Genomic DNA, 144,179 nt, shown 5'->3' on the forward strand with positions numbered 1-144,179 from the left:
GTCCTCACTCTGGCCCACCACCTGCCTCACGTTCTCTGTGCATTGTTCCCCACGTGATGGAGTCAGCCCTGCACACACCCCACACATGCTTGGAATCTCCGTTTTGGATTTGCCCTAAGCTCCTTTTGCTACAAGGTTGGGATACTTTAGAGCCTTCTAAGTCTGCATCAGCTCCTCCCATTACCACCCCCAATAAGATCCTCTGTGCCCCCAAACTGGGCGTCCAGAGCCACATCCATCATGGACAGTGGGCTGTCAGCACGGCCACGTGCCTCTCTCAAAGGTCTGAATCCGGAATGGATTTATCCTGGGGGGAACCTTGTTATGCTTTTATGTCTTCAATTCATTAGATTTTCTGTCAGCAGCATAAATCAGGCTGGACCCTCTTCTCACACACTCGGGAATGGGGAAGACACGCAGGGAACAGATAGAAAACTCCTTGGAAGGCTGGCCGTGGCAGGCAATAATTTTACCACCCCTATATTTATTCCTTTGGTCTTTTTTTTTTTTTTAACTAAAAAGAGATCTTAGAGGGATCCCTCGGGGAGCAGGGAGAGGAGGAGGATGGATGGGGAGATTGTTGAAACTGTTGCTTTCTCTGTAATCTTAACAGGCTACCCCTAGTTTCCCCAATTTCGTAAAAAAAAAAAAAAACCTCTCCTTTTATTCTGCCCTATCATACCTAAGGGAAGTGAACTTTAAAATTACATAAATAAATCAAGTTATGTTAAATTCTTTAATAGCTCTCTGTTACAATTAGTACAAATTCCAAACTCCCTCCCAGAGTCTCCCAGCCCCATCTCTCTCTCCCATTTCATCTTTTATGACTCTGTCCTTCTGCTTGATAAATTTCAAAAACTCATCTTTTCACTTATTCACTTATTCATTCAATAAATGTTTAATAAGCACCCACTAAGTGCCAGATACTTCTGTAAGCTCTTGCGGTACAGTAGGGAACAGACAAAAATTCCTGCCCTTATAGAGCTTACATTTTTAGTGAAAGAGAGGCAAATGCATTTATGATATGTCAGATTGTGGTAAGTGCTCTTAAAAAAGAAAGCAGAATAAGGGACAGAGAGTGAAAGGGAGCTATCTCAGATGAGATGACCCAAGGAGACCTCTTTGAGGCAGAGACCAGAGTGAAGTAAGCACGTGAGTCACTAGGACAAGAGGATGGAGAGTGCTCCAGGGAGAGAGAACAGCAAGTGCAAAGGTCCTGGGGTTGGAGTGTCCAAGGTGTGTTCAAGCAAGTACAAGCAGGCCCATGTGGCAGGCAAAAGGAGGGACAGGAGTGGAGTTGGAAGGGGTGGCCAGAAGCCAACTCATGCAGGGCCAGTGGGCCATGATAGGGACGTTGGATGTATTCTGAGTGTGGTGGAAACACTGAGGGCACAAGCAGAGGAGTGACACATTCATCTTCATGTTTTTAAGGATCACTCTGTGTGCTATCCTTCCATGGGTTAGACATGGGAGGACCTGCTGGGTGCTGGGATCAATCCAGGAGGGGACTTGAGCTGAGGCAAGGAGGGACTGGAGAGGGAGGAGCAGGTGTGATTCTTGGCATCAGGAGAATGGAGAATTGAGTTTTATCCCTTAGGTGTTTGCCTGGAGCATGCATTGGGACATTACACCTACACTACCTTTTTATATTCTTACTACTCCCATTGAGAAATCCACTATCCAGAAACTGCCATGGGCTTGGAATCTCATATCATATTCTGACTCTAGCTCCCACATTGCTTGCACATTTGACAGGGTATTCGGCTCATACTAGCTTGAAGTTGGACTAGATGGAAGAAATATACCCTAAAATGGACAATGAAAAGGTAATAATTTCGTTCCTCATATCCCCAGACTCATTCCCATGGCAGGGCCCTTGAAGCTGCCACTGCTTCTAGAATGTTGGCTCCCGTCCTCACGAGCACCTTCTCCCTTTACCCAGAGCCTCACCCCTCCATCCTCTAAAGCAGGGGTATGCGTGCCCTCTTTCATGGTGAAGTCCTAATCCCCAATGTGATTGTATTTGGATGTAGTATTTGGGGAGGTAATTAAGGTTAACTACGGTCATAAGGATGAGGTCCTAATCCAATAGGATAGGTGCCCTTATAAGAAAAGGAAGGGAGAGAGAGCTCCCTCCTCCCTGCTCCCACCCCATGTGCGTGGAAGGCCGTGTGGGACACAGTAAGAAGGCAGATGTCTGCAAGCTGGGAAGACAGCTCTCAGCAGGATCTGAATGGGCCAACACCTTGATCTTGGACTTCCCAGCCTCTAGAACTGCAAGAGACATGTGAATGTCTGTTATTCAAGCCACCTAAGTCTATGGCATTTTGTTATGGCAGCCTGAGCTAAGACAAAAAAGCAGTCTCCCAACTCTTTGATCACACACTTCTCCCCACTGTGTGTACAGTTATTTATAAATTTCAGACATATACCACATATTCTACCATCAATCTCTATATTAAACATCAGACAGTGTTAGTTTCTTATTTTTTAAGGTTGAGAAATTTCAAAAAATTGAAGTTCTACTATGTTCTTCATGTATCATATTGGATCCTCTTGTCCACTCCACTTTGAAGATATTATTTTGGAACTCAACCTCTGTTCCTCAGGAGAACATTTTCTGATCTACAACTCATCCATTCATTCATTCACTCATTGAATAAATACTTATGGAGGACCTACTTGGAACAGAGTATATCTGGATGCATCAGACAGATGCAGTTCTGCTTTTGAAGGGCGTGACCTGGTGTTGGTCAGCCTACTTGTACTGCAATGTCCTCTGCAACCAGCTGTAATTCAGTAATTACTCATTTATAAGACACCCACCTTTCCTACCAGAGGACGGAGGCTGTGACTGTCCTCATTCACTCCTGACTATTCACTGCTTGGCATATAGTAAGGATTCAATCATAGTGAGCAGATGAATGATGAATGAATGAATGAATGAGTGGGTAACCAAAAAAATGAATGACTGAATTCACTCCCTTTTTATCCCCCCTTTTTCTTAGGTCAGTCATGTCATTAAAAAAATGCTGAAGTAGCTCAGGGCAGAGGGTTGGCCAGCAGAATGGGGCAGGGGGAGAGATTTGCAAGCAGGGGCCAGGTTAGCAGTGGTTTTATTACATCCCATTAAGCATATGGTCGTGATTATAATAAGCACATGAATTATGGCGAGTGACATATGTTTCTTTAAAAAAAAAGAAGAAAAAGAAGAAGAGGGGAGGAAGAGAAAAAGAAACACAGCAAGCCCCCAGAAGCAGCCTGGCTGGCTAAGCAGGGGAGTGGGCTGGGAGTGGGATGCTCTGGCCCATGCTTTTTAACCCCTTCATATCCTGGGCAGGGCATGCAGGGAGAGAGGGCCCTGCATGAGGACCCTTGGGGGCCATTCAGGGTCTGGGGCTCCCAAGAAGATCTTGCCCACTTGCCTGAGAGCCACCAGAGGACAGGGAAGTGGTCAATTCAGCTGGTAGCCCCAGCATCAGGGACAGGGCCTGGCCCAAAGCAGACATTTGGCGGGGGTGGGGACAGTGTGCAGGGAAGAAGAAGGGAGGAGAGAGGAAGGAGAAAAGAAAGGACAAACATGAGGGAAGGGAGGAGGAGACTGGAGCTTCTCCACTCCCATTCATTCAGCATCAGACTGCACACTCCACAGTGTAGCAGGGAGCCCTGGGCCAGGGTCAGCATGCAGGGGCTGCTCCCCAGGCTTCGCCATCCACATCCTTTGTGGCCTTGGGTGAGTCCCTTTCTTCCTCTGTGTCTTACTTGTAAAAGGAGATGAACACTCCAGTCTCCCCTGGCTCTGACTTCATGAGGGCTGCAAGTCTCTGGGTGGGAGGGGCAGAATCTCTTGCGTCCTGCCCCAGCCTGGGGAAGACCCCGCCCAGCCCTCAGCTAGACAGGTCCTCAGAGATCATCTAATCACCTTCGTTCTCACCCATTTTACAGGTGTGCAAACAGAGACCTGGGAGTCTGTGCTGCCTAATGATAAACTCTCCAGATCTCTTCCACCCCCATTCCTTCTTCCCCTCGCCCCAAGGCCAAAAGGAATTATTACCAGAAAATCAAAGACACAGGCATCTGTAGTCCCTCTTCTGTGACTGAGGGTTTCGTATCTGAGCAGTGGTGGAGGACAAGTGCCCCTGTTCCAGGAGGCTCGGCCCTGCACTGGCAGCCAGGCGTGGCTCTCAGCTTGTCGGGGATCTGGGGGCAGGCATTGTGCCTGCTGGTGGAGGTGTGGGATGTGGGGACCTTGGCCACCAGAATGTGGGCTGTCAGGAAGTGCCAGGACACCTCTCTGGACATGTGCCCAAGAGTCAGATCACCTAGAGAACTGTTCTTTAACTCACTCAGGCAGTTTCACCCCCTCTTTCCAGATGAGGGGATGCAGTTTGCTCAAAATCCCCCAGCAGCAGATGACAGAGCCAGGCTGAGATGCAGCCTGCCCAAAGCCAGTGGTCACATCCTCCCAGCTGAGAACTCTGCCTCTGCTGGGGGTGACCTGGCTCACCTCAGCCAGTGCAACTGTGGGCAAGTCTGGCCACCTCCACAGTGCTTACTAGCCTACCTTGCAGAATGGGTCCACCCTCAGAGGGCCAACAGGAGGGGTGATCAAGGCAGCACCAGGCACAGAGCTGAGGCAGAGCCTGGACCAAATTAGCTTCTCCCAGCCTTTTCCCCAAGGAAGGCAGCTTTTATTACCTGTGTTTTGAAAGATCTTATCTCTTGAACAAACTTTGTTTTAAAGTAATAATTAATTTATTTTCCCCTTCTTATCCCTCAAAGATGCCCATGGTCATCCTCTGAAATGATGCATCTATACTGGGCTGTTGGAGCCCCAGCCTTCTCCAACACAGAACACTCCCTTTCCAGTGAGGGTTCCTTTTAGAAGGGTTGTAAGGGCCTTGAAACTGTCAGGGCAATGGGCTATCACCCCTGAGAACCCCAGGTTGAGAGTCCCTGGGAGTTAATATTGACCATAGACACAGTCACAGGCCTCCATGGAGCTTGCCTTCTGTGCCCTGAAAAATTCTAGGAAATTTCCATGTATTATCCCATGGGTTCTCTTACTTGTCCTCATTCTGCACAGGACAAACTGAGACTCAAGAGACATCAGCAATCCCCCAAGGTCAGGGGCTGGGATGCAAAGAGTCAGGGCTCAAGCCCCGTCTGATTCTAGAACAGCCCTTCTGAACCCCAGCACTAAGTTCCATTCCCATGCCTGAGCCTGGTATCCTGTGAGTTGGGGGCTGAGGGTCCTGAGGCACCATGAGGTTTGCCTGGATGGCTTCCTGGTTTAGCAAAGGACAGCAGACATGAATGATTTGCCTGGACCTGCAGGGCAGCAGAGCAAAGGTCCCACAAGGGCTTGCATGATTCAGCCAAAGGTTGGCACTGGTGTGTGCAGCACAGTCAGGCACCCAGGGGAGGCCTGAGTTGAGTGGCTCCCCCTCTGTGCCTCAGTGTCCCCTGTTATGGAGCACAGACACTAATGCTTCAAAGGGCTGTTGTAAGGCTATGGAGAGAGACAGAGAGAGAGGAGAGAGAGGCCAAAACACCCAAGTTAGTTGCCTGTGACTAAGACAAATCGCTCTCGGCTGCAGGCCTTCTCTGTGCATTGCCAGGTGGGGGCGGGAAAGGAAGCCGGAGGAGGATCACATTCTGGGGGCCCTTAGAACACTGGCCACCCCTCAGAGTGATGGCCGCAGGGGGACAAACACGAAGATAAATAAGAAGAGTCCGCGTGAGCCGGGCTCATCTTAACACTAAGCAGAGAGGCCTGAGGCTGCACTTGAAAGCCTCGGAGGAGATGGATGGGCTGCTGCCCAGGCGGGGGCGGCTGGGCGTGGGGGATGAGTGATGGGGTGTCGGGGCGCTCAGTCACCGCCAGCCAGAGGCCAGCCTCTGTCCGGCCGCCGGGACATGTGCGGGGGCCTGCCCCACCCGCCGCCCTGCCCTGGGATTTATGGCTTCGTTAAGGCCTGGAGAGGGGCTGAGGCCAGGCTTGCAGTGGGAGGGTTTGATGTCAGCCTGGCTGCCCCTGCTGGATTTCCGCCCTGCACAATGAGGGGAAATCAGGCTGAGCCCCATGAGGCAGTGGCAACTTGGGGTCATGCACAGAGGGGTGTGAGGCCAGGGCCTCTTCCTTGTGTCGCTGGCCCCTGAGGACTTCTGGGTAGGGAGGCTTGGGAGCCTCCAGGTGACTCCCTTTATTGCTTTGCCCTCAGCCAACATATGCCTCCGCACTTCCCCAGCTCCACTTGCTCTTCCAGCCTCTTTGCCCTTACCTACAAAGGTCTCTCTACCTGGAGGACCAGGTGCCCTAGAGAAGTGCCACCCAACCTTACAGACTGGTTATCTGTGCCACCTGGCATTGGAAGGCTTCCCTTGGTGCCCTGCTCCATCCAGACGGGGCTGGCTTCTTCCTCAGGGTCCTGCCCCCCACCCATAGTCCTTACCATCCTCCTCCACAATCATTTGGTATTTGGCCCTAAATGACCACAAGCTTGAAATCAGGAACTAATTTTTCTTCCTCTTGACACCCCCAGAAGTTGCTCCATGATAAAACCAAGCTGCTGTTTGTTGAGTGCTTATTATTATGGGCTGCTTTGTGTCTTACTATTTTACTCTTCACTGTGTTCATCTATTTTACAGGCCCAGAATATGAGGGTCAGAGAAGCATTAGCCAGGATTCAGATCTCTCTAATTCCAAAACCCAAGTGCTTGACTATTCAGCTAAGCACCAGCCTGGGGGAAAAAATAAGCAAACATGGAACAAGTTTTTCTTTTTCCCTTAAGTCCACAACCCAGTGCCCACCATTTACATTTGTACAATACTGTGGTTCCACATATATTCTACCATTTGACCCTCATAGCCACCCTATGAGGTCAGCGTTATTATGATACCCCAAGTTATAGATGGAAAAAAACTGAGGTCCAGCAAGGGGACCGCCCTGCCAGGATCAGCTACTGGGTGGCTGAGCCAGGGCTATCAGGCATTCAGCTCTCTCCCTACAGCCCCTCAGCTACTCCCGTGCCTCCCCTTCTCAGGCCAATCTCAGCTCAGAAGGGCCAACCTGGGAGGTGCCAAGACTCTGCAGGTAGGCTCCTGGCCCTTCCTCTGGGGAAACAGAGGAGCCTTCCAAAGGCCAGGTGCTTGCTGCAGCACCCCTCCTCACTCCATTCCAGAAGGGAGATTTCCCTTTGGTAGAATAAAGCCTCTCACTACCAGCCACCCTGTTATGTCTTGAGCCCAGACTGCTCCCAAATTGCCTCACCTTCCCCACACCTGTAGCCCTCTGTGCTGGGTTGGAGGTACCTGCTACATTTCCCTCCCTCTCCAGGCCTGTCGCTCCAGAGTCTGCACAGCCTTCTCCCACCATCTTGGCCTGCCTGGCAGGGTCTTGGCTTCAAACAGGGGTGTGGATAATGGTCCATCAAGGCTGTCTAGGAGGAGCTGGAGTAGTGCAAGCTGGTCCCATCTCCCCCTCTCCCTCACTGCCATCCACATCCCTAAGGCCTCACTGCTCGCTGGCTCTCATGTTCAGCAAGTTGGGACTCTCAGCACCTGTCCCATGGATCAGTCAAGCTCCCCATGCACTCACTATTTCAGAGGGAAGGGAGGCTTTGGGAGGACACTGACAAGTCTTCAACCTCTTTAGGGCAAGAGCATGGTCAGATGTTGAGCCTGCAAAGATTTTCTGCCTCCATCATTCATTCATTCACCCATTCACCTACTGTGTGCAAGGCACTGTTTGTTGAGCATCTACTGTGTACGAGGCACTTTTCTAAGCATTGAGATACCATCATGAACAAAACAGCAGATGTTTTGTTTTCATGGAGCAACAGTCTGGTGGAAAAGACAGACATTAGACAGATCATAAGAGAATAACTAGTCCATGCTGTGACAAATCACTTCCCTCACATCTCTGCCCAAATATCACCTCCCCAGAGAGATGTACCCTGACCCTAATGTCTAAAATCTCCCTGTCAATCTCCACATCTCCTTTCTTTTTTAATAGCAATTTGAATATTTGGTATTATGTTATATAGTTCTCTATTTTCTATCTTTCCCACTAGAATGTAAGCACCATAAGAGTAGAGATGGGATATTTTGTGTTCAGTCTTCAGCACCTGGCATGTAGCAAGTGCTCAATAAATACTTATTGAATGAGAAATGAATGGATGAAATAAATGAATGAATGAAGGCAGAGGAACTTCATGAAGAAAAGGAAAAGGAGAAACAGATGACTTAGTGAAGGTTCTGCATGTGCAGAACCCAGCACACCAAAGAGAACTGATGAAGCCCCTTTTGATGTTCTCATGCAGGACAGTCACAAGCCAGCTGCCACAGGGTCCCAGAGGAGGGCTGTTTTCCAGCAAGCTTTTGGTGGCACCACACAGGGCTCTAGATCTTTGGATTAAAATCCTGCCACCTCCTATGTGAATGACCTTGGGCAAGTATTTAGTCCCTCTTTTCTTCATCTGTTTCTTCATCTGTACAATGGGGATGAGTACAGCATTTACCTCAGGGGGCTACAGTGAAGATATGTGGAATGACAGGTGTGAGTTACTTTAGACAACAGCCTGACCTGTGGTGAGGGCTTAGTAAATGCTGACTATTGTCACCCAGTGCACCCTCTCACCTCCCATGGAAAATTAGGCTAAGGATTTTAGGATTTTAAAGAAGTGGTTCCTGGTTGATTTCAGTCTAGGAACAATGGGGTGGAAAATTAAAAGTACTGAGTTAGTTGATTCCCAGTCTCTCCCTTGAACAAATTATCTGCCTCTCAGCCTCAACGTCCCTGTCTGCTCAAGGAGGTGTCAGCCAGCTGAGATTTCCTCCCCCAGCCCATTCCCAGCCAAGCTCCCTGTTCCCTGAGGCCTTAACTTCCCGTCAGAGACCTCAAGGCCTTGCATAGCCAGGCCTTCACCTCCTGCATGAATATTTTGCACTTTCCCCCAGCCCAGATGTCCTGGAGTCTTGCCTCTTCATTTCTCTTTGGGCCTGCTCTCTGTCCCTGCTGGTTCCTAGCCAGAAAGTCCTTGGCCCCTTCCCATGCCCCAAGAATCTGCTGCAGAGGCTGCTCTGCCCTGAAAAGCCCCCCCAGGGTCCCCAGCACCCCACAATCTCTAGTTCTCACCCATCTGTCTGCAGAGGGGGTTGTGCCCATACTTGCAGCAAGTAATTAGAGGAGTGTCGGTTCACAGTGTGGGCTGAGGGTTTCCTAATCTTCCAAAGGTCCCCGTTTGTCCTCCATCTTCTACTGCAGGGGAGACATGCCCCAGTAAAGTGTGCGCACAGACACACACACACACACAGCTCATGGCCTCAAGAGGGCTGCAAAAGAGAGAGAGAGAGTGAGTTTCAGAAAGTCAGGACAATGGGAAGGGGATTGCTGAGGGGGCAGGCTCTGGCAGTGGGCCCAGAACTGTGGTTTCTGATGCTGCCTCAGCCTTTGGTTTGGAGGGAAGCTGGGCAGGGGGAGGAGGGAAGGTGAGGAAGAGCTCAGTTTGCAGCTGAGCGGTGATGGGGGATACGTCACAGGACGAGGTACCCCAAGATCTGCACCAAGACCAGGTGACCTGGTTTCTTCCTGGCTTGTCACTATCCTTCTCTAGGCCTATTCCCTCCTATGCAAAATGTCAGCGGGCAGGGTGGAGTCATGCAAAGGGCAGGCAGACCCAGGTCCCCATCACAGTCCAGGCTCCTCAGGGCTGTGTGGCTGGCGGTAGAAGCCTGCACACAACCTCAAAGTGGAGATAATAAACTTTACCTTGCAGAACTGCCATGGGGTGAGAAATGGTATATGGAAAACATCTAAAGCAGTACCTGGGAAACAAAGGCATTCTTCAGGAAAGCTTGCCAGATGCCAGGGTGAGACCAAGCCCCCTGTGTAGGGCCTTTCTTCATAGACTCTGTCCTACATGACTCCAGTTGCTGTCTGTAATTATATATGTGTTTATGTGATGATTATGGATGAATGCCCTTCTTTGCACTAAGGTTTTTGAAGGCAGGGACTTGAATGTGGCACATAGTAGGAGCTTATATTAGATCCAGTCAGGAAACAAGAAATGCAAACAGGATTTCAACAGAAGGAATTTAATATAGGGCACTTGTTCTGAAGATGCTGGAAGAGGTGAAAGGTCTGAACAGCATGGCAGGACAACCCAGCTATAAGTGGCAGGAAGCTGTGACATCACTGGGACTAGAGGGACTGCGGAGGAAAAAAAATGACACTGGAGCCCAGAAGCCAGGACTGGAGGGGCCTGGGACCACAGCCACGCAGGGGCTGCTCACAGGAGCTGGGGCTTAGGGACAGCTGGCCGCCAGGGCCTGCAGCCATGGAGGGGACCCAGTCACTGCCCCAGGTGCAACCTAAGTGGGGAGAGGAAAGAGGTACCTTGGCTCCTGCCCTCTCATCCCCACTGGCCAAGGCAACAGGAAGCTGGTTGGTAAGGGAGCCTGGGGATTGCAGTTGGCATGTGCCAGCCCTGAGACACAGAGAAGGATGTTAATTTATCCATTCACAGAGGCATATATAGAATATTTGCTAGGCCCTCGGCACTGTTCTAGGCTTCTAACGGAGATGAGCTCATCTAAGAAGCGTGTGCAGAAGAATGAACAGTAGGTGTTCATAAACGCCGCTTGTCTGCTTGTCCTTGCTGGCAGTGCTGCTGTTGTCAGACTTGCTCAGACCTGCTGTGGCTGTGGGAGTTTCCTGTCTCTGACTCCAGGACCCCCACCCCTGCCCTGGCCTTCCTGGGTCCGGGCGCCCAGGCTCCCAGGTTGAGAGCAGGGGAGGAAGAACACAGGATGCGGGCCCCAGAGTCCCAGCCCCTGTGGGGCCCCTCTATCTCAGCCCTGGGCTCCACAGGGAGTCAGCGCTCCCTTTCTGCGCCTGTCAGTCAAACCCAGCTGCTTGGAAGTTCAAGCGTAGCCAAAAGGAAGCAGATTTCAAAACACACCTCTGCTTGCCCTGCTTTCCTCCCCCGCCCCCTCATGGCCGCTGATCCAGGCTCCCCCAGGGCTCCCTTGCCCCTGGCCATTCCTGCAGAGCTGAAACCGTATGTAGAGGCCCAGGGTGAGCTGCAGGAGGGCGTGAGGGGGACAGGCCAATGCTCAGGGGGTGGGCCTCACTCTCACGCCTGTCTGGGGGCTGTTCCCAGTGGGTGGAGAAGAAATAGAAGGCAGATCAGAGCTGCAGCTGCCTCTTCTGCAAGAAGGAGGGACCTGGGGGTGGCAGGGGAAAGGGGCCTGACCCCTGAAAATCAACGAGGCTGAGGGCCTTGATGTTTTTGTTTATTCCTTTATCCCTGCACTAGCACAAGCTTTGGCTTCTAGAAGATTCCCCATAAATTTCTCTTGAATAAATGAATGAATGAATGAATGAATGAATGAATTACTACTAAAGAAAAGTTGGCCTGACTTTGACATTGAAGGTAAAGGGAGGCTTGACACTTAGTCTGGAGGGACCCCCCTGACCTCCTGCCAAGAGCCAGAGTCCTTCTTTCAGCAAGGTGATTTGGTTAAGAACACTTGGGACACCATCCTGACTCTTCTGTCTTTATCTGTGTGACAGTGGGCAAGCCAGATATCTCTACAAGACTTGGCTTTCCTCACCTGTAAAATGGGGAGAGACCTCCCTCCCTTGCATCCTGTGAGGCCTAAGCTGAATGAGGGCCTGCAAGTAAATCCTAACACAGCCCCCTCTGTGCAGTAAAAGGCTTCACAGATATCAGCGACCTTTAGAAATTCCAGGATGAGCCAGAATGTCTTCCTATAGAATTAAAAGCATGGTCAATGGCTCTAACAGGTGGGCATTACTTCTTGTAATTTCTTTGCAAAAGCAGATGGAAATGAAACAATGCCCAGTTACAAAGGCCAGTTCTAGAATGAATGCCTTGTTGGTGGGAGTTTGCCCTCTCTGGTTGGTTGGTCGGTTAGTTTTTTACTCATTTTCTCCCTAGGCTCTCTCCTTGCTCAAAGCCCAATCATAAAAGTAGTGACAGCTGAGACCACACAGTTCTCTTTATTGCAGTGTTGTTTTCCATTTAGAAAATCTCTCTCCAGAATGTGCTTGAAATTTTAAGAGTGAGTTAATATATCGATGATGTCTTTATTGTCAGGACACATCCTGAATTAGAAATAAAAAGCTCCGCTAAATTCTATAAAATGACATGGAAGGAAACCGTTCCTTCCCCAGGATGAAAGCTCTCCTGTTCGTGGCTAGCTGAGGACTGTCAGCGGGGAGGGACATGCCAACTCTCCGAAGCTCAGAGCTTCACCTAAAGATCCTTCTTATTCGTCTGAGGAGCAGCTTGGCCATTTAGTGCCCAGCTTGGCCCTGCAGTAAGAGAGAAATTCCTGCCCTTTCAGGAGCAAAGAGACTGGCCAGTGGGTACCCAAGGTGTGGGCTTATCTCTGGCCATTGCCTACCAACCCAGACCCCAACAGTCCCAGGCTGACAGTCCCTGGGGTACCCCTATCCTGAGTCACACAGGAGCATGCTGCAGACTTTCCCTCTGCAAAACTGTGAGAGGACAAACCTTGCCCTTAGTGCCCCCTCCCTGCTGAGTGGTCCCCATTCCCTTCTGCAGGTCCCTCTAGCCTGAGCCCACACCCCATGGGCCCCAAGCTTCTCCCTCCTTATTGAAATTTTGAGTCTGAAGTGTATCTGTCATTCATTAGAAAAGGTAGATGGAAAGATGGGCTGGAAAGATAAGACCTTGTTCAGATCTGGATATGAGTTTCCTTGGTCTCTTTGGTGCTGTGTGACCTTGTGCAAGTGTCTTCACCTCTCTGTGCTTCAATTTCCTCAGCAGTGATGGAGACAGCCAGCACAGGGCCTGGTAGCCACTGTTGCTACTTATTCACTTCTCTAAAATCTAGAGAAGAAGCGAGTGGTGGGGAAGAAGCCTATGGGATATTGGCAGTGGAAGGGGCTGGGCAGCAGAAGTTTCCCCTCAAGGTGAAACAGACAAAGGGGGTGCTCCTTTCAATGAGCACCTACTATGGTCAGGTCCAGAACAACCCTTATTCTACAGGCTCAGAGAGGTGAAGTTACTTGCCCAAAACGTCACACAACTAACAAAAGAGACTCAGATTTGCACCTGGGTAGGGGCAGGAGGGCCGGTGGGGGCAGAGGCTCGCCTGCCCCCGCAGTCGCCTCCCTCTGGCCCTGCTGGAGAATCTGTTTGAGCCTGTACCCGTCCCGTTCTGGGCAGCTCCATCTTTCCCTGAGGGTAAACCTGAGTGTCCTGGCCACAGCTTGCTGATACAAATGCCTGAGTGGGGTCTGATTCCCAGTCTCAGTGTCTCTGACTCCGTTTCTCATTTCCCAGTGATGGATTGGTCCCCACATCTGGCCCCCTACCACTCTGAGTCTCCATAGTCCCGCTCCCCTGCTGCCATCCTGGGCCCCATTAAGCCCAGTGCTCGGCAGTTGAAGACACAGAAACAGGAAGCTGGGGAGAGTCACATTCGTTACCAAACTCCTCTGCACTGGGTGAGGCACCCCTGTTTTGGGACTTCTGTCAGGGAGGAGGGGAGTTGACTGGATGGGAAGGGGTCCCTAGTCATCCCTGAACTGCATAATTCTCAGGACCAGCAGCAGGGTCCGGCTGAGAGGCCCTGGGCAGAGCCGGGTGGGGATACGTGGGTGGGGATAGGTGGCCTAAGCTACACCTTAGCCAAGGACAAGGGAGGCTTCAGCACTCAGCACCACCTTCTTTCACACCAGGCACGCTGGGAACAGCTCGAGATACCAAGTCCATTTGCTGTGAGTCCACCCAACTGCTGTGATCTTTGAATGAATGTCTGCCCCTCTCTGTGCCTTGTGTCTCCTACTTGATAAAATAGGCATGACGCCCTTCCATAAACACCCCTTTCAGACTGTAGGATCTTCTCTAGCTTTATTGCCCTAATCTTTCCCCTAAAACAGGACTACATCTTGATTTCTCTCCCCTCAGGCAACCCAGCTATGTTTTCCACGAAACTTCTAATCTGAGGGAGTCGGCCCATCCTTGCGTTCCTCGGTTTACTGCGGAGGCGCCCTCCTCCCTGAGGCCCCCTCCCAGCTCTGCTGAGGTCACATGACTTGCAAGGCAGTGGCCGGGCTCCAGCATCAGAGCCGGTGGCCCCCGGCAGGGCGTCTCATGTTGCTCGTGTGTGACAGTGGTGACCACCCTTGCTTGGTTTACCAGGTTGTTTGGAATATAACCTGAGCCCCCACAGTCTGAGTCATCCTTCTTCATGCCCAGTCACGCCCAGTGCTGAAAGAGTCGAGATCAGCCTTTGGTTCAGGACTGGTCACTAAGGCCTGTGCAGCCTGAAGTACAGAACTTCATGTCCTTGTGCCTTGGGTTCCTCATGTGAGCCATGAAAGGGTTCCCCTCGCCCCTCCACCACCTCTCCCATTGTCCCAGACCTCAAAGGAGCCAGAGCGGAGAGGGTTTCAGTGGCTGCTGCCTGGGGAGAGATGCTCAGCAGCCCAGCCTGGAGGCCCTGGGAGGGTGGGGAGGAGGCCCTGGAGCTGCAGCCCCTCCCAGATGCCCCACCACAGCACATCTGCAGCACCATCTGGAGCAGCTGGGCCCCACCCGCGCACTCAGTCCAGCAGCCAGACCTCCAGCACGCCCCCCACCCCACCCAGGTGCCTTTCCTGCCACCCCCGGATTTGTACCCATAATCTGCATATTTAGCAGTTCACCGCCTTGCAGGCTAAACCCTAAATCCTTCTCAGGCAGGGCCCTGGGGAAGAGCTCCCCATGCTTCTGCAGAGCCCCGAGGCCCGACTTTGGAGACCCCACTCCCCAGATCTCCAGACAGGCGGGGTCGTCAACTCTGTCCTCAGGTGTCCCTCAGTCTCCAGAGGCTGAGCGAGGAAACTAAGAAATCAGAATCACTGAAATAATTAGCAGATTACTGAAAGGGAAATTAGAACAATCACACTTGACTTTCAGGACACTGAATGAGATGGGCTGGACAGCACCTTTCTCCCCATTCTGTAGAGGGGGAAATTGGGGCTCAGGCTCAGTTCTGAGTTCTTCAGGGTCAACTCTGACAATGCCAGGATGACCTGTCATGTCTCAAAGAACTGGCCAGTGCAAGTGAATATCTCATTTTTGAGTCTGAAAGCAGTTAGGAGTTTTGGGCAGAGTACAGAGTATGGAACCCACACACTTGGTCTCCAAGCCCAGCTCTGCCCAACCAGCTGTGCAGTCATGGCAATGGGATGAGCCCTCTGAGACTGTTTCCACCACCCTTTTACTCCTGGGCTCTCTCCAGCCTCCTGATTCAGCCTCCCAACCCTCCCCACCTCCCCAGCCCCAAACCCAAAGGGACAAGACCTTTTAGTGTCACTGATTCTCCTTAAAAAAAGGCAAATGAATGCCCTTAGAGTCACTACCAAGAAACGTGCATAGCAGACATCCTGGCTGGTGCCCTTAACCATCCTTCACCCTGACCCCTTCCCTAGAATGCCAGTCACTAGCATTTTTCTGAGCTCTGTCTATGGACCACATGATATAGTAAGCACTGTAGGGAGTCTTTCTTATTTAGTCCTGACATCAGCCCTATGGAGAAGGAGAAAGATGGTGAAGATGATAAAGAACACAGTATCAGTGAGTGACAGAGGCCAGACTCCATGCCAGAGCTGTCAGGTTCAGGGCCTGAGGCCTCACTCACACTAGAGCCCATGGCCACGGCATCCCCTGGAAGAATGAATCCCCCCGCGTTCTGCTCGTCGTCTCTCACACCCCAGGCGCCCCCTCCACAGGGCACGCTCCTCCTTGTTTTCAGCCCCTGCCACCCACACTGCTCCCATGTCCTGAGCATCTACTCACTGCAGAGATTCACACCAACAGGTCATCTCCACACCTGTCCCTGCTTACCCTAGGCCTGGTCCCTCTCCCCAGCAACACTGGGTGCTCCATCAGGGCAGGATTGGGGGTTCCAAGTCTTCTGTCCTCTCTTCTAGTCTTGCATCTAACAAGGGTTTGTTGAGCTCCTGCCTCATGTCAGGCACTGTTCTGATAATGGAGATATAACCATCAGAAAAATGGTTACCCGAGTGTATACACCAGTCAAAATGCATCAAGTTGTACACTAAGATTTGTGCATCTTATACTATGCACCTCAATATAAATAATGATGATGATGATGATGATGATAATGTCCTTTGCCCTATCAGCACTGGCTGCCCCTGGGCCTCCCTTAAGTGCCCTCTCATGGATGGAAAGGAGAATTTAAAAAGGAAATAGAAAGCCATACCTGCATTCAGAAGACTAGGGGTGTAAGTACTCACCTTACCATTTACTTACCATGTGACCTTGAACAAGTCATTCTGCTTCTGGGCCTCAGCTTCCCCACTTGTCAAGGGGAGACCCAGTATCTGGCAACTATGCAGCCTCAGTCATTCCTGTCCTGCTGTCCCAATTTTTGTCATGTCCACCTACCACCTGTAATTCTATTAACTGAATATTAGGCTTTAAATAAAAGTACTTTTTCCAGTTAAATGGATTTACTTTAAAAGAAAATTTTAAATCACTTCCACAAATGAAAAATATCAGTATCACTTGCCATAAAAAATAAAAGGTAACCAGAAAAATAAATACAATAAAGACAAAATGTTATGAGCCTCACTGGAAACTGTTTCCTGCCAAGGCTGAGGCCTCAAGGCCCTGCTCTCTGATCAGTCATTCATCTAACAAATGTTCCTTGAGCTCCTTCCATGTGCAAGGCATTGTTTTGGAACTGGAAGTAAAGCAACTAAAAAGAAATAGACAAAGTACCTGCTTGCCTGGATCTCATACCTTAGTGGAGGGAGATAGAAAATAACTAAAATAAGCACTGAATGGTAGAGGCACGTGCAATGGATGAAAAGCAATGCAGGAGGGGTCGTACTTTATCCAGGGTGGTCAGGGAAGGTCTCAATGCAAATTTGAGCAAAGCTCTGAAGGGAGCAAGGGCTTGAGCAATGTGGGAAGCTAAGAAAAGAGCACTCTGGTCAGAGAAAGCAACAAGCGCAAAGGTCCTAAGGCAGGAGTGTGCTGCTGAATCTGATAAATTTTGAGTTGCCCAGTGGGGAGCGAGCTTGGGGAGAATACTAGGAGCTGAGATCAGAGAGGTAACAGGGAGGCTGCAGATCACAAAGGAAGTTTGGAGTGTCCAAGAGGGTTGAAGATGGAGGAGCAGCAAACCGAGACCTCCTTATTGGCTTAATGAGGAAAGAAAGGAGAAAGGGAACAAATCTGTTTTTTTGCAGCCTTCTGAAATCATCCCGCGGAACTGCAGGGATGGCCCACCAGGGCGCGCATCCCAGCTTCCCACTGAGCTCTCCTGGGGCAGTCTCGGTTCTTTCTGCTCTCGCGGTTCATGATTCCTCGTGTTTCTAGGCTGGACACTAGCTTGGGGAGTGATCTCAGGTGGTCTGCAAATGCCCAGGAGCCTCCCCTTCCACTCATATGCATACATCTGCTCTTTGTGTCTCCTACCTTCCTGAACAGCCAGTTTCCAGTCTAATTCCAAACAAAGTACCTGCAGGTCCTCTGTTCCAGACCCTTGGCCAGGCTGCCAAGCCCCACTGTGCACATGGAAGGTAAGGCTGATGGCCCTTGACCAGCGAGGACCTGTCCATTCCCTTTCTCAGTTCATGCTTGCAGCAGCCCCATTTCACAGGAGAGGAAGCTGAGGCTTATGGAGGTCAAAATAGGGTCAACCACTAGGGGTTTGTGAGACAGTTGGCACCTCAAGATGGGTTGGTAGGGCCCTGAAATCTTGCCCTTTTCCTCTGCCCTCCATGCCTCACCCTGACAGCAACAGCAATAGTGAGCCACAGAGGCTCCTGACTGAGAAAAGAAACACACAGTTGTAAGGCATGGGTTTCCTGAGGCAGGTGAAGACTTCAGGTGTGGCTGGGCATCCACTTTCTCAGCGGGGCCACAATGGCTGCTGAAGTCAAAGGAATCAAAGTCTTGAGAACCCCCTTGGGCAGCCACCAGAATAGGGAGGCAGACCTCAAACCCTTTTTCTGTAAGGATCCAGGCAGGGGAGTGGTGTGTAGGGCTGGGACTGGGATGAGGCATAGAAATGGAGGAGGCACCCCTCACAGGGAGGACATGTACGCATGTAGAGAGAAGCACCTCCTTCTGTTTTGTTCCCCAGTGTCTGGCCTGCTTCACCTAGTCCTGACCTTGAACTGGGGCCTGGTCCCCCAGTGTCACCCATGGCAGAAGAATCCCACCCCATTTCCCACAGCTCAATTCTTCAGGACCGCAAGCCTGCTGAACTGACACAGCTCATGAATAAGGTTCCAACTTCTATTCTCTGTGTGATCTTAGGCCAGCTCTCCCCTCTCTGGGCCTCAGTTTCCCCATCTGTAGAAGTGGAAAGTTGGACTAGATTAAACTGCCAGAGCATCCGAATTGCTTGGGACACATGTAGGGGTGGAGTGAGGGACCCCTCCAGATTTCAGGACCCCACTTCAAACCTACTGAACTAGAATCTTGAGGAGGAGGGGCCCAGAAACCAATATTTTAAGTCTGATGAGCCATCTGGTCTATGAGCTACTTAGAGCTTTCCAGCTCTGCCTGGTTTTGGGTTTATGCACCCCAAAGTGGAGAAAAATGCCATCCGTGCATGCATGCATCCATTTATCCATCCAGCCGAAGCTACACACTTTCTTGCGAGGCTAAAACCAGGCTCACAGCCAGTGAAGGAGGCACCCACAGTTTGTACCCATGGAGTATACACACTGATAGGGGGTGAGAAGCAAGAAACAGGGCCAGATGCTTTTAGATGATTAATGCTGAGAGGAAAAGACACTGCGGTATGGGACCAGGAGTGGTGGGACCACCTTAGGGCCCCTAAAGATGCTTCTCTGAGAAAGAGATATTTGAGCTGAACCTGGATGGTGTGACACTCGGGAGGGAGGGTTAATAAAAGTTTTGAATGGAGCCACCAGTGCTCCTGTGGATGGATTTACTGGGGGGTCTGAGCGACTCAGGGGTGGGGCTGGGTCTCACTGGCCTTCAGAGGCCAGGCCTGGTGAGTGTGGAAGAAGATAACCAAGCTGCCAGCCTAGCAGAGCCCGGTAATTCCTACTGTGTCCACATGATGGCAGAATTCCAGCAAATACAGGAGAAGCAGACTGACCTTCCCAGGGCCGCCCAGGCTGGACCACAGGGTGGTATGACTCCAGGGGGCACCCCTTGTGCTGTGCTCTATGTGAATGGTGCCTCCTAGCGTGACACAAGGCACAGCCTGACCTGGATCTGAGTTCTGGTTTGCCTTGTGGTGCTACTCAGTAAGTGGGGACTGAGGCAGTGCTAACATGGACCCCTACCCGCAGCAACCACAGCCTCCTAAAAGCCCAGGCCCGAGCTGGCCTGGCTGGGCCTGAGGCCTGGCTCTGCGGCATAACAACTGGGTGACCCCAGACAAGCTGCTTCATCTCTCTGTGAAACGGAAATCTCTCTGTTTCCCCATCTGTAAAATGAGAAGGATGATTAGCACCCATCTCATAGGGCTGCTAGACAGATTAAATGAGCTAATACCCAAAAAGTGCTTGGGACAGGTCTGGTCATGTCAGTCCTCGGTACATGTGAGCTTTTACAATACACAGTGTTGTTGCCATCATTATTGCTTTCTTCGACAATTGAACTGGGGAAGGAGTTTGGTTCAGGCAGGACAGAGTGTGGTGAGAAAGGTCAGGGATGCCCTGGAGGGGGACAGGGACCAGGTAGCGGACACATTTCACCTGTGTGCCTGGCCCTGACTGGGCTGGCAGATACAGACAGGGCCTGCTTGAAAAGCTTATGGTTGAATGGGGGCTACTCACCAGAGAGAATATTCCAAGAAGGGTGTGTGCTGGAGGAGGGGCAGGCAACAGACAATCAGGAAGGCCCATATGCCAGGGGAAGCCCCCTGGAGCAGCTGGTGAGGCTGAGGACTGGGGCTAGACAGGTGGAGAAGAGTAGGCAGGGAGGGGACTCTTGATTTGTCTGGGGGCAGGGCGGGGGGAGGAGAGAAGGGGGTGAGGCGGTGAGTAAGAGGAGACGTTCAGACAGAGTGCCTGAAGCTAGACTAAAGAGCCTTGAATGCTGAGAAGAGAAATTTGATTTCTCCCACTAGAAGAAAATAATAAAATGATCTGACAGTGACATATAATGTACCAGGTGATAATACATATTATCTCATTTAATATGCCAAACAACCCTCTTGTTATCAGCAACTATTATTATCTCTGTTAGATCTGAAAAGACTGAGGTTCAGAGAAGGGAAATGATTTTCTCAAGGTCACACTGCTGGGAGGTGGATGGAGCAGGAATAGAGCCACATCCGCCACCCCCACTGGGGGTGCCCTTCTGCCGACAGGAAGGGTGGTATGCTGGGCTGAGAACTGGGGGCGGGTCTGCTCTGGGTTCTGCCTGGCCTTGCTGTGTGACCTTGACTCAGAGCCTCCTGTTCCTTCTGTGGAGATGAAAGGGGAACTGAAGGAAAGGAGTTCCAAGAGGTGAGAGGGGAGCCTGGAGGAGAAGCCAGGGCTGGACAGGGCTGGGCCTCAACCTCAGGAGGCGCTAGCCAGAGGCTGGGTTCACCCCTGCTCTGGGGAGTGAGAGGCTGACCTGGCGAGGTCCCAGCTTGGGAGCATCCTGGGAGCTGTGGCAGGCCTGGCCTGGAGTTAATTAGCAGCTGGGAAGGGAGCGCTGGGGTGGTGACCTTCGGAGGTGGGTTGGCGTCCTGCTGGCCTCGACACCAGGCCCAGCACCCACGGACATCCGGCCCCTCTCAAGCAGGCCTGGAGAGAGGTTCCACAGTGAGGGCTGGAGGTGGACTGCAAGTTGATAGGGAGGACCTAGCTCAGGCCTGGAGGTCAGGGAGACTGGCTTCCAGCCCCAGCTCTGTCCCCAGGCCCTGGTGACCTTGAACTTGTCCCTGCTTGCCTCTTGACCAGTTGCCCCATCTATGAAAAGCAGTGGATGAAGCTGGTGGCCTTTCCACAGGTTCCCTCCCAAGCCTCACATTCCTGGGCCTGCAAGCGTGGGGCAAGACCAGGGACATTGGAAGCCCCTGGGGCTGGCGGCTGTCTGAGCTGTGGGAAGCTGTGGGTAAGCCAGGAGAAAGGACCTGTGGAGTTATCAAGACTTGCACTTGGAGGGGACCTTGGGGAGCTGGCCCATGCTCTGAGCTGCTCAGGGTCGCTGCAGAGGTTGGAGTGGGGGCACCTCACCCTGCCCCTCCAGACCTGGGCAGCTATCCTTTACTTGCTCCCATGTATGACTTCCACGGGAGATGTGCTTGGAGCAGACTTCTACGGCTAAAGAGCAGCTTGAAAATTCCTGACCTTGGGCCCATCTAATTTCATGGAGAGAACAGCCCAGAGAGGGGAAGGGACTTACTCAGGTCACACAGCCAAGGAGGGTGGGGGGCAGAAGGAAGAGAGGACCACCGGCCCCATCTCCCCTGTCCCCTCAACTCTAGCATGTTTACCTCTTAAGAAAGATATTTAGTCTACCTGGGTGGGCTTGTGCAGGCACACAAGGGTCACCCAGAGGTGTGGCCCACCTGGGCCATTGGCTCTCTGACATCTTTGGGCAACCCAGTCTCATTTATTCTTCAGGCTTTTTCCCTTCTTCCTCAAAATTCCAGGCTGGTGAATGTTTCATTTCATTTCATTTCCACTCAAAGAGCCAGAATGGGTAAGGTGGGGAGGTCTGTAAATGCCCCCAGACTATCCCCAGCAAATGTAGAGGAAGTCAACTTTAAAACAAGGAAAGAAACAAGAAAGCAAATCAAAGTCTTATCAATGATCAGATAGGGCCTGGCAACCTACCTGTGTCCTCACATAGCATTATTGCTCCCACTTGGCAGACGAGTAAATTGAGGGGCAGGTGAAAAGACCCTCCTGGTATTCCCAGCTGGGACCAGAACCCAGACCTTGAGACCCCACGGTGCATGTGGCTTGCTGTGGGGAGGCTTTTCACACCTTTCCCAGTGCCTCCTCCTGGATGCAGCCCTCATACAACCCCCATCAGTGGGGCTAGCAGCCCCTTCAGGGATCCTCAGGGGTCTCTCCATGAGCCAGACAACAGGGCTCAGGGTCCGTAAGTCCCCAATTTCCGAGACAAGGGCGACACCTGGTGGATATTGTGAACATGGCATGCTGCTACGAGTTCGGAGTAACCTTGGAAGATGCCCTGGCACTATACTCCCTCTCCTGTTATGTAATTATTGAAGGCCTACTATGTGCCAGGCACAGACTGAGGTGTCAGGAACACAGAAGTAAATGTAATCTTTTCCTTCAAGAAACTTCCAGCATATAATATCGTTATATAACAGTGATTGCAATGCAAAGTATAGAAACCAAGTTTTCACTTGTTTTTCTTTTAACAGAGCAAATGAACCCTACTTGGAAACATAATTTACAGTAATAGCCAAGGCTTCCTGAGCATTTACTACACACCAGGCACTGTCCTAAGTGCTTCATCTGGACAAACTCATCTAATCCTCTCCACAACCCTTAGGAGGCAGGCACTATCATTAGCTTTATTTTACAGACTGTAAATATATTATGAGCTACATGTAATATCATGTATAGGAGAATAATCCCATTAGCTCCATTTGCAAGCTAGTGATCAGAGAAGGTGAGTAACCTGGCCAGGGTCACAGAGTTTGAGAGATGCAGAGTCAGGATTTGAACTCAGGCACACTGGCTCTAAAATCCTTGCCCTTCACCTTGATGTTACACAGCCTCTGTGTACAGCTGATACAAGTGAGGCTTCTCTGGTTGAAAGAGAGCAGGATAGCTTAGGATCCATGCTTGTTCAGCCCATTTCCCACCTTCTCTGGACATTCAGGAGCCACCAACAGCTATTGACCTTGGTGTGGAAATCAGTTCATGGAGATGTTGACAGGTTTTAAGCGGAGAAGAGGAACAATTAGATGTGTGGGTTACAATAAGTACTCCAGAGTGGAGCAAGGGGCTCAGGACTTGAGGCTGTGATCAGACTTAAGGGGCTAACCTGGGGTGTAGCCATGGGAGTAGAGGCCAAGAGGGCAGTGATCTGTCTTCACCACACAGATCATATGGCCCCAAGCTTAGATTTTCATTTACTTGGAGGTGGTGGTGGTGGTGGGGAGAATGTTTCTAGTTTGTGTCAGGAGCCAATCAGTTCATTCACAACTATTTCTAGAACACCTGCTATGTGTCAGCCATTGAACTAGATGCTGAAGATACAGGAGATATAGTGGGAAACAAGGATACAGGGTTCTGCTCTCACAGAGCTTGCATAGTGGGGAGAGTCCAACCATAATCTAAAAAGTACATAAGATAAGTGAAGATGGTAGTAAGTGTTATGAGGCAGATAAAGCAGGGCAATGTGCTCAGTATTTGCAGCAATGAAAAGTAGAGACTTCAGAGCCAGACCAGCTGACTGGAATTCTTACACTGCCACTGACAGTGCCAAGTCCCACTGGGGACTTAGTGTTTCTGGCAGAGGGCACAGCAAGTGCAAAGGTCCTGAGGTGGGAAGTGTGACTGAAGCATGGGAGGGGAGAAGGTCAGAGAAATAGGCGAAGGTCAGAGAAATAGGCGAAGGTCAGATCACATGCATGAAAAGAAGCTTGGATTTTTGTCCAGGGCAATAAGACAGGGCTTTAAGCAGAGAAGAGGAACAATTAGATGTGTGGGTTACAATAAGTACTCCAGAGTGGATCAAGGGGCTCAGGACTCAAGGCTGTGATCAGATTTAAGGGGCTTAACCTGGGGTGTAGCCATGGGAGTAGAAGGCCAGGGCAGTTCAGGGCAGGAGCATGCCCTGTTTAAAGGAACATTCTAACTGCTGAGTGCAGAAAGATTACAGGGTAGTTAGAATGGAAGCAGCGAGTCCAGTTAGGAGGTGATTACTTACATCCAGGAGGGAAATGAATGGTGACTTGGGGTAGAGTGGGTCTGGCAAAGATCAAAAGAAATTCAGACATATTTAGAGGTAGAATTGGATGGGCTTCTTGATGGGCTGTAAATGGGGCTGGGCACAGTAAAGGAGGAATCAAAGTTGTGTCCCAGAGTTTGGACTGTGGATGGATGTTTCTGTGATTTACTGAGATGAGGAAGGTGGGAGGAACAGGTGTGGGGCAGGCAGCCAAGGGGAACAAGAGGCTTATGTGTGGTTATACAAGAAGAGATGAGCCATAAGCAAATGGATACATGAATCTGGGAACTCTTGAGTAGGTTCTATCTGGAATTGTAAATTTGGGTGTTGTCTAATTAAGGGCGAGTCATGGACTGGGAGAAGATGCTTACAATTCTATAACCAGACATATGATGAACCACCATCAATAGCACTATTAATACCACCTCTGTCAATACCATACCATTATCAGTGGTAATGTCAATACATTGTAATCATCAATGTCATCAACCATCACAACTACCATCACCACCAGCACCAAAACCATTGTTGTCAATATTACCACTGTCACTGTCAATTTCACTACTAACACCCCCAGCAGCAGCATGTCCATTATCACTAGCAGCATGATTATAGCCATCGCTATAATGATCTCCATCACCAGCATCACCACCAGTCCCACCATCACAGCCAGCAGCATTGCCATCGCTGTTCCTGTCACACCAGGACCACCATCACCACCCTCCTCACCACTGAAGTGCCTATACTAGTTTACAGCTCTACGAACAGTGGACAAGGGTTTCCTATTCTCCACATCCTCTCCAACACGTGTTATTTCTTGTCTTTTTTGAAAATAACCATTCTAACAGGTGTGAGGTGATGTCATTGTGATTTTCACTTGCATTTCCCTGATGATTAATGATATTGATTGTCTTTTCATGTATCTGTTGGCTATCTGAATATCTTCTTTGGAAAAAAATGTCTATTTAGAATCTTCCACCCATTTTTTAAATCAGATTTTTTTTTTGCTACTGAGTTATATGAGTTCTTTATATATTTTTGTATATTAGTCCCTTACCAGATATATGATTTGCAAATATTTTCTCCCATTCACTAGGTTGTCTTTCATTTTGCTGATGGTATCCTCTGCTGTGCAGTTTTTTGGTTCGTTGTAGAACCACTTATTTATTTTTGCTTTTGCTTTTGGTGTGCAATTCAAAAAATAATTGCCAAGACCTGTGTTAAGGAGTTTACCACCTATGTTTTCTTCTAGAGTTTTATGGCTTCATGTCTTACATTCAAGTCTTTAATCTATTTTGAGTTAATTTTTATGTATGGTGTAAGCTAGTGGTCCAGTTTCATTTTTTGTATATGCCTGTTAGATTTTCCCAACTCCATTTATTGAAGAGATTCTCCTTTCCCCATTGTATTCTTGGCTCCTTTGTTATAACTTAATTGACCATATATACATGGGTTTATTTCTGGGCTCTCTCTTCTGTTCATTTGACCTATGTGTCCACAGCTTTCTTTCCTTCAGTGTACTTTCCTGGTGTTGGTATTAGCATGATGCTGGTCTCATAGAATGAGAGGAGTTCTCTCTGATTCTGTCTTCTTTTACTTTTATTTATGGTGAAATTTAGAATGCATAAAGTGAACCTGAATATGTATATGCCCACTATAAGGACAATTTTAAAAACAAATGTCGGTCCATCAAAGCCAGAGACTGTGACCTTGGGACAGTTACTCAGCCGCTCACTCCACCTTCCTCATTTATAAACTAGCATCAATCATGATAAACATATCTAACCTATAGGACTGTTTTAAGTATCAAGTAAACTACAACATATTAAAGACTTAGCACAGTACTCAGGACATGGTAAGTATTCATTAGTATTGGATATCACTATGACCAGGTCTTTAATTTCATATAGAGAGGTATGCCTCAGTATAAAAATCTAACCCATGCCTGAAGAGCTTGATAGTAAGTTTTGCATAGTGAGGGACTATATTATTTTTTTTTCAAAGTAGGAAAAGTAATGCATTCCTTAACCCATCCAAAATTCCCAAACAATTCTCAAAATGTCATGGAAAACATATATAATAATCCACTAAGGATTTCTGCATAATTTGCCTAATTCCTCACCCCCTAGTTGACTCATTAGTGAGTCTGTTTGTTTGCTGGGCTTGTGCTGTGTGGACACGATGCTCAGGGGCTCCTTGGTTGATGAAGACTGTCAGTTCACCATTCAACTGTTTCTCTAGGTTTGCAAATGCTTGCCAAATGTGGTGATGCCTTCAAGAACCAACAACACTTTCATAATCATTCTGTATTTTCTTATACATGAGAAAAGTATGTGCCACAGATGGAGGAAAGTGTGTGGCCAAGTGCATGGTTTCATCCTTTCATTTCTTTCATTACCAAACTTTTCTATTAGTAGATTAGATTTTCTAGGTCTCATCTCCCCTCTTACAAACTTTTCTTTTTCAGGAGACATTTACACTTAATGAGGTGATGGTGGTGGTTCAAGTTCCATTAAACTGTGTAGACTCTGGACATGGATCTCTGGGAAGAAATGCTGAGAGGCCACTGCCGCTCACCCAGTCTGCTCACTGGGTCCACCCACAGCATTAATGCTCTTAAGGCATTTTCCTGCAGAATCATTAGAGCAAGCTTTTTGTTCATGAGTCACAGAGTTTATTTTGGGAAACTATTTTTCTACAGTGTGTGTGTGTGTGTGTGTGTGTGTGTGTGTGTGTGTGTGTGTGTGTGTGTATGTGTGTGTGTGTTTGTGCATCTCATCTTTCTTTCAGAAGAAATCTTATTCAGATATATAGTAAACACCTGAGAGTGGAGTTGCCAGAGGAAAGGGGTAGTGGGTCCCAGAGCCCCACCCCACTGAGTCACCATAGATTCCAGGAACATCCACAAAGATGTAAAGACGTGCCTAAGCACAAAGCTTACTCTGAAAAGCCATCAACCAGATGATTTCCATATTTCCAGCAGTGCAGCAATCAGTTCTGTGCTCGCTTGTCGGAGCTTTTCTCACTGGGCCTTCTGCAGGTGTGAGTTCCCTTTCCCTTTCCATCATGGCTTCCACCTTTTTGCATTTGGTGATGATGTTTTCTGGTCTCCTCTCATTGTGACTGCTGGCTGCTCTTGTGGTTATAAATAAAGCCGTAAATGTGCTTCTGAATGCTCACTGGACCACCCTGGACCGACCTGGTCCAGGTCAACATGCCCTGCCTAGATTATTGTGGTAGTCTCCTCACTAGTCTCCCTTTGCCGGCCTTGTCTCTCTAAGAGCTGATCGCAACCCTGCAGCCCAAGAGCTCCTGGTAAAAGCTAAGTTGGATTGTGCCACTTCCCTGCTCAAATCCTTCCCTCTGATTAAAAGCCAAAGCCTGCAAGGTCCTCCATCATCTGGCTCCTGCCACCTCTCTGGCCTCATTTCTTAGTACTTGCCCCTCACATGCTCTATTCCAAACCTCAGCCTCAGGGCCTTTGCACTTGTGACCCTTCTGCCTATGATGTTTTTCCCCCAGATACCCTCCCTCAAGAACTCACTTCCTTCAGGTCTCTGTTCTCACATCCTTGCCTCAGATGGGCTTCCCTGAATTGTTATATGAAACAACTTCCCTCTTTCAGAAGCTCCCTACCCTTTACCCTGCGCTAATATTCTCTCATTCACTTGTTGCCATCCACTATATTATATATCATCTTCACTGGGAGATAAGAAACTTTCAAAGGGCAGGGCTTTCGACAATTTTATTTCTGTCTCCTCAGTGCTAGAGTATTTTCCAGTACATAGGAGGCACTCAATAAATATTTGTGAAATGAAGGAATGAATTACAGTCAAATAAGAGTATTAAGCATGATTTATGGCATTTGTTTGATTTGTAACTGGTGTACACGGTAACTCTGTGAAATAGCATCCAGTTAGCAGTGCTAGAGGGGCTAGTGGTAGAACAGTTTTGCTCCCAACTACCCTCTCCTCATTCCTGTAAGACCAGACAGTTCTGCCCATTTATGTAACTAGTAGTGCCTCCCTAGTGAGGGGGGGACACGTTTCTGCCCATTAACATGGAGCTCAGCTGTGTGATGTTCTTTAACCAATGGAAGGTGGGCAGAAAGATCAGATGCCCCATCTGAGCAGAAGCTTCGAGAGCCATCAAAGGGCTTGCCTGTGGCTCTTTTTCCCTCTTCATGAGAAAAGCATATCCCATACAGGAGCCAATTCTTCATCTTGAATCTAGGAATGACAGAGACACAGCAACAGCTCACCTGACTCACGGTGCTCTGCAGCACTCATTTGACGAGGATGAGAACGAAATGTTTGCTGTTATAATCAGTGAGATTTTCAGGATATTTTTCAGATATTTTCAGATATTTCAGGAGATTTTCAGCATAACCTCACAAAAGCTGACTGAACAGGGCTCAGGGGTGGTCCTGGACCAGTAGTTAGGTTACATGACCTCTGAAGTCCCTTCTAGGCCCTCATTCTAGACCCTCTGGCTCATTTGCAGGAAATGGGACATGAGTCCTGGAAAGGCAGGCCCTTTAGGGAGGCAATATAGCATATTTATTCCATTTAGAGTCAGGCAACCCTGACTTGCTCCAGCTGTCTGTGAGATCTTATTCAAATTATTTAAACTCACTGAGCCTTAGTTTGCTCCTCCACAAAATGGAGCTGGTACTTGTTCTTATCTCAGAAGGTCAGTGTGTGGAATTGATGAGATAATGCCCAGTGGCTGGCTTGTAGCACGCCTCCCATCAATAGGAGCTGTGGTAGACATATGCCATCATAGCTGCCCTGTGTCTTTTAAATAATCTTTCTTTATTTGAGCAGATTCCCATGTTACAAGTTCTACCTCCTAAAGTGGGCACAGAACTCTGATTTCCAGTCCCCCTGGCAGCCAGCTGGCAGGCCTGTGCCCTAGGCCCCAGTCAGACACTCCAGATACTCTGTGCGAGGCTTAGTCTTGGAGAGAACAGGCTCTGTGAGGAGCTTCCATGCTTTGCTGGCACAGTGGAGGTGACCTCCTTGTGGCTGTCACCAAGGAATTACTAAGCTGATTCCCTGGGGCAGAGGGACATTGGTTGGAGGATGGCGGCAGTGACAGTTGTCTTATTAGGCAACTTCTGCAGTTTGAGGCCTTATTCCTGGAAACTGAGCTGGAAGCAGACTCTCTAGCCAACCCACTCTACAATTCAGAGGGCTTTGTAAAAGCCTTTTAATAAATTTGTACCCATTAACAACTAGATTCTACTTCCTATGCTTATAATACCTCCTCTAGTTAGTATTATTTCATCACCATTGTTATATAAGAGTCACTGGGTTCTTGAGGCTTCCAGCCATCCAGGGGGACTTTAGCTAACATTGGCTCCTGAATCTCACACCTCAACTTTCTTTGTCCTGGACAAGTAAGGAGATCTGGTGTTGGAACCTGCTAAGGAGACCTAATTCCATCCCTCACCTTGTCCTCATGCCAGGTTTGCTTTGCTCCTGGGGGCCTGAATTGACCTGAGGCCGGCCAGGAGTCTCTTCATTTCCAGACTTTCCTCTTTGTCTCCATTTTTCTCTTGATTGGCTGCACTGAGCTCTGTGGACACCAGAGGGTGATAAATGCTCATTTTTGGAGGGGAGAATGTGATGAAGGTGGTTTGTTTCTCTCTCCACTTTTTATAGTTAAAGAGATGACTCAAAGGGAGCTAGCCTGTCCATCTTAGAGCTCTAAAACAGTAAGTGCTGTGTGGACACTGTCCACAGCTTACAGGTGAGGAAACAGACCCAGAGAGGCGAAGAAGCTTGCCTGAGATGGCATGCCTAAGAAGGTAGGCAGATAGGCACTTGAGCCTAAACCATCACGGGGGTAGGTGCTAACATTGCAACTGTCATAGGGAGAGTGGTGTCCCATCCTGTAAATGTCTGTGTGGTACTGATGCTACTCAGAAAGCTCTCAGTATGAATACCAAGTCAATCAGTATTGACTGAGCCCAGGATTACAAACTCAGGTGACCCCAGGGACCAAACAGTTCACAGAAATCGGGGAAGTAGAGAGTGGGCAATAGGGAGTTGTGGGGACTGTGGCCAGAGAAAGAATATATGTTACAGCTGAAGGGAACAGCCACACTCAGGTCCAGCCAGCTGTTGCCATGTCAGAATGTCCCTCAGGGACATTTTTGGATTTTTCTATTTTTCAACAGAAGCTAGAAATCTAAATGTTAATATGAAATTTCCCAAATTTGAAATGCTGGTGACAAATTAAAAACGTTTCCCAACTCATCTCTCTGGTCCTGGGCATTCTCAGCTGTACCATGGGGAGAACATCACTACTGACTTCTTGAGCCACCGGAGTGTTGTCTTTATCCTTGGACTGAATCAGGGAAGGCTCTCTTACTGGTTTTGTGTAGCTCTACCTAGTGGCCAGTGAAACGTGGCAGCTCCCATTCCTTCTCTCCTTTCTGCATCTGCCCATCCAGCTTGGGGACTTAAGAGTATCTGGAGACACTGAAAAAGGGTTGTTCAGAGGAGCCTTCCCTGTTTTCTACTCCAACAGCTTTCCCTGTGGGCATGGAGGCCCTGATAGATGGTCTCCAACATGACCTACTGGGGTTCAAGGAGAAAATAGAATTGCTTTATATTTACTTTTAATTTTGCATATGTTGAATATCTTAAATAGTTTTTTATCTTGTCTTTTAAAATTTTGTTTAGTGTATGGCTCAGAATATGCAAAATGACTAGTAAAATAGTACATTCATCTCAATTATAAATAAACTAGCATATTTTGGGGTATGGGCTTATGACTGTTTGAGGTGCCCAACCCCTGCCATGGGATTCAGCTGATGCCTGAAAGGGAAACAACAGGGGTCAGGGAGAATTGTGGATGGAGAGACATCATTTAACAGGTTGTTACTCAAGTGCCACAGTTATTAAAAATTAAAAAAAAAACTTTATAATATGTAAAGTGCTACATAAATGTTAAGTATCAAATTAAATACACTCAAAGCCATTTTTTAAATGTCTGGCACATGATAACAGCACACTTTACAAACAAAGGTGGCTTGTATTATTGCTGTAGTTGCTGCAGGTATTCTAACACTGGTGCACCACTGCACAGGCTTCTGGGTCAGCTTCCCCACATGCCTAAAGCCTCCTGAAGTCACGGTTGATGCGAGTAACCCCTGGAACTTCAGAGGTAGCAGAGGACAGAGTGGGATCACAGCAGGGGGCTAAATGATCCTTCTTAAATGACTGAGATGGAAAGGAATCAATGGCTCAGTCTCTTAGGTGGGAACTTGGGCCTTGTCCCAGCTACAGTCCAGAGATAAGGGACTTAGAGTTCAGATCCTCATTAAAACCTTTGAAGAAAAAAGTAAATGTTGGTAGCCCTGCTGAGCCCCTTCAAATGCAAGAATTACTGTGTGGCACAGACTCAGTTTAGAGAAACTGCTACACCTACTTCCTGGCTGGAGACTCAACAAGAGGACAGTATGGGGCAAGGCTTGCCCCAAGCATGGGCTAGAGCCCAGCTCCTCAGGGGCCAGCATTCTTTCTGCAGCAAGCAAGGCCCCTTGGAGTCCTGTGGGGAGCTCTTTGACCCAGTGTGAGCCTTTAGGGATAGACTACATGGCTCAGTGTTGAGTGCTCAGAATCTGGGCACCTGGGTCCTGCCCAACCTGGGCCTTTCCCTGGGGCTCAATTTCTGCAACAGAAAACTGGGTTGGCTATAAACTGTCATTTCTCTTTTCTTGAGCAAGTTACTTACCTTCTCAGTGCCTCCATTTCACATCTTAGAAATGGGGATCATGACAGTATGTAGCTCATGGGGGTTGTTGCGAGAAACAAATGAGTGCTATTGAAAATTAACCTTAAGGAGAGTACAGGTTGACTTGAGGAAGGTGTTAATCTATTCTGAGGGCTTTCTGAAGATGTAACATCCTAAATAAACTGAGTACTCATTGTCCACTGGACTTATTCATTTGAACATAAATAGTTATGCAAGAAACATTACATACCTTTTCCTTTAAATCAGCTTAATTCAGACTCTCAGTTCCCACCAGAGGAAATTCTACTCCTCTCATTCTGAGGACCCACTTGGGGCATATTGCATTTTCCAAAAATGGCTGCAACAGTATCTTCTGTCCTTCGATCTCTTCTAGAACTTTGTCAGCACCTCACCAAGAGAGGGAGACTGTGTCTCCTCCCCCTTGAGCTGGGTGGGCTGGGACCTGTGACCGCTGTCTCTGATAGAACACAAAGGAAGTGATGCTGCATGGCTTCTGCTCCTAGCTTGCCCTTTGCTCTTGAAACCCAGCCATCTTGCAGTGAGGGAGCCCAAGAAGCCTGCAGAGAGGCCACATGGAGAGCAACTGAGACATGGTCCACAGCTCGAGCGGAGCTCCCAACTGACAGCTATCACCAACTGGCTAGCCATGTGAGTGTGACATGCTGAAAATGGATTCTCAGCCTCCAATTGAAACCAGCTGACATTGCATAGACACAGACAAGCCTTCCCCACCAAATATACCCCAAATTGTAGGTTTGTGGGATAAATAAATGATTGGGTGGTTTGTTACATAGAAACAGGAAACAGATGCATACTCTCCCTCCCTCTTTCTACCCAGAGTTGTGCAAAAGCTCTGGGACCTTACCTAGGCCCCTGTATGAAGCCCCTGATGCCTATGTTCTTGATTCCAAGGACCTTCAGGTCTCCTGCTCCACAACTCCTGTACTACCTTTAGGGTGGGGGAATCTTCTGAGAGGCTGGGAATCCCATGGCGATACCCTTTTGAGGTCTTGCCATACAACTATCTCCCCTACCTCCAAGCTGACCATTTGATATGTTCTCTCAAATCTTTCTAGAATTGTTCTTCTTGCCCCTTTTCCCACCTCCTAAACTCCTAGCTTCACTTTTGGAATGGACTAAAAAATTTTAGAAAAGTTGGAAGGAGTCTCTCACTAGAAGTGGCTCTGCTCTCTGTCCAGCAAAATGCCCAAGGTTAAATCAGGACAAAGCTTGAGTCCTCCTGGAAGAGAGAGGGGGTGCTGGGAGTGCCAATCCAATTTGAAATTTCAATAAATAACTCTGAGACAGACCCATCTGCTCAATGACTGTCCCTTAAGCTTTCAATATGTGCCAACTATTGTGCTAGGTGCTGGAGACACAAGGCCAAACAACAATACCACCGACAGAGCTAGGCAAGAGGGCCGCCTACATCCACTCAGAGGCTGCGTCCTGCTCCTCTCCTTGATCATGCTGCAGGTATCTAAAACCCTGGAAATCGCTGCCTAATTGGCCCACGCTCAGTTTTAGAGCTTACATAAGCAACTTCCCCCCATCCACACTTCAGAGGGTACAACTTGCTCCCGTGAGTACCCCTAGAAGGGTGATCGACTTTGGACATGTGGACTAGTGTTTTCATATACATGAATCCTAGGCCATTTGGGACACGGGACAGACATGGGGCTAGGAAGCAAATTGGGGTGGGTGAAGTGAGAGCTGGGGTCAGGGCATACCCACTCCACACTACCATGTTCCTGTAGAGAATTTCAAAGAGTTCAAGAATTCTAAATTTGAACATGGCCTTCTTGGCTATTATCAAGATATTTTTTAAAGCAAAAGAATCAATATTTTATTTTAGTTTGTTAAATGTGGGCCTCAATTTTCACAATTAACATGTTAGCTTTGCAGAATAGGACCACTGTTCCAGGCCATGAGCTTCTATAGCAAGACTCTCTTCTATCAGGCTTCAGAGAATGGTGAGGGAGTATGGTGGAGATTCCAGAAGCTGCCTCCATGTTGCCACAGCTGCCTCCATCTCTAATCTGGAGTGACAGACACAGGAAAGGGTAGCAGATGGGATTAATGTGATTGAATGTCTGGAGATGGGATCCAGCTGTTTTACCAACTGTCAATCACCATCACAAATACCCCCAGCTTGTTGGGAGGGGATATGGAGCTGGGTAGAAGAGGAGGGTATTTTATGCTCATTTTGTATGGGTTGGCTAGGGACCCAGCCCAAGACAAAATAGTACAGTGGTTCTCAAAGTGTGGCCCCTGGAACAGCAGCACTGACATCATCTGGGATCTTGTTAGGCTCTTGGCCCCTTGTAGAAAAGATGGTGTCCCTCTATGTCCCACAGAGGACAACACTGCTGCTCTTAAAGATTACCCAGCCCACCACCCTGACTTGGTGTGGGAGATTCTATGAAGGAGACTTTTTACTAGAAAGAGAACATATATTGAGCATGTACGGCATCCAAGAGTGGGTAAACACTCCCTGAACGCTGTCGTCCTCAACTGCTACCCTCAAGACTGGTGTCATTATTGTTATTCCCCTTTGACAGCTCATCCTAGAGAGAGGTTAAATACTTACCTTGCCTGGGTTGTAAGGTCTTTTGTGTTTCTCAGACCACCCTGACTTCTTCACCATTATGCTCAACAGTGGTTCTCAAACTTGAGTGTAATTCAGAGTCACCTGAAGGCCTTCTTAAAAAAAATTGCTAGGCTTCTCTGAGGTTTCTCACTCAGTAGGTCTGGAATGGGGCCCTAAAACACACATTCCTACCAAGTTCCCACCTGCTGCTACTGTGGCTGCTGTGGGCCCAAGGACCATGCTTTGGGAACCACTGAGCTGGGCAGGAATCCAGCTCCCCACCCTACTCCACCCATGCAAAATGGGACTAATCATACCCTTCCCACAATGGCTTCCTTGTGAGATGCTGAGATAATGGGAGTGAAAGAACTTTGTCAGCGGCACAAGTGAATGGTCCTAACTGGTAACCTGCCTGCGGCTAGTCCCTAGGGCCTGGGAACGCAGAGGGCTGAGGTGCAGATGGGAGCATCTGGAGATCTTCTGCAGCCCACCTTAATTCTGAGCCACTTCATAAGGGAGAAAACCAACTTCTGGGGCTCAGGCCCTTCTGTCACACCCTCATCATTTCACACCTCCTCCCTCACCTCAGGCAGCTGGCTGGCCCAGGCCACTTCTCCAGGGGCCAGTCCAGGCAAGCTGTGGCAGCATTAAGCCTGTGATTCAGGGTCTGCATCTGGATCCTGCTCACCTCCAAAGTGAGACTCAGAGGCCACAACTTCCCTTTTCAGATTGTTCATCAGTAAAATGGGTGCAACATTAGTACCATCTGCATAAATTTGTGCAAATTGAGGGCCAGTACTCGCAGCACTTGACATACAGCCCGGCCCCTGGCAAGGGCTCAGTCTGTAGTTAGCATTTTCAAAAAGTGCCTGCGCCCAGGCTGCTTGCTGATAAAGGTCCTGACCTGGAACGCAAACCGCTCCCAAGCCGTTCCCGGTTGTACCCGGATACACCCGCCCTGGAATGCGCGTGCGGGTTGAGTTGTCAGGGCAGGATTAGAGAGGCGCTGAAGGGGGTAAGGGGCGTGCCTGGGGCTCGGCCTCAGTCTAAGCAGGCCAAGGAGCGATGATAGGCCCGTAGGTGAATGTGACAGAGACGAGGACGACAGAAAGCCAGGCCTGGGAAGGATGAAAAAGGCAGAGGAAGAGTGGAGCGTTAGGGAAGGCTGTGAGGGGGCTTCCCACCCAGCAGGGTTCGAGTGCAGGGCCCGCGAGGGCGGGAGGCAGGATTCGTCCCGGCAGGGCCTGGGCTGGAGGGACAAAGAGCACAGGCCCGAAGAGGCGGGTCCAGGGCGAGCCTCACCCGCTGTGCGACCTGGGGTTGGGGTTGGCGGGTGGCTTACGGCAGCCATAGCGGGGCGGAGCCCGGGGCGGGGAAGGCCTGGTTAGAGGAGGGGGGCAGTAGTGAGAGGAGTCTGGTCGTGGTGGGAGGCCGGCTGCATTCCGACACGGCCGGGGGGCGGGGCTGGAGGGCACGAGTCCGGAAGCCGAAGGCGTGTCCGGGGCGTGTCTTCGAGAGGGCGGGGCCTAGCCCTGGCCTTGGCTCTAGAGTTCCCCGACGGCCGCCGGGAGTGGGACGACCGAGCGACTTGCGCGCAGGCTGCGCGATCGGACGGTGACTGGGGCGCGAGCCGGCGACGCTGGGCTTGCAGCACTGAGCAAAAAAAAAGAGGCAGCAGGTGAGAAGGGGCCGGGGGCAGGGGGCGGCTGGCCACACAAATGGCAAAATTAGTTTTCGCTCGCACTTCAAGAGCCCGCTTGGGCAGCCTTCTCGGAACAAGTGACAGGTAGAGCCACAGAGACAGCTGGTGGGTGAGAAGGAGCAAAAGCCCCCTGGTCCTCATCCCCAGCCCTTCGGCTTTGCCATGCAACAGCTGTGTGTTCCCTGGCGCGTCCCTCACCCTGCTCTGGACCACTCGGGTTCCCGTATATGGAGGGGGTTGAACCAAGTGAACTCCGTGTTCCCCTCGCCCTTTCTAAAACCCCGGAAGGTGAGAGCATACCGCTGTTCTGCCCCAGGTGTTGAGATTGCGCTGCCCGACTGCACTTCTCTTTCTGCATAGTGGCACTGAGCAAAGTGGACTCCCTGTGAGCGTTCAACAAATTGGTGTAAAGATCACACTGATTCCTGGGGTGAGGCCTGAACCCACAAGCCCTGGGGAAGGTGAGCCCAAGTCAGGGAAGTTTCTGTCTCCCCTTACCCCGCTCCCTCACAACTCGACTAAGAGCCAAGTGAGACTTCAGGCTGGAAACTTAGCCGGGCTTTTGCCCTCTCCTGGGGCCTTTCCAGGTGAGCTGGCCTAGGAGGCTGGGTTGGAAACCAGGATGCAAGTTCTTACCCGGGTGAGCAGGAAAAACCTCTCTAAACCCTGGGTCTAGAGTCAAGCCCAGGGCCCCAGGCTCTTGCTTCATGCTCAGGGTTAGTTCCTCCGGCTGGAAATTTCTGACCCTGTGGTAGTGGGCGCTGTGTGCCAGAGCCAGAGTAGCGAGGCAGCCCAGTTCAGTGGTCAAGTGCTTAGGCTTTGGGACCAAATTGACTTGGATTCCACTCCCCCTCCAAGCTTCAGTTTCCTTATCTGCAAAATGGTGGTTGTGACAGTACCCAATGGCAGTAGTGAGGACTAAATATAATAATGTGTCTATAGTGCTTAGCAAGGCATCAGGCACCCAGTGAGACTTCACTTTGTGACAGCTGCTCTGATGTAGATGGGCAGGTGATGGGCTGGCTTTCTGCCTGGGAATGAGCCTGTTTTTGGAAGGCTGGAGACTGGCTACAGCTTCTCCTGATCTTGTGAAAGCCAGAAATTGCTACCTGCCACCACTATCATTTTGTCCATTTCAAGACTGGGGGGCATATGACATCAGGACCAAAGAGTGTCTGAGTTTTTTGTAATATTGCTTGAGGTTGATGGGTGTCTGATTAAAAAAACCCAAACATGTTTACTGAACACCTACTGTACAGTAGGTGGAGCTAGGGGATACAGAGGTGAGCTAGCCAGACCTGGGTTCTATCCTCATTTTGAGTTGCTGGCAGGACCACCCCTGCCCTACCCCCCTAATCTCCACCATGCCTCTGGCTGGAGAGGATAACTCACACCCATGGCTCAGGGCCAGATGAAATTTCATGGGTCTATACTGCTCTGGTGGCTGGAATCCAGCTATTCCGTTGCACCCTTGGCTTGGGGTGGAGGTGTGGGGCAGTGTGGGCACCTGTTAACTGTTTTATCAGGGCTGGGCGCCAGAGTAGACTGGGAGTGTGCATGTCTGCTTCCTGAATCTCCTCTGGAGATGGGCCCTACACTTTGGAACCAGCTGAAAGGTACTGTAGGACAGAGTCTGATTAAAGACTGCCTTGTGTGGAGGAGACAGCGTATGTGTGTGTATAGGGTAGGGGGAAGAAGTGAGACACTGGAGACACCAGGGCGGAGGTGAAGGAGCTTCTTGGAGTTGGTGAGACTTAAGCAGGGCTTTCTGTCTGGGTTCCCAAGTCCTGGTTGGGCTTTGATCCTGGCTGGAGCCGTAGACTCTCTCTCCCAGCATTTGATTGTACACGATCAGAATTTATTATGGTGGAGAGGCAGAGGGTCAGTAGTTGGTGTCTGTGTGGGGTTGTGGTGATGTTTGTTTCAAACAGTGCTTAGTAAGCATCTACTGGAAAGTCCTCCCCAGCCCCCCTCAACCTCACCTGATAAATGACAAATCATGAAACACTGCCCTCATCTCTGGTTGCTTACCTTCTGGTAAGACACCCAGACAAGGATACCAGTAACTCAGATAGGACAAAAATGAAGAAAGGATTAGAAGATCTTAAGGAAAACTTCAGGGAGCAGGTGGAGTTTTGGGTGGTCCTAAAGGATTGGGAGGCTTTCAGAAGCCACAAGGAAGGGAAGACAGTGCTTTGGGCAGAGGAACATGCTTCAGCAGAGGCCAGGAGGTGAGAAGTGTTCAGAGAATTTTTAAGAAATTGCTAAGTTGATCAATCTGGCTGAAGAACTGGGACTGAGCAGAGATGTGAAGGGAGTAGGGGAGGATGGATCAGCTCATGGAGGGCCCTGAATGCCAAAGTGAAATGTTTGGAGTTGATTTGTAGAAAGTGAGAGCTACTGAAGGTTTTTGAGTGAAACAGTGACATCATCAGAGTGGCACTTTAGGAATGGTGTCTTCCAGCTGTGCTGGGGTGGGGGTCCCAGTGGTCAAGGAATAATGGGGGGCTTTGGGGATGTCTGCAGCTGGGACTGAATGAAGAGGCACTGGGTCATGTGGTGAGTGCTGCAGAGAGAGAGGGAGCCACTGAAGAAAGCCCTGTGTCTGTGAAGGGGAGGCATCTGGGCCAAGTAGCAGGAGCTTGGGCCAGTTTGCAGAGAGCAGGGTGGATAAGAAGTGCCTGCAGCTCCCCACTTCTAGCCCCAGCCCAGGGAGGGCTGGGGTGAGAGGTTAGCAGTGGGGCACAGATTTCCCCTGTGTGTAAAGGGTGGATTTTTGTTCCTCTGGGCTCCTCTGAAGTTTCTGCAGTGTGGGGTAGTCCCCTCTCTCTTGAGGCCTCAGACTTTTGAGCCACTACCTAGAAGCTCCTCCTCCTCATTCCTCCTCCCCCCACCGGCTCCACCGCCTGTTCTACTTAAGGACCAGACAGCCCCCTCCTGTCTCTGGGAAAGAAGACCCAAGCCCTGAGCATTCCTTTGGATTTAGAGCTTCTGGGGCCAGCTGGCGCCCCCTGGTTTTGGCTTAGCCTTAAACTTTTTCTCCAAACCGTTATACCCACTTCCTCCACCCCATGGGAAGCTTGGAGGGGGCGGTTATGATTTGATCAAGAGCATCAAATAGTCAGAAGTTGGCTCTGTGCCATGTGGGAGGGAGGGAAGAGCCCAGGCCCCTCTCTGGGACTGGACGGAGCCAGGGGTGGGGGTCTGTTTAATCTCAGCAGGAACTGCCCTGCCCACCAGCTTCCCCTCCTATAAGCCTGGGTTTGAGGATCCAGGAGGGAAGCCCAGAGGTAAACATGGGCTGAGCGGTGTGGGGCATTGCTTCCCTCCTCCCCTTGCCCCCTGAAGCTGCCTCTGAGGAAGCCAGCCACAGGCCCAGGGCCTCTGTACAGCCCCAGTTGGTGTCGCAGCTGGCTGGTTCCTGACTCACCTCTGGGGTTCCCCCTGCTCTGTGGTTTTCCTGTCAGCAGCTGATTCACTCAGCGTGGACATGGAGAAGCAGCTGACGAGAGGGAAGAGGCCTGTATTCTGGTTCTTAGAGTTAGTTCCAGCTCCTCTGTTTACAGGCTGTGTGACCTTTGATAAGTTTCTTCTCCTGTTTGGGCTTCCCTTCCCTGCTCTGCCAGTGGCCGGTTCTTGCCTTGGCTTTCAGGGTGTTTCATAACCTGGAGTCTGTCATTTGTAAAGCAGGGCACATATGAGCTCACACATGTGTGTATATGTCCATACACACATACAACACGGTCTCAATGCAGTGGCACTGGGTGACTCCTCCCAAATATACAATAACTAGTCCCACCTCCTCACCCTTGCTTTGCCCCCACCTGAAGCACCCTCTCCTACCTCCTGCCTGTCTGCAATCGGGGAGATGGTATAGAATGGTGGTCAAGAGCAGACTCTGGAGCTGGAATCTTGGCTCTGCCCTTTCCTAGCTGTTGAGCCTTTCTGAGCCTCAGTTTATGAATCTGATAATTGGGGATAATAATGGTCGTTACCTCATAGGTTGATGTGAAGATAAAACAAACAAGGGCATGTGAAGCACCTAGCAGTTTGTATGCAGCGCACGGTGAATGCTCCACAATGACTGTCACTGCTGCTCTTACTGTCTGCATCTGGCCGTCTTTCAAGGCTCATACTGGCTGCTTGTCGGGCCTCCAGGAACATTCCCCAGAACACCTACCTTCTGTATGGGCTTCCTGTGGCTCTCCAGCATCATCGTGTGTGCCCCAAGATGCTCATCATTGCTGGCTGTGTGGTGCTGCCCGGGTCCTCCTGAGGGTGGCTGGGTTTCCCCAGCGTGACTCTAAGCTTCCTGGGGGGAAGTAGTCTGAACATAGATGGCAACTTTCTTCAAACCCTGCCTTTCCCTTCCCCCCTCCTCAGCACTTGTCTACACTGAAGTACTTTCCTCTTGGCTGTGGTTTTGTGGCATATGGAGTGTCTCCGTGAACCCTCACAGGCTGGGACTACCCTATCTGTCTCTGTACCCTTGGCTCCTGGCACAAGGCCTGGCCCACAACAGGTATTCAGGAAATGATGGTTGAATGTAAGTGATTCTCCTCAGGGTGGCCCAGCAGGATGCAGCTCAGTGCCAGATCCTCGGTGACTCCTTGGCAAAGGCAGAGCCAGGATGCAGGGTCTACATTTCCCACCCGCCCTGCTCCTGGGACCAGGGTCCAGGAAGACGGGAATGGTCTGGCTGGCCTGGAATTGCTTCCATCAGGGCTTTAGCTCCGTTGTGAGGTCTGGCCTTTTGCCTCCTGAGAGGGGAACAGCTCGACTTCCTCCAGCCCCAGCCTGGTGAGGATACACTCTGGCCCTTAGTGACCCCTGACTCTGCCAAAGAGTCAGCAGTTCTTTGCGGAAGGTGCTTCTCCTCTGTGAATGCATGGGCTCAGGGCTGTGGGAATGGGAAGGTACCCTCCAGGAGGCCCGTCCTTCACCTGACCCCTGCAGACCACCAGGAGGGCAGCTCAGGGAGGCACCTCCTCTTTGCCCACTTTCCCTGCAGGGGTCTCTGCCCCTTCTTTGGGCCTCATCCCTTACATCCCTGCTGTATTGAGAAATGATCCAGGATGTAAGTTGTTGAGAATTCTGACTGAGGCTTATAGAGCTGATGCAAAAAATGGACAAAGTGCTGGAGGCTGGGCATTAGGAAGTCTGGGTTCAGCTCCTGGCTCTGCTGTGAAGTTGCAGAGTAATCTTATCCAGGGAGGTGACCCTCTGGGCTAGTTTTCCTGCTTTTCAGGCAAGTGCTCTGGAAGCCTGTGTGGGGTTCAGCTGGGCTTGGCCCAAGTAGGGAAGGAACCACAGGCAATGTCACAGACTCTGGACCCAATCTGCCTGAGGATGATTCCTGCCTCTGCCACCTGCCTGCTGGGTGTGACCTTGGGCAGATTTCTTAAACTCTGTGCATCAGATTTAGCATCTAAAATGGAGATGATAATAGTACTTAGCTCATAGGGTTGTTTAAGAATGATATAGATTAATGTATGTGAAGTGTTTATGACATGTGCCTGGCACATAGTAAGTGCTATATATGTATCAGCTGCTTTTGGTAGTGTTGCTGTTATTAGTAGGAGGTAGGATTTAAGTCTCTGAGGGCAGTATGGCTTGGTGAATGGCCTATGTCTGGGGGTCAGGAGACCTTGGTTCTGATCCCAGCTCATCCTTTACTTGCCATGGGACCTTGGGCAATTTACAGTCTTTCTTGGTCTGCAAAACTATAACTATTATCCTGCATTTGCTGCACTTGGCTTTCATAAGCGAGGGACATGCAATGTCACAGTAAGCAGTTGCAGGTTTTTATTCTGGGAAGAACTTCTGGGTTCCCAGCTCATTCTCCTGCACTGAGACAGACAGTGTAGGTGGGCGGGTCCTGGAGGCACAGGGGCAGTGCAGGCACAGAATGGAGCTGTCCCCAAACAACTGTACTCAACAAGCTAAGAAGTAAATGAATACACTTAAAGGTACACATAACAGTGGGATTATACTCATCAGATTACAGACCTTTATTTTATTTTTCTTTACTTTTCCCTGTTTTCAGAATCTTCATCAGTGAGCTCATGTTATCTTCATGCTCAAGAAAGAAAGAACAGGCACAAAGCTATCAAAAATGTACTATACATATTTAAAGAAAGTGTATTATTTGAATTTAGGATCATACTGAGGTTTTTGTTGTCAGTAAGTCACTTTTTTCAAAAGGGGGTAGGGTGTTGGTTTGGAGTGAATTATTAGTTTGTCAAGCCTCAAAATACTAAGGGCGCCTCTGTGGAGGGAGTGGCCTTGGCCATGGGTACCAGAGCCTGGAAGACTAGGGTCAGATGTGGATGGATGTGTTCCCCATCTTCCTTCTGGACACGCCCTTAGTACTGCCTGGTGTTCAGAAACCTTTCAACAGTCGTTGACACCAAAGGGTTTAATTTCCTCTTGGGTAAAGTAAGGATAATAATACCTAATTCAGGGGGGTGCTTGTGAAGGTTAAAGAACTTTAGCACATATTGAGGTCTTAGAGGGAGCCCGTCTTCTCCTGAATTTGTAACTAAGTGAAAACAGTGACAAAGATGGGGGCTTCAAACAGAAGCATCATTACTGAGAAGGCTGGCTGGAGAACGTGGCTTTCGATGCGAGGCCCAGAGGTCTTGCTAACTGTCTGCCATGGAACTGGAGGAGTTACCTGTCTATCACTGACCACGCTGGACAGGGGCCAGCCTCCCTGCAGGAGCAGGTGGTAGCAGCAGAGGGCAGCCTGGCTCTGAGAGAGGCGGGGCCCCGTTGAGCCTGCCTCTGTGTCTCCCGGACAGCCAATCATGTAAGCCACTGTTGGGGGCCGGATGGGAAGTGAAGAAGGGGGCGGAGCGAGGCCGGAGGTGTTAACCGGGTAAACGTCCCTTGACAGGGAAACAAGTGCAGAAGGGAGTAATCTGTTCCTCTTACACGTTTGAGGCACTTCCAATGATGCCCGATATACAGTAAGCACTCAATGAATGTTAATTTTTCATGTCTAATAATGATAACAATGAGTAATTCTACTACTACAGTTGGCAAATCACTCTCCCACCCACTCTCAGGAGATAGAATATATATTAGAATGTTGTTGAAATGGTACCTCATGAAAAGTCCTTGTGTATAGAGGAAATAGAAACTCGGGGCGGGGCGGGGGGGAGAGGGGAATTGATTCATCTGAGGTCCTGCAGAAGTGAGTAGGTGGCTAGGCATTGGGTCACTGTAGACACCCCACCTCCCTGACCCCTGGTCTCTCTGAACACAGTAGAGGAGTAACTGGGGGCAGGGAGGATACATCATCTACTCCTAGTGGGCATTCAGAAGCTCTCCAGAAGCCTCTCTAACCTCATTTCTCTCTGCCCCACACTGTCTCCTGGCAGGGTGGAGAAGCAGGCTCTTCTTTTGCAAGGAGACTGTGTAATACGGTGCCATCCTTCTCAAACTTTGTACATATCAGAAATCCCTGGGCACAAGCTGCAAGTAGGGGACCACCAGGGTCGCACTTATAGCTTGTGCATCTTCTGGCCCCTTCTGGCCTTGACATTGGCCAGACCTAGGTGTGGACCAGCTCTTCCTCCCACTATCTGCTCACCTTTGGCAAGTTTATCAGCCTCTCAGACCCTTGGTTTGTCCATGAAATGGGGAAAGACAGTGGTACTTCTCTCTCATGGGCTTGCATGAGGATTAAAGGAGATAATGGGTGTGGGTAAAACGCTTAGTGGTGGCCCAGTGCAGAATATAGCCTCAATAAAAGCCAGAGAATGATAAGGGTGGTCATGATAAGTGAAGGCTGCTCCTACTACTCCTGTGGGGAAATGACAGAGTCCACATCCCCAGAGGCTCTGGAGTTGAAGGAGCTTTCCAGGGCTGTTTGAAGCTCGGAGGGTCAAGAAGGCCTCTGACCTCTGTGGGTTTAGTCCTTGATCAGACTGTCTGAGTCCAGCCTTGACCTGGGTGTGCTTGGATTGGAGTTGAAGACATTGTTGGGGGCTTGTGTCTAGATTCATGGATTGTAGTCTTATGAGCAGCTCTATAGTTCATTCAGTCAGTCTATCTACCCAGTCTGATCCCATGGGTGTCATCCAGCCTATGCTTGCACACCTCTCCAAGATGTGGAGAACAGAACTCACTAAGCTTTCATCTCTGGACAGATCTGACTCTTTAAAATTTGGGCAAATCTACCCTCCCTTTGCTTCCACTCCTTGGTCCTGATCATGATAATTGGGACCACATGAAATGTGGACACTCCCTGGGGGGACCAAGTTTCCCTTGTGGCAGGGGCTGCCCGAGGCCAGCGGTTGTGATGTAGGAAAGAGATATTTCTGTCAACTTTTTGAAAAACTTCATCACCATCTGAACCAAATGCACAGTTAAAAAACTTTCTAATTACTGAAGAAATAGTTTAAATGGAAATTTTTGATGGGTAAAGACACAGATGCAAGGGAGGAAATAACCACTCAGAGATAAGTACTGTGAACAGTTTGGTGTTCACACACACATACACACACACACACACACACACACACACGATTGGAACCACACCATATGAAACACTTCCTGTGCTGCTGGTCTTAGGTTAAATTGTAGAGGGAGGGTTTTTCCATGTTCGATATCCTCCCACAGTGTGTTTCCCTGCTCCTTGGTATTGTGCTGAATGGATCTACTGTGACCCAGATAAGCCTCCCCCTGCTGTTGCATATTCAGCCTCTTTTGAGTTTTTCATTAGTATTCACATTGCTATGGTGAGTGACCACCTTGTCCACATATATATATTGAGCTTCAAGGGGTGAATTCCTAGAAATGGCTTCCATTCAGGTGGTTTTTAAACTCAGGTCTGAGGATGAGATTCTTAGGGAAAAGCTCTTTCCCCAGTATCCACCAGGATTTACTCCCAAATTTAGCTCCAGCCCCACTTGGGAAGAGGGCACTGTCTGTCCCTCAGTGATAGTTAGCCAACTCATAGAAGGATGGGGTCTGGCTGTTAGGGTATGTGTGTATGTGGAAGAGATCGGCAGAGAAAGACAGCTCTGGGGAGCTTTTCCTCTTCAACTCCAGTTTGACTTTGGACCCTCATCCTGTCTCCTCTCTGGGAGCCTATGGTATCATCAATTAATTATAGGATCTCTTTACTATTTAATGATCTCTCTCTCCCAAACAGCCTTCTAGGAGCCAGAGACTAGGAAGATGAGTCCGTGGGAGGGAGTTTCTCTGGAGTCGGAGGTGGTCATGGAATTGAACAGTGGTTCTCAAACACTGACATACATCAGAGTCTCCTCGAGGGTTTGTTAAAGCATAGATCAGACACCCAGAGTTTCTGATTCTGTTGGTCTGGGGTACAGCCTGAGAATGTGCATTGCTAACGTGTTCCCAGGAGATGTTTCTGCTGCTGAGATGTACTGAGAGGAAAACTGTGGCTCTGAGAGGTGAGTGGATATGTCCGAGGATGTCCTGAAAGCCAGCAGGAGTGGTAATACAGGAGCCCTGGACTTGTCACCTCTACCTTCCCCCACCCCACCACACTCTCTGGCATTCCCCATGGTCTGGAGCAGAGCAGTTCTCTGAATACCGTGCCTGCCCCAGGGAACCCCAAAGGAGGGAGCCAGGAAAGCAGGTTCCCCCACCATCTCTGAGCCAGGGGCTTGCTCTACCCTTCCCACCCCCCACCCCCTACTACCACATGACTACCAACTACTGCCTACACCACTGGCTATATTCAGTAATGTGATCTTCTTCCAAGATTTCAGGTTCTCCAGCCAGTTTATGTTCCCAGGTATTGTTCTGGGCAGGTTTTCAGGGAGGCTGGTAACTTCCTCTTGCTGAGACTGGGCGCTTCCTGGCAGGCACATCAGAGAGAGAGGAGAGGCCCCTCATCTGTTGAGCAGCTAATGTGTGCTAATGTGTGCCAGGTCCTGCCCTGGGCATTTTGCAGCCAAGATCTTAGGTCATTTTCTTGTCAGACCCCCCCAGGTACAGGCTATCAGTCCCCATTTTACACATGAGGAAACTGAGTGTCTTAGAGCTAAAGCAACCTGCCCAAGGTCACAGCTAAAAAGGGCTTTCAATCCCAAACTCCAAGCCTTGGCTGTCTGGTCTGAAATGGCAATGGGTCCTGGACCAAAGGAGCTGGGATGTTGAGAGACAGTCTGTGTTCCACCCACCACCCAGGCAAAGAGATCAGCACAGGGGCAGGGCTTCCCTGGGATGCAGGGTCTTGCAGTGGGAAGGCCTTGGCCTAGCCATCAGGAGACTCAGTTCAAATCGTGCTCTGCTGTTGTGTGACCTTGAGCAAGTCACTCCCTGACTTGGGGCATCTGAGTCCTCATATGCTTTATAGCTTTTCACAATGGCCATTTTCTCATATACTTATTCCTGCAAGCCTCCCAGCACCTCGTAAAGTAGGCAGAGAGAGTATTATTTCTGAGCCCATTTTACAGATGATGGCAGAGGCTATGAGTGAGATGCCCAGGATCCTATGGCTGAGGAGGTGCTAGAGCCATGACGTGAACCATGTTCTATCTGTTCCCCACCCTGAGCCTGGTCTGTCACCCCAAGTCCCTTCCTAAGTAAGGAGGGAGAACTCTGGGCTCTTATCTATTCTCAGCCTCAGGATTGGAGATCCCTCATTGGGAACCATAGTTGGACTGGTGACTCCTGGGTTCAGGGGGCCCAGGACTCTAGGAAAGGCTGGCCTGGGATCCTTGCTCTGGGCCAGGAATTTGGGGACGGGAGATAAGGTGGTCCAGTCTGTTCTTCTTATCAGCTCCTGCTCAGGTCTTAGCATTTGAGGCCACTAGTGGTGGGAAGAGGTGGGGTCCAGCCTGTCTCTGCCCCACCTGAGCCCCTGGCTTCCTTTGGGGACTGTGCTGCCTTCCTATATTCCTGCACAGTACAGAATTTTCCAGACTGTCAGACCTTGGTGCCCAGTTCTGCCTGAATGCCCTCCCCCACTCCTTATCTCCTGACCATCTTCCTTGTTTCTCCAGGCCCAGCTCCATCTCCAGCCACATTCTTCCCTTGGGGAAGCCTTGGTGTTCTGACCAATCCAACTGAGGTGTCTTGGGTTTTGTCTAGTGGGTGGCCGGCTAACTGGGTCAGTTAACTCCCCAGCAAGGCCTAGAGAGCAGGGGCTGTGGCTGCGCCCACAGGGTCTGCCCGGCCGGCGGGGCTCAGGGCACTGGGTCTGCACGGACTAGGGACGGTGGAAACCCTCAGGGTCAGCCTCGGATCTGAGACTCACACTTCGTGATGCTGAACAAGTCACTCACCTTCTTTGACTGCCAGCTTCCTTCTCCTAAAGTAAGAAAGCTACTTTCCTTGCCGACCACTCGTGAGGCTTTCATGGGATAAAGTGTGCGAAACACCTACCACCGCTGCCGCCTGCTGGGTTTGAGGCACTCAGGAAATGACTGTCCCTCCTTTCCCCTCCCATCAGCCCTGCTACATTCTGCCTCCACCCACCCAACCCTCTTGTGCAGGGTGTCTGGGCCTTGGTCTAAAGCCCAACTTATATCTGCTCCAGCGAGGGCGTGTTCTAGGCTGATAATGGGAATGATTGGGCAGAGGGACAGAATCAGGTCCAAACATGGAAGTCTTTAATCAAGCTCTGCCAGTTGTAAGTTGTGACCCTGGGCACATACTTACCTCTGTGAGCCTCAGTTTCCTAATCTGTAGCAGGGGTAACTCCTATCTCCTATGTTCTCAGGGTCACACAGGGCCTTCCCCGTGGAGCTGGATGACTCAGGTGGGATCAGGTGACCTGAAGCCCTGAGTGTTCCCTCCTAGGAAGTTTAAGTCCAGCCAGTTGCAGCTCATTTACATATCTGTTTTCCTTCTGCAAAGCAAACAATCCCCTTTCCCTCTGGACACCTGGAGGCTCACCTGGATCTGGTGTGCTCACTTGCCTGGGGAAGCAGCATCTCTCTGAGCTCCTTCCTGTGCAGCCTGAGGCCCTGCCTGTCTGAGACTGTGGTGTGTCACCGCAGGTCCCTGTACTGAGGACTCTTGGAACCCCATGCCCGGACCCTGGGACCCACTGAGAACACATATCCCTTCCTAGAGCACCATATACCTTTCCTATCCATTTCTGTCTGTCTGTACACCCCGCCCCCCCTTCCCACTGTTATGTGACCCGGAACCTTCTTACAGTGATAATAATCACCGTGCTTCCCTTATTGTGCTCTAGAACATTTGTATTCCTCAATTCTCACACCTCCCTGTAAGACGGGGAAGAGCTTTTTCCCAGGAAGGAAACAGGACTTGTCAAGGTCCACATCCGGAGACCACAACTCTCAGTGGGTGGTCACATTCTTGGCTAAATTTGCCTTCCAGAGGCATGCCCCTGAAATTGGGCATGGGAAGTGGGTTGAGAGGAGGTGAGGGTGGCAGAGTCCTAGGTCTCCAGGATGGAGGGTCCTAGGTTTTTGCCCTGCTTTAGGAGCTGGCATGGGACTATCCCCATTGCACAGATAGGCAAGCTGAGGTTTAGGGGAGGGAAGTGATTACAGGGTAGAATTTGTTGGGCTCAGTCCCTTCCTCCTTTCTTCCCCAGGGCCCAAAGGAGTGAAGTTGGGGGATTCCACAGGGCTGTTTGGGACCTGGGTGCTCATTCTGGCTTAGCCCCTGTTGCCTGAGGTCAAGTCCTCTGTCCCAACTTCAGCTCCCTTAGGGGTCTGTGGGTGGCTCCAGCACCCCTTCTGCTGATAAAGACCCAGGCTGCTCAGGAATCTCAGTGACGGGGGTGAGAGGGTTTTTGTTCAGGGCACCACCACCCAGCCCTTGCAGAATCTGGGGGAGGCCAAGGCTGAGAAGAACTGGCTGGGGAGGGGATGAGCTATTGTTGATGGCTCATGAACAGAAGGATGGTGTGAGTAAGAGCAGGAGGGCACTGGTCCCTCAAGGAGGCCACAAGGGAGGCAGGGTTCTTGGCTACAGAAGAGGGTGAGGGGTGAGCATGCAGAGTGGTCCAGAGTCAGAGCGGAGCTGGGCTGGCTTCCCAGGTGGGATCCTGCCTGGGCCAGCAGGGCCTGCACTTCCAGGCATTATTAAAGAGCCCATCTGGTCCCTCAGAGGGAGAGCTAGAGTCCAGGTGGAATCACCAGGCTGCTTTATGATTATGTTGGGGCATTATAGCTCATGTCTGTGCCCCTCCAGACTGGTAGTTTGGTAGTTACTACTTGCCAGAGATGGTGCTAAGTGCCTCCTGGGGCTCAGTTTATCCTCACACTGGCCCTGTGAGGTAAGCACTGCTGTCAGCCTCCTTGTACAGCTTTACAGTAGAAGAAACTGAGACTCAGAGGGGTAAAGGGACTTGCCCAAGGTCTCGCTGACTATCAAGCTGGGAGTGGAAACTCAGCAGTCCCACCCAGAGCCCCTGTGCCTTATTGTCATGCTAAGCTGCCTGCAGAAACAAAGTTCTAAGTGATGGGTAACTAAATAACCTCACAAAGGCTCAGAGGGCATTAACTGGGTTTCACAGCCCCTGCCTCTGAACTCAACCAACTGAAGACACTCTGGGGAGGCACTAGACACCAGGGACCAGCTAACACACCCATGCCAGAGCCTGGTCAGCTGGGGCAGGTGGCCAAAAAGGGTTAGCATCTGGGCTAAGACTGAGGTTCTAAGAGACTGAGGCTTTGTGTTGGGTGTGGGCCCTTGGCAAGGGAGTTAGGGAGAAGGAGGGGGGCTCTAATCAGGGACCCCACATGGCAGCAGGCAGGCTCTTCAGTCACAGCATACTCTCCCCAGGTACTGGGTTCAGGAAGGAAGCGGACAGCTGAGTTGATGACACCTCCTCCAGGCAGCCTCCCCAGAGCATTCTCCTGCACAGACCCTCACAGAGCACTCTTGGCAGCCCTATTTATTTGGGCATGAGTAATGCAGGTGGGCATCAGACAGACATGGGTTCACACCCTGGCTCTGTCTACCCCTGTCACTTAACTTTTCTAAGCCTTAGTTCCCTCATCTCTAAAATGGGCTAATACTTCTTATCTCCCAAGACTATAGTTCTCAGCACCTCAATAGGCCTGAGAACCATTTTGGCTCTGGGGATACTTGATGGGGAGAGAGAAGAGAATGGAGGTGAGTGAGGCACAGTAAGGCAAACACTGCACACACAGGCACAGGGACTCACTCTCTCATGGGTCCTGGGGTGGGAACACAGAGAAGGGCTGGGTGAGGCTGGAGGGCAGGGGCAGGTGTCTGACTCCAAGAGCCTGCAAATGGTGGGGAGGGAGTCTTCCTGGCTGAGATACAACTAGAGGCAGCTCAGCCCAAGTGAGAAGGCAGGGCCAACCTCTCTGGGGCCTCACCCCTCTCTCTTCAGTACCCCATCTCTTCCCTTCTGCATATGGACAGTTTGTAGGAATCTGTGTGTGTCCCACATCTGAAGGGATAATCTTTATGCCATACCCCATGCTGCCATGTGAGGAGGGGACTCTGCTTCACATGACCTCTTCCCAGAGTCTCCTGCCTCTCATGCTCTCATCCTAGGATATGGCAAGCTGATCCCACTGTCTTCCTGCATAAGCCCTGATAGAACCCCATTCTGTAGATGAGGACACTGATGCTCAGGGTGGGTAGGCAAATTGTCAAAAGTTCCCACAGCTCTGTGAAATGGGATACAAAGTCCATACTATGACCTGGTTCACTATTCTGCCTCTTGCTGTGGAGCTGGAGAGGGGTCCTTGAAAAGTGGCTGACTCCTGAGAGCTCACCTGGGAATCTGGGTTCTATTGTTAGGGTTCCCTAGAATTGGGTTCTGGACAGCCTTTGATATAGTCCTAAATGTCCCTCTAACTTAGGGCTTCCCAACTGATGGCTTGAATGGGTTATAGATGTGTTGAGATGGTTGGTTATTTCATCAGCCCATGGGCACAGAGCCTTGGGCTGGTCACCTCAGACCTGGCACAGTTTTGTCTGTCCACTCCAGCATGCTGAACAAATACGTATATTTCTCAGCATGTGTCATGATGTGAAATAGGTTGGAAAGCACTCATGACTCCAGCCAGCCCTCTACCTGGCTCTACACACTGAACACACACATTCCCTAGAAGGGTGGGGATTCACTGTACTCTCCAGGCCTCAGTCTCTTCATTTAAGAAATGGAGACTGAAGTAGGCCTTTCTGGTACTGTGAATCTGAGTGTGTGAACCTTAGAACCCAGCATTAGGCAGGGGTAGGGTCTGCACGGGGCCCAAGTGGCCTGGTAAAAAGGCCAAAAACAGCCAAGAAAGGTGACCATGGAGAGGGAGAGGTCAGAGGCTGTGGCTCTGCCTCAACATGAAGCTTCGGCTGCCTAGGGCCGGGGGATAGACTGGAAGCCTTGAGCGGTCTGCTGTTCCCCATGCTGCACTCTCCGTCAGAGTGGCCCTTCTTCCTGCTGATGGCCCTCCAGTCTCATTGCTTGGGTTTCAGAGAAAAGCCTCTTGGGAAGGGCCACATTAGCCACACTGAAGGAACACTCTGGCCAGGATTGGTGGGGCTGATCTTTTCCTTCCTGACAGGAAGCCAAGAATCAGGCCTTGGAGCTGGGGCAGAATATGGGGGTCAGGCAGAGGTGCAAAAGAATGGGGAGGGCTGTCTCCGCCAGCCACCTCAGTTCGTACAGGCAACAGGTGAGGAGGAAGAGCACTGGGCCCAAGTCAGACCCAAATTTTAATCAGGGCTTAGCCACTTTCTTGTTTGGCCTTAGGCAAGTCATTGAACCTCTGAGTCTCCAAGTTTCATCATCTGTTAAATGGGGATGATAGTATCTTGGGGGGTTGTTAGAGAGAAGTGAGAGACCATGGCTATGGCATAATACAGGCTGTAAAGTGCTGTCACTCCTCTACTATGGTTTGGATAGAGGAGCCAGCTGCCTGCATTCCTCTGGTGCCCCTGGCCCCCTTCCCCCAAGTGCCACGGGTCAGATGTTAACATCTGCCCGATAATGACAAGGGGAACCTGTCACCCTGGCCCATGGCATCATGAGACAGGAGCTGTACCTCACTGGGCCTCAGGTTCCACACCTGTAAGAGAAACAGGAAGGCTTGGGAATCTAAAATCCTGTGATTCTTGGGTGGGGTGGAGTTTGATCTGGACATGTTTCTAACAACCCAAGATGACAGTGGTGGTGGAATTTGCTTAGCTGTGCTGTGAGCAGCTGACAGTGTCCTTAAAGCTCTTTACATACATTATCTTGGCCCTCCAACAATCCTGTGAGATGGGGGTTCTGTGTTAGAGATGAGATGTTGGGGCTCAGAGATTCAGTCACTCCCTTATTCAAGGTCACACAGCTAGTACAAAGCAGAGCTGGGATTCAAACCTAGGTGTTGAAGGAAATTTGAGATCCTAATCACGCTTTATAGCTTCATGATTTTCCTGTTGCCCAGAGTAACAGCTTTTATCTTTTCTTTCTGTTTTAACAACAAAAAAAGTAGTAGAGATTTAAATATAGTATATTAAGGAGGTCAAAACCCAGCCCCTGAAATCAGCCAGGGTTTCAGGAAGCACTTCACTTGTCACATGTGAAAACAAACACAGCCACCTGTGATCAGTCTCTTTTTGTAGGTGATCAGGACAAAGTCCAGAGAACTGGAGAGCTGGGTGGCCAAGAACCAGCTTGCGGGCAGAGTACTTCCAGAACAGAATAGCCAGGTCAGGCTTTGTCATTCTACTTTTCTGCTAGACCAGGCTGACTGAGCTCATGGAATCTGTTGTCCCACTCACCAAACTGGCTGGACCTTCAGGCCCCAGGCAGGCCCCTTGAAGCTCAGAGACAGAGGCCCCACCTATGCAGAGGGCAGCAGCCCTCCTTCCTTAGGTAGCCCAGCCCAACCCTGCTTAACCCTGGCGCAGGGCCTCTAGGCTGGGCACACATATCCGGAAGCTGGATCAAATTCCCCAGACAGCTTTGGACTGTTGGCCAGTAAATCAACCACTTCTGGATAGTAGTCATCATCATCATAATTGATAGCATTTATTTGGCACTTACTGGGTACCAGGTACTTTACAGATACTGATTTATGTAAGCTTCACCATAACCTATTATTAAGTCCATTTTACAGGTGGAAAAGGTAAGGCACCATGGTGAAGTGCTTGCCCAAGGTCACATACCTGGTAATACATGGCTGATCTGGCAGGGAGAGTAGGAAGAGTGGGCCATGGTGCCAGCCTGGATTGATGCCCTACTATGTCCTAGCCTGATTGCAGTTTCTCACTCTTGTGCAGGGTAACCAGGCTCCCCATTCACTGATAAGGAGGCAGCTCTGCAGCGTTGCCCAAGGCTATGTGGCTGATAAGTAGCAGATCCAAGGGTGAGACCCAAGGGCTCCCGTGTGACTTGGAGTCCAGTTCAGATTATAACTCTCTATGCGGAACGCCTAGTGAGCTGGAACAGGTGGAAAGAGAAGAGCTCTGGACGGGAATCTCTGTGCCCTTCACGGCATGAACAGTGCTGATCTTACTCTGTGACCTGCTGGCTCTTGCTCTCCCCAGCCCCTCTGAGAAATGCCGTGACCTCACAGCAGTCACTGTCCTGGGGTAAATGACCTGTGCGATGAGCCTCTAGGAAGTGGAGGACAGAGCAGAGGTGCAGGGAGCTTCATGTGAGATTCTCTGACCAGGCCCTTCAGGCCTGCATCTGCCGGAGCAGAGCAAGAATCCCTGGCAAGCTTAAAAAAACCATAATGCCTGACTACACTCAAACCAATTAAATCAGGATCTCTGGGATGGGGAGCCAGGCACCAGCAAGTTTTAGAGCTCCAGGAGTAATCCTAGTGTTCAGCCAAGATCGGGGACCACTGCTCTAAGCCACTGGGAGATGGGGGAAAGAAAAAGCTCCTGGCTTTCCAGGCTGCATAATCCCCTGAAACCAGATGAAAGCATGTGACTGCTGTCTGCGTGCATCTTTCTAGGGCAAAGAGTCCATTTCCAACTGCTTTTCTGACCCAAAGGAGATTAAAATCCAATCCTGGCAGGGGAAGCAACCTTCCTTCCCCACAAGCCAATGATGTCATTTCTAAGGACCAGAAACCTCCAGTTGTACAATCAAAGTTGATTTCTCTTGTCTCCTCTAAGAAACCTTTCCACCTTTGCTGAACTGCCAGATATTCCCCGCCCCACCTCCCCCACTTTCCTTTCCTTCTTCTTGCAAACTAATTTTGAGCCTTTACCACACACTAGGTGCTGTTCTAGGCTCTGGGATATAGGGTGAATGAGACAGATGCAGCCTCTCCTCAAGGAGCCCTATTCTAATGGGGGCTCCAGCCACTAGTGAACCAGTAGGACATATGCAAGGAGCGAGACATGTGACCGGCCCAGATGTCCTTGAAGCTTCTGCTCCTTGGAGTCATGGGGGAGCCCACCCTGCTTCCCCCAGAGAGTCTAATGACTTGCTCCAGACAGAGACAGGGAGGCTGGGCATTGGTATATTTTGATCCTAGTGTACCGTGGAGGTGGGACGCAGGTGTAGATCAGGTGTTCAGAGGAGGCCTCTGGGAGGAGGGAATTCAGCCCCTGGAAGCAAAGGGGGCAGCCCGGGTTCTGGGGGAAGAGTGCTTCCAGCAGAGGAACCTTGAGGGCAAGGCGCTGAGGTGGGCGGGGCCTGGTGGGCAGGAACAACAGGGAAGGGTGGCCTTAGGAAGGAACATGTGTCTGGGGAGTTGGTGCTGAGGACAGAGGACGGACAGGGAAAACCAGGCAGTGCCCGACTGGCCACATAACAGGCTGGATTTTACAGTGAACATGTTGGCATCACCACCATTACAGGGTTGCAGGCAAGGGAGTGACAAGATCTGGTTTGCATTTTTCAAAGCCCTTCTGCTGTGTGAATAATGAATTGGCGAGGACAGGAGTAGATTCTGCCACCAGTCAGAGAGCTGCACTGGTCCAGGTGGGAGGTGAGGCGAGGGGCCGGGAGCAGCTCTGGATTGAGGAGACCCGTGGGCTGTGGGATGAGGGGGATGAAGAAGAAGGAGACCTGAGTATGGCTCTTAGGTGTTCAGTCTGAGCCATCTGGTGGGTTGAAAGGCCATCTCTCCCCCACCTCTGAATCCTGCTGCACTTAGAATCCTGGAGCATGAGCCCTCAAGGGACCTCAGGAGCTTTTGGTTTGGTATTTCCTAAGATGTGTTCCACGTGGTGTTAAAGGCTGTTAAGTGAAAAATGGCTTCAGGTCAGCAGTGTTTACTGTCTCGGTCTTGGAGACATTAACTGCCTAATGCACACTGATTCTCGGGGAGGAGAATTGGTACGTCACATACTTGGTGACAGCAACATCTTTTGTTCTTAACAGTGTGTTTTCTAGGACTTGTATTTGGAGGAACTGCTCCAGAGCCTTCTGCTCTGGTGCCTGCCTGTCATTTGACAGGTGAGGAGGCAGGCCCAGGGAGGGCAGTCGCTTCCAGATGTCTTATAACTCCTGTTTTATCAGGACAGGACTGAGCCTGTAGCTCCTGACTCTGGGCCTAGAGGGGCCACTCCACCACATAAGCTCGTTTCCCCAAGGCTATGTCGGAACACACAGGTTCTAGAGGCAGGTGGGGAGGTCTTCCCCCATCCTTGGTGAGGGACAAACAAAACCTCCTGCCCTATAGCTGTGAGCTCACAGGGGCCAACACAGAGAAGGGGTCCTTTCAAAAACACCAGCTCTTCCCTAGTCCTCCCTTCTCACCCAGGGGTCCCAGGGAGGGAACCCTGTCAGTGGGTCCCAGCATTTAGAGCTGGCTCGAGGTACTCCCTCTGAGCAATCCCCACCCCACCCTAGGTAAGGACAGAAGAGGCCTGAAAGCAGAGTCTCAGCTGGCTCAGCAGCAGTGGATATTAGACCCCCTGCAGGTGGCTAAACACTTGAAAGTCCTTGTGTTCTAGGTGGAAGTTCCTCCCCCTTCACTCCTCTCTCCCCCCCTCCATCCATCCACCCACATCTGTCCCTCCATTACCCATCTAATCTTTCATTTGGCAACATTTACTGGGAGTGTGTTTTCATTAGTAATGCAGTCTTTCCCCTCAAGGTATCACAGTCCACAGGGGAGATGGACAAGTAAGTAGAAAATTCCTTTACGGCATTGACTTATAATGGTCATCTCCATTAATTGAAAGCCTACCATGTGCCAGGCAATTTACCCACATTATCTAATTTCATCTCTGGACAAATCTGCCAAATAGTTGTTACAAATTATTATTTTGATTTTGATTTTGATTTTTTCCAGCTATCTGCTTGTACCTCATAAGCCATACAAAAATAGGGGGTGTGTTGCTGACCCTAGTTGGCCTTTGCCTGCCTTACGCCAGCCCTTACTCCTGTTTCATGGGTAAAGAGATTAAGGCTCAGACTCCTCAGGCCCTCTGAATCCAATTTTGGGGTCTCATTAGGGCTTAGTGGTGGTTGTGGGCTCCCTGAAGTTGGGCCGTACCCCACTGTGGGGTGACCTGGGCCTGTTCCCAGGCTGAGCTGAGCCCCTGCCCTTCTTGGAACTGCCCGTCTTCTCCTGAGGATGGAGAATGCATATCCAGCTCCCCCCCTCTGCAAGGAGGAAATGTCTGTGCTCACAGGCCAGAAGGACCTTGTATCCTGATTCTTAGTGAACAAGCCCTGCAGCTGCTGATCCCAAGCTCTGTTTTCAGCACTTTCTCCTCCCTCAGGGGATTCCCAGGGAGTCACTGGGCCCAATCCCTTCCAGTCATGGGGCTGCGTGGCTTCCATTCCAGCATCTGGAGAGGATGGGGTGGCCTAAGGTGATAGCGACCTGTCTTTGCTTGTCCGCACACCAGTGACGCCGGGCAAGCTCCTCCACCCCTCTGTGCCTTAGTCTGCTCATAGAACACTGAAGGGCTTCGTGCAACACCTGGCACAATGTGTATGAGAGATCAAGGGACCAGCAAGTTTGCCAGGGTCCAGAGTATGAGAAAGTACCAATCCAGTGGCCTCTGCCTCCTCCTTGCCCACCGTTCTCCTTGGTATTCACCACCTACTTGGACAACAGAATCCCAGCCATTCCGACCTCCCTATATATACAGCTGTGGCCATTCCCTGGGAGGCAGCATTTCACAGTGGAAATGTCTGAGCTCTGGAGCTTATGAGCTGCGTGATTTGGGCAAGTTACTTTGTCTCTCTGAGCCTTGGGCCCCTTGGGATAGGAATACCCTCCTCACCTTCCAGACAGGCTGTGAGGGTTAAAGGGGTTGACAGACCTGAGTAGGTGCCATTCACGGACATTCATCTCAGCAGACCCAGTATTTATTCTTGTCTAAATACTGCTTTTTTTGGAACACCCCCGCCCTGGAGACCCAGCCTGAGCAGAGGACGTGGGAGCCGGAAAGTGTAGAAACTCCCTTCCCGGCCTCTCTGGAACTGTGTAACAGCACAGGCCTGCCGCAGTTGCCAAAGGGTGGACTGTTTCCACACTTTGGTTTCACAAGAACGCAGCTGGCACCATGCTCAGCCCTTTGGTGCTTGAATGTAGTTAGTGAGGTTCTTCTGGTGAAGTGCCGACCTTTCTGTAAGTTGCTTGAGCCTGAGCCTGGGTTAGTCCCTGGGGCGTCCTGTGTCATTTACTGGAAAGAGACCCAGCCAGGCAAGAAGGTCCCTGGTAGGAAAGAAAGCCATGCCTCTCTCCATGAGAGAATCTTTCCTCTCTTTCTGTTTCGTTCTTTGCAAGTCTGTGGAGTGCCTGTGATCTGTCAGGCGTGGGGCTGGGATAGAGGAGAGAGGAAAACAAAAGCTCTCCTTTGTATGCCATCCCCAGGCAGGTCCCCATTGGGGATCTCAGATCATTGGACCTCCTGACGTGGGTGAGCCCTTCTTTCCTGCCCTCTGAGTTTGACAGGGGTCCCAGTGGGCTTCTTGGGGCCAGACTTCCCTGGCTCCTGGGTCACTGCTGTCCCTGCATGTCTCAGACCCAGGCCTTGGACCCTGTAGACTGGAAGGGCCCTCAGTCAGATCTCTCCCACAGCACGTGAATCCCTCATGAACCCTTTCAGAGTCTGCTTCTGTGCTGCGTGATGGGCACGCATATCGCACAGGCAGTCGTTCCCTTCTTTGGTTGGCTTTCTTGCATGTTGTACCCAAATCCGACCCACAGAAAGGCAGCTGAAGCATGCTTTCCCTAACAGATGTCAGAAAGCCGAACCGGACCCCTTGGGAGATGGTGGGCCCTCCCTGGTAGCCCCTCCCCCTGTCACTGAAGGTGTAGAAAGTTGAAGCTGAGCTTGCACTCGGCAAGGATGATCGAAGATTGTCATGTCCAGAGAAGGTGAGGGGGCCTCTACATGGACAGGGAAGAGTCATAAGACTTAGGACTGCCTTGTGTCCTTAAAGGAGGAGGAGGGGGTGAAATCTGCCCCTCGGCTCTCCCTCCCTCTCCTCTGTGGCCTCCACAGGGCAGTGGGAACACAACTGGGTCTGGTGTCTGCTCCCTTACTCCTGCAGCCTGGCTCTGCCCATGCAGCTGTCTCAGGCCAGCTGTCCTGGCCCCCACTGCCGGCCACTGGCTCCCTTCTCCCCACAGGGCCTGCTGGCCGGCCATTCCTGAGTTGTCTGGCCTCAGAGAGGCGGTGAGGTCAACCAGTGTCCAGCTTCCTTCTCCCTCCTTGAGTGCTGCCCTGGCCTGGGGTCCCTCGGGGTGGAGCAGAGCAGCCAGTGTGCTGAAGCATGGTTTGTGTGGCTTCCGAAGCACCAGTGTGTCACCCAGGATGACTTGGAAACACCCTGTGTGCTTAATCTTCGAGTATTGATTAAATGTTTCGTGGTATGTCTGTACCTGACACAGTGACCTGGGATCCTAATGGGCTTCTGAATAGGCTTCATGGGGTCTATGAACCTCCAGAAATTATTTGCAAAATGCTACTTATACTTGAATTTTCTGGGGGAACCTGTGACCCTTCCCAAATGTTAGTAAGTAGTGATCAATAGCGTGGACTCATATGCAATGTGTAAAATTATGTTGTAGAAGAACATTTTATCAGTAAACAGAGATGGAAATTATAGAATGAAAAAAGCAGGCTACACTCTATAAACAGTGGGAGCCCAACTTTGTTTAAAACCTTTTGTTACATGCACACACACACACACACAGTGGAAATATAGCTCCTAAAATGATGCCAGTTTTTATCTCTGGGGTAAGCTAAAAAATTTAATTTGCAGTTTTCTGTATTTGTTGGCTGTTCTACCATACATATTTGTTCCCTTAGTAATAAGATGGTGTAGGGAGCCCTCAGTCCATTTTCTGAGAAGGCAGAACTCTCCTTCTCCCCCAAGCAGCCCCTAGCCCCAGAGGGGATCCTGCAGATCTGTGGAACAGGCCACAGGTCTCACCTCTGAGTCTCCAACAGTCACTCACTACCTCCTACATAATTTCCCTCCAGGCCCAGCCCTGGTAAAGTGACTGACTCAGACTTGAACTGTCCAACATCAAGCAGCCAAGACTGCCCACAGGACCGCACTGCCTGGCTGTGTGGCTTTGGGCTAGTCACCTAACGTCTCTGAGCCTCAGGGTACCATCAAATGGGACCTCATGTTAGTACCTGCCTCATGGGGTTGTTGTCAGGGCAGCTGGGACAGTTTGGGGCCGGCTGAGCACAGATGCCCATCAGCCTTGGGTTTCATTTGCCCCCAGCCCCGACCCTGCCCACCCAGCCCACCCTGCATTGACTTACCTCCCTTCTCTCGTCTCCCCAGGAAGCTCCAGGACCTGCAGGATGGGGTCAGCCTGTATCAGAATCACCAAATACTTTCTCTTCCTCTTCAATTTGCTCTTCTTTGTAAGTATGAGTAGCATTGGTGGACCACCTCCACCGGACTCTTCTCCCAGGATGGGGGCTGAGGACAGGCCATTCCAAGTGGGACCAGGTGGTGGCAGCAAGGAGATTCGCCTCGTTCCAGCTGGCTCTGTGGCAGGGCACTGGATTTCTCTCCTGGAGTACCGAGGTCCAGGCCATTCAGGGCTGGAGGTGGGTGTGGGAAGCCCCCTGGGTGTCCTCCAGCTCATCAGCTGGGAATTGTTGGGAATCTTTCGCATCCTGTTCTGAGTCCCTGCCCTCCTGGCCCCCTTCTGAAGAACACACGTGTTAACAGGTCCAGGTCTCGTCAGCCCCCATTGCACCCCGCCACCCCCACAATGGGGATGTCTCCTGAGCACTCAGAGGATGGGCAAGAGAGACTGGGCCCTGGGACAGAGTGGGGACACAGCCCCCCTTCCCTAGATCCACCCCGGAAGTCCTCAGCAGGTTCCCAAGCCATGGGCCTCCCAGATGGAAGCTCTGGGCACAGCTGGAGCTGGTTTTCCTAGGGCCTTGACTTTCCTCTCTGGCCTGGCACTGGCTGACTCCTTCTGCCTTGGAGTTGCCAGCATGACTGTGTGTGTGCTTGTGTGTGTGCGTATGTGTGTCTGAGCGTATATCCTGGTGTGAGGATGTGTGTATGAATGGGTGCGTGATGGTGGTAGGGGGAGAATAGCCTGAGAGGCCTCTGTGGCCCCAGTGGTGCTGGGGGCTATGTCCTCACCATGCTGGCTCATTACATCCTGTTAAAAATCAGGCTATACAGTAGGATGTTCATTATGATGCAGTTTTAGTTTTGAAAATGGTACACATATATGAATATTTTTCAGAGGAGAAGAAAATGCCTCTGAATGTTACTGTTGGGATTCCTGGGAATTTTGGTTCTATTCTTTAGGCTTCTCTGCATTTTCCAAATTTTCTGCAATAGACATGAGGTACTTGTGGGGACAAAAACAGTTTTACCTTACAAGTTACATAGGATAGTAGAAAGTTTGGAAAACAAAGAATCATTCCAAATCTGCCTTCATAACTTTAACCCAACACGCAGATACAAGTGTGTTCCCGGTCCGCACAGGCACAGGGACAGTGCATGCTGCTTGTCCTGCCGTCTGTCCACCCTGGCCCCAGCCCGAGCCCCCTTCTGGAGGATCTTAGTGGTCAAGTCTGTGCTGGTTGGCCCAGGCCTCTGGAAAGCAGCCGCATGTGCAGAAGAGCCAAGCCTTCCCTGGCAGGCACTTCTCTGGCATCAAGGGTGGGCAAGCCAGGACTGGAAAATGGGGTCTGAGTGCTGTGGTTCTACCCCTGGGGGCTTTAGGGAATAGAGAGAGGGGTCTGGGTTACAGCCTAGGAGGTAATGGGGATCAGGGGACAGACACCCCACGTCCCCCATGCAGTGGGAAGAACAGGTGGAGACTGTGGAGAAAGGGAGTGGGGTTGATGGTTTTGGCCAAGGTGTCCCTTCCTATCCTGTTCCCAGGCTGTCCTACGGAGCCAGGGACTGGAAAAGCTTCTCTCTGGCCAGAGCTTTGGGAGCTGGTCTTGGGCCATCCCATCCTGGGCTTGGCCTCTTCCCAGCTGCTCCAGGTATTAACTCTCCGTGTGCTGGGGCCCAGGATGTGGGGAGTAGGGGTGGGGGTTTAGAGAGGGGAAGCTTTTATTACAGAAAGTACAGAGGGAAAGGAGAGCTATAGGGACAGTGTATATGCGTTCATTTATTCATTCACTCATTATCATTTACCAAATGTGTATTTGACACATCTGTGTATCCAGCCCTTTTCATGGGTGCCAGGTAGATATTCACCTGCAGAAGAGCTGTGGTTTCTGCACTCATGAGGCTTATGTTCTGGCAGAGTGGGGATCTCCAGACAAATACTTATTCAAATGGATAATAAAATTGCAGTTATGTTAGGTGCTGGGAATGAAGCATATGGCCCCTAGGAGAGCAGATAAGGGGTTTGACCTTGACAGGGCAGTCAGCAAAAGCTTCCTGGAGTTGTGTGTGTGGAGAGGGGGGTCCTGGAAGTAGGAGCATAAGTCCAAGCTGGGGGTGGGATGGAGTGTGCCTCTCCAGGCACAGGACATGCAGGCCTTCCTGGAAGGATTCTGGTCTTTGTTTTATGCACAGTGGGAAGCAGTTACATGATCAGACTTGTGGTTTGGGAAAATTGCCCTGGCTGCTGTGTGTGCTTATGCCCACACATCACAGCGGATGCTAGCTGTGAGGGTCCTGGCTCCTGCTAAGCCCTGTTGGGAGATTCTGGTGGGGCGTGGAGGGTGCCCATCGGACACAGTCATATTTCATGGAGAAACAGGGTGCCAAGATGCCTTCCCCATTCTGCTTGCCTAGGCCTCCTTTCTGGCTGATCCACGTCCTGGAGGCTGGTCCAGCCATACCTGATGGCCAGTCTGCCATCCTCAGACATGTAGAGGGACTGAATGGATAGCACCAGGGACTTCCCTCATGGGTCCCTTGAAGTGAGCTGAGGAGTTTAGCTGGGCAGTTCTGGGTTTTTATCTACTTGGGATTATGTTTGCCCAGAGGGAATTTCCTGCCCTGCCTCCCACACCCTTTTTGAAAGAGCTGTTCTCCCTGCTGTCGTGCCCCCCATGAGTGCAGGAGTGAGCATGTCAGGGGCCCAGCCAGGTCGTCTGAAGTGCACAGGAGCAGACTGTGGGCCTGATGACCTGCCTGGGTTCAGCTGTGCTGTGGGCTGCTGGGGTGGGGTGGGCAGGGGCTCAGGAGTGTTTGGGAACCAAATCCCAGTTGCTGTAAAGACCAAGCCCATTCCTCCCAGCAAGCTGTGCAATCTGAGGCCACACCACTTGAGGGTGGACAATTCCTAGGGTCTCCATAGCCTTCCTGTCCCCAGAAACTGGCTCTCTAGGCTAAGGTTCAGGAGAGAACCCCAGTACCACCACCTGGCTTAGACTGACAGATGAACTGAGTGACCTTGGGCAAGGTCAGAACCTTAGTTTCCCCATCTGTGAAATGAGGACAGTAACAGGGCCCGTCTGACAAAGGGAAAGGAGAAGAGAGTGAGCTGCTGGAAGATAGTGAGGGCAGTGTAGGTGGACATCAGCTGCTGTCTTTAAGGGGCCTGGACTCTGTAAGGTGAGTGAGGCACTGGCTCAGAATGAGAAGCAGTGATAAACCGTGCCATACCATGGCTCTGTCACTTTTCTAAAGGGAAATAACAGTGACATCAACCCTGTCTTTATTGAAATGCTTGATATTTTGTTCATCATGGATATTTTCCATTAATTTTGTTTTCTTAAGAATAATTGCTGAAAAAGGCCCTGGGGCCCCAGTACTCCCCCCATGCCGAGGGCTTTATTGTTAGCTGCTTGCCTTTCACCTAAGATTAAGGGATGATGGCTGAGGTGAGAACCCAGGGCTAGCAATAGAGGTGGATGGTGACATGCTGGGACTCTCAAGGTGGGTTATTCCCCAGGTGGGCCCAGGCCAGGCCCCAGGTAAAGACCAACCTATGGGATGATTTGGGACCCTCCACTCCTGAAAGGAACTAGTGTTTTTGCTGGGCATTTCCCCAGTTTAGCCAGCGTGAAGGGATAGTGGGTCTTGGCTAAGGTTCCAACTGGGGAGGTAGGCTCAGGTTGTGGGCCATCCTGGCAGAGGGGAAGGAGGCAGAGAATCCCTAGGCCTAAGCCTACACCAGCATTGCCCCATTTGTTTGCCTTTCTACTCCTGCACTTACTGTCGGGTGATGAACTCATTCATTCCCAGAGCCCACAGCACCTGGTGCTCTACCACGCAGTGGTACAGAGCTGTATGCAACCTGGCCCTGCCCTCAGGGAGCTCACAGTCTAGCCTGGGAGGTGCACATGGCAGAGTCAAACCCAGTGAGAATGGCTGTTAAGAAGGGGCTGACAGTGGTGGCCAAAAGTAGGGGCCCCTTAGTCTGCAGGGGGAAGGTCTTAGTCTTCTGTGGAAGGTGGCCTTGGAGCCAAGCTCTGAAGGACAAATGGACTTTGATGTTCAGATCCATGGAGGTTTCCTCCCAAAGCTTGTTCAGGACATTCCCAGCCCTTGAGATGGGCTGGAGTGGAAGGGATAAGCACGGGGAAGGATCGGGAGGTGAAGTAGAAAGTTACCCCTGGCAAGAGGCCATGTCCCTAGAAGTGGTAAGCTCAGTATGACCACACGCAGGCATGGAGTAGGGAAGACAGTGGGGGATGGGGGCAGGAGGGACTCCCCACACATGGCTCTGTTCTCTGGATTGCCGGGGTTTGCCAAGACTTGGGGTTTGGGGTCTGAGGCCACCCTGATACCCTCAGGCTAGGCAAGGATGGAGTTGGTTTCTATTATATTCCCCTAGCCTAGGTTGCAGGGCTCTCTCAGGACCCACATTAACTACTTCCTTCTCCTTCCAGATCCTGGGTGCAGTGATCCTGGGCTTTGGGGTGTGGATCCTGGCCGACAGGAGCAGTTTCATCTCTGTCCTGCGTAAGGACCCTCCCAGGCTGGCTCGGTGGGGAGGTGGGGAGGGTTGGGGCAGCAGGCAGGGCTGCCCCCACAAGACTTCAGCCTCAAAGCTGGTCACTTTTCCAGCTGACCCCAGGGCCTTTTCCAGGTCCTGCTGCTGACCAGTCCACCATGGGTTCCTCTGCAGGGGTTTCTGGAAGGAATTTACTCTCCACTGCCACCAAACAAAGCTGCTGTTGTCTGAAGAACACGGGGATCAGGGAATCTTGTTCTCCCATCTGGCTCTTTCCTTCAGCCCTGACCTTGGGAAAGCCTCTTATATTCTCAGCCCCTCCATTTGCCAGCTCAGCAAAATGTGGGCAACAGTCCCTCCCTGGCCACTTCTGAGATGTAGGAAAGGTCAGGAACAATGGGTTGTCCGGAGCTGATGAAGTGCCTACTGTGTGCCTGACACTGGCCAGGTGAATCGGCATGTGCGCCGAGAAGGAAGGCACTGTGCACTGCTTCTGTTGTTTGTGCTCGTTGTGTGGCTGGCCTGGGGTCAAGGGTTGCAACATATAGTGTCTTAATCCCACAGTAGTGCTGTGAGGTAGGAGCTATTACATTCCTGCCTTACAAATTAAGAAATGAGGCTCAGAGATGTGATGACCCTTGCTCAAGTTCACACTGCTTCTAGTGATAGGCATGGGACAGGAACCCTGAGAGCTTTGGTCCTAAATGGTAGGGGAGCCCTGACATCAAAGCCCTTCCTCTCACACTTGAAGGAGGGGGAAAGAAGCCTGAGGGACCCCTGCCCAGATGATAAGAGCCCTTCTGATCTACTCATGGCCTCCTCCAGGAAGCCTGCTGGGCTTGCTGCGCTGGCCTCAGCACAGCCGAGGGCCCTGAGGAGCACAGTGGTGCCTCTCCCAGCAGCAAGCACCTCTTTGGCCTCTTCCCCTCCCACCCTCCCAGCAGCTGCTGAGGCAGCAGGTTTGGACTTGGGCCCATGACAGCTGCTTGATTTGAATAAAACAGAACAAATTGAGATGGGTGATGAAAGGCCACACCTGTCACTGTGGCCCTAGGGTGCTAGGCCTCCCCTCAGATATGCAGGATGATCCACCCTCCAGCCACATCAGATGCAGCCCAAAGCTGTCAGTCCTGCCTCCTGGGGGGGAAGCAGACCACACCCCCATTCTGGCACTAGGGTCGGGGGTTTCCTGCCTCAGCTGGGTGCCCACACTCCCCATGCCCTCCCAGTATGGGGCACCTCATCCTGGACCCTGACTAGACTCAAGCTCTCTGTTTCCTGGGCCGCGGCCCACACCCAGCAGACCCTGTGCCACAGAGCAAGGTCTTTCAGCCTGGCCTGTCCCGTGCATTCTGCCCTCTGCACCCAGCCCCAGGGATCCAGTGATGCCTGCTGCTCCTCCCACCTTCTCCCTGCTCAGGTCTGAGGATCTGGTCCTAGGCAACTTTTGGGGGCCCCCTAGATGTACCTGGAGTGCTCTTATAAACATCAGGGCCCAGGCCCCACTGAGGGATCTGGATCCATGGGTGTGGGTAGGGGTCTGGAGCAGGTGGCTGTTAAAAAGCTCCTCAGGCAGCCAGGGCTCAGTCACTACCCCTGGGTAAGCTGAGGCTTAGAGAGGGGAAAAGACTTGCTAAGATTCACACAACAAATGAGGGTCAGAGCTAGAGCTCTGTCATGCACATGGACAGCCTGCCCCAGGATCTTCACCTGCCTCCCTCTGCAGGTTTGGATCAGGGCTGGCCTGAGCGAGGACAGGGGCTGGTGTCCATAAGATGTGCTAAGAGACCGAGCCCTACAGCTGGGCTGGCTCCCAAGGAAAGGACCTGTATTGGGGTCTCAGCCCTGGGCCTTGCCTGCTGGGTGTCTCAGTGGCCTCTTAGCCTTGCTGGGCCTCCGGGCCCTTAGGGACAAGTCAGGATGTAAATCCCCCCTTGCTGGCTATTGTGGAAATGAAACAGGATGGCTCTGATAAGGGGCCTTGTTGGGGCCCCACACAGTGGATTCCCAGCAGTGCCACTTCCTTCTTCCTGGGAGCAGTTGATGGGAGGACTCAGAACCCACTTTCAGGAAGTTTAGAAAACGTGGAGTTGGACAGCCTCCTCCTGCCCAAGATAGTGGCTGAGAGCCAGGGCAGCAGGGCCTGGGACAAAAAGGCGGCCTCAGGGCCAGGAAGCCCCCACACTTCCCCTGGTGGGGGTGCTGCCTGGCTCCCTGGGGGATCCTGTGAGGAGCTGGGTAGAAGCAGCCCTGCTCTGGCACACTGAGAGTGCGGTGGGCTGGCTAGGGCTCTTCCTGAGTTCCAGAACATTCTGTCTATGACCAGGAAGTAGAGCTGGATCAGGCTTTCCTACCCACCCACACTCCAGCTTTGTGGTTATTCTTTAAGACTGTTAACACCCCTTGGTGGCCAAGGTGGGGATCTCAGCCTCCCCAAGGTCCCTCAAGAAGGTGGCCTGGATTTTTCCAGCTGATAGTCAGGTATGGCAGCCCTGGCTGTGCCCACGTCATTAGGAAAGCACATTAAAAATGTAGATTCCAGTCAGTTTCCTAGGAAAGTCTGCCCAGGTGAGATGGACCCAGGAATCTATCTCTAAGAGGTTCCTCAGATCCGCTGATGCACTCCATCTAGCCTGCTCTCCCCATCTGCCTCCCCATGAATGTGGGGCTGTCATGAGAGCGAGTCTGCAGGCTCCTGCCTGTGGGGAGGCATATGTACCCAGGCTTCCTGGCCTATCACAGCCTTGGTAGAGTATCCCCCACATCAGCAGGCTCTGGTGGGGGAAGACTTGAGCTTTGCCCTAGCTGCTGGGCTTCTTGGGAAATACTGGTCAGGTGCCTTGATGGGACTCCTGACCTCCTCCCACCAGGGCAGGCTGTTCCCCCTGAAGAGGGTTTCTTGCCCTCGGGCCCCTCTCTACACCTCAGGCAGGTCACCTGTTAGACTCCTGTCCAACCCACACTGGGCCATTCTTAGTTACCTTTTTTCAATTCTTCAAATACATCAGGCTTACTCCTTCCTCAGGCCTTTGTACTTGCTGTTCCCACTGTTTGCAGTACTTTCCCTCTGATCCTTACTAGGCTGACTTCTCCATTTTTGTCTCAGCTCAAATTGTCACCTGCTCAAACCAGCCTTTGCCAGCCACCCCAACCCACAGACCTGCCCCATTGTTATCCACGTTAGCCACGTCCTTATCTCCCTGGCCTTCACACAGTCAGATCTAATTGCTTACTTATTCTCACCATTTTTCAGTCTACGCTGAATGTCAGCTCCTTGGTCTGCCTTCTGTATCCCCAGTAGCTGGCACAGTGTCTGGCACATGCGGGCACCTGGTAAAAATGTGTGTGTTGAATGAACAGCATTATACCTTTATCAGTACATGTGCCTGTGCATCGTTGGGAAGAGCACGGCACTGGAGGTTGGCATATTTCCAGATCCCAGCCCTGATCCTTGCTGTTCTGAGCCTCGGTTTCCTCATCTGTGAAATAGCTGTGCTAGTGTCTACCATGCAGTTATGTCAGAGTTGGAGACAGTGTGGATGGAACCCTTGAGGTTCAGTGAATAGGCAAGAGAGGCTAGGGTTTATTATTATATGGCCAAGGAGGGAGGCAGGTTTTAAATGTCCATGGCCCCAGAGAACCTGCCAGTCTGTGGTCCGTTAATTCAGTAGATATTCATATAGCACTTCACTGCCAGACACTGTTCTGGGGACTGGGGGCTCAGCAGGGAACCCTGTCCTTGTCCAGCTCACATTCTTGTAGGGGTGGCAGACAGTGAGCAAGATAAATCAGTAAAACGTAGGGTCTTTTCAGTCCTAAGTGCTAAGGAACAAACTGAAGCAGTGATAGGACAGATGAGAGAGTAGGGGGAAACCAGGGGAGGCAGCTTCCAAAGGTGGACAGGGAGCTGGTTCCTTGCCTGAGGGCTGACCCCAGGGCTCAGGCTCCAAGGAGTGGGTTTGGGGGCAGTCCTAGGCCATCAGGCCCTGCCGCTGATTTTGTACTCACTCAGGGTGAGACAGCCAGGCTGAATTCAACACCCTTTCCCATCCCCCAGAGACCTCCAGCTCGCTCCAGGCTGGGGCCTATGTCTTCATTGGTGTGGGGGCCGTCACCATGCTCATGGGCTTCCTGGGCTGCGTCGGCGCCATCAAGGAGGTCCGCTGCCTGCTGGGGCTGGTGAGTATGGCCCTCCACCACTGCCCACCAGCTCCCGCCAGCCAGCCATGGGGCCTGAGCACTGCCCCAGCCCCTACTGTTGGGAGCATCCTTGAGGTGAGGGAGTGGGTCGGGTGCTCCCGGTGGGGGACCTGTGGCTAACTCTGTGCCTGCTTTGTGTCCCCAGTACTTTGTCTTCCTCCTCCTCATCCTCATCGCCCAGGTGGCTGCTGGGGCCCTCTTCTACTTGAACATGGGTGAGGTAAGCACCCCTCCGTCCCAGCCCCGACCTAGGCTGGACTGCTCATGCACAGGATTGGCTCTGGAGGTAGGGGATAGACAGGAAGCCTCTCAGGTGTCAAAGGCAAACACAGTATGTGCAAGGCAGCCTCCGTCCCCCCTCCCCCTACCCCCAGTCCCATCCCCTGTGATCACATGGTAGGATGTTAGAAGGGAAGGGCAGTCTGTGGGCAGAGCCACTGCTGGGGCTGAGCTCAGCTCTACCCCACCACTTTGTAGCTGTGTGGCTGTGGGCGAGCTGCTTGCCTCTCAGTTTCTCTTCTGTAAACTGGGAACAATAATAAATTTAACTCTCAAGGTTGTTGCGAGGATTCAGTGATATTATCTTAGTCAAGCACAGCACAGTGCTTGGCACAAAAGCACTCAATAAATATTTGTTGTTATTATTAAGGCACCTTAGCAAGTATTAAATCTGTGCCACTCATCACAGGTGAGGCCCAGGGAGGAGACTGTCAATAAAAACATTAGTCCTGTGTCAAAGGGAAGGCACTCAGGTTTAAAGGAATAGAAAAATCAGACTTCCTGTGGCTTCAGCTGTAAGGGCATGTGTCACTGACTTAATCAGAAGCTGGGTTTGGAAGCTCAGAGATGCTGGTTTTGGCTGTCTGCTCAGCATCCTCATCATGCCACTCCTACATCGTGCCACTCACCTCATGGTCACAGGGTGGCAGCCCCAGCACCTGGCACAATATCCACGCTGCTGCAGTCAGAATGGGAGAGAGCAGTGTCAGCCATAGCTGTCCCCTTTACCAGAAGAGCAAATCCTCCAGCCCTCCTCCCCAGACTGGGTTCCAAGGGTACCCCTGGCTTCCAAGGGGCTGAGGAAGTGAGTATCCAGCTCTGGATTCTAAACACAGAGGCTCAGAAGGAAAGGGAGGCAGGAATAGCTGCTGGTCAGGCCGATCAAGTGTGCCCATCATATTTATTTATAGAGCACCTGCTATGTGCACATGGGATCTTCTAGAAGCATTGCACACATTATCTCATCCTCACAACAGTTCTGTACTGTGTGATGTTGACAGGGAAGTAGATGCTCAGAGAGATGATGAACAATAGTGACATCAGTAATAGTAACCAGAAGCCCCTCCACCCCTGCAGCAGGTCCGGCCCACACCATGTACTGAGTACAGTGCGGGCACCTCACATTCATTCCTCAGTGACCCTCACCATGCCCTTGCAAGGCGGCGTAAGATCCCCATCCTACAGGTAAGGGGCTAAGGACACCCAGCCAGTCAGATGCCAGGCCCCTGATGCCATTCCAGAGTTCGTCCTACCCCTCTGCACATGGCCAATGGCTCAGCTGAGCCTGGGGGCCTGCCCTCCTCCGGTGCTACGGTTCACATCCACTGATGAGGTGGCAGAGCTGGCGGTCAGGTGGGCTCCTGAATTTTACCACTTGAAGATCCAGTTGCCTTAGTTCCCTCTTAGAAGGAAGCACCAACAGTTAATAGAATATGCCACAAGCCTAGTACCAAATGCCACACACAGATGCATTTAAGTAGCTGTGCCTCACAATAATCTTACAAGACTGTGGATATGAATACCCTCATTTTCAGTGAGGAAGCTGAGGTACAGAAAAGTTAAGCAACCTAGCCAAGGGACACACAGCTAGTAAGTATCAGAGCCAGGATTTGAACCCAGGTGACCTTCGGTCTATGCTGGTGACATTTTCATTATGGTGGTTCCTACCTGAATCTGCTTTACTTATTTGTAATCTACACGCAGCCTAATTCCCAGGAAAACTAAAGCTGACTTCTAGCACAGGCACAAGGTAACTAAAATCAAAATGAGAGACATCAGAATACACAGTGAATGAGAGGAAGATCATTGTTTCTGAAGCCAGGGGACAGATGCAGTAGCTAAGGGCTAATTTGAACACTGAGGATCCTGGCAGTTGGGGCAAAAGGGGAAATAGTGGTTTTAGTAGATGAAAGGAAGCTTTCTTGGCCATCAAACAGGAAGGTAGGGCTTAGGGGAGGGAAACTCTTTTCTCAGCGAAAGGGTTGTGAGATGCACCTGGGGCTTCTCGGACCTGGTCAATGGTACATTATACTCAGGGTTGATGAGAACCAGGTCCCAGCTCACAGTCACTCCTAATGACTCAGAAGCCAGCTAATTCTGCAGGGGTCTTGTGTAGTCCACTTTTCAGCCTGTGTGGGTTTCCCCATCTCACAGTAATAAAGATGGTGCCCATTGGTTGGACACCCTACCACATGCCAGGAGCTGAACTAGGAACTTGACGTACATTTCAGTTTTCCAAACATTTTTCAGTTTAAGAAATTGAGGCCCTGAAAAACAAAGTGGCCTTTGACCACGGTCACTGACAGCTCTAGTGCATCAGGGGAGATTTCCGCCCACATCCCTCTGGCCCTGGGCCATGCCTCCCACCCCACTGTGCTGCCTCCCTACGACCAGGAACTATGCCTCAGAGGCACCCCACGGCTCCAGAGCAGGGCTTGTTTGGAGAATCAGGCCTCCTGACTCCAGTTAAGAGTCTGTCCACCATACCCCACTGTGTCCTCCTCTATCTCCCACCCCAGTCACCTCCAGGCTCCAAACCTCACACTCCACGGCCCCAGCCCGCCTCACTTTGGCCCACCTCCTCTTCTGGAAGGCAAGGGAAAATCCTGGCTTGCTGGGGACAGTCTGGGGCCACTCTGTCACCAGAATTAGAATAAATGATTTATTTTTTTCTTTCCCAGCACATTGTAAATCCTGGAAGAAGACTAAACATGCCCTTGATGGTGTTTATTCCTGCAGATGCAGATGAAGCCCAGCTGGGGAGGTGGGACTTGTTTTAGCCTGAAGGAAAAAGGCCTTTTAAAAGGCAATAGGCCATTCTTTCCCCACTCTGCAGGCCTCCTGGGTGAGCAGAAGGGCTGAGCACCCTCACATGGTCTCCAGGGCTGCAATCTGTCCTTCCACCTACCCCATGCTCCCAGGCTAACACAGACTGCAGCACTCTTATGGAATAGAGTGGTGGCCAAGAGCCTCAACTCCAGAACCAACCTGCTCATTCTGGAACCCCTGCTCTGAGACCCTCGGCAAGTTACTCAGCCTCTCTGTGTCTCACTTGCCTCGTTTGTCAAATGGCAGTAATCACATAGGTCGGCTCTCCCTTCACTGCAACTCTGAAATCCAGAAACCACTTTGAAAACCAAAACCATTATTTGCAACTCATTTTGTGGCAAAATTGAACCTGAATGAAAGTGAGTCTATTTATAACTTTTGTTTACCCAGTTTAGGTGTCCCTATGGAATTAAGAATGGGGCAAGCTTTGGGGTGTGGCACATACCCCCAGTCCCTTTCTAAACTCCAAATATTTCAGGGTGCTGGCGCATGTTGGCCCCAGGGGCCATCTCGTAGCAATGTGGTGAGGATTAAAAACGTTGACATATGGGAAGGGCACAGCATAGTGCCTGACCCAGAGCAGACGTTTGCTGGCATCATTTATTATTGTTGCCACAATTGTTAACCTCATTAATGCCTAGTAAGGGCTCAGTAAATGGCAGCAGTTCCTGTTGTCCTTGATATTAGTATTAGTATTAGCAAGAACTGTTGTAGGAGCCAGGATTTGGGTAGGAAGTTAAGAATCCTCTGACCATGTCCTCATCTGATTGTTTATCCAGCCTCTGTTCAGTGGGCAAAGCCCAGGTCTCAGAGTCAGGGGCCCCATGTTCTAGGTTTTGCTCTGCCACTGATTGCTGTGTGGGCTTAGAAAAGTTAGCTAGCCTCTCTGAGCCTCAGGGGACCTCTTGGGCCATCTCCAGCTCTGACACTCTGGGATTCTGACTTGTTCTCTCCAGGTAGCAGAGAGTGGGAGGTGGTCAAGAGGAAGGAAATGAACATACTTTGTGCCATGCTCGGCACTGGCCTCACGGCACTCCCGCAGGTCGTATAGCAAACCCGCCCACAGCCTGCACAGGGGAGCCTCTGCAGCTCCAAGAGGTTATATGGAGCACAAGCTGAGGGCCTGGTGGGGCAGGGAAGGGGCTTGCAGGATCTAGGTGAGAACCAGGAAGGGGGTGGGGGAGGTGACATGGCTGGGCCCAACTGCTATGTGTTCCCCAGGGGGTTGGTCAAAACTGTGGTTCCCTCTCTCCTTCCCTCTCCCACCTAAGAAGCCCAAAAGAGCCAGTGTGCACATGCCCTAAGACATAGGTGGTAAAACAGGTTCCTGGAGGACAATGCAGGTCTGTGAAATGCCTGCCTGCTTTGATAGAAACTTCCTGATCCACTGGCTTGGGTTTCTGCTGGCCGTGGTGGCAGCAGCAGCTGGAGCCAGGACAGAGAAATGACCTTTCCCTTCCCTCCGAAGGGAAGGGGGAAGCATCCCGGCTGTCTTGCGAAGCGATCATGAAGAGCAGTGGATGGAGACTGCCAAGCACCTGCTGGGTGCTGGGCTGCATGCATGGCTTGCTGGCAGTGTTGGGCAGTACCTGGCTCAGGCCCCACATTCAAGGAGCTTACAGGCAGCTGGGGGCGGGATGTGGAGCTCTTGCTGAGCTCTGGGGTAGCTGGTTATGCATATTGCACCCAGGCTTTCAGGAAAGATGTGAGGTCACTAAAAGTAAACATGCTGCCCGCACCCCCATTCACCATTGCAGTGGGTCCTCATTTCCCATCAGGATCCCAGGATGCAGTGTCAGACCTGCTGTATGTGTGTTCCAGCAAAGCACTGGGCAACATGCCCTGTGGGAACCCTGGGAGAGGACGGGAAGATGTGGATCCATATATTACATTTGGGGCACCTCATTCTAAGGAGCAATTTGACACATTAGAGTAAAGAGCATGGAGAGGTCTGGATACCATCCCGAGGAGCAGCCAAAGGAGCCTGCAAACTTACCCTGGAGAGGAGGGGGTAAACGGAGATATGGCTTGGTCTCAAATGTCTGAATGATGTTTGTCCTGGGAGAGTAATTTGATTTGTTCCATGTAGTCCCATCTGGGACTTGGGAGGGAGGAGAAGGGCGAGAGCTAACACTAATGGGTAGAAGTCATTACAGCTCAACTCAAAATGAATTGCTTGTATCAGGAGCCTCCCCAACCTTGCAGTGTGCTATTTTGTAAGGTACTGAGTTCACCATCACCAGGAGCATTTAAGCAGAGCTTGGAAAAGTATGGGAAGACCCAAAGGTTTCTTCTAACTTGATTTCTCTGTGAAAAGACACACTACAAGGGAAGTAAAAGCACAGCCTTGTGTGAGTGAGGAGTCAGCTCTGAGGACAGTGGGGCCTCAGTCAGGTAGAGATAGTGGGTGGCTTGCAGTTGTTGAGATCTCAGGCTTCTGGAGGCACACATATCAAGGTTACAGTCATATCTTTGCTGCTTATTAGCTGTGTGATCTTGGGAAGTTGTTCTGACTTTCTGAGCCTCAGTTTTCCCATCTGGGAAATGGGGAGGATAGTACTGGGCAGCACCAGGGCTGACCTCCTAGGCATGTGACCTGAGCAGTCACATAGGGTCCTATACTTAGAGGGTTCCCTTGCTTGATCTGATGCTCTGCTGAAGCTGTCTTAAAATTCCTAATCATCTTTAAGCAATGGGCCCTGCATTTTCATTTGGCACTGGGCTGTGAATTATGTAGCTGGTTCTGGGCAGGACTCTCCATTGGATGTGACAGTAACCCAACTGAAACTGGCCAGAGCTGGCTGGAGGCTCAGCAGCATCCAGGTCATCCAGTGCTGCCGCCAGCACTCTGACCCTCCCCATCCCTCAGCCCCGCTCTCCTCTGCTGGCTCCCTTCTCAGGCACGCTGTCTGCAGTGGAGCCTGAGGTGGCCACCACCAGCTTATACCCTCACCCCACCAAATTAGCAGAGAGAGGGTCACCTTGGGTCACGTGCCCATCCCTGAGAGGTGGAAGGTGCTAAGTGGCAGTCTGGGGCTTTACCTGCCCCTGTCAGCAAGGGGATAAGGCTTCCCAGCAACGTGGAGGGAGGAAGGGACAGTTAACCCTAAGGAGAGGGACTGCTGTTCCAAGCGGGGAAAATGAGTGCAAAGCAGACAGAAACCACAGAGGTGGCCCCTTAGTGAACATCTTCTCACTCTTCCCTCCCTGTTCTTTCCATGGTATTCTTAGGGTGGCCCAAGACACCCTATCTGGAAACCCTTCCTGGAAGCACCTTAGTGAACGTCTTCTCACTCTCCCTCCCTGTTCTTTCCTGTCTCAGGAACTACCTGGTTGCCAGGGCAACCTCCCTGGCCTCCCAACACAGCCTTGTGGGCCTTGGGATTCCAAGGCATCGGGCTCCAAGCTAAGCCAGCCCGTGCAGCCTGGTCCCTATGGCCTGGCTGGGTCTGTCAGCCATATTCTGGGCTGGAGGATGATGTGGTGTTCCCATGGAAACCACCCAGACTCAGTGGAAACCACCTAGCTTCCATCACCTCATTTCAGGGGCCCTGAAACAGGGAAGTCTGGGCTGCTGGGGCAACCATGCGGGGATATAAATAGAGCCTAGGTCAGTGGGGGAGGGCAGGTGAAAAGGATGTGGGAGAGGCAGCTCCTCATGCAAATAAATGCCTCTAGGGACCCCCCTTCTTTCTATGCCTGTGGGAACCATCCACTCACTGGGGAGCAGAGGTGGTACAGAGGGTTGGGGCAGAAAGACCCAAGATCTGCAGGCAGCTGTGTGACATGGGCAAATCACTTAGCTTCTCTGGCCCTCATTAAAACTGCTCTGACCTACTTCAAGGTATGGCTATGGCCATGTGGTTTAAATGCTGGTAGAGCTTAATGGGTAAAAATGTGGGTTCTGGAGTCAGGCCTGGGTCCCACCCCAACTCTTAACATGTTGGCTGTGTGGCCTTGAGCAGGTTAATTAACCTTTCTGGGCCTCATTTTGTGCATCTCGAAAATGAGGGAACAGAGTCAATATCTAGGCTATGGTCTGCTCTGAGGACTAAAGTGAGATAATGCCCTAAAAGTGCATTAGCATGGCCTGGTACATAACAAGCGTTTGATAAGAGCTACTGTTGTTGCGATTAGTTACTGACAGGAAGCTTTGTAAATTGTAGAATTCTGTGTGAATAGAAAAATGCATCATGCTATGAGTTTTATCTAGAGGAAGAAGGGCAGAGAGGGGACTGCTAGGGACCAGGGCGAGTTTCCCAGGTCAGCTAAGGGAGGGGTGAGGAGCCAGGGCTGCAGGGCCATCTGGAGGGTGTGGGTTCCTTGCGGGGGGCTGGTTGAAGCCCCCCTCACAGGGCTTAGCCAGGCTCTGGAAACCCTCCCTGGTGCACCTGACCTACCTCCCCAATTCCCCTTTCATAGGAACCAAGGGGCAGGTGTGTGGCTGTCCCCTCTGCCCCCCTCCCCTCTTGAGCTCCCTGCTCTGGGGTTCCACAGTGACAGCAGGTAACCATTACAGCCTGCCTGGGGATGGCCCTGAGCAAGGTCCCTGGGGAAGGCCAGTGGGGACCATGTGGGGCTGGCTCGCCAAGGCCTCACTCCCAGATGGCGCTGGGCCTTTCTGCCCAGTAAGGCCCAATCCTCAGCTCCCCAGACTGGTTTCAGGTTTGCCTCCTTTTGCACAGCTGACTTGTTCCTGAAAAGCTGCCTCTGTAGTGAGATCCTCTGTTTGGAGCCCCAGTGAGGGAGGGGTCTTTTGTCCCTTGCACCCCTCATCTGCCTCCTTCGTATATCAGGTTTGTTCTATGGGGTTAGGGAAAAGCCAGGTGCTTCCCTCTTCCTCATCATAGTCAGGACTGATTGTATGGGGCCCTGGGGCAGGCATGAGGATTAACTGGGATAGTGTTTGGGTGTGGGTCATGTAGTGGCCACTGTGCACCTGTTCATTAATCAGGCACGCCACACTCCTACTCTGGCCAGGCTTCACCAGATACAGTCCTTGCTCCCACGGAGCTGACATTCTAGTAGAGGAGAGAGAGAATAACTCCTGAAAACAAATGAGCATGTAATGACAATGCCATGAAGAAAATCACAGCATGCATACCCTTAACCTTGCATGGGGAGGGAGAGGGGGTGGAGAAGGGATGGTATTCTATAGGGTGGCCCAGAAAGGCCTTTCTGAGGAGGTGATGTTTGAGCAGGGAGCCCTGAAGGTAGTGGAGGAGTGGGCCATGTCAATATTTGGTGGGAAGAGGATTCTTGGCAGAGGGAACAGCAGGTGCAAAGGACCTGAGAAAGGAGTGTGTCTAGTATGAAGGCAGCAAGAAGCTCTGTATAGCTGAAGAAGAGGAAGGAAGAACAGAGAAACAGATCTGGGAGGAGCTGGGGCCCAATGACACAGGGCTTTGAGGGCCATCAAGAGGATACTGGCATTTCTCAAAGTGGTGGGAGGCCACTGGAGGGTTTTCAGCAGCTACATGGAAATATTCATGTTTAAAGGGCAATGCCACTGCTGAGTGCCTTCTCCAGGATGCAGCATCCTTCTCTCCTGGAGAGTATTGGACACAGTTGTCACTTAGGACATGCTGCACTGACTGGCTGCTGCCTTGTAGGGCAGGAGTGGTTGGCCCTGACTGCGTTGGGCTTAGCATGTGACCAGCACAGGACTGGTACCCAGGAAGTGCTAGGAAAGTGGTTGGAATGAACAACAAATGCATTTGAACTTTGAGCATGTCCCCAGGGTTTGGGGTCGCAGAAGGTGGGGAGAGGGGTCGCAGAAGGTGGGGAGAAGTAATGTGACCAGAGGTGGGGCATGGGTTTCAAGAAATCTGACCTTGACCCTTTCTCTCCCCTCTGCAGCTGAAGCAAGAGATGGGCAACATTGTGACCAAGCTTATTCAGAGCTACAAGGACAATCACGAGGACAGATTGCAGGAGGCCTGGGACTATGTGCAGGCTCAGGCAAGGCGGGATGAGGTTCACGGGGTAGCGTGAGGTTCCTGGCTGGTGTGTGTCTGTGTGTCTAACCATGGGTTGCCCATTTGCCTGTGTATGCCTGACAGAATGTGCCAGTGAGCCTTACGTGAGCATGCGTCTGTTGGGGGCAGGGTGCCCCTGAGCAGTCCACCAACCTGGCCCCCAGCCACCACCACAGCCCCTTGCTGAGCGGGCCCAGGGTTTTGGAAGCTGCCCCATAGCCCACAGCCTATGGCCAGAGAGAGAGGGGATAGCTCGCAACCCTCTCATCTCAAGCCAGGCTAGGGGTATTCGGGGCTCCACGGGTGGGTTAAGAAACTGGTGCCAAGGCTGATATGCTGACGTAAACCTGAGTGGAGGCTCCTGGGAGAACATTTACTGGGGATGTGCCTGTGGAAACCTTCTGGGGTGAAAGTAACCTTCTGTCCAGGTCTTCATCTGGCTGATGTTACACAAGTATGTATGTAAAAATTCATCAAGCTGAATTTGTGTACTTTAGTGTATATGTGTATTCCACCTCAAAGTGAGAGAGGCAGACCGACTGAGTGACTTAACAGACAGAATGACTGGCAGAAAGGCTGGCAGACTGATGGAATAAATGGATGAGTGACTAAATGACTGACAGACAGACAGACTGACTGACTGACTGACCAGGTCCCCAGCCTGCCTTGATGGCAAACCAATCACCTCACACACAGATTGGCTTCTGTCATCAGGTCTCAGCTGCCCCTGTTTTGTGGTCCCAGGTGTCTTGTGCTCTTGGCCAGGACCCACGGTCTCTGGGCCGCAGCCTCTTGTCCTGCGGTCTCGGCCCTGCTGGCACTGATGGCCTGCCGCCTTGAGGGAGGGCCTGGGCAGCAGGAGAGAGCCTGGCGCCTCGGCATCAGGAGACAGGACTATGTCCAGGTCATATGGGCACACTTCCCTTTTCTGAGCTATGAAAAGGATAGGGTGATGTTTTCTGGACTATGCACTTCACAGATTTTTTTGGTGAGGATCAGATGAGGCTAGGTCAGGCCCTGTGTTAGCCATTTTTATCATACCTTTAGTTTGACTCACAACTGCTGTGACCCTTGGCTAAGATTCGAGGGCGACGGACCTCCCGGAATGAACAAGTGCCGCCTTCACAGCCTGGGGTGGGGGCAGGAGGTCCCTTGGGAGAGAGTGAATGCTTCCCCGTGGGAGGTGGTTGATGGGTTGAGAGATTCCTGCAGCAGGCAAGGCCTCTGGATGATTCTGATGTCTGTCAGATGCTGCTTGGATTGGTGGTTAAGAAGACAGACTGTGCGTCAGGCCCCTGAAGACTGGAATACAACCTCTGCCACTTCCTGGCCAGATCTCTGAGCCTCAGTTTCCTCATGGGGCTGTTGAGTCATGCTCCTGTAAGATGGATGTATAAAGCCTGTAGCACTTAGACAGAACTTACCAGGTGACATGTTGGTGGTGATTTATTATTCCTCATGCACAACCACTGAGATGGGGTGAGGAGCCTGGAACAGGGGCACTGTCTGAGCAGGCGGTCCCAGAGAGGAGGGCTCTGCCACGTGGATTAGGGGGGCCAAGGAATGCTGTCTCATTTATTTGAGTATGGAAGGGCCTGTGGGTGCCCCTCAGACGTGCTGGTCTTTCGGCCAGAGAGGAGGCAGCCAGGCAAGTGCAACAAGAAAGTAGAACCTGGGCTACAAACCACTTGAAGCAGGAGGCTTGAATGAGTCTGGCACGCCCCCTGCTTGCCAATGGGCTGCTTGTCTGGATGGGAAGGAAGCCCGTGGCCAACTGACCCTGTCTGGTCACGCTGGCACGCGGCTCGCCCATGCTGGCCTGTTAATCCTCCCAGGGACGCCAGCATAGTGGCTACCGCCATCCATTCTCTGAGTGAGGAAACTAGCGCTCAGAGAAGTGCAGCGGCTTGCCCATGTGCAAGGCAGGGCCAGAATTTGGAAGGAACCTCCTCTCCACTCACCTTCCAGGGACATCTCTGAGACAAGCTTAGTCCCTAAGATCCCAGTTCTGTCGGGAATTCAAGTCCAGATGTGACCTGCATCCTCCTGGGGTCCCTTCATAAGCCCCACGGAGGCCCTTTCCAGCACATAGAAGTCAGAAAGGCTTTCTTCCCCTCTGCAACTAGAGCATTTCCTCCTCTAAAAAGGTAGAATTGACCGTGTCTCCTTTTTCACTTTGGCAATCAAGAAGTTCAGAAGCAGAACTCAACTCCAGCATGTGCACAGCACCTGAAAGTGGAATTGGCCTTCACTGAGCAATTCTCTGCTTTCCAGCTAGATGCTTTGCCTGACACGTCCCACGTAGTCCTTGTAACAGCCCTTTGAGTGAGGAACCTTTGTTGCCTTCATTTTGCAGATGAGGAAACTGAAGTTGGTACTTTGACCAAAGTTGAGTAGCTGTAAGCAGAGCTGCAGGCAGAGCTGGTATTTGAACCCCATAGTGTGACTCCAGACCCTTTATGGTCTTACCTGTACATCGTCTGCCCTCGTGGCCCACACATCTGTGTTCTGTCTTTCAACTTGAATATTCCTCCTGTTCTGCTTTATATTTTGGCTGCTCTTGATTTTTGTTCCCTCCTGTATTAATAGTTTCTGGCATGTGTTTCCTGAGAGCCCCTTTAAATTCCTTGGGGCTCACCTAAGCCATAGTCAAACCCAGACTCTACTCCTGGTGGTTTGGACCCGGGGCCTGGAAGTGGCAGAGCTGAGCCTGTCGTTGGAAGGCCCCACCTCTGCCAGGAGGATGGTGGGTGCAAGCAGCCTGTCCCCCACTTGGCGCAGGTGAAGTGCTGTGGCTGGGCCAGCTTCCACAACTGGTCAGACAACGTGGAGCTCATGAATCGCACCAATATCACCTACCCGTGTTCCTGTGAGGACAAGGGGGATGAGGACGCCAGCCTCCCGGTGAGGAAGGGCTTCTGTGAGGCCCCCCGTGGCAACGGGACCCAGACTGGCAACAACCTGGACGACTGGCCTGTGTACACCGAGGTGTGTGGTCGGCTGCGGGCTGGGGCTGGCTGGGCTTGGGGCACCCCCCAGGCTCCCCTTAGCTGTTCCTGCATTTGATTAATTTGTCGGCTTGTCATTTGTCCTTCATCCCCATATTCATTGATTTTTCCACTCAAGGAATACCCAGAGCCCTCTCTGCAGGCCCTCGGGGCTGCGGTTGGCCTCTCCTGATGACTCTGCTTGGCGTGGTGAGGCAGCATGACATGGGGTGACATGGTCGTGTTCTCCCCTTGTAGGGCTGCATGGAGAAGGTGCAGGCTTGGCTGCAGGAGAACGTGGGCATCATCCTAGGCGTGTGTGTGGGCGTCGCTGTGATAGAGGTCTGGGTCCCCTGCCCTCCTGCCCGCCCCATGCTCTGTCCTCCCAGTTGTCCCTGCTCTGCTGATATTCTCGGGGAGGGAGGCTGCAGCCCATCAGCTTCTAGAGGCCCTGCTGCCACCTGGCCTGACCACTGTTCCTCCCTGGGCCCCTCTGCCACCTGAATTGCAGGCTGGTTGTAAGGGTCTAGTTGCAGTCAGCTCAGTCAGGTTCAAACCTCATGTGTTGACCTGGATAGTGAGAGGCTACCCTGGGGCCTCTGGGGGACTGGGCAGCCCTGCCTCCCTCTGACTCTTGTCCCCTCTCTTGACAGCTCCTAGGGATGCTCCTGTCCATCTGCTTGTGCCGGCACGTCCACTCTGAAGACTACAGCAAGGTCCCCAAGTACTGAGGCAGCTGCTGTCCCTACTCCATACCCACCCCTCAACCACAGGCCTCCTAGGGGTCTTCCTGGCTCCCTCCTCCAGGCCCACCTCCCAGCTTACTCCCCCTTTCCCATCCTGTGCTGGCTGGAAGTGGGGGGCTTTCTGGGGCCTGGACCCCTCTCCCTGCCTTTCTGCCTCCAACCTTAAGCCCCAGCTGTTCGGTGGCTCCTCCGCTCACTGCCCACCTGGGCTCTCTTAGCAACTCAGACAAAACACTGTCTGCAGCATCCCTGCACAGGTGGGCTGGGCTCTACCTGCCTTGGAGGCCGTATATATTGCAGGGGGGCAAAGTGTATTAAAAATGGGTGGGGGGTTTGGATAAGGCACCCTGCACTTTCAGGGGACTGCCCACTGCGTGGGTAAACTTTTTTTTCCACTTAATGCATATGTCTTTGGTTTTCAGATTTTCATTGAAGGTAGTGGGAGAGGGTGGGCTTCACCTGACATTAGGAGCAGCCCCTCTTCCCCAGACCTGATCCAGCCCCAGCAAGGCAGCTCAGATAGGCCTAGGCTATGCCGTGGGGGCAGGGCCTAGGTAAGCTGGGTCTGAACTAGCCCTGGGTTGCTTAGGGGATCAGAAGGGTGAACCCCTGAAGCATGGCACAGAGCTGGCCGGACATTTTCCAGGACCCTGAACTGTCCAGCATGTTTTCTCCTGAGAAGCTTGGCTGGTTTGACCTGTATCCCCTAGGGGATGGGCAGGTGAGGGCTGTGCCTTTTAGGGAAGTGGGGAGGGGCTCTGTCAGTTCTGTAAAACATGCTCCAAGATTTGATGACTGACTATTAAAGAGGATCTGTAACAATCCAGCTTGCTGCAGTGGGGGTGCTGTTTGCCGGGGTGGGGAGGACAAAAGGGAGAGAGAGCTGCCTCCCCGCAGTGAGGCAAGAAAGGGCAATAGAAAGGAGGCGTTTCAGCAGAACCCACCAGGTGGCGCTCCTGCCCCAGCCTGGGAGCCTGGCAGTGCCCAAAGATCATCCTTACTCCGGGCACCTCACCAACCCCAGTCTCTTGCTGAAGTGGGAACACTGGTGAAAATACAGATTACAGGTCTTGGGAATTCTGACGCAGCAGGGGGGGGACAAGGAACCTGTATTTTTAGCAGTCCTCCAAGATGATTTCCTGAATCATGTTGCTTTAGATTCCCAGGCCCTGGTAAGATGCAGCTATAGATGCTCCCTAAAGAGAAAAGTGGGGGTAGGGGAGGGCCTGGGCAAAACAGCCTTGTCCTTAGTGAGGAGGCAAAGGGAGGGGGGCACCCATGTGGGAGTGCTGGGCACAGACTGGAAAAGCCTTATACTCCATGTGGTCTCTTCTCTGCCACAGAGACTCTCCCTGGAGCTTTTATCATGTTCAAAGAGGGCTACAATGATATATTCCAGCTTATTTCATTTATAACAGAAAGCACATATAATAAAATATAAAACAGGGAAAATAAATTTATGAGGAAGCATAGACATGGGTAAAGTAAACACAGCTAAGTTGCCCAACCCAGTGATGGCAAATGCATGCATGCTGCACACATGTGTGTAATCCATGGCAGTGCTCAAACCAGACATCACTAGTTGATCACCATCCTCATTTCCTTAGCCAGATGTGCCCTGGCCATGCTTATGGCCAGCATCACTCATTGCAGCCTCAGAGTCTTTCTCAGCTCAGCACCATCAATCAGTCTGGTTAGAAGGCAGAATAAAAGCAGGTTCCATCCTTGAACTCTAGTTGTTTAGTTGAATCATGTATAATTTTACCTCTGAGCTTCCTGGTGATCTAAGAAAAAAAAGGGAAACTTGGGTTTTCTTGGTATTGACTTTTATTTCTCAAGGTTTCCTTAGCTTAGCTATTAGAAGGACTGTGGCTGGATGGAAGCTAGAATTCAAGACCACCCCCCAAACACACAAACCTTGATAACCCTTCACTACTGGAACAAAAAGCATAAATGAGCCTACTGTGTTCCTGACCCTTGTGTTGGTATTGAGGACAGAAACTGTGCCATCTGCCAAGGAGGAACTGGGAAGACCCGGTGTATTCGCACAAAGCAATTGGGCAACATTTTTACCTAGTAGTTTGTGCTTAAATAGCACTTGTTCTGTACTAGTCCCACTGGCATATGTTAACTGATTTGCTCACTGCAATCCTTATGAGGTATGTATTCATTATAATCCCCATTTTACAGATAAGGACAATGACAAGCAAGAGGTTAAGTACTTTCTCAGCATTCTGCTGTTGCTGAGAGGAGTGGAGACACCCTAGGCACCAGGTTGCACAGGTTCCAGGCTAAGGTGGTACTGCTGCTGAGGTACAGGTTGGGAGCTGCCTCACATTTGCTGTCTGCCTTCTCTGCTCCACAGAGGAACTCATGGGCCACCTCCCATCCCAATGTTGGGCTTGCAGCAGGGAAGAGGCTGAGTAAAGAGGCAAGGCTGGTGTCTGACTAAGGACTGGGGTCTCTGGTCAGAAAAGGAGAATCTGGGGCTGAAGCTGGACTCAGAGCTATGTGGGGTGGGATGGGGTCTGTTTTCTGTGACAGTTGCACATGGCCAGGTCTGGGAGGTTTGTGGTCACCTATCCCCTTGCCCTGAGAAGAGGGGCAGACCTGAGTTGGAATGGAGACACAGGTGCTTTTTAGCCACGTGACCCCTGGCAAACTCTTTCGCCTCTTGGAGCTTCCCTTTCCTCATCTGAACATGGCTGTTGACAGGATCGTGGGAGGCTCAGTTGTGTGAAGGATGTAGAGCCCTCAGCCTGGCCCCCCAGGAACCTCAAACCAGAGTAAGCAACAGTATCCCTTGGCTTTGCCCATCTCACAGTGCTCCCAGCTGAGCAGACATCTTTTTGGTGTGTCTGAGACTATGGCAGTGGGGGTCCTACAGTGGGTGAGGGTCTGCAGGAGGTGGGGACTGAGGAGCACAGGGCACTGTGGGCAGTGGCAAGAGAGCGTGGGCCTCCCTGCCCTTCTGCGATACCTGCAGGGTGAGCTCCAGGTGTGAGACCTGGGGAGGGCTTAGCGTGAGCGGGGCTTGGGTGCTCCAGACGGCCTGCCCAGGCAACCTCTAGAGTTGGGAATGATACCCAGGATGGGGCCAGCAAGTGTATGAACACAGAGAAACTGGCGGCCACTCTCTTCCCCCATGCATGTCTCTGCTCCCCACCCCCAGGCCTGGAGGGTGGGAAGAATGAGGGTGCTGGGATGGTTCAGGAGGCTGAGAGTCCCTCCCCATGAGCACCACCGATTTTAGCTGGCCAAGAACAGAACATGAATTAAAGTCTGGATGGGTCAGGCCCAGCTGCCTGGGGATTTGGGGCTGAAGCTGGGAATCCTGAGAGGGTGAGGGGCAAGGGAGAGCTGAGGTAACCCTGGGCCACCTGCCATCCTCCACCCTAACTGGGACCGGCTGAGGGGCGTCAGCTGTTGGTCCCCTCTCGCCTCAGCCACCTCCCTCTCAGGCAGGTGGGGGAGGAGCATGAGGGTGCAGAAGGCCTACCTGGCCTATCCTCACAGGGTCTTGTCGTCCTGATGGGCCCCCACAGCCTCACCCTCAGGATGGCTCTTCATAAATGCCTCATCAGGAGCCGGGGGCCTGGCTCTGAGTCTGTGACTCTAGGCCACAAGTATGCAGATGGGCTCAAAGCTGTGTTTGCAAAACACTTAAGTGAAGACTGAGAAAAGGGTTAAAGTTTACTAAGGGGTGGGCTAACTCCCCCAGTCTGCATCCTCTGGCATGTCCACCCTGTGAGGCATGTCCCAGGCCTCCAGCCAGAAAGTGCCGAGCCAGGACTGGAACAACACTCATCGGACCCTGAAGACCTCCTCCTGCCTCCCACCACCCCGGATTTCCTGGAACGATCCCGGGGGTGTGTTTTGTTGTTGGACCAGGGACTCAACTTTTGTGAAATCTGGTCCCAGGAAGCACTGAGCCTGCAGGACCCTCCCTCCTACCTCCTGGGGAGGACCCAGTTCCTGCTGCCCTCCCGGCCTCTCAGATCCCACAGGGAGGAAGCATAGTCTGGCTTTTCGAATTCCTGAACTGGTCTCTATAGCCAGTCATCCATCCCAGCTTACCTGGCGCTTCTGTCCCTCTTGCTTCCCTCCCTGGGCTGCTGGGCCGGCTGAGCTGCTACCGGGCCTTCTGCTGGGGGTGGGCCTCCCTCCGGCTGCCATCTCTCCCACCAAGGCCCAAGCCAGGACATGCTGCTCAGAGGACTTGCACATGGGCCCCACCATGGCCTCGCTGCTGAACCAGTGGGAGGAGGATGCATGGGTGCCCCTGGGCGGTACCCACCCACAGCAGCCCGGGGGGGAGCCAATGGCAGTGAGCATGAAGGGGGGCTGTGTGGCATGGACACTGACCAGTGGGAATGGAAGCCAAGCTTGAGTGGGAAGAGGGGGTTCTTCTGTGTGGATTGGCAGGAGGTGCAGGGCTCTTAGGGGTTGGGCTTGGGGAATTGTCAACCAGCAGAAATATTTCAATATTTTAATAACTGTCACTGCTGTATGGGTGAGTACTGCTGAATGTCAGCATGTGCATGTGCACGCGCGCACACACACACACACACACACACACAGAGGCCCTGAGACTTCCTGAGGGCTCAGTCCATTCCCAGCTGTGAAGGACCCCAGCTCTTCTCTCAGACTTAGCTGCAGGTGGCTGGCACTGGGCAGGAAAGGCTAAATGTCTTCTGGACTGGACTTTCGAGGCTCACCCTGGCAGAGCATCCCAGCTGCTGACCTCAATCCTATGTCCTAGCAGAGCTCCTTCCAGCCTCCACCCTGGCATCTTCCAGAGGAGTCCCGCAGGCTGAGGAGCAGCATGGGGAAGGGAGTCACTAATGACACTGGAGTGTCCAGCCACCCGGCATCTCCTGGGCCAGGACTGCCACCACTACCTTCACCTGCACAGGAGATACTCAGGTTGCTACACTGTCTCAGAACAAATATCTGGCAGCTCTTTGAGGCCTTTGTAACCTGTGAGCTAAGGGTTGTTCACTCATTCATTCATACCATAAATACTTCATGGACACCTACTATGTACCAGCTATGGAAGCAGCTTGTTATGTATGCTACCTCATTTAATTCCCACAATAACACACTGAGAGTTAGATCTTGCAGCCCCCATTTCACAGATGGGACTCAGAGAGGTGAAGTCACTTGGCCCACCAGCCCTGAGCGCAGTTCTTGAGAACAGAGCAGTGAAGGCAAACCCCTGCCCATGTGACATTTGTGTTCTGGTGAATACAGGGGATCCCACACACCTGCACACACACACGCCCAGACACACACACGCACCTTGTTCAGGTGTACATAAACACCTCTGCTGACAGCACAGTCCACTCCGGGGGCTGCTGGGGGACCCCTGGGGCCCATCCAAGGGCGCTGGCATCCTGTGGAAAGAAGCAGAATCATGAACGGCAAGTGGACAAACAGGAAAGGGGGTGGCAGCTCTCACACTCAGCCCCTTCCCCTCCAGCCTCACTCCTCGGGAGCCGCCCATTCCCCTGCAGCCCTCTTCCCAACAAACAAATCAGATCAAATCACCCCTGCGCTCAGGGCTTGGTGGGCCAAGTGACTTCACCTCTCTTAGTCCCATCTGTGAAATGGGGACTGCAACATCTAACTCTCAGTGTGTTATTGTGGGAATTAAATGAGTTAGCATACATAATGAGCTGCTTCCAAATGCAGCCTATTCCCATGACAGTAGGACTTCCCTGGGATTGCCCATGCCCTGGGGGTGGCTCTCTGTGGATGGAACAGGCAGGCAGAAGAACTTTGGGGCCTCCAGAGCACTACTGGTTGGTCCCAGAGGTTGGGATTAGATCAGGAAGGAATCTGTGCCCAGCCCCCTGCCAGGTTGGGCAGAGCCTCCTTCCTCCTGGGGCAGGTACAGCAGGTAGGAGGGGCTGAGAGAAGACATCTGGGCTGTGAACACCCCCACCCCCACCTCAGCTGCTCCCTCTGAAGTCATTTCCCCAGCACCTGCCTTCTGGACTGGGGCCATGTCAGGCTCAGAGCCAAGCCCCTCCCCCTGCCCCATAATGTCACCTCAGATGATTCAAGTTGGCCCTCTGGAGACAGAAATGGGCTTCCTGTATGATACTGGGGGAGCAGGGACACAGACCACAACAGCTGGAGGGGCAGGAAGGATGGAAGGCAGGAGCTGGAGAGTTCCTGGTAGCCTGTTGGAGGGCTGTGAAGGTCAGGGGGTGCTGTCGCCACTGACAGGAGTTGGTGGGTGTAGTCTCTGCCCCTGCATCACACTCCTGGGTGAGTCCAGTTTGGGCTTCCAGGGTGACAGCAACGTGGTTCCCAGCAGCCAATCTTCATGGTCCTGGTTTATGGAAAACTCAGGCCTTAGGGGCCCGGAGGTGTCCTTGTCCTGGGGTCTGCTGGGATGGGAGGAGAGGGGCCCTTCCCCAGAGAGGTAGGCTCTGAACCTAAGGGAGCTGACAAAGAGGAAGGAGGGAGGGCAGGAGTGAGTACAATGCTGTGAGCAGAACCTCAGCCGGAGGAGGAGCTGGGAATGAGTTGGGCCAACTCTGCAGGGCATGTTGCAACTCGAGCAACAAGAGAAGGGACAGGTAGAGGAGAGGAAGGGACCAGGAAGAAGACAGAAGACAGGAAGCCAGCTCCCCAGGCATCATCACCATCATCATCATCACAGCAGCCACCATTTACTCAGTGTTTACCTACCTTGGACCCTAACATCCTAGCTAGGTAGATATTATTGGCCCCCTAACCCTCTTTTGGTTGTAGAAACCCAGACTTAGAAAAGCTAAATTGCTTGCTGCAGGCCTGCCCCTCTGCACAGCTCTACTAGGAGTCATTCACACTGTAGTCTAAATAAATGGTTCCCTCTGGAGATGGCAGTGAGCAATCAGTTTGACCACACAGGACTGCTTCATGTCCATGGTCACACAGTTAGTGAAGAAGCTGGGATTGGACCCTGAGGCCTGTGGCTGTGTCCAGGGCCCTTTCTACTAGGCCTCAAGGCCAATGGGAATAAAGATTGCTGTTTCAGAAAAGGAGTAGAGGAGATGGGCCCTTTCTGAGGAGGATCCACTCAATTAAATCTGACATCCTATCAATCCATGCAAAAACTCTTGGGCACCACTCTGTGCCAGCCATTGTGGAAGGAATCAGGGTTCACTAAGGTGAACAAGGCCCCTGATGTTGTGAAGCTGGCAGACTACATGGGGGACAGACCATAAACAGACATAAACCAGATAATTTACCCTGTGTCACAGACAGATGAGCAAGACCCTGTCTCTGCCTGCCAGTAAGTGCACAGAAGACAGAAAAAGCCTGTTCCCAGACTGGCTGTTGTTCCCTGATGTCCTCATTGCCTGGGGCAATGCGGGGGCTGTCCATCCATGAGGAGGTTGGCTGGCCTAGAGTACAAAAGGATGCACAGGGACTAATTCAAAAACGAATACAAATCAGAACCAGGCACCTCCTACCTGCAGGGGAACTGAGTTGGCTTCCTGTTCATTCAAATGTGAGCAGGAAAACCTTTTCCTTGTGGCCCAGGGAAACTATCTGTAGCTTGTGATGGTCTTGAACATCTCATCGTGATAGTTGAATGAGTCAATTTAGTGGACAGCTGGGGCACCCCATGTGGAGGGGTGTCCAGGGGTACTCTGTGTATTTCCTTTCTTTGAGAAACTAAGAGGGCAGGGACTCTATGGGGGCTCCACAGGGAATGCGGGTCACCAGGTCCCCATGACACCATGTGTGGGATGCATGTGGCTGCACTGTTCCCCATCTCCTAAAAGTAAAGGATTTTCAAGATAGTCACCTGGCTCTGAGCAGGGGTAAAGAATGGAGTCATGAAGCCATCTGGGAGAGGAACAGCTTTGTGGCTGGTGTCACAAGGCAGAGAGAGCAGCTAAGATGGGGTCACTACATTGGGAATCAAGAGAGCTGTCTCAAGTGTTCCATGTGGTTACTTAATCCATTGTTTGCAGAAATGGTCACACAATTCCCCTTCCTGTATCGATGCCTCTATAGCATGACTGTGCATCTGGCCCATCTCTGAATTTTGTCTGGCCTTGTGATTCACTGTGGCCAATAGAATGGAAGGGGACGGACAGTGGGCCAGTTCTGAACTCAAGTTTTGTGCCCTTCCACTCTCTCCGTCTCCAAACCCTGCCAGTTCAGCCTCCTGGAGGATGAGGCAAGTGGCCCAGTCACCTTGTTACTCAGCCGGCACTAGCCTACCCTTGGGAACAGAGCCACTTCACTCACCTACAGTCCACCACACTGCAGGAGGAGGATCAGAGGCCCACCTGGCTGAGCCCAGCCTCCATTTCTGACATGCATATTCATTAGCTAAATCAATGGTAGTAGTTTTAGACCCCGAATTTGGGGGTAGTTACTATACAGCCGTAGCTAACTGATACGATGACCTTCGATAATAATAGTGACAGCTGTCATTTGAAGTGGACCTACTAGATGCCTGGCCCAGTTCCAAGTTCTTGACATAGACAACCTCATTTAATTCTCCCAGCAGCTCTGAGAGTTGGTATTCAGATCTCACTTTATAGACAAGTAAATGGAGGCTTGGAGAAGATGTGCGCCTCATCTATGAAGGCCTAAAGAATAAGAGGAACCTAAAGAACAAGATTAGAACCTCAAGTCTGTCTTCATGGACTCGTCCTGAATCTCCTTCCCAGACAAGCCTCAATGTCAGAGAAAGCCAGCAGCACTAGAGAGTGTGTCATGTATTCTGTGCACAGGAGCTGATGTCATTAAGAATGTTCTCAGCCTTCCATTCCCCAAGAATTATGCCATATCTCACCCTGCTCTTCTCTCACCCCGAGCCAATGCCTCTAATTCCAGTGGGCTTTTAGAAAGAAAAAGGCACAGATAATGGAATCATTTATTTCTTTTTTATTACCCTTTCTATTTAATCAGCAAGTATATGTATTAAGGACCTGTAAATATGCCTGTTGCCATAGTGTTCTTTCTTTTGTGACATTTCCTGGAGCCCTACTGTGTGCCAGGCCCTCAGTGTCTGTAATCCTTACAGCAACACAGGGGTCATTAAGATCATCCCGATTTTAAAGACAGGAAAGCTGAGGTTCTAGAGAAGTTAAGTGGCCATGCTGAGGCCACCTAACTAGTAAGTGGTTAGGACAGGATTCCCTTCTAGGTTTGGCTCAAGTCACGCAAGGCCTCTTCTTACTCTATTATTACAACTGTGGGTTTTTAAAAAAAGGATTTTGAAATTTCCTCTGGGTTCTGTGTATAGCAGGTAGGGGGCTGGGAGGCTGAGAGGAGAAAGAAAGGGTAGTGCGGGTGTTAGAAAATGTTACTTGGCTTCAGGAGCTGATGGCCTCCCTGCCGTGATGCTCAGGCTGTGGGTAGTGCTGTGAGTGAGAGCAGGCCAGGAGCAGGGCGTGGAGAGGTAACCACGGGCTCCAGCCTGCTCTCCTCATGTCTGCAGTTGACAAGCCACAGCCATCCTTTATCCTCACTGCCAGCCCTGCCCCTCCCGTTAGCCGCTGGACCGCAGCCATCCACCAGCACCAGGCACTGGGCACCATGCCCTTCCCCTCCTGGCTGAGCTGTTTACAAGTGTGGGATTCAGGGACAGTCTGGGCTGTCTTCTCCTCCCAGAAGATCACACTCCTGGGGCGGGGGCTTAGCTGCAGGCCTCTCAAGACTCTCTGAGTCCAGCCCCTGCCAAGGCTGCCTTCTCCAGGCTGGCAGTAGGCCCCACCCAGGAGCCCTTGCCAATCAGAATCGAGCTGCAAGAAGCCTTTGCCTGGCTCAGGGGCTTTAGCGGGTGTGTGCGTGGGAGCAGGAGGGGTACAGAGGTGAGAGGCTAAGAGGCCTGAGGGTCGTCTAGACATTGGGGGCCTGGTATCCCACAGCCACTCATGGCTGCCTTCCCCTGGGGCAATGTGGGTGCTGGGAAGATCCCTGCACTGGCTGAGAACCTTAGACAAGTCACTCAACCTCTCTGGACCCCTATCTCCTCATCTTTCAATTGGACAAGAATTCTCACAGCCACATACCATACAGACACTAAAAACTAACATTTAGTAAGTGCTTGGCACTTTGCATACATTATCTTAGTCATTCCCCCAAACAACACTAAGACCTAAGAATCCTTAGCATCATCCCCATTTTATGGATGAGAAAACAGGCTCAGTGAGGTTAAGTAACTTGCCCAGAGTCACAGGTGGTGAGTGGGTGGCCAGGGACTCAGCCTCAGGGTTGCTGGCCTCCCTTGTTGAGGGAGGTGACACTTACAAATGCCTGGACATCCTGCCAGATTCATCAGCTGTTGGTCAGGTGGTGCTCCCACACTTGCCTTCCTGATGTCCCACTATGCTGCCCCCCTGGAACTCCCTTGGTGCCCTAAGCTCGTCTGTTGTGCTCTCCCCTCAAAAGCGAGTGCTGCTTCTCCGGCCTCAGCTCCCTCTGTTCTTTGCCTAACCCTGCCCCTCCTTCAGATCTGCCTTCTGGGAGCTCCCCTGACCACACCCATATACAGCATGGTGGCCTTGCTGTGCCTTCCTATGGCTTCCTCCTCCAGAGGCAATACAGCCCTGTCTCCTGTCTGCCCACACAGAGGCCACAGGTTCAGATCCAGACTCTGCCCTCCCAAGAGGTATGACCATCAGCAAGTGGGTTAACCTTTATTTCCTCCTCTCAAAAATGGGCATAATAGGAGTCCCAACTTCACTGCCACAAGGCCTGTATGAGTTAGCACATGTGCAGGCTTAGGACCACTGCCTGATGAGAAGCAAGTTCTCAATGCCTGATTCCAGGTGTCATTCTCCCCATCAGAGCTCTCCTGACAATAAATTGTAATTGCTGGTTAGGTTTGTGTCTTCTCTGCTGAACTCTAAGTTCCATGAAGGCAGGGAAGGTTTCTGTCTTGTTCCATGCACTTCCCCCAGCCTGGAGCATAAAGCCTGGCACGAAATGGGCAATTAATACCTACTTGTTGAATGAATGAATGAATGAATGCATGCATGAATGAATATAATGAACCCCATTCTCAGTGCCACAGTGAAATAAGGTACTGCAGAAAAGAATTCAGGCAACATTCCTTAGAACAGTGCCTTATACTTTCCTGATTTGACAATCACTTGAGCCTTTTCTTAGGAATCTGGATTACAGGCTCACCCTTAGGAATTCTGGCTCCTTTGGTATGAGGGGTCATGATGGGAAAAGAGCCATAGTGGAAGCTTGGGGTCGAGAACAGTTCAGTGGCATGCCCCTGCTGAAGAAATGAAAGGGCCAGGTGGCAAGAGAGGAGATTTTGTTCACAAGATTTTTTTGGAAGGAGATCTGGTTGGGGGTTTGCTTGGATTCCCAGCCTATGAAGAAGGAATGGTGGGAGTACCTGCCTCTTTCTGGAGCTTGGCCAGAGGCTTCCCTGTAGACCACAAGATATGGTAACCTGTGTCTACAGCAGGTTGGGCACACAGTGGCCTGGACATAGTTGGCCCTTCCCTTTGGAGAAAATCTAAAAGGGCCAGAAAGGGGCTGCTCCCTGGTAGGGATGAACGGAAGGAGGTATCTCTGAGGTGGAAAGGTTTGATTCGAGTACACAATGCCAGTGTGTTTGCTATGATTCAAGTGAGGGCCTGGTCTGCCAAGGTGTTTCACAAGATGCTGGATATGATCATCACCATCGTCTTCAGCAGGGTTATGTGTCTCGGAAATGTGGGGAACAATAAACAGAGTCTGTGCAGACCTAGAAAACCAAAGGCAGATTGGAGCACAGCCATGTGGACAAGGCACATGATCCATGTTGCGAGACCTCCAGCTGAATGTTCCCAGGTGGGGAGGGGGCCTGAGGACCCCAGAGTCAGTCCTACCCTCTCCAGGGCCCTGTGAGCAGAAGCCAGCTCACACCAGTGAAGTAAAAGCCTTTCCTTCCCTCCCCTCCACCTCTCTCCCTGACTCTCTAGGCCCTAGCAGACTCCAAAACTGCAAATAGCAAGATGAGGGAAGAGGGGCTGAGGAGGGAGGGCATATACAGGGTGCAGGAAATTTAAACCCCCTTCTCCAGCTTGCTGTCTGCATAGACACATCATAACTGAAAGTTTATGAGAGTCGTTGAAAGACAGCACACTATCTGCATAGACAGCAAGGGCAGAAGTATTAACTGTAAACCAGGTTCAAAGATATGACTATTACCTGGGACCAGATGCTTTTATTGTTAACCTGACTCTGTGTTTGCAATTTAAAGTAACGTAAGAATTTTTGTCACCTAACAGAGGTCAGAAAACTTGTGGGACTGCCCAAGTTTTCATCCAGAAACAGAAGAGGAAGAATGTCCTCCTGTGAATTAATCAGAAAAAGATACTGGGAGACAGGAATGAGGTTGCTTCCAGCTTGCCATCATGCGTGTGGATCTGCTTCTCTTCCTAGAATGTGAGGTCCTTGAGGGCAGGCCCTGCCAGATTCAGCTCTGTCCCTCCAGCACCTGGCCGCCTGTACATGGTAATTTCCTCCTTTCCTTCCACCTGACCCTGGGTGTTCAGAAGGGGCGGCATCAGGCCCCTGGGAGAGGGTAGCTCTAGATCTTATAGAGGTGGACAGAGATTCAGCCCATCCCTGTTGGCCTCTCTGTCAGTCACATAAACCATACAGTTCATCAAACAATGAGGGAAATAAAAGGCCATACCATCAGACAGTCGAGCATCCATCAAGGGATGACTGGCTGCCAGCCTGGCTGGTCAGACAGACAGACAATCTGATGATTACTCTATATTCAATCTGATGTGGACACCACATTCCAAAGTCCTCTCAGGACTCTGAGAACATCTGTCTTTTCCTGGAGGACCCTCCCCCACCCCCCTACCCAGGAGGCCTGGTCCTGGGTGCTCCTGGCATGGTGCCCAGTCCTGATCATTGTCTTGGCAGCCTCCTAGCTGCTGGTTCCAGTGCTTCCCCTCCTCCTTCCTCTCCCTCCTAAAGTGGGAGCTTCAAGCTTTGCCAAAGCATTACTAAGAGTGGGGGTGACGTCACCCTCTCTAGTCCCACCCCACCCCCGGCCTCACGTACCCTTCACCCTTGGCTAACCCTGAGAATATGACACATCCTGCCTGAATAGTGGAGGGGGCTCCCCCTTGGGATGGACGGTGAAGGTCCTCAGCCCCAGGCTCAACACACTTAAACTGCCCTGTCCCCCAAGCTGGAAGCTGTTGTGTCTTGCTGGAGCAGCCTGGTCCCAGGGACTGGGCCAGACAGATCCAAATGCACAGATTGTCTTTTCTGCTCACCACCTGAGTGGCCCTGAATAAAGGCCTTTCCCTCCTTGGGCCTCATCTCTAAAACTACGAAATGATCAGACCTGATTTAGAGGGTAGGTGTAAGGTTTAAATGAGGTCATGAATCAGCAAAAGGAACTTCAGTCCATCTTGATGTCTGAGGTTCATTCCTAAGAGACACATCTACACACACCACCACCATCAAAAATGAAGTAATAGTAGTGAAGGTATGTGGTTAAGTATATTTGGGAAGCAATGAAAAAAACCTCTTCCCACCTACCCCCATCTACCCAACCCCACCACAGCTTTCACAGTGAACTTCAAGTTTTTATTGGTGTTTTATTCTAAAAATAATACATGATCACTATAAAAAGCCACAATGTAGATGGATATAAAGCTGAGAATGGAGTTCCTCAGCTCATTTAAAAGTATGAACAAGTAACAAGAGCCCATATAAACCAAACAGATTTGGAAATTAATTAAACACAACTTCTAGAAATGAAAAACATCATCCTTCAAATTGCAGAATTCATGGTATGAGCTGAACAGGAGATTGAGTAAAGCTGAAGATAGAATTCTTGAAATATAAGATAGAGCTGCAGAAATTATCCTGAATGTAGCTCAAAGAGAAATAAAGTTTGAGAATATAAAGAAGTAAAAAGACATGGAGGTAGAGTAGAAAGATCTAACATGTTAAATTATAATATGAGACAGAAAGGACAAAAGTATAGGAAAGAGGCAGTGTTTGAACACATTATAACTGAAAGTTTATGAGAGTTGTTGAAAGACAGCACACTATATGTCCAGGAAACCCAATAATGCCTAAACACTAAAAGTGAAAAGAAATCCATGCCTATACACATAAAAGTAAATCAGCAGAGAGAGGGAAATATTGTGAAACAGCGTCTAATGGAATAGCATTTAAATAAACAGCTGACTTCTCAACAACAATAATTCAATCCAGAAGACAGCAGAATGATATTTTTAATATATTTGAAATTTATATTGCTAACAAAATAGTGGTTAGCTTAGAATTCTCAATCTAATGAATCTACTTTTCAAAAACAAAGTTGTAATAAAACTGAGAGGGCTTACCACAAATAGACCTTACTTAAGGACATTCATAATGTCAAGGACACGAGAAGGATGTCTGCTCTCACCACTTCTATTTAACATTGTATTGGAAGCTCTAGCCAGAGCAATTAGGCAAGAAAAAGAAATTAAAGGCATCTAGGTTGGAAAAGAAGTAAAATTATCCTTATTTGCAGATGATATGTTCTTATATATAGAAAATCCTAACAAATCAACTAAAAAACTACTGAAAATGCAGCAAGATTGCAAGATATAAGATCTAAGCACAAAAGTTAATTATATTTCTATACATTCACAATGAATAATCCAAAAATGGATTTAAGAAAACAATTCCATTTACAATAGCATCAAAAGGAATAAAAGACTTAGAATGCATTTAACAAAAAAGGGCAAAATATGTACTCTGAAAATGGCAAAACACTGTTGAAATAAATTAGGGAAGACCTAAATAAATGAGACTATCTTTACTGTTCATGGATTGGAAGACTTAATATTGTTAAGATGGCAATACACTCCAAATTGATTTAAAATTTAACGCAAAATCCTGGCTGACTGTTTTGCAGAAACTGACAAGCTAATTCTAAAATTCCTGCAGAAATTTAAGAGACCAACCATAGCTAAAACAAACTTGGAAAAGAACAAAGTTGGGGGACTCAGACTTAATTATTTTAAAACTTACTAAAAATCTATAATAATCAAAACAGTGTGGTATTGGCATAAGGACAGACATATAGATCGATGGAATGGAATTGAGAATCCATAAATAAATCAGTATATTTATGGAAAAGGGTGACAAGAAAACTCAATGGGGAAAGAATAGTCTTTTCAGCGAGTGGTGCTACAACAACTGGATATCCACATGCAAAAGAATGAAGTTGAATGTCTTCCTCATACCATACATGAAAAGTTAACTTAAAATAGATAATAAAATTAAATGTAAGGGCTAAAACCATAAAACTTTTAGAAGAAAATATAGGTATAAATTCCAGTGACCTTGGGTTAAACAGAACCTTCTGTGACACAACACCAAAAGCATAAACAACAAAAGAAAAAATAAACCTGACGTCATCAAAATTTGAAACTTTTGTGCTTCAAAAAACACAAAGGAAAGTGAAAAGACAAATACAGAATGGGAGAATATGTTTGCAAATCATATATCCAAAAAAGAACTAGTATCTGGAATGCATAAAGAACTCTTACAATTCAATATTAAAAATAAACCAAATTGAAAAAATAGGACTTAAATAGATGTTTCCCCAAAGAATATGTACAAATGGCTAATAAGTACAAGAAAACACAAGTACATGATCAATGTAATTAGTCATCAAGGAAATGCATGTCAAAACTACAGTGAGATACCACATCATACCCACTAGGATAGCTATAATAAAATTTTGAAAATGAAAGAAAGAAAATATCAAGTATTTATGGTGAGGATTTCAGGAAATTAGAACCCTCATGCATTGTTGATGGGAATGTAAAATGTTGCACCTACTTTGGAAAACAGTTTGGAAGTTCCTCAAAATATTAAACATTGAGGTATCATATGAGCCACTGATTCCACTACTATATATACACCCAAGAGAAATGAAAAGTATATCCATACAAAAAGTTAATACATGAATGCTCACAGCAGCATTATTCATAAAGAGCTAAAATGTAGAAATGACCCAATGTCCTTTGGCTGATGAATGGATACATAAAATATGGTATATTCATACAATGAAACATTATTTGGCAATAAAAAGGAATGCAGTACTGATACATGCTTCAATATGATGGCCCTTAAAAACTCTATGCTAAGTGAAAGAAGCCAGTCACAAAAAAAACTCACATATTGTCTGATTCCATTTATGTGAAATGTATAGAATAGGCAAAATCTAGAGACAGGAAATTGATTAGTAGTTTCTTAGGGCTAGATTTTGGGGAAAATGTGGAGTGACTACTAATGGTTACTAAGTTTCTTATTGGGATGATGAAAATGTTCTAAAGTTGATTGTGGTGATGGTTGAACAACTCTGAATGTACTAAGAACCACTGAGGCATACAATTTAAATGGATGAATTATATGGTATACAAATTATAGCTCAGTAAAGCAGTTTTTAGAAAACATACTCTAGGTAGAAGGTAAAATAACTCCTAGTTGGAGGGCCCAAGAGGCAAGAAAGAATGGGGAGCACCTAATGTAAGACATGAAACCATAAAACTCTTAGAAGGAAACATAGACCAAAATCTCTTGAACATAATAAGCACAAGGACTTTTTTCCTGGATACATCTCCCTGGGCAAGGGAAACACAATTAAAAATGAATAAGTAGGAGTGCATCAAACTAAAAAGCTTTTGTACAGCAAAGGACACCATCATTAGAACAAAAGGCATCCTACAGTATGGGAGAATATGTTTGTAAACAATTTATCCAATAAGTGGTTAATATCCAAAATATATAAAGAACTCATATTCTTCAACACCGACAAAACAATAACCCAATTAAAAAATGGGCAGAGGACCTGAACAGACATTTCTCTAAAGAAGAAATACATATGGCCAACAGGTACATGACAAGATGCTCCACATCACTAATCATCAGGGAAACGTAAATCAAAACCACAATGAGATATCACCCCACACCAGTTAGAATGTCCACTGTCCAAAAGGCAAGAAGTAACAAGTGTTGGAGAGTATGTGCAGAAAAGGGAACCCTCCTACACTGTTAGTGGGAATGTAAATTGGTGCAGCCACTATGGAAAGCAGTATGGAGATTCCTCAGAGAACTGAAAATAGAAATACCATGTGATTCAGTAATTTCACTTACAGGAATTTATCCTAAGAAACAAAATTCCTTATTCGAAAATATATATGCACCCCTATGTGAGGCTAAACTGAATTATTTATAATAATCAAGTTATGGAAGCAACCTAAGTGTCCATAAATAGATGAATGGATAAAAATGATGTGGTACATATACACAATGGGATATTATTCAGCCACAAAAAAAGCACGAAATTCTGCCATTTGCAACAATGTGGATGGAACTAAAGGGTATTATGCTAAGTGAAATAAGCGAGGCAGAGAAAGACAAATACCATATGATTACACTTATTTGGTAATATAAAAACAAAACAAGATGAATGAAATAGCAGTAGACTCATAGACACTAAGTGACTGGTGGTTACCATGGGTGATGGCTTGGGGTAGGTGGGTGGGGATCATGATGGGGATAAAGGGGAACAAAAATTTGCAATCATAATGAGGTAGGGCAGGAACATGGGACAAGCATCATTATTAACCTTTTCTACCTATCATGATAAATTCTGAGATATAAACAGTATAGGAAGAATAGGAGAGACCCCATCTTAAGGCTAAGATTCCATTTTAAAAAGCAAAAGTTGAGAAGTAAGATTCCTAACATATTCTCTGGTAATCAGACAATAACCCAACAGCCTATCTTAAGGTAGGGCAGGCAGTCTTAACTGATGTGTCCCCACTGCTTGAGGGTAACCACTATGTTGGAGAAGGACAGGATGTTGGGTTTATTTAGCAGAATTAGCTGGAGGGCTGATAACAGAGGAGAGGAGACATGGTGTCTCCCCAGAGAGAAGCACTTGAAACCACAAGTCTAGCCTACACCCAACAAGCCCCCTCTGCCCTTTGCCCCTTCTTGAAAGCCTTAAAAGACAGAATCTCCAAACTTTCAGCATGTCTCCTCTCTGATGATACCTGCACTTTCCTTTCTTTAAGTGCATACTTTCAAATAAAGCTTTCTCACTGCTCAGATTATTGCAGTTTGTCTCTTTGCTATTTCATTTTATTTCCAAGTCTTCACTCTGTCTTTGCTTTATTCCTGATAGGTAGGAAGGGAATGCTAAGAGCTCAGATTTGGGCCTGCATGTTTCGGTCACCTGGGTGACCTGGATGGAACTGTTGTGTGCAATCTGCTCTTAGTAGCCTGCCTGAAAATCTCCTTTCTTGGGAAGTTCTCAGAACATAATCTTACTCAATCCAGTGCTCTGTGGTTCCCCCAGATCCTGGAGTGGTAGGGGCTAGTCCCCATGCTGTGCCAGCACAATGGCTGTATAATAGCAAAGTTAATAATGTCTAATTTGGGGAGTATAATATAACAAGGTAGAACTTAACTTTGTAATGCTAAGTAAGAATGTGAAAACATTAAGAGTAACAACTGAAAAAATAGAGAAAATAAAACTGCCTAACAAGTGGAAGGAGAAATGGAACTCCATACACATAGAAATCTGGACCTCATCTTATTATTGGCCATATAAGCAGATCACAAAGAATTGAGAATCCAGAAATAAATCAGTATACTTATGGAAATATACACTTTGGCAAAGTAACTGTACCTTTGGGTAGACTCCCAAAGAGAAGGCAACACTGACCTCAGAATGCGCAGAACTTTAAGTGCTAGATTTGGGGCCTTTGGGAGGTAACATTACTTTTGTTCCTACTATTTGATTTTCTCCCTTTAATATATTTTTCAGTGAGGATCAAATCCATTTCACTCAAAGTGAGACATCAAAAAAAGAGAAAAGAAGATAAACAGAAAAATCTGTACAAAAAGCACAAAATAAGATCATGGGAATAAACCCAAATATATCAGTAATAACGGTCAGTGTAAGTGGACTAAATGTTCTGGTTCAAAGACAAAATTTTCAGATTAAATTAAAACTTAAATTACAGCTCTAAACTAGTTGTTCTTGAATCAAATTTTTGAGACTATGTTTGCTTAAATGTTTGATTTTCTTTTTTTAAGTAGCAGTTTATTGAGATAGAATCCACATACCACACAATTCACCAATTTAAGTGAATTCAGTTCAGTGGGTTTTAGTATATTTGCAGAGTGGTACAAACATCAGTTTTAGAACATATTCATCAATCCAAAAAGATACCCCGTGCACATTAGCAGTCACTCCCCATTTCCCTCAAAATTAACTCCTCAGCCTTGGGCCACCATTACCTTGTACTTTCTGCCTCTATAGATTTGCTTATTCTGGACATTTCACTTAAACAGAATCACATATGTGGTGCTTTGTGGCTGGCTTCTTTCACTTAACATAATCTGTCCAAAGTTTACCCAGGTTGTACCATGTCTCAGTACCTCATTTCTCTCTAATTGCCAAATAATGTCCCATTGAATGGATATACATTTTATCTATCCATTCATCAGCCAAAGGGTATTTGGGTTGTTTCTACTGTTTGGCTATTATGAATAATGCTGCTATGAACATTCTTGTATAAATTATTCTGTGGACATACATTTTATTTTCCATGTGTTTTGTGTGGGCATATGTTTTCTAGGACTGGAATTATTGGGTCATATGATGACTTATGCTTAACCTTTTCAGAAACTGATAGATTTTTCCAAAGTGGCTGTACCATTTTACATTCCCATAGTGATTTCTGAAGGTTCCAATTTCTCCACATCCTCTCCAACACTTGTTATTTTCTGACTTTTTTATTATAGTCATTAAATTGATAATTCATCCTGACCAAGTGGGATTTTATTACAAAAATGTAAGGTTGGATTAACCTTACAAAAACCAGTCAATATAATACACTGTATATTAACAGACTGAAAAAGAAAAGCCATTTGATCATCTGAATGGAAGCATTAAAAGCTTTTGTTAAACCTCACATCCATTCCCTATAAAATCTCTCACAATAGAATAGAATGAAAGGGAGCTTCCTCAACATGATAAAGGGTAATTATTAAAAAAAAACACTGCCATTAACATCATATTAATGATTAAAGACTTAATGATTTACCTCTAAGATTAGTCACAAGTCAAAGATGTCTGCTGTCACCACTTCAGCTCAGCAGTGTACTGGAGGCTGTGGCTGGTGCATTCAGGCAAGAAAAAAAAATAAAATGAAGAACGGATTAGAAAGGAAGAAGTAAATCTATCTTTATTTTGCAGATGACATGGTGATCTATGCAACAAATACTCTGGAATCTACGAAAACACTGATATAACAAAGTGTGTTAGGAAATGTGGCAGGGTATAATATAAGGTCAATATACAAAACCAACTGTATTTCTAGATTCTACTCACAACAGGAAATTGAAACAAAAAAACATTTATAATGATAACAAAAATTATGAAATACGTAGACATAAATATGAGAAATATGTGAAAAACCTGTGCACAGAAAACTATAAAACTAAAGGTCAAATAAATGGAGAGCTATGTTATTCATGGATTAGAAGGCTCAATCTGTTGAGATGTCAGTTCTCTCTAATGACCTACACAACTCAGTCCCAATCAAAATCCTGGCAAGCTATTTTTATAGAAATTGATAAGCTGATTCTGAAGTTCACTTGGACATACAAATGACCTAGAAGAGCTAAAATAATTTTGAAAATGAAGAATGAAATTGGAGGAATTACTCTACCTCATGTCAAGTCTTGGTATAAAGCTACAATAATCAAAACAGTATGATACTAGCATCAAAATAGACAAATAGATCAATGGAACAAATAATCTGTAACTAGACCCATGTATATAGTTAATTGATTTTGAACAAAGGTACAAAGGCAATTCAGTGGAGAAAGGTTAGTTGTTGAAAGTTTAGCTAGGCTATCCATAGTAGTTGCTGCCTTGGCACCCATTTTGTTTGGCCAAGTGGCCTTTGGGGGCCTTAAACTGACACCACCTCTCTCATGCAAATGCCGCATGCTCTAAATAACAGCTCACAGAGTCACAAGCAAATTTAAGTTCCTAATAAGACTTTCCCAACTTCTCTTGTGATAAATGATCTCCCCTGCCTCTGAGGACCTTTCCCTTATGTGCTCCTTACCCAAACCCCACTCTTTTGGTTTTATGACAATCTCATCTTAGCCCAGGAACTCCAAAGCACTCCATCCACAGACCCTAAAAAGGAAAGTGCCCCAGATCCTGTCTCTCTCTGTCTGCACTGTGCCTTGACCTCCCTGTGTGGCCCCTTGAAGCATGCCTTATACTTCCTGCAGGACCTGTGAGTATTACATGTCTCATTTCAGTTTCTCTTGCAGTCTGTTGTTGAACCCCAACTTGCCAGCTGGCACTCCATACCCCAATTAACAGATGTTAAATTTAACAAAGTCATAACAATAGTCTTGTCAAAACATGGTGCTGAAACAATTGTATGTATGTATTTTAAAAAATTAACTTAGGTTCATACCTCACACCTTATACAAAAATTAGCTCAGAATGGATAATAGAGGTAAATGTAAAATATGAACTTACAAAACTCCTGGACAAAAACTTAAGAAAAGATTTGTGTGACCTTGGGTCATTAAAGAAAAAAACTGAAAACTGGACTTCATCAAAATTAAGAACTGCTGCTCCTTAAAATACATTGTTAAGAAAGTGAAAAGACAAGCCACAAACAGGAAGAAAATGTTTGCCAATCCCATATCCAATAAAGGACTTCTATCCAGAATACATAAAGCACTTTCAAAACTCAACAAATAAAAATTAGAAATGGGTAAAAAATTTGAACAGATACTTCACCAAGGATGATATACAATACAGATATCAAATAGGACATGAAAAGATGTTCAACATCATGGGCAAGATAAGGAAATGCAAATTAAAACTACAGTAAGATACCATTATACACCTATTAAAATGTCTAAAGTGAAAAGGATTGACTATATGGAGTGTTGGTGAAGATATGTTAGAACCCTCATATTCTGCTGGTAGGCATGTAAAATGGTAAAACCACTTGGGAAAACAGTTTGACAGTTTTTGAAAAGTTAAATATCCACCAGTCATACAACCCAGCCATTCCACCTCTATTTACCCAGGAGAACTAAAAGCATATGCTTCATTCAAAGATTTGCATGCCAATGTTTATGGCATCTTTACTTATGATAGCCAAAACTGGAAACAACCTAAATGTCCACTGAAAGCTGAAAGAATAAACAAATTGTGGTATATTCATACACTAGACTATAACTCAGCAATAAAAAGCAATGAACTATTGATACACATAGTAACTTAGATGAGTCTCAAAATAATTATACTGAGTGAAAGAAGCAAGGCAAAAGAGAGTATGTATTGTATGATTCCATTTTATAAAACTCTAGAACATACAAACAAATGTATAGTGACATAAAGCAGATCAGGTATATGTATATGATCTTTTCTTGAAAATGTTCCATGTACACTTGAGAAGAATGTGTATTCCACGTTACGTGGAAGGAAGGTGGGGGAGAACAGGAAGGAATTACCAAAATGTATAAGAAAACTTTTGGGGAATGACAAATATGTTCACTATCATGGCAACAGTGGTGTTTTCACAAGTATATGCCTATGTCAAAACTCATCAAATTGTATGTTTTGTATATGTAAAGTTAATTTATATCAATTTTAATTAAGCTGCTCAAATAATTAGAAGATACCACAAAATTTCTCCAAATACATATTAAAAATTGTATGACATGCATGAATTCTTAGAAAAATAAAACTTAAAAATCAGCACCAGATAACCATGAATCTAAAGCCTGCAATGGCAATAAGTACATACCTATCGATAATCACCCTAAACATAAATGGACTGAATGCACCAGTCAAAAGACATAGAGTCACTGAATGGATAAAAAAACAAGACCCATCTATATGCTGCCTGCAAGAGTCTCACTTTAAACACAAAGACATACACAGACTAAAAGTGAAGGGATGGAAAAAGATATTTCATGCAATTAACAGAGAGAAAAAAGCAAGAGTTCCAATACTTGTATCAGACAAAATAGACTTCAAAACACAGAAAGTAACAAAAGACAAAGAAGGACATTACATAATGATAAAGGGGTCAATCCAACAAGAAGATATAACCATTATAAATATCTTTCTCTCCCAACACAGGAGCACCTACATATGTGAAACAAATACTAACATAATTAAAAGGGAAAATAGAATGCAATGCATTCATTCTAGGAGACTTCAACACTCCACTCACTTTGAAGGACAGATCAACCAGATAGAAGAAAAGTAAGGAGACAGAGGCACTGAACAACACAATAGAACAGATGGACCTAACAGACATCTACAGAACTCTACACCCAAAAGAAACAGAATACACATTCTTCTCAAGTGCACATGGAACATTTTCAAGAATAGATCATAAACTAGGCCACAAAAAGAGCCTCAGTAAATTCAAAAATATTGAAATTGCATGAACCAGTTTCTCAGATCACAAAGCTATGAAACTAGAAATAAATTATACACAAAAAAAGAAAAATCCCACAAACACATGGAGGCTTCACAACACACTCCAATGGATCAATGACCAAATAAAAACAGAGATCAAGCAATATATGGAGACAAATGACAACAATAATTCAAAACCACAAAATCTGTGGGACACAGCCAAGGCCGTGCTAAGAGGAAAGTATATTGCAATACAGGCCTACCTCAGGACAGAAGAAAAATCCCAGATAAGCAGTCTAAACTCACAATTAATGAAACTAGAAAAAGAAGAACAAATGAGGCCCAAACTCAGTAGAAGGAGGGACATAATAAAGATTAGAGCAGAAATAAATAAAATCGAGAAGAATGAAACAATAGAAAGAATCAATGAAAGCAAGAACTGGTTCTTTGATAAAATAAACAAAATAGATAAACCCCTAGCCAGACTTATCAAGAAAAAAGAGAGTCTACACACATAAACAGAATCAGAAATGGGAAAGGAAAAATCACTATGGACAGCACAGAAATACAAAGAATTATTAGAGAATACTATGAAAAATTATATGCTAACAAACTGGATAACTTAGAAGAAATGGACAACTTTATAGAAAAATGCAACCTTCCAAGGCTGAGCGAGGAAGAAACAGAAAATCTGAACAGACTAATTACCAGCAACCAAATTGAACTGGTAATCAAAAACCTACCTAAGAGCAAAACTCCTGGACCAGATGGCATCACCACTGAATTTTATCAAACATTTAGTGAAGACCTAATAACCATTCTCCTTAAAGTTTTCCAAAAAATAGAAGAGGAGGGAATACTTCCAAACTCATTCTATGAGGCCAGCTTGACTCTAATACCAAAACCAGGCAAAGACACCACAAAAAAAGAAAATTATAGACCAATATCCTTGATGAACATAGATGCAAAAATCCTCAACAAAATATTAGCAAACTGAATTCAAAAATACATCAAAAAGATCATCCATCATGATCAAGTTGGATTTATGCCAGGAATGCAAGGATGGTACAACATTCGAAAATCCATCAACATCATCCACCACATCATCAAAAAGGACAAAAACCACATAATCTTCTCCATAGATGCTGAAAAAACATTTGACAAAATTCGACATCCATTCATGATAAAAACTCTCAACAAAATGGGTATAGAGGGCAAGTACCTCAACATAATAAAGGCCATATATGACAAACCAACAGCCAACATTATACTTAACAGTGAGAATCTGAAAGCTTTTCTTTTAAGATTAGGAACAAGACAAGGATGCCCAGTCTCCCCACTTCTATTCAACATAGTTCTGGAGGTCCTAGCCACAGCAATCAGACAACACAAAGAAATAAAAGGCATCCAAATTGGCAAGGAAGAAGTTAAACTGTCCCTGTTTGCAGATGACATGATACTGTAAATAAGAAACCCTAAAGAATTCACTCCAAAACTACTAGATCTAATATCTGAATAAAGCAAAGTTGCAGGATACAAAATTAATACACAGAAATATGTGGCATTCCTATACACTAACAATGAACTAGCAGAGAGAGAAATCAGGAAAACAATTCCATTCACAATTGCATCAAAAAGAATAAAATACCTAGGAATAAACCAGAACCAAGGAAGTGAAAGGCCTATACTCTGAAAACTACAAGACACTCATGAGAGAAATTAAAGAAGATACCAATAAATGGAAACACATCCCATGCTCATGGATAGGAAGAATTAATATTGTCAACATGGCCAGCCTGCCTAAAGCAATCTACAGATTCTATCTGCAATTTCTATCAAAATACCAATGGCATTCTTCAACAAACTAGAGAAAATCATCCTAAAATTCATATGGAACCACAAAAGAACTCAAATAGCCAAAGCAATCCTGAGAAGGAAGAATGAAGCTTGAGGCATAATGCTCCCCAACTTCAAGCTCTACTATAAAGCCACAGTAATCAAGACAATTTGATATGGGTACAAGAACAGACCCATAGACCAATGGAACAGACTAGAGAGCCCTGATATAAGCCCAACCATATATGGTCAATTAATATATGATAAAGGAGCCATGGACATACAATGGGGAAATGACAGCCTCTTCAACAGCTGGTGTTGGCAAAACTGGACAGCTACATGCAAGAGATGAAACTGGATTATTGTTTAACCCCATACACAAAAGTAAACTCAAAATGGATTAAAGACTTGAATGTAAGTCATGAAACCATAAAACTCTTAGAAGACAACATAGGCAAACATCTCCTGAATATAAGCATGAGCAACTTCTTCCTGAACCCATCGCCTCGAGAAAGGGAAACAAAAGCAAAAATGAACAAGTGGGACTACATCAAACTAAAAAGTTTTTGTATGGCAAAGGACATCATCAACAAAACAAAAAGCATCCTACAGTATGGGAGAATATATTTGTAAATGACATATCCAACAAGGGGTTACCATCCCAAATATATAAAGAACTTACACACCTCAACACCCAAAAAGCAAATAACCCGATTAACAAATGGGCAGAGGATATGAAGAGATGGTTCTCCAAAGAAGAAATTCAGATGGCCAACAGACACATGAAAAGATGCTCCACATCACTAATCATCAGGGAAATGAAAATTAAAACCACAATGAGATATCACCTCACACCAGTAAGGATGGCCAGCATCGAAAATACTAAGAACAACAAATGTTGGTGAGGATGCAGAGAAAGGGGAACCCTCCTACACTGCTGGTGGGAATGTAAGCTAGTTCAACCATTGTGGAAAGAAATATGGAGGTTCCTCAAAAAACTAAAAATAGAAATACCATTTGACCCCAGAATCCCACTTCCTGGAATATACCCAAAGAATACGACTTCTCGGATTCAAAAAGACATATGCACCCCTATGTTTATTTCAGCACTTTTTACAATAGTCAAGAATTGGAAGCAACCTAAGTGTCCATCTGTAGATGAATGGATAAAGAAGATGTGGTACATATACACAATGGAATCCTATTCAGCCATAAGAAAGAAACAAATGCTATCATTTGCAACAACATGGATGAAGGTGGAGGACATTATGCTCAGTGAAATAAGCCAGGCGGAGAAAGACAAATGCCAAATGATTTCCCTCATTTGTGGAGTATAACAATGAAGCAAAACTGAAGGAACAAAATGGCAGCAGACTCAGAGACTCCAAGAATGAATTAGTGGTTACCAAAGGGGAGTGGTGTGGGAGGGCAGGTGGGGAGGGAGGGGAGAAGGGAACCGAGGGGTATTATGTTTAGTACACATGGTGTGGGGGATCACGGGGAGAACAGTGTCTCACAGAGAAGGGACATAGTGAATCTGTGGCATCTTACTACACTGATGGACAGTGACTGCATAGGGGTATGGGTGGGGACTTGATAATATGGGTAAATGTAGTAACCACATTGTTTTTTCATGTGAAACCTTCATAAGAGTGTATATCAATCATACCTTAATAAAAAAAATTGGCACCAGAAGAAATATGATGTAAAGCAGTGTCCTCTAAAGTTGTGTGAATAGAACCCCTGATCAAAATAGTTCTAGAACCACAAAAGAAACTGAATCTTTGCAATAAGTACATATCTATTGATAATTACCCTAAATATAAATGGTTTGAATTCACCAAAAGACAGAGAGTCACTGAATGGAAACAAGACCCGTCTATATGCTGCCTACAAAATACTCACTTCAAACCTGGAGACATACACAGACTAAAACTGAAGGGATGGAAAAAGATATTTCATGCAACTAATAGGGAGAAAAAAGCAGGCATTGCAGTACTTGCGTCAGACAAAACAGACTTCAAAACAAAGAAAGTCAAAAGAGACAAAGAAGGACATTACATAATGATAAAGGGGTCAGTCCAACAAGAGGATATAACTATTATAAATATCTATGCAGCCAACACAGGAGCACCTACATATGTGAAACAATACTAACAGAATTGAAGGGGGAAATAGAATGTAATGCATTCATTTTAGGAGACTTCAACACTGCACTCACTCCAAAGGACAGATCAACCAGACAGGAAATAAGTAAGGAGACAGAGGCACTGAACAACACATTAGATCAGATGGACCTAACAGAAATCTACAGAACACTCTCCCAAAAGCAGCAGGATATACTTTCTTCTCAAGTGCACATGGAACATTTTCAAGAATAGATTGTATACTAGGCCACAAAAAGAGCCTCAGTAAATTCAAAAATATTGAAATTGTACCAACCAGTTTCTCAGGCCACAAAGGTATGAAACTAGAAATAAATTACACACAAAAAAAGAAAAATCCCACAAACACATGGAGGCTTCACAACACGCTCCTAAATGGATCAATGGCCAAATAAAAACAGAGATCAAGCAATATATGAAGACAAATGACAACAATAATTCAACACCACAAAATCTGTGGGACACAGCCAAGGCCATGCTAAGAGGAAAGTATATTGCAATACAGGCCTACCTCAGGACAGAAGAAAAATCCCAGATAAGCAGTCTAAACTCACAATTAATGAAACTAGAAGAAGAACAAATGAGGCCCAAACTCAGTAGAAGGAGGGACATAATAAAGATTAGAGCAGAAATAAATAAAATCGAGAAGAATGAAACAATAGAAAGAATCAATGAAAGCAAGAACTGGTTCTTTGATAAAATAAACAAAATAGATAAACCCCTAGCCAGACTTATCAAGAAAAAGAGAGAGTCTACACACATAAACAGAATCAGAAATGAGAAAGGAAAAATCACTACGGACAGCACAGAAATACAAAGAATTATTAGAGAATACTATGAAAAATTATATGCTAACAAACTGGATAACTTAGAAGAAATGGACAACTTTATAGAAAAATGCAACCTTCCAAGGCTGAGCAAGGAAGAAACAGAAAATCTGAAGAGACCAATTACCAGCAACGAAATTGAACTGGTAATCAAAAACCTACCTAAGAACAAAACTCCTGGACCAGATGGCTTCACCGCTGTATTTTATCAAACATTTAGGGAAGTCCTAGTACCCATCCTCCTTAAAGTTTTCCAAAAAGTAAAAAGAAGGGAATACTTCCAAACTCATTCTATGAGGCCAGCTTGACTCTAATACCAAAACCAGGCAAAGACACCACAAAAAAAGAAAATTACAGACCAATATCCCTAATGAACATAGATGCAAAAATCCTCAACAAAATATTAGCAAACTGAATTCAAAAACACATAAAAAAAATAACACTGAGAAGACAAGTAATGATTCTATAGCATCTTACTATGCTGCTGGACAGTGACTGTAATGGGGTATGTGGTGGGGACTTGATAATGGGGGGAGTCTAGTAAACATAATATTGCTCTTGTAATTGTACATTAATGATACAAAAAATACATCCAAAAGATCATCCATCTTGATCAAGTAGGATTTATTCCAGTGATGCAAGGATGGTACAACATTCGAAAATCCATCAACATCTGCCAGTCCCTCCTTTCTTCTGACCCGCAGACAAGGGAGGAGACACGATGAGATATCAAAGATCTGAAAGAACCATCCAGGGGACTCGAGGCTTAACAGCTCAAGAGTGGTGCTGAGAGGGCACCCTTCATATTTATTGAGCAAATACATGTAGAATTCTGTGAGGGGGACTTAATAGACAACCATTAACTAACTCTAAACTTAATCCTTGGCAGTCTCCTGGGGCATGACGTCTTACATGGTATTGAAACAATAGCAAGGGCAATAGATCACAGAAACTGTTTGGGTCTTGTTTGTTCTGTTCTTGATCACTTATTAGGAATTACAGGAAAAATAATCAAGTCATATATGATTATACATTTGATTTCTATACTTGATTTCTATGTTAATCCCACAAACATCATCCACACATCAACAAAAAGAAGGACAAAATCCACATGATCATCTCCATAGATGCCAAAAAAGCATTCAACAAAATTCAACATCCATTCATGATAAAAACTCTCAACAAAATGGGTATAGAGGGCAAGTACCTCAACATAATAAAGGCCATATATGATAAACCCACAGCCAACATCATACTGAACAGCGAGAAGCTGAAAGTTTTCCTGTAATATTGGGAACAAGACAAGGATGCCCACTCTCCCCGCTTATATTCAACACAGTTCTGGGGGTCCTAGCCACAGCAATCAGACAACACAAAGAAAAGGCATCCAGATTGGTAAAGAAGAAGTTAAACTGCCACTGTTTGCAGATGACATGATACTGTACATAAAAATCCCTAAAGAATACACTCCAAACTCCTAGGTCTAATATCTGCATTCAGCAAAGTTGCAGGTTACAAAATTAATACACAGAAATCTGTTGCATTCCTATACCCTAATGATGAACTAGCAGAAAGAGAAACCAGGAAAACAATTCTATTCACAATTGTATCAAAATGAATAAAATACCAAGGAATAAACCTAAGAATCAATGAAGTGAAAGATCTGTACTCTGAAAACTACAAGACAGTCATGAGAGAAATTAAAGAAGATACCAATAAATGGAAACATATCCCATGCTCATGGATAGGAAGAATTAATATTGTCAAAATGGCCATCCTGCCTAAAGCAATCTACAGATTCAATGCAATTTTTATCAAAATACCAATGGCATTCTTCAATGAACTAGAGCAAATAGTTCTAAAATCCGTATGGAACCATGAAGGACCCAAAATAGCCAAAGCAATCCTGAGAAGAAAGAATAAAGCTGGGGGGATTATGCTCCCCAACATCAAGCTCTACTACAAAGCCACAGTAATTAAGACAATTTGGTACTTGCACAAGAACAGACCCATAGACCAGTGGAACAGACTAGAAAGCCCAGTTATAAACCCAAGCATATATGGTCAATTAATATATGATAAAGGAGCCATGGACATACAATGGGGAAATGACAGCCTCTTCAACAACTAGTGTTAGCAAAACTGGACAGGTTCATGCAAGAGAATGAAACTGGATTATTGTCTAACCCCATACACAAAAGTAAACTCAAAATGGATCAAAGATCTGAATGTAAGTCATGAAACCATAAAACTCTTAGAAGACAACATAGGCAAAAATCTCAGCAACTTTTTCCTGAATGCATCTCCTCGGGCAAGGGAAACAAAAGCAAAAATGAACAAGTGGGACTGGGACTACATCATGCGAAAAGCTTCTGTACAGCCAAGGATACAATCAGCAGAACAAACAGTCATCCTACAGTATGGGAGAATATATTTGTAGACAATATATCTGACAAGGAGTTAACATCCAAAATATATAAAGGACTCACATGCCTCAATACCCAAAAAGCAAATAACCTGATTAAAAAATAGGCAGAGAATGAACAGACACTTCTCTAAAGAAGAAATTCAGATGGCCAACAGGCACATGAAAAGATGCTCCACATCACTAATTATCAGGGAAATGAAAATTAAAACCACAATGAGATATCACCTCACACCAGTTAGGATGGCCAACATTGAAAAGACTAAGAACAACAAGTGTTGGTAAGGATGCAGAGAAAGGGGAACCCTCCTACACTGCTGGTGGGAATTTAAACTAGTTCAACCATTGTGGAAAGCAATATGGAGGTTCCTCAAAAAACTAAACATAGAAATACCATTTGACCCGGGAATTCCACTTCTAAGAGTTTATCCAAAGAATACAAGTTTTCAGATTCAAAAAACATATGCACCCCTATGTTTATTTCAGCACTATTTACAATAACCAAGATATGGAAGCAACCTAAATGCCCATCCATAGATAAATGGATAAAGAAGATGTGGCACATATACACAATGGAATATTATTCAGCCATAAGAAGAAAACAAATCCTACCATTTGCAACAACATGGATGGAGCTGGAGGGTATTATGCTCAGTGAAATAAGCCAGGTAAAGAAAGACAAATACCAAATGATTTCCCCTATTTGTGGAGTACAACAGTGAAGCAGAACTGAAGGAACAAAACAGTGGTAGACTCACAAACTCCAAGAAGGGACTAGTAGTTACCAAAGGGGAGGAGTGTGGGAGGGCGGGTGGGGAGGGAGGGAGAAGGGGATTGAGGGGATTATGATTAGTACACATGGTGTGGGGGATCATGGGGAAGACAGTGTAGCACAGAGAAGACAAGTAATGACTCTGTGGCATTTTACTACACTGATGGACCATGACTACAATGGGGTATCAGGGGGAACTTGATAATATGGATGAATGTAGTAACCACATAGTTTTCCATGTGAAACCTTCATAAGAGTGTATATCAATAATATCTTAATAAAAAATTCTTATAAAAAACAAGAAAAGAAACTGAATATGAAGTTTCAGACTTTCCACAATTGAAAACACCAGGCTCAGACAGCTTTACAGGCAAATTCTATCAAACAGTCAAGCATCAGATAATTCCAGTCTCACATAGAAATTCTAGAGGTCAGGAAAAAAAAGATAATTACCAGTTCATTTTTATGAGAAGAGTAAAAACTTAATACTCAAGCTAGACACAACACGATGAAAAAGCTAACTATCTCACTAGTGAACATAGAGACCAAACTCCAGGCCAAAATGTTAGCAAACTGAATTTTCTAATGAACAAAAATGAGGACATGTCATAACAGATTCAATTTATCCTACAAATGCAAAGTTGGTTTGACTTTGGAAAAGAAATCTATGTAATTCACCACATTTGGCACATCAAAGGACAGATGCTATATAATAATCTCAACAGATGCAGAAAAAAGTGTGCAATAAATTTCCACATCCATTCATGAAAAGAGTCTTAGAAAATGAGGAAGAAATATTTCTTTAGCCTAGTGAGCAGTATCTACAGAAACTCTGGTGCAAACATTAAAGCATGAGGAAAGACTGAACACATTCCCTTTAAAATCAGGCACGAGACAAAGATGCCTGCTAATGCCACTCTTAGGCAATATTATATTGGAGGTCCCAGCCAGCACAGTAAGACAGAAATAAGATAAAACAAAATTTTAAAAAGATCAAAGGATATAAATACTGGAAAGAAAGAAAAAATAATAAATACTTGCAAATGATGTCATTGTTCCATGGATAACCCAGAAGAATTTAACAATAAGAGAATTTAACAGGGTAGGTGGCTACAAAATCAACATAGAAAAATCCAGTATGTTTCTATGTCCCAGGACTATTAGAAAATGGGAATAATAAAAAAGATAGTGTTTACAACAAATGCCTCATCCATAAAATATGGAAAGCAGTGCCTTCTTCAACACTTTGGTGTGAGGATTAAGGAGCTAAGTAAGGAAAGTATTAGCAAATGCAAAATTCCTAAGTTAGGAAACATTAGTTCCTCCTGCTCCTCCCCATGGCTGGCCGTGGCATAGGCGCCCTCTTGGGATTCCATGGCAGGACTCAGTTCACAGCTTGGCCTCAAGGGTTGCAGGAAGGCAGGCATGAGGGGCACCCATATCCACCATATGAGGCAGAAAATGACCAGGGCCCCAGGAAACGAGGTTGGAGGGATGCTTTCCATCTGGAAGTACTTTCCTGGGGGCCTTGAAAATGGGCAGAATTTTGATACTCAGAGAGAAGGGATAGAAAGAGAAGCCAGTGTGAACAATGGCTAGAGGTGAGAACGTGGGAACAGTGAGATGGGGTGGTGGCTGCAGCCAATACCCCTAGTCGATCACCTCCTCCCCATGCTCTTTCCTATGCTTGCCTCGGACCTCAGCAGGGCTGCTCTTTCCATTTCATGTTCTGCCCAGCCCTGGTGGCTTCTCCAGAGCTGGCAGCTGTCTAACCTCTGAGGTTTAGAGAGATGCCTCCTGTCTGCTGGAAAAAAATCTCTGTAAGGTGTTTACTGCAAGGACCCAGGGTGGCTGTGAGCCAGGCTGAATGCTGACTGAGGACTTTGGAAGGAAGAGGGAGGGGGCCTGGATGTTTGAACAGCTGGGGTGGATTGGGGCTGCCATCCCCCCCTTTCCTTCTCCCCTCCCCTGCTTCCGGGCTCCAGTGCCCCAGTGCCCCTTCCTACCTGGGGCTCTGGCTGTAGAACAGTTGGCTAATGGAACTCTATGGTTGCAGGGCATTTTCTACCCTCAAACAGACAGATGTTGAAGGAAAGTGTTTTCTGTGTTCTCTCAGTGGGTTTATGGGTAGCAGGACTCATGAGCATACAAGCAGAACTGTGTCATGGGGTTCCACAGAGAGCTGGGTTGGATACCCAGCTAAAACCAAGCATACCTATATGTAAATCTGTCCAAAGTTACAGCTAACTTGCATTAGCACAAAGGATAGCTTCTTTACAAAGGATACAGGAGATACCAGGTTTCCCAACTTCCTGGTTCCTCACGGAGACCGGCCTTGGAGGGTGGCTATTCGGGCCTGGAGCTTGTGCGGAGGCCCCAGTGATGGCTTCCCCAGCCCCAGACTCCAGTCACATCTCTCCAAAAAGCCAGCCTGAATCCCCCATGTGGCTGCAAAAATGTCCTTTTATAAGCCCTTCTCCTGAATCTAGAATCCATTGAAATCTAGCACAGTTCTTTGTAGAAAATACGTACTGTCTTGCTCAGCCTTCACAGGGCATCCCCCTGTGGGGAAAATTCAATTTCTTATGGCCAGGAACCTCACCTGAACCTAAACTACTTGATGATTTAATTGGCCTGCTGCTAGGCTACTGCTTCCACACCCCTAGGCTATTAATAAGCTATCATTGACTGAGTCACTATATAAAGAGCTCTGCCCAGTGCTCTGAATGGAGGCAGAGATGAAGGAGGATTACAGATCTGTAGACTGCTGGATGCAGACATGATTCTAGTGCTCTACCTATTGCTAAGAGAATAAAGCTGGGTAATAAACCCTTTTACCCCAGGAATGTTCATTGTTGTTTCTCAGTCTCACTGAATCCATAGGGAACTTACCCGGGGCTGAAACCCCCTGGCGAAACAGTCCCTCTGCAGCCACCTTCCAGTGACCATGGGTCCTGAGTCTTCTCCCCTATTGCAGAGCCTGGGCGGGGCTGACCTTGTGAAGTTCTGTTCAGGCCATCTGCATTGCCCACACAAACCCACACACCCAGAGGATCCCCTGTAGTGGCCAGAGTCACTTTCAGTGAGAGGCGTCAAGTGACATGAAATGGGACTCTCCAGGAAATTTCAGAGAAGTTCCAGCTGATTCACTTTAACCTGGGCAAAGAGCCATCTTTGCTGGTGGCCTGGAACAAGCAGCAGAATCCCTTAGAAAGTACACAACCTAGAGCGACTTGCACCTGCCTCCTACAGGTGGACAGGCTTTGAAGGAATACACAGCTAAGCTCAGATCCCAGCCACACTGCTCCCCAGTTGTGTAAGTTTGCTGAACCTCAGATTTCCATCTGTAAAAGGGGGATAGACTTCTACACGTGGGGTTATTGTGAAGACTGCATGAGACATAAATGGTCACATATGGGTTTGCTGAATGTTAGTTCCCTTCTGGCCTCCCCAGTTCTGACCCCCGAGCAGTGATGGGGGAGGAGCAGTATTGGAAATTCCCATGCTAAGCCCTGGCTGGAGAGCGGGGTTTTCCTGCCTCCCAGGGTATGGCATCCCTGCCACTATTTTTCCAGGGCTTTCCAGCTCAGTTCCTACTAGACCCTGGGGTGTGGGGAGCGGACGGCTGCAGGGATGCAGGCAATGAGCCCTGTGGAGTTTGCGGACTTTGCCTTTCTCCCCCACCTGGAGCCAAGCCGAAGGAGACTCCATAGGAAGGAAAACCATTTCTGCTTCCAGCCAACTTTGCTTCCTCTTTCTTTTCACCTGCCATTGGCTGCAAGATCTGAGGGGCAGAAAACTACATGGAGGCTGAGAAATAAGAGAGGCCAGAAGTGTGGGGAAGGCATTCCACATTCAGGCCAAGCTTCTGGGTCCCCAAGAAGAAACTTAAAATCTGGGCACTCGATTCTTTTTCTCCCTGGCTGCTGCGCTCCCCATCTCCCTGTCCCCACTGTCTCCTCCCCACTACCCCCCTCCACCCATTCACTCACACAGACTGGCAGGGGTGGCACTAATCTGTTGTGCCTGCCCTGGGCAGGCCCTGGACACATGAGGTTGGTTAAGCAGGGGGCTCCTGACTCCTCCCACCCTCCTGGGGAAGGCAGCCGCAGAAGCATGTCCCTCTGGCCAAGCAACGCGAGGTCCAGTGACTGGGAGGGAAGATGACTCCTGCCTGGGGCACTGGACAGGAGTTCCCAGGGCAGGGGCTCCTGATGAAGCCGGGGCCTTTAAGGCCTGGGAGACAGTGGTCCTTTTTTCCTCCTTCAGTGCTGACCGGATCACCCTGCTGGCCACAGCCCTGTGATCTCCCAGTGTACCTGTGCATGCCAGACACAGATATTCATGCGTCAACAGCAGAGAGACAGCAAGAAGTAATAAGCAGGAGCCACACAGCTGGGCCTCAGCTTGGCCACTGCCCAGAGGTGCAACCTGGATAAGTCAGTTAGCCTCTCTGAGCCTCAGTTGTTTCATCTGCCAAGTGGCCATGAGAATGAAATGAGAACTGAGAGCTAAGGAAGACCATGAACACAGCACAGACAGGGAAGGAAGTGGGCCTGATGTCATTGTTTCTACTCTTGTTCTGATTGTCCCAGGCCCAGGGAGCCAACCCTTCTCTTGTCCTAAAAGGGACCCACCCAGCTCTACACCCAGGTTCCCTCTCAGCTCACTGCACAGCCAGGCCAGGAGTATGGGCTGTCCTGACACACTGGGTCCTGGGGAATCCCACTGCTTGAATTCCAACCCCAGCTGTATGCTTCCTAGCTTGGAAGTCTGGGAAATGTCTCATCTTCCTGAGCCTCATTCTTCTATTTGTACAATGGGGTTAATAATGGTGCCCACCCCAGAGGGTAATTTAGATTAAATGAGATGGTGCACATCAATTCTAGGCCCCTAGAGTACATGTAGCACTTGTTACACATTCGCTTTTAATGTTTGCTTCCCAGATTCTCCTCCTCCCTTCCCAGATTCCTCTATGGCCTAGACCAGGCTGGTGTAGGACAGGAAAGGCAAGAAAAGGAGGTGTCAGGTACTTTCTGATCAGACCTGGGCTTCCCAGGTTCACAGCCAGTGCCCTCCTTCCAAACCTCCCCAGAGACTGACCACCTCTCAGCTTCTTTCCCAGGCTGAGGAAGGCATCAGGTCTGGAGCTGCTGGGCCAAAAGTTGAGCCGCTTAGAAATTACAGATAGGATGATGCTCTTTTGTTTCTTTATTTTCTGACTGGTTGTTTTCCATGCTCTACTGGTTGGTAAATAGTTTTAATATCACCGCTGGTTATAAATCTGGTTCAACTATATTTATTGCTTGTCCATTCTGCATGTTCTGGTGTTAGGTTATGTGTGGTGGGGGGACCAAGGTGACTCAGCACGTCCCCAACCCACTTAGAGAGCTCAGAAGGAGAAGACAGATGCACAATCCCTCACCCTACACACCTTCAGACAGGGTGGAGAATGCAGTGTGTGTGAAGTGGAAATCAATAAAGTTTTGTGTGAGGGTAAAAAGCAATGATTAGCCTTGCTGAAGTAAATGGAGGTGGGGGTAATCTTGGAAGGCCTCCAAGGGAGGCATCATTGGAGATGAGTGCTGGAGAGTGGGTAGGATTTCTTCCGGTAGAGAAGATGACTAGGATGTTTCAGGATGGGGGAACAAGCAGGACAAAACATATCAAGCCTTGAGGTGTGGGCTGTTTGGTGAAACATAGGATTCGCTGCAGGAGGGGTTTATAGTCAAACCAGAAAAGGCACCATACATTTGATCCCCAAAGTGGAACTGACGGTGGGGCAGAGGTGCCCTCAGATTTTCTTCCCATGCTAGGGCCTCTGGGCACAGTTGCTTAGTAGCAAAATGGGGGTAAATCACATCTTCCTCGTAGGAACACTATGAAGAATTAAGAGAGTGCACAAGTAAGGCTCCTGGTTCGCTGTAAGTACTCATAGAAGCTGCATCCTTCCAGTATTTCTCTACCTGCTTCCCAAGCACAGACCAGGCCCAGCTGCAGACTTAGTGCAATGGAGTTAGTTGTGGACTTCACCCTCACTGTAGTGTAAGCTCTGAAAGGCAGGGGTGCCATTAGGTCCATTCAACAAACATTTACTGAGATACTGCAGTGTGTAGCATGCAGGTCCCCTGAGGGGGCACAGTGGTAGTGCCTGGTTCATGGAGAGCCCTCAGTAAGTGGAGAGAAGGATGGAGAGATAGGAGGATGGGAGGAGGGATGGAGGGGGATGGTGATGGATGGAGGGGCTTGGAGAGAGGGCTGGTTGCCTAGATGAAGGAAATGGGGGTGGAGGAAGGGATGGAGGGAGAAGGGAGAGAGGGGAAGATGGAAGAAAAGAGAGAGGGAGGTGTGGGGTGATGAAGAGATAGATGGATGAAAGTGTGGAAGGGTGGAAAGTAGATGGAGGAATGAGGGATGGAGAGATTGAGAGAGGCATAGAGGGGTGGATGGTGGTTGAATGGGTGGGTGGCTAAAGGGATTAATGGTTGGATGGATGAGTGATGGAGGATGAGAGGGAAGCGTGACTGATTGGCTAGGTGAAGGGATAACGGGGTAGAAAGTTGGTTGGAGGGAAGGATGGAGGAATGGAAAAATGGAGGGATGAAGAGATGGACAAGTAGAGAGGGAATACAGGAATTCTACCTCAAGATTTTTCTAGAAATTATCTCTAGAAATTTTTACCTCTAGAGGTAGAGGTAGAAAGAGAAAGGGAGAGATGAATGGCAGGAAGAATGGAGGGGAGGAAGATGGATGGAGAAATGGAGAGATGGCAGGCTGGATGGTAGGTTGGATGGCGTCTTGCCAATGGGTTTCAGCCCCAGGCAAGTTTGGATTTAGTGTGACCAAAGAAATGACAGTAGAACGTTTCTTTGGGGTGAAAGGGTTTATTACCCGGCTTGTTCTCCCTGTGGGAGGTCAAGCACTGTTCATCTCTGCCTCCACCCAGAGCACTGGGCCGAGCTCTCTATATATGCAGTAATAGCTTATTGCCTATGGGTGAGGAAGCAGTAGCCTAGCAACAGGCCAGTTACATCATCAAGTGGTTTAAGTTCAGTGAGGATCCTGGCCATGGGAACCCCAACTTCCCCACAGATGGGTGATGGGGTAAAGAAATGGATGGAGAGACAGAAGTCTGGTTATCCTCTAAGGAGTTTACCTTTACCTGTCCCTGCAGGGTATATGCCTGTTTGATTTGTTTGACTTTATGGTATGCTGTCTTGCCTGAGAGTTTCAGTCCCAGGCAAATTCACTATGGATTCAGTGAGACCAAGAAATGACAACGGAGTGTTCTTGGGGTAAAAGGATTTACACCCAGCTTTATTCTCACAGTGGTAGGTCAAGTACTAGAACCATGTCTGCATCCAGCAGTCTGCAGGTCCACAATCCACCTCAGTCTCTGCCTCCACCCAGAGCACTGGGTGGAGCTCTTTATATAGTAATTTGGTCAATAATAGCTCATTGCTAACAGGTGTGGGAGCAGTAGCCTAGCAGTAGGCCAATTACATCATCAAGTAGCTTAGGGTCAGGTAAGGATCCTGGCCATAGAAACTTCCATTTTCCCGTATATGTTACTTGTTTAATTGAAACCAGTGAATATGGACATGCTTTGGAAAGAAAACATGCTTTGCAAATAAAACATCCTATTTTATCTCCTCCTTGGTCAGGAGTAGGAGATCTCTTGAGGAAGACAAAGAGAAGAGAGGCAGAGAAGCCTGCTGGAGGAAGAAGTAGGAGAAGCCAGCTCAGCTGTTCAGTGTAAACTTCCCACCCCAGTGGCATATAGGGAACACATGGTGCCCTCCCTCCTGGCACCAGAGAAACATCATGCCAGGAATGCTGGCAGCTGAGGGCACAGAGCGTTCCCAGAGGAACTGTTGGCTGTGGGCAGGAGGCAAGTGATTGAAGCTACACATTGGGTCCCAAGGGACTGTGGGAAGCTGAGAAGAGCTAGGTTCCAGGCTCCCCATCCCTAGGGCTTTAGGCACAGCCACCCTTCCAGGCTTCTAGCAGGGACCAGGCTCCCATCCCTCCAGGCCCTTGGAGCCCGCCTAGTTCTGAGAAATTAACGTTGTGGAAAGAGCCCTGAACTCAGAATCTACTCTGCCGCCCACTCACCATGGGACCTCCGACATCACTTTTTTTCCGGGCCTCAGTTTCCACATTGTTCCAACAACATGCTGCCCACTAGAGGTAGTTAGTGATGAGGTTTTTATTACCAATTAAGAAAAACAAGCATTGTATATTGAGCTTTCCAGAAAGCCCAGTTTTCCATGTAGAGAGCTGCCCATTGTCTTGAAATCATGCCCACCTTCTCCTGACATTTTTGACATTAAAGAGTGCTATTTCCTTTATGAAATAAGGGCTAGTAATGGTAACCTTGTCAGAAATCCCCCTTCTATTTTTGTAATTTTTAACTGGGGACACAAAACTTCAAATTGTAAACCACTAGATAAGATGATTCCTAAAGGGCCTTCCAGGGCTGGATAGAATTTTCTGTCTTAGATGTACCTCTTCCCTCACATCCTCCCCCACCAGGAATCTGATTTGGAAGCTTGATGCCTACAACTTCCATCTTGAACCTTCCACCTGTGCCTCTGGGGGCAGCAGTGGCCTTGAGGCTCAGGTGCAGGCTGGGGACACTATTTGGGGCCAGAACTGGGCCTTGCCTGCCTTCAACAAGTCATCTCAGCAACATCTGATGCTCAGTCCACGCCCCCACACACACCCCTCCATCCGCCAACCCCCACAGCCAGCTCAACTGGGAGCTGTTTACTCTAGAGAGGTGCCCCAGACAGGATATACGTGGGTTGATGATTTCTCCCTGTGTACCTCATTGCATCTGGAGAAAATCAAGTTCAAATTAAGCAGGGGAGCAGCTCAGCTGGACCTGGTGGCCAGATCACAGAAGACATGATTGAAGACTTGCTAGCCTCTGCACATATGTACTGGCTGGTCTGCACCCAGAGTGCTCACAGGCCCTGCCAAATGGTGGGTGGGGAGTCCATTAGGGGCAGGAGGAGCACAGGAATCAGAGACATTCCCAGGTCAGGCCAGAGCAATACTCTCAGAAGCCCCTCCCAGGACATAGCTCCGTCTTCATTTTCTGCTTTTTCCAAGATATTCCCATTCAGTGCCAGCTTCCCAGTATTGAAATTTGCAAAGGAAACATCATGGCCAGCCCCAGGGAGACGACCAGCTCTGCAGTTTCTTCCTGCCCCACGCTCCAGCTCTGCAAGGTCACCGCCTCTGAGCAGACTGCAGGCTGCTTGGGAGGCCAGGGAGCTGCAGACAGGCAAGGCCCAGCTGGGCTCTCTGGTTTCCTGGATCTGAGAGTTTGCACTCATTTATTATTTAGCAAATATGTCTTAATCACTGACTAAGGGATGTGTAAAGCACCCCAGAGGGTGGGGTGGGAGTATGTGTTTCTGTGGGTCTGTGTGTTTACGTGTGTTTGTGTGAATGCATGTGTGTATGCATATGTTGGCGTGTATGTGTATCTGTGTGTGTCTGTGTGTATGCAAGGGGGTGAGAGGGGGGTTCTGAGAGGAATCAAGTAGGGCGTCTGTGTCCCAGCTCTGGGCTTGACCCCAGCAAGTGTGTATGTGGGGAAGGCAGCTGAATCCATGCTCATGAGAGCGAATGCAGAGGGCGCTGGTGGCAGCTGCTGCTATGCGTCAGGCCCTGAGGTGTGTCAGCAAGGCCAACCCCAGGACAGGTCATCAGCCTTTATTTTCCTAAGCAGTCTTGATGTTTTTGGAAGACGAGGAAATGTGGAAAGGCTTAAGTTAAAAATTTTTATTTAGTTTTTTAACTGATAGTACTCCAGTGAAAAATCAGCCGCCCTCCTTCTCTAGCCTTCAGTTTACTGCCAAGAATCACATGCTCCTCCTGAATCTGGATTCATGGGAGAGGCTGTCATGTCTTGTCCCAGGGGTACAGTCAGTGCTAAAGCACCCAATGCCTATGGGAAAACCAGGCTGTAGACCCTGCAGGGCCTCAGGGATCAACTGGCCAAACTCCTTCCTCCGCAGACTAGGAGAGACACAGAGAGAGGTAAAGGGATCCCAGATCGCTAACACAGGTGAGCCCGGGGATGGGGGGCCAAGCTGGAATCCAGGCCTCCTGACTCCCCTCCAGCATTCTTTCTCCTGAGCTCATGGCTTGCATAGCTGCTGACCACGGGCAGGGGGATCCCTACAAGGCTTGGGACCTGGGCAGTGCTGGGGCTCTCGGCAGACAAGAGCCACATACTCAGCAAGACCTCTGATCAGTGAAGGCCTCCTGGGTCTGAGCCAAGCAGGAGCCTGTGCTGAGGCCCCCAGGTGGGCCTCACTGGATGGCTGGGGGAGGCCCATTTCCTCATCTGTCTCCCCCTGAGACCGGACTCTGAAGGTGAGGACTGAGAGGTAGCCCCACTCCAGCGGCTTGTCATTGCTGGCAGGTGTGGTAGCCTCAGGCCTGTGGTGAGGATGGAGCAAGCTGAAGCCTGTAGTTCACTTAGATCTGGGCCTGTACAGATGCACCTCTCAACATTAGAATGAAGAGAAATATGGCCACTGCAACTAGTACCCCAGCACCACCCTGGCCTCGTTTTCCTCCACGGCACTTAGCAATACCTGACATTCTAGATATTTTACTCCTTTCTTTATCATCTCTATCATCTCATAGAGAGATGTTCTACAAGGACAGGGATTCTTAATTTGTTCATTACAAATCCCCAGCACCCAGAACAATGCCTGGCACAGAGGAGATGCTGCATGAAAATCTGTCGAGTGAATGGAGCAAATTAATGAAGCACCAGCTTTGAACTTGAAAACCCTGCCGTGCGTGTCTCAAGGTAAGGAGTTGTGGACTAACGAGGGAGTGGGAGGGATAGCAGTGTTGCCCTGAAGAATGTTAAGGGTTAGGCTGGTCACAGGGAGGGTCCTCAGCTCCATCAAGGATGACAGAGACCCACCTGGGCAAAGAAGCTGGGGGAGGGGCTCTCAGTATCCAGCTGGGTTTCCAGACACTGAGGCTGTGGCTGCTCTCCTGGCCATTGCCTGGTTGTGAGGACAGGCCCCCTGAGGACTCCTTCCCCTGGGGCAGCCCTGGGTAGGCTCTCTGCTCTGTGCCCCCTGGGACTACTCCTGCGCCCTGCAGTCCCTGTGCCTCTGGGTGCCCCTGTGCTTAACCCACCCCCATTACCGCGGACTCCCCTATTGCCAGAGGGCGGGACTGGCTGGTCAGCATCTGCTCAGCCCCTAGCATAGAGCATCATAGGGCCCCAGGGGATGTTGGAGGTGTGCAGAAGGAGCCAAGTAGTAAGTGCCCTCCACCCACTTCCCCCTCCACCCCGAGGTGGAGGCTTCAGCACCAGCTGCCTCCGGCCTTACTGTCTGCCTCCTGCCTCTGGGCCACACACCCGCTCCGTGGGCAGCCTCTGGGAAGCTCACAAACGCCCATCTGCGGGCCCAGTCCCAGCATCTGCTCCCCTCCCCCAGGGTTGTCTCAGCCCCTGTCCCTTCACCTCCCATTAAAATAAACATCCATTGAAGGGGATTTCCTCAGGGCGCCTCCCCTTCCCAGGGCAGCCCCAGCAAGGGCTTGGGAAAATGCCTTCCTGTCTCTGCATTTCCTTTCAATTGTCCTTTTCCTTCTGCTTGCTTGGGGCAGGGGAGAAGGGGCCATACATCTGGGCCAGTCCAGCTGTTTCCCCAGCAGCCCCGAGCTGCTTTGGAAATGAGGTGACAACCGGCTCCCCTGAAGCCAGGCAAGGATTAAGTTAACAGGCTGTCAAACGTTCTGGGCCACCACCTCTGGCCCCTGGGCTGGCTCACTCCCTGCAGCCAGCGGAGGGGGAAGATGAGAGAAGAGGGGAGTGTGCCCCGGCCCAGTGGGGTGCTGGGACATCTCAGAGTGGGGATTCAGGCCACCTTCCAACTGTCCTCCCCCACCCCCTTTGATCTTGTTTCTCCTGCAGTTTCAGTCACGTGGGCGGCTCTGCTGTGTGACGTGGGCGGCTCTGCTGTGTGACCTGGGCAGGCCTGCTAACTTCTCTGGCTTCCCATTTTACCTTCTGGAGGTAGGGCAGAAATAATGAGGCGGGGAGGGTGCTGGATTTCCACCATTATCAAAGTCCCTTTAGAGTCTGCAGCCCATCCATCAGGCCCTGCGTTCACACACTGGTTCAGTTAGCAAACACTTACTTCCTGACTTCAGAATGTGCAGGACAAGGTGCTACAGACACCATGACGGACAAAGCACTGAGCCAGCCCAGGGAGACAGATGAGGAAGAGACGAAGCTAATTCAGTGTGATCAGGGATCTTGACAGAGGGGAGACAGAGCACTGCGGCGGGTCTGTTGGGTGTTGGGAGATCAGGGAAGTGTGAAATTTGAAAGACAATCAGCAGTAGCCAGTAGGAGAAAGTCCTCATCAACCTGAAGCCGCCCGGCCTGATGGCCTGGGTTGCTCACCCTCTTCTCACTCAAGGCCCGGGCTTCCTGTTTTCCATCTTCTTGTCCTGGTGAACTACTCCCATTACAACCATCTGTCAGTTTCACTAGGGTCTTGAGTGTCCTGACAGGTTGTATTAGCCAGGGTTCTATGGAGAAACAGAACCAGTAGGCACACACACACACACACACAGTAGGAATAATAGGATATAATCACACACACACACACACACACACACACACACACACACACACACACACACACACACACGAGTGCAGCCCAACTGGAGACTGGAGGATCCACTTCCAAGGGACTCGCATGGTTAGTAAGCCAGTGCTGCTCTCAAGAGAAACTGAGTGTGCATTTTGGTGGGGAGGAGATGGGGGAGGGAATGATAAAACCAGTGGGGGTAAAGTGCCCCCAAAAGAGGATCTGAGTGACCTTTGCACTATTTTTATTTTTGCAACTTTTTTTTTGTAAATCTGAAATTGTTTCCAAATAAAAAGTTAAGAAATAGAAGGATTTTAAAATAAATTCTAAACAATTGAAAACGTTGTTGTTACTATAATTAATTTCACAATGGTCTAACACCAGGCAGTACTCTGTATTATTTCAGTGTTTGGAAATTTTTTTAATCTTATTTTATGGCCCCATGGAATCATTTTGGCAAATCCCATGTGTCCTTGAAAATAATTCTGTCACTATTTCACGTATTTTTCTGTATACATCAGGCATGACTTGTTAATCATGTTATTCGTATCATCTACTTACTTTCTGAGGTTGTTTTTGCCACTTTGCTCTATAAGTTACTGAGGAAGGTGTATTAAAATATCCCACTAAATTTATTGGTTTGTCTGTTTCTTTTTGTAATTCTCTAATTTGTTTTGGATTATGCACTACTAGGTGCAGATATAAAATAAATAGACATCACTAACAAAATAATCCAAAGCTACTTCCTCCACTGTCCTCCCCTGCCTCCCTCACAGCCTATCAGTCTTCTCAGAAGACTCTCCGTGTGGCTCCTTGTGGTCTGAGGACTGCAGCATCAGCCTCACCGGGGAATTTGGTGGAAAAGCAAGTTCTCTGCTCCACCCTAGACACGCTGAATTGAGCTCCTGGTAGTTGGGGCTCAGGAAGAGTCTAAATAAGCTCTGGGTGGTTCCTAGGCAAGCTACATGTTGAGAAGAACTCACCTTCATCACCTGCCTCGTCCGTGCCTTTCGGTTATTCTTCTTTCCAGCCAGTCTGGCTCCTACCCCTCACTCTTCCCAAGTGAAGATGGCTCTCATCAGGCTCAAAAGTGACCTTCTGGTTACTCAACCCAATAGGAATTGTACGGCTCAGCAGTGTTCTACCTGTTGACCATTTCCTCCCTGAATTTCGAGAAAAATTCCTTGTTTCCTATAAAAATAATATATATGCTTATTATAAAAATTAATCACTGAATACAGATCTAAATAATGCAAAAAAATCATCTCAGTCCAATCATCAAGACCAACATTTGATTATTAACATTTGATAAATATAACTCCACACATTGCTTTATGCATAGTATGGATAGAAGGATTGATAGATAATAGAAAAGTACAGAAATACACTCTAATAATATGATAACAAATATCCTATTTTAAAATACAAAATATTACATTTGATTTTACTTAATTTTAACAAAATAAAAACATTCAGTGGGGAAAAAGAAGCTGACCTAAGCAAATGTGAAAAACAGTATTTTGACTGTGTAGTATAAGGCTAAAGAGGAAACACTAAACACAGACCCTTTATTCACATTAGTTTGCTCCCCAGGGATGCAGGTTAGCCATTCTAAAACTGCTTTACATCTATATTAGCACCAAAACAATAAGTGTAGATTATTAGAACCAAGGTTTTAACTGACAGAGAAAAAATTACAAATGAGTAAAGGGGGAGTCCTGAATGAAAGTTGCTAAGCTGGATTACAGTGAAGATGTTAGTATGAAATCATATTGATTATAGTATATATACAGGCAGATACAGAAATAAATATGGTTATGTGTGTAAACATATATTTCCTAGGTCTGTCTACAGAGAGGACCGGGAAGCAGTGACATCCCAGTAATATTAAGCATACCTAGCCAGATCTTGACTTCTAAATACCATTCTCCAATAAAAGGAGCCAGGACTCCCTGGAGAAATGGCTGATTCTAAGACTGAAAGAAAAATAATATAAGATGAGCCTGGAGCATCTCGTAGTGACAGAAAGTAAGAAAGAGCTTACCAAAAAAAAAAAAAGTATGGAGGCATGTGAAAGGACACAAGATGCTCAATGTCATAAGTCATTAGGGAACTGCAAATTAAAACAAGAATGAAATACCACTACACACTGTCAGAATGGCTAAAATGTAAAATGCCAACACCACCAAATTCTGGCAAGGATGTGGAGCAGCAGGAGCTCTCATTCATTCCTGGTGGGAACTCAAAATATTATAACCATTTTGGAAGACAGTTTGGTGGTTTCTTACAAAGCTAAGCATAGTCTTACCATATGATCAAGTGATTGTGCTCTTAGGCATTTACTCAATTTATCTGAAAATCATGTCCACACAAAAACCTATACATGAATGTTTACAGCAGCTTTATTCATAATTTGCAAAGCTTGGGAGCAATCAAGATGTTTCAGTAGGCAAATGGATAGGGGGATGGGTAAAGACACAGTGGTACATCCAAACATGGGAATGTTATTCAGCAATGAAAAATAAATGAGCCATCTATCCACAGCAGACATGGAGGAAACTTAAATGCATACTGCTAAGTGAGGGAAGCCAATCTGAGATGGCTACCTACTTACTGTATGATTCCAACTACATGACATTATGGAAAAGACAAAACTACAGAGACAATAAAAAGATCCTGGGGCTAGGAGGAGGGAGGGATGAAAAATAGAGCACAGGGGATTTGTAGGGCAATAAAACTACTCTGTAGGGTATTATAAGAGTGGATACATGTCATTATACATTTGTCAAAACTCATGGAACATAAAACACTAAGTGAATGCTAATGTGAACTATGAACTTCAACTAAAAATAATGCATCAATATTGACTCAGCAGTTGTAACAAATGTACCACACTAATGCAAGATATTAACAATAGAGGAAACTGGGGGAGGTGGGGATGGTGGTGAAAGAACATATGGGAATTTTCTGTATTTTCCACTCAATTCTTCTTTAAACCTAAAACTGTCCTAAAATATCATTAATTCAATCAAAAGAGAAGGGACATAATTTCAATCAAAAAAAAAGAAGGGACACTGGAGCCAACCTGATAAAGCTCCCAATGGCCAAGGCTGGAATAATTTGGGTAACAGAATAATGATAGTACTGACTATAACCCAAAGAATAAAATATTCACGAGTCCATATTGACATAAACAAATGATTAACTAAATAATAAATCAAGGAGAAAGGACAAATTTTCCTCATAGAGAATTCCAAATAAAAAATATAGAAGGAATGAGGGCAATTGAACACAAAAGTAATAAATACTTGAGGCAAGATCCACGGATGAATGTTCCCAAAGTATCTCTCTTAAAGTATTTGTTAACTGCTGTGGTGGTTATAATATATGTCTCCACAAATTTTTTCATACTCCTCCCTCTAGGAGGTGGAGATTAATTCCTCTACACTTGCGTAAGGGCTGGACTTAGCTACTCACTTCTGTCAAATGAGTATGGAAGGGGAAAAACAATTTCTTTTCACAGAGAAACCTGGCAAGCCCCACCATAACCAAGTGATCAAGGTTAATGCCACTACTAAGTCATGTTGATGCATACGTCCTGATGGAACACAAGAAGAGCATTTTTACTTATCTTGCTATTTGTCTCCAAAATCTATAGTCTTCATTTCACCATGAGAAAACCTTAGACAAACTCTAACTGAGGGACAATCTACAAAATACCTGACCAGGACTCTTCAAAAGTGTCAAAGTCATGAAAGACAAGGAAAGCCTGACAAACTCTCCTATTGGAGGAGATGAGGGAGACCTAACAACTAATGTAATGTTCTGTTCTGGATTGGATCCTGGAACATAAAAAGGAGACTCGTGGGAAAATTGGTGAGATCTGAATAAAGTTTGGACTTGATTATAGCAAATATGGCATGATTAGATAACATGTTGACATTAGGGGAAGCTGGGATATATGGGGAACTCTTTGCAATTTTTCTGTAAATCTAAAGTTAATACAAAATAAAAACCTGAAAAATAAATTAGTATATTAGAACATAAGAAATTTGCTAAATTTTAGATAAAATTCTTTTTTACCACAAATGATAATAGATTCTCTCAAGCCCTTTAAAGTTAAGAAACATGATTATGTAAAATATCAATTATGAGATTGGAATGATTTGTTATTTTAAAAATGACATTTTTCCAACTTTATCCAAAGTATTTATCAATCCTTGCTGAGAAAAATTAGGAAATTAATACATTCACTCTTTCTCCCCCTTCTCTCCTCTATCTTCTAATTCTTTTTAGTCCTATTAATATTATTGTTTTATTGTTGATGTTTACAACATTTACACTGTTCTCTATACTCCAAATTCGCCATGATTTTTATTTCTACATTTAAATGGATTCAGTCTTATCACCAATAGGCTTACCCTGGCTTGTCCATTCAGAGCTATTTATTTTGAGAAATCCCTTTATGGACTAGATTTTATTGCTCAACTGTTACAAGGAGTAAAAGGCATCCTTTCCCTAAGTTCTTGGATGCTTGGGGATGTTTTTTGGTGGCCTTTTCTATTTGAAAGAAACTGTATCAGGGTACAGATTCCTTAAGTCACAATTTCTATCCTTTGGGGCCTTGTGGATGTTGTCACCTGACCCCAGCATGGTATATGTCTAGAGAGAACTCTGCAGCCAGCCTGTTTTCCCTCATTCATGTGACTCAAGATTTTTGCCTGCATTCCCAAATGATTCTGTCTTTAACCTTGGAGTTGAGAAACCATTAGATTATCATGCTTGAGGCTGATGGTTCTGAATCATTTTCGTGTTTTGATATTCAACTCTTCATTTCAGGAAAGCATTTCCCCATTATGTTACAATATTTTTCACTATTGTTCCATTTGTTTCATTTTTCTTTTTAGGAACACCAGTTCTGCAAATGTTGTATCTCTGGTCTGTCCTCTGTGTCATTTAGTCTTTTCCATAACTATTTGTTATGGGCTGATTTGTGTCCCTGCAGGTATGTTGAAGTCCTAACCCCCAGTACCCCAGAATGTGACATTACTAGGAAACAGAGTCGTTGCAGATGTAGTTAGTTAAGGTGAGGTCATACTGAATTAGAGCAGGCCCTGCATCCAATATGACTGGATGTCTTTATAAGAGGAGTGGCAGAGACACAGAGAGAAGAATGGCATATGATGATGGAGGCAGAGAACAGTGCTGAAGCTGCCAGCCCAAAACACCAAGCATTACCAGCCATCACCAGAAGCTGGGAGGGCTGTGGGCAGCTTCTCCCTCGAGCCCTCAGGAGCCAATCCTGCTGACACCTGGATTTTGGACTTCTGGCCTCCAGAACTGTAAGAGCATAAATTGCTGTTAAGATGCTCAGTTTGTGGTACTTCATTAGAGCGACCCTAGGAAATCAATATACTATTTTATATGTGTGTTCTTTTCCTCTTATTTTTGTGTTTTTCTCCAGGTGTTTGCTATGTGCCCTTCTCGGTGCTGCTTCTGTTTATTCTATGGGTTGTTTTCTTATTTTCAGTATGTCTTTTTAATTTCTAAATGTCTTTTATTTGTTGCTTTCACTTCTTTCCTGAGTGTCACCAACTCATTTTCTTTGTCTGTTGTCTTACAATCTCTTTAAGTCACCTTGACTTCTCTTAGCTTATTCACCTGCAATCTCTTTGAGCCCATGGAAATCTGTGTGCTTGAACTTTTTTGTTTTAGTTTTTTTGTTTTTAATAAATCCTCTTGTGACATAAGCTCTTTTGCATTTTGCTTATGTTCCTTATGTACATTTCTTCCCTTTTTTTTCAATCCTACAATGCTTTTTGTGACCATCACTCTGCTTGAAGCAGGCCAGCCACTGAACCACTGGCTGGGCAGGGATCACACTGCTCTGTGGCACTGAACTGGGTCTGAGCTGGGAAGTGTTGATGCCTTCCCGGACTGCACTCAGTCCAGACCCCGTCAGCCACTGGGTAGGCCTCTCAGCTGTGCACAGGGAGGGACACTCTTCCTCACGGGGCTCTGTCTCCTCTCTTGTTTGAGGTCATATTTTATAGACTTTGGCAGTATACTTTCTGGTTTAATAAGAGATGGAGGTATTGCTCTTTTTTGTTTTCTTCTCCAAATTATTCTTATTTTCAGTGGGCTCTGGGTGCAAGGAGCACAGTGATAGGACTTCAATCTGCCATTTAAATTCCCGCATTCTTTGCAAACTCTTTTTCCTTGGTTTCTAGGACCCAAAATACATGTCGAATTTTCATATTTTCTTGCAAGTCACCCCTTCCTGGTATCCCTTGCCCCCTCCTCCTACAGCCAGCCATTCAGTGTAGGCAGAAAGGAGATGCCTTGCTGAACACCACAAAACTGGTAAGGGGAGAAGCCAGGATCTTAACCACAGGCACTTTGGCTCCATCACTTCCCCTGAGGAACCCCTGTGCCATCCTCACTCCTGAGATCAGAGTCCCTGAAATAATAACCAGGGGCTTGCAGAGTGAAGTGAGCTGAGCCTTCTTTCATCAGCCACAGGGCCTGGTGGGGAGAGGGACTGTTGGAATATTTTATATATATTCTGTTCTGGATAGTGATTCACCTGGAACATTAGAGGGATTGCAGTGAAAGGAGCACCAGTTTAAATATAAACAAGCCTGAGGAAACTGTCCCCAGGCCTGGTCCCACTGAGAAGCCTCAGGAGGCCCAGTGCTTCTGTCTGGTTCCATGTATCCAGCTAAGGAATAGATAAGAGAGTCTGGGGACAATGAGGATGGAGAATGAACCCAGACCTGGGATCTGTGTGTAAGCCCAACTCTACCATTGATTGATCTGTGGGGCACCTTGGGACTGTTGACCTCTCTCACTTCTGTGTCTCCATTTGTCCAAAGGGTGAGGTGGCCTGGGAGAACCCTGAGTCCCTCTTGCTCCCATTGCTCAAGGATTCTGGGCTCCCCTCCAAGCCCTGTGCTGGAGGTTTACCCTGCACCTCATTCCTCCTATAACCCAGCTCAGGCAGCTGGGTGGGCTTATCCTTCTCTAGGGAGTGTGTGAGAGGCTAGGGCTGGCTACACAGCATTGGGGCATTCGTTTCTGAGACCCTCGGGTCACAGTGATCATTCACTCTTCTTTGCCAGTGGACATGGGGCTCAGTAGCTCCATGAAGGAACAACTTCATGGTCCCGTGAACTGGGATTTCCCAGGGCTTTGAGGGAGCCTCTCTGGCCAAGGACAGTTTTGTGGCCCAGCATCTGGTCCTTCAGATGCTCCAAGGGCAGACTCTACTTATCCCAGGAACAGAACCTCAAGGTGGCCTAGAAGCAGCCAGTGGAAGGCTAAGTTACAGGGCCTAGGTGAGACTTGGGCTATGGTCAAAGGCTTGGGTATCAAGCAGTCTTTGAGTCTTGTCGCCAGTCACTAGACCTTTTGATATTCCTGCCATTGTCTTCTTCCTTCTATCCTTACTAATGAAAGAAGAGGATAGACCTTTCATTCATCCACTGATCCATCTATCCATCTATTCAACTATCCATACATCCTCTACACATCACCCATCATCTTTTGTCTTTTCATCCTTTTACTTATTAGCCATCCATCCATCATTTCGTCATTGCCATCCCTCCCTCACTCTGTACACCCCTTGTTCAAAAGACCATAGGCTTAATAACAATAACAACAACTATACCACTATGAACTATAATGGCCACTGTTTATTGAAAGCTGACTATGTGTCAGATGCTGGGTTAATTGCTTTACTTGCATGATATCATTTAATCTACCTCTATCCAGTGGGTTCCATTATAGTTGAGGAAACGGAGATAAATAATAACTTAAGTACTTCCCTGGGGAGACAAATATGAAGAAGATATCATTTCTCTAACTTCCAGCACTCACCATGAAGTGAAGGAGACTGAGCTGTGAAAATATAGGGCATCCATAAGGTCTAGAAGCATAGATAATTATATATACACACACATATATATACACACAGATGTATATTTTACAGGTTGCAGATATCCTTGACGTTATATATATATTTACAGGCACTCTTTACAGTAGAAATGCAAAGCCATAGATGCTCCAACAAGACTTTTAAAAAAGTCCTGCAGAAGCACTGCAAGAGAAGAATGTGGGGAGGAGAGGGAAAGGTCAAGGAAGGTCAGGGGAGGCCTCACTGCAGAGGTGATACTTGAGTTGCATATGATTTTGCTAGGCAGAGAATGACTTAACAAGCAGAGGTCACTGCAAGTACAAGGGAATGGAGGCATGAACTGAGAGGACTCAATTAGGGAAACAAATCGTTTTTAGTGTTTGGAACAAAGGAGTCCTAGAACAATCTGGGCAAGATGCAGCTTTCAAGAAAAGCCACCCTGGGCCTATTGGGTCATTAGATTGATGGGGTCTCAGAAACAAATGCCCAAGGGCTGCCCAGCTAGATGCTCTATTTAGGCACGAAAGAACATCAGGTTACAATATAACCTATTTATTATTATCGCATTTTATGAGTGTGTATATGTTTATAGAGTGAAGGATATTCTAGAATCTTAGTGTTAGGAAGGAAAGGACTCAGCTCAGTGTCGCAGGGAAGTCAGATACAGTGAGACAAGAGACCAAAGTCAAGAAAGCAAAGTAAGTTTTAATACACTCTGCATAAAGTCGCAGTGGGCACCTGCCTAAGATAAGACAGGCAGGTGTCAATGCTCTTGCTGAGGCTTCTTTTATGTAGTTTTGGCATGGCAGAGAGGTCCTTGATTGACAGCTGTCAGTTCTCTAGGCTTGTTCTGATTGGTGAAATGGGGACAGGGGCTGTGCTGTGCTTGTGCCTTTGATATTTCTTATCTGGGGGACCCTGGACATTTCCTGAGTCACCCCTGGACCCTGAGGCTTCATCTGATTAATGCTCTGAGTCATTTCTGGCTTTCTGGTTCCACCTGATCAACTCCCTGAGTCATCTTTGGGGGACCCTTCCTCCTTTCCATCTTGCTCATTTCTGACTTTCTGCCTAACATTAGCAATGGAGATTTCTGGGCAGTCAAATTTCAGATAATTTTTATTTTCCTCTTTGTACTTTCTTCCACAATAAGCATGTGGAAGCACTGGGGCTAGGAGTCAGGACACCTGGGTTCTGATCTCCTTTTGGCCCCTGACTTGCTCAGACACCCTGGGCAAGTGCCTTCCCCTCTCTGGCTCTCTGCTCCCTCATCTGGAGAATGAGAATGGGCCCAGTGGGTTTCAAGGTCCCATCTGGACTGGCTGCTCCAGACAGGGGTTTCTCAGACTGGGGACTGGAAATGTGTTCTTGGGGATGCTTGCATCCTGTGGAAAAAAATTTTAAATGTCTGCATGCTTTCATTTTGATAATAAAAAATCTAAGAAATGAGTTCATATACATAAAGTACAAAAAATTATGTCTGGCATGTAGTAAACCCTCCTTACATGTGAGGTATTTTTATTTAGAAACAAATGCTCTTGCCATTTATCAAGGCAATGCCTCTCTTTTGCAGTGAGAATTTACAGTGGAAAGACATCTTCCTTGAGTAAGATTTTGGTTCTTGGGCCAGTACTGGGCCTGTGAACCTCAGAGATCCCCAAGACAGGTTTTCTCCTCTAAAGGCTACACACCAGTCAAATCTGAATAAGAAACACAGGTCCAGGGCCTAGGAAAAGCAGGGCCTGGATACCTGTTGTCTCTGCTTGCACGGCCTACCTTCAGTGGGGTGACTTGCTTTTTCTGAAGTTGGCAGAGACCTTGGAAACACACGTACCTTTCCCAGGAAAATGAGTCCCTGGGGAGGCCTCCGGGCCCACAGGCTCACTCTAGCACCTGTGTTCTGTAACGTAGCCCTAATTGAAATCACATTAACATTATGATTCCATTATGGGGAACAAGAGGCTGGCTGCTGGAATGTGCCCCATGGGGCCTAATCAGCTGGACTGGATCATTTATAAAGGACTGTGCATCTGCTTGGAGCTCAGTGTTAAGTAAGGCAGACGGGGGCCTATTCATTATTAACAAGGCTTTATGCATTTGTCAAGGCAGGAGTACAGAGCTGGCCACAAGAGGAGTCTGACGGAGAAGCATTAAGGCTCTGACTGCAAACGCCCCATCTGCCTTGCCCATTGGTGGAGCCTGAGATGCCTTCACCCAGGTAATGGTGACCCCTATTCCCTAAGTCTTCCCTGTGGTACCCCTCCTGTTGATGGGAGAGTATGAGTAACTTGCCTGAGGTCTCATAACTAATATGTGGTAGAGTCAGAATTTGAACCCAAGCAAGTTGGGTTTAGAGCCCACATGCTTGCCCTACTTTCTGTACACAGTCCACCCCTTGGAAGTTCACATGCATCCTGGCTTGTACCATTGTACCACTAGGTGTTCCAGCAACTCCACATCTTTGTAGCTGTGATGTAATGGAAAGAGCACTGGAGATCAGCAAAGGAAATCAGAAAATGAGGCTGGAATTTCAGCAACTCTACTCATTTATTTCATTCATCACTCTAACTCTAAGTAGCAATGCTGTCTGTGCTGGGCACTGAGCTAAGCGCCACAACTAAAAAGGCAATCGAGACCCAGTCCACACTCGGGAGAAGTTCAGAACTACTTGGAGATTCCCTGCTTTCTACAGGAACTTTGTGCACTAAGCACTGTGTATGTGTGATCTATTGAATCCTTAACTACAACAAATGAATCCTTAATTATAATGCAATGTTGTAAGAATCATAAATGAGAAATTAATGAATTACAAGTATTCCATTATAAAATATAAGTATATAAAATTAAATAGTAAATTAATTAAATATGATTGAAGATTATATTTTATGTTGGTTAGAAGTATAGGTTACGGAACCCAACAAAACTTATTCTAATCTCAGATCTATTGCTTAACTGTTGTGTTGACCCCAATCGTATTCTTTTACCTTTTTGTGTCCACTCATGCTTATTCCTTCTGCCCTGGCTTGTCTTGAATATGGGGATGAGGCGAAGGACAAGCAATATCGACACCTTGTAGGAGAGGATGTTGCATAGCCACCAAATATGGCTTTGGAGTTGGGAAAAGAAAATGTTGGTCAGAAGTGTGGCAGGTGAGAGCATGAGCTCTGAAGACTCTGGAAGGCTCTGAAGAATGAACCTGGTTCCAAGTCATGGCTCTGTTTCAATTGCTATGTGACCCTGATCAAATAACTCTACATTGGGACTCGCAGTTTCTATACTTATCAAATGGTAGCACATAACTTACAAAGCTATTATGAGGATTAAACGAGATGATGGATATAAAGCATATAGCATATGGTCTGAGACATAGTAAGTGTTTCAAGCAAAACCCCTTCAGCTATCATTTTCAAGCAGCATCCAAGCTGTGATGGGAGCATACTTAGATCTCCACCAGCTGAGAGGCCTTAGACAAGCCTCCTGGTCTTTCAGACAGTAAAATAAGGGTGGTAAAGCCAATCTGATAGGATAACAGATGTGAATATGTTTTGTAAACAGAAACACAGTGCACAAATGTGTGATTCTCCTCATTGGCTACTGATTATCTTTTAGTCCAGGACTCCGATATAGGAGCTGGGGAAAGAATACCTGGTCTCCTGCTCTCTAGGGCACTCAGTTGGCTGGGCGGAGGCATTGTAGCAACTCAGACGGCCCCATGTCTCTGGTATCACGCAGCCTCTGAGAGGGGACAGAGTGAGCAACTGGGAAGCAGTCTGTTCACTGGGCAGGAGCACAACCTCTCATGTGTCTTTTTTTTTCCATCCCACCTTTTATCCATTTTTTTTTTTCCTTTGGTAAGAGCATTTTAGTTCTACTCTCCTAGCACATTTTGATTATACAATAAAGTGTTAGCAATTATAGTCACCATATAATATATTAGATCCTCAGACTTTATTCATCTTACAGCTGAAAATTTGCGACTTTTACCAGCCCCTCTGTATCTCTCCGACCTTTCTACTCTCTATTTCTATGAGTTTGTCTATTTTTTTTAGACTACACATATAAGTGATGCTGTGTGATAATTTGTCTTTCTCTGTCTGGCTTATTCCTTTAGCATAATGCCCCTCAGGCTCATCCACGTTGTCACATAGGACAGGATTTCTTTCTTTTTATGGCTGAAAAGTATTCCATATTTTTTTGTGTGGGGGAGTGTGCATATAATATTCTTTTGATCCATTCAGCCATTGATGGGTACTTAGGTTGTTTCCATACCTTGACTATTGTGAATAATGCTGAGATGAACATGGAGTACAGTTATCTTTTCAAGATAATGGTTTGTTTCCTTTGTGCATATACCCAAGAGTGGGATTGCTGGCTCATATGGTAGTTCTGTTTTTAATTTCTTGAGGAATCTCTGTACTGTTTTCCATAATGGCTACACCAGTTTACATTCCCATCAACATTGTACAAGGCTTCCCTTTTCTTCACATCCTTGCCAGCATTTGCAATCTCTTTTTGATAATAGCCATTCTGACAGGTGTGAGGTGATACCTCACTGTGGTTTTGATTTGCATTTCCCTCATGGTTTGTGATGTTGATCACGTCTTCTCTCCACCTTCAAGTGGGACAGTTAGGTTTCCTTCCCTCCAGGGTGCTGAGGACCCTGATTCTATCCAAGGAATAATTTTTTAAAAACTATCACCCTTTATTATAAGCCAGGCCCTAAGTCCTTTACCTTCAACTGTAATAGCTATACTAGGAGATGTTGTACAGAGGAAGAAACTGAGGCTCAGAGAAATGAAATGATTAGTTCCAGGTTCCATGGCCCACAGGTGTATCCTGTCTGATGGTGAGGCTCCAGTTTGAGAGTGGTCAGAAACTGACCAGCACCACTCTCGACCCAAGGGTGCATTTTGTGACCAGGAGAGGCAGCTTCCCATGTCATTTCTTACACCAATAATGAGTGACGAAGAGTGGGATAGGTAGGGGTTCAGCTCATAAAAGCCCCTTCCCCAGCCCAGCCCCCACCCTAGGTAGTGACTTTGTTCTTTTACCCCAATCTTTTCATGAAATAATACCAGTAATAATTCCAACAGGTGCCGCCTGTTTAGTGCTTACCAGAGAGGCCTGGTGCCTTACATGTGTCATTTCTCCTAACCCTCATGGTAATGATAGACAGTGGATACAGTCAATCGGCACATTTTACAGAGGAGGAAACCAAAGCTTAGAGAGGCTAAGCAGAGCTAGGTAGTGAATACAGGCAGCCTTCGCTCAGAATTTCAGCTCAGCTTCCTTTAACATTCATCAAACACTTCCTCTGCAGTTACTATGTGTGCTGTATTCAATACACGGTTTCACTGAATCCTCACGATGTCCCTGAGAGACAAGTTTATTGTTATCCCATTTCATGGATGAAGCTATTGAAGTTCCCCAAGATTAAATGGCTTACCCCCAAATGTGTAATTGATGTGGCAGAGCTGGAGCTCAAACATAGCTCTGTCTGAGGTCTAAACCCCTGGCCTCCACCTCTTCTGTCTACATAGGAGGAACTCCCAGTGACCTTCCTCATGCTGGGACTAAAGAGGAGGGGCTCTGGGGACAGGGAAGGCAGCTTCGTAGAGAAGACAGAGGGAGAGCCTCCTTTCAAAGCAGCCCAAAGGAACCAGTTATTTCCACCAAACTGCCCCTGATTAAAAATAGAGCCTGCAAGCCTGGCTGCCCAGTAGCAGAGCCAAGATCAGAAACCACTTCCAGCAAGCTCAGGTCTTTTAAGTCATTTATCTGTCTGCATTTTTCATCATTTGCCATTGATTGCAAGGGCGCTTCCCGAGAGCTCCTCTGGTGCCCACCTGGCAGGGTAGCTGGCTCTTTGCCTCCCTCATCCCTAGGGTTCTCTTCCTTTCCTGTAAGGCATCCTGGCACCAGCTGCCCTCTCAGTGGCCTCTAAACCTGGATCCTCCATTATCATAAGTGCCTGGGCTGAGGGGCCGATGTACCCCTCTGCTCCCCACTCACACCACTAAACAACATGAGAGCTGTGGAAAGTGCTGGAGCAAGTGGGCCTCAACACAAACATGACTCCTGCCTGGCTCCCTTGCACCTCCATCCCCAGTCCACACCCTGAGCCTCCCTGCCCCAGGGGGTTAACCTCTAAGGATTGCATCCTCCAAGCTCTGTTACTCTCTTGATTGTGGAATGGAAGGTACTGGCAGGAAATGAGAGAGTAGGAGGAGAGGGGTTTGGGGTATTTCCTCCGAGGTCTTGGCTGTGTCCCTATACAGTGGCAGCTCCTGTGAGCAGCCCCTCCCATGCTCCAGGCCTTGCCAGGCTCTCTGCACTGGCACCTTCAGACCGGGAGCAATGCTGTCCTTCTGTTACTGGTTTGTGTTCACCTCAGCAATCCCTTAGCCCTGGTCCACACCTCTGTAAAGCCCCTTCATTAAATCTTCTTCAAAATCCTAGCTGATATGATTTCAGTTTCCTTTTGAAGACCCCAAGTGATCCACAGGAACTCCTGCCTTCATGAAGTGTAAATCACAGACAGAAATAAAGTTTTCATGGTAAAGCTGCCAGGGACCCAGGAGAGACTCACTGTTACTCCTGGTCAGGGAACACAAGCCATGTTCCTCCTACCACACACCTTAGGTGGAATGTCTTCAATCTCCCTCTCTCTTTTTCTATCTCTTTTCAGATAAACAGAGAGTCTCTGTTTTAGTAACACTTTTGACAGCTGCTTTGTCTAGAAAGGTCTGAGTCTAAATTGGTACTCCTGGATGGAAGTGGCAGAATCTCCTGATGGGAGAATGGGCTTGGGTCACAAAGCTCCCCACTGGGGCTATAGCCATTCACTGTCCCTGCCCAAGGTATGACTTCAGGCAACTCCACCACAGGTCTCATAGAGGTCTCATTGGCATGCTTCACCTGCAAGTGACACAAAGACCAATGAAAGCAGCTTGAATAATAGGAAATTCATTACCTCACTTAACAAGATACCTGGAATTAGAGGTTGTAGAGTTGGCAAATTCAGCAGCTCAGTGGAGGTAGGGCCCTCAGTTGGCTTCTCAATTATCCTCTTCACTTTCCCCTCATGGTGATAAGATGGCTGCCACAGCTCCACACAGCACACCAAGATCTAAAGTAGGAAGATCCTGTAGTAGACAAGACAGCTACTGTAACAAGACCCCAAGTAGCAGTAGATTAAATAAAATAGAAGTCTATTTTCCTATCCCATTACAGCCCCAAACCAGTTCAGGGTTAACATGACAGAAGTGATATTGAGGGCTAGACTTCTCTATCTTGTTGCCTTTATCTGCAAGGATGGGGATGGCTCTTCATTATGTAAGCATTTTAGTAATCAAGAAGGAGGAAGAGAGGGGGAAGAGAACATGCCTCTTCTCTTACAGGCACAGGCACAGAAACTGTACACATCACTTATATTGTTGGTTAGAACTTGATCATGTGGCCACACCCAGCTGCAAGGGATGGATATGCGTCCAGCTAAAAATTCCTCCTAGACAGAGAAAGGGCAAAACAGATATCTGGCGACAAAAAGCTATCTCTTCACATGCCCTATCTCATTTCCCCTTTGAATAACCAAGAAAACTCTTCCAGACAACTCTTCTACCTCCTGTTAGATTGTCCCTTACATTTTATTCACCAAGGTTAATGCTGGGCCAGTTCCCTATCTGCAAGGACGGCTGGCTAGGATTCAGGTTCTCCCAGGGAAAAAAAAGAGCAAGAATGGCTGTTGAGTGGTCAACTCAACTTGCACAATCTATACCCTTCTTTTTCTTTTTCCTCTTTTTTTCTGTCTTTTTTCTTTTCTTTTCTTCTTTTCTTCCTTTCTTTTTTTTCTGTGACACCAACAGAAACTGGCTCTGCTTAGCTAGGCCAACGTAAAGAAGGAATGAACAAGCACACAGTGAGAAGGGCTGCAATGTTGTTCAATCTCAGGGACTGGAAGCAGAAAATCAAATGTCCCAAGACTGTATTTGCTCTCTGCAGGCTGTGCTCAGTCCCTTTCCTTACAGACTGAGTTCTCCACAATCAGGAACACATCCAACAAGATCCACATCTCAGAGTTCCATTACCAGGCAGGAATACTTCTATTCCAATTTGAAAACCTATGGAAACACCCTGATTGGCCAAACTGGGATCTAATATCCACCCTCTGTCCAGTCAGCTGTGATCTAAGGGTGGAGTCATGTGAGAACAGGGCAACCCTTCCTCAAAGCAGGACATGGGAGTTGGGAGAGCATAGAACTCCCAGAAAGAAGAGCCTGGGCAGATAAAATGATAGGTCAGCACTTCCTTTCTTTACTAAGACTGGACAGTGGGCATGGTGAAATGGCTTTTGGGAGTGAGGATAGTGAGGTGGGATGTCAGGATTCTAGAAAACTGCTGAGGTCCCAGGAAGAACTGTCCCTGATTAAACTTTATGTGAGTCATTGTTTTGGTATGTTTTCTGGTTCAGATACAAATATGTTTAGGCTTATCTGTGTACTGGTTTTCAAAATGTACTCTGGGAAGACCCTAGAGGCCAAAAGTGTGGGGGTGGTCCCACTAGAGCTAGAATACCAATTCCATTTTTACCTGATTTGTCTACACTTTGGTTTGTGCATCTAAAAATTGGCAATAATAATGTAGCTATCCACATGGCTATTTTTAGGATTAGAATAGACAATCTATGTGAAGTGCTTAACACAGGTCTCAGCTCATAGGAACTGCTCAAACCTTGTTGGCTAGTGTTATTATTTATTATTTTATATAGGATGTCATTTGAAATAAGAATTCTGTGTCTAAAGGAATTTGACATGACTAGTTGTAGGTGAAATTGCAATATGTCCAGAATCTCTTGCTGGCCTTAGTGCATCTCCGTATCAATAGGTGTTTCCAAGAGGTGGAGAGAAGTAGACCATCTCCATATCAATAGGTGATTACAAGGTGGGTGAGGAGTGAGCATGCACTAGGATTGGAGAGATGCTGTGGGTCCTTTTGCAGCCAGGTCACTAGAGACATGGGCGAGCAGAAGTAGACAACTGCTTGTAAGCAATAAATGCATTTCTCCCACTTTATTTCTCCCTTTGACTGATTTTGGCTTCAAAGGTTATTTGCCCCAGGCTGGGATCATATTTTTCCCCCAGAGTTACACCTGGTGGTAGACAACAGGACCTCTGAACCTGAAATCTGTCTTTATAGGTGTGACGCTGGGGCAGGCTGCCCCTAGAGATGGTGGGGAGATACCCAGAACACCCTGTGTAGATGGTGGGGAGGCCCCAGTGGCTGCTGCAGTGGAGGGTAATAACTCACTTTTACCTCCAGCAGCAGTGGATGGTGCACCATCACATGGGAGCCCCCCCATCCATGGCACTTCCACTTGGGGAGTCCCTAGTGGGGAATTGGTCTAAGGTAAAGTACATCCTAGATGGGTGTGCCTTTCCCCAGAATTGGGGAAGTGTGGAAACACCAGAAGCTGTGAAATTATCCCTCCATGAGATAGAAGACTGCTTAGAGGCCCTGAATGGCCACGTGGCAGCCAGGATTGTGTCATGTTTGTTTTTTGAGAGAGTAGAAAGAATTATCAAGGAGAGAGACACACTTCGGTATTGTTTGGAGGAGCTGGGCCTATGGGATGACCTATGGGATGCCCTTAAGAAAGAGAGACAGTTATTGAGAAGATGGGTCATGCTTCTGGAAGATATGTTAGCAGTGAGGGGGGAGGCAGCAGGAGAATCCACATTGCAGGAGGGTGTGAGGGAGGGGGAGGAAGGAAGGAAGGAGTGGTGCATTCAGTGTGGAGATGGTAGAGGAGATACCAGGGGAGGATGAGGGGGTAGGTTCAAGGACCAAACTGTTGCCAAGGCCACCATTTGAGGCATCAGCCTCTCCCATATTAAAGGCCCTCCTGGTTTTAATTAAGAAAATAAAAATGCATCAACCGTGGGCTCCTGAGGGGGAGGAGCCACTCCCTCCCCAGGTTGTGGAGTACTCCATGCTGCCACTATACCCTGGATGAGCTGGTGTACACGAGCATCCAGTTTCAGCAGAAGCCATCAGAACCTCTCTGCCTACAAGGCTTTTGTGTCTTTGGGATATGGGGGTGGAAAGCATTGTTGCATTGGGTTCTGAAATGGGTAGACTAGCTTCCCTGATGACTCACCCTTCCCTCCAGCAGCGGTTGCAAAATGCCCATCACACCTCAGGGAATCAGGCACTTCTGGACTGGCTGACAGCAGCCATCAGGGAAGTTTGGCCTAATCAGGGTGATTTACCCTACTTATCCACTACTGGAAAACATATGTAGAGCTCCAGCAGGTGTTACGGGAGTTGGGCATGAAAAGTATTATCTGTAATATGGATCCCCATGGTCCCAAGGAGGAGTTGTTCACTGTAAGAATGAGAAATCTAGTGCTCCATACAGCTCCTCCATCTCTTTGGGTACCTAGTGACTATTCTCACCCCCTACAGAAGGCAACGCATAAGTGAGGCTACTTGTACTTTAGGAGATCTGGGGTAGGTTGAAACAATAAGAGCAAGGAAGGAAGTTCGGGTTAGTACTGAAAGGAGAGGTGCAAAGGGTCCCATGAAGGTCTCAAGGACCCAGATGTGGGTCAATCTGATAAAGGCAGAGGTAGTAAAAGAAAAACTTGATGGGCAGCCCAATCGGATCTTGTTAGAACTGTGGCACCAATTATAGACACTGCTGCAGTTCCAGCCACTGAGGTTCAGGAAATAGAAGCAGGAGGCAAGGCCCCATATCCAGCATGTGTCCTTGCAAGACTTCCTGGGGGACAGTACTCAGGCTCCACCTGAGCCCTCACCCCTACAATTGGCCATTGCAGTTTGACTTAGGAGGGGTCAAGGCCCCCACCTTGGGGGACATGG

At 48.2% G+C, this 144,179-nt stretch overlaps 1 protein-coding gene and 1 long non-coding RNA gene across 2 annotated transcripts; both read left to right on the forward strand.

The window, feature by feature from the left end:
- Window positions 1-35,813: 35,813 nt before the first annotated feature.
- CD82 (CD82 molecule) lies at window positions 35,814-82,052 on the forward strand. Its single transcript, XM_036891681.2, has 9 exons — window positions 35,814-35,966; window positions 59,650-59,732; window positions 64,143-64,215; window positions 68,265-68,386; window positions 68,553-68,627; window positions 77,375-77,476; window positions 80,275-80,481; window positions 80,739-80,822; window positions 81,134-82,052. The coding sequence occupies exons 2-9, from the start codon at window positions 59,670-59,672 to the stop codon at window positions 81,209-81,211; spliced, it is 804 nt and encodes a 267-aa protein (XP_036747576.2). The 5' UTR covers window positions 35,814-35,966; window positions 59,650-59,669; the 3' UTR covers window positions 81,212-82,052.
- Window positions 82,053-123,344: 41,292 nt separating this feature from the next.
- LOC118915642 (uncharacterized) lies at window positions 123,345-136,066 on the forward strand. The gene is made up of 3 exons (XR_005026160.2): window positions 123,345-123,573; window positions 135,404-135,516; window positions 135,738-136,066. It is a non-coding gene; the product is annotated as an uncharacterized LOC118915642 (long non-coding RNA).
- The last annotated feature ends 8,113 nt before the right edge of the window (window positions 136,067-144,179 follow it).

This window comes from Manis pentadactyla, chromosome 9 (genome assembly GCF_030020395.1).
Source record: "Manis pentadactyla isolate mManPen7 chromosome 9, mManPen7.hap1, whole genome shotgun sequence".
NCBI classification, from domain to species: domain Eukaryota; kingdom Metazoa; phylum Chordata; class Mammalia; order Pholidota; family Manidae; genus Manis; species Manis pentadactyla.

Excerpts from the sequence above, each read along its gene's own strand:
- CD82 (XM_036891681.2), top strand. The coding sequence starts at position 59,670 with ATGGGGTCAGCCTGTATCAGAATCACCAAATACTTTCTCTTCCTCTTC. Across the intron at positions 68,387-68,552 it reads TCCGCTGCCTGCTGGGGCTG|TACTTTGTCTTCCTCCTCCT; the intron begins GTGAGTATGGCC and ends TTGTGTCCCCAG. Across the intron at positions 80,823-81,133 it reads TGGGCGTCGCTGTGATAGAG|CTCCTAGGGATGCTCCTGTC; the intron begins GTCTGGGTCCCC and ends CTCTCTTGACAG.